Source organism: Meleagris gallopavo, chromosome 1 (assembly GCF_905368555.1).
Source record: "Meleagris gallopavo chromosome 1, MGAL_WU_HG_1.1, whole genome shotgun sequence".
Classification (NCBI taxonomy): Eukaryota; Metazoa; Chordata; class Aves; order Galliformes; family Phasianidae; genus Meleagris; species Meleagris gallopavo.
Window position 1 is genome coordinate 103,151,196 of NC_139404.1, and position 124,654 is coordinate 103,275,849.

The window sequence follows — 124,654 nt, forward strand, 5'->3', positions numbered from 1 at the left end:
CTGCTAAGAAATTCTTATCAGAGGAGAAAATTAAATGGAAAGCAGTTCTGAAATGTTAAAAGCGATGTGGCTCTACTGAGTGGGTTTATGTGATGTTGTACAGTAACATAATGTAATTTTGACAGTCTGGTGTATAAAAATAAGTCAAAATATATATTTCTGGTTTTTAATCCCTTGCTCCCTTGGTCATTCTAGTAACTGTGATGGAAATTTTGGGAAGAGTTTTCTCTGTTTACAAAAGATTTAAAAACAAATCTTCTGTCATCCTAGTATAAGAACTAGCTCTTGGGGCTTATGGGGGAAATGTATGTATGTAGCTTTTACACCCTCAGAAAGTAAAAACAAGGGGATCTTTCCTGATTTATGGCCCTAGCAGTTCTGTTCTAGCAGCAGACATAAAGCCTTGTACTATAAAATTACATAGGTTTGGTCTCCTGGGCGGCTTGGCCGAAGCTGGGGTTGGTAATCTAGAAGAAAACACTATTTTGTTTCTGTGCTCATTTTCAAGTTGATGACGCTACTCTGTTCCTCTTGCCACACAGGATGAAGCCATGGGAGGAAAAAAATCGCCTGGGCGGTGTCATGCTATTTAGCTCTGTAGAAATTAGGCTTATTTCTGTTGCAGTCCTGTAGCATAGTAAATACAGCATCTCCATTAGCAGACCACAGTCCCTGTATTCTCATGGCAATAAAAGGGCTAAGGGTTTGAGAAACATTTTTGGCGTTTGTCCAGCCTTGAGCTTATTTAGCTTGGTTGTAGCTGTAACAGCACATTGCCAGTGGTGTGTTGGCTGGAGTCTGATTTGTTTTAGCTACACTGACAAATCTGTCTAGTAAGCAGCCAATTAGTGTTTAATTGTTTTAACTTTGCATTCATTTTGCATAACTAGCTATTACACCAAAGCATTATACTACGTATGATCACTGATTTACTAGCTTGTTGCCATTATAATATTAAATTCACAGACCAGCCAGGAAGGTGTGCTAAAAACCAGCTGTTTGGAAGTGTGCAGGATTCAAGTTGTTCCAGGAAACTATGAATACATCAGCACACATCACCTGATGTAGAACCTAGCATTGGCAAATAGCTGCAACATCACAGCTGAGGAAGAATTGTCTGTGGACTGTGGGCACACAGGTGAACATCTCAGTGGAGAAGTTGGTGGAGTGAGATGAGAGTTAATGTCCTCAAGTTGGCCAGGAGAGGTTCAGGTTGGTTATTAGGAAGACTTCTCAGCAAGAGCAGTGATGCAGTGGCACAGGCTGCCCAGGGAGGTGGTGCAGTCACCGTCCCTGGAGGTGTTCAGGAGCCGTGTGGATGTGGCACTGAGGGACGCAGGCAGTGGGGTGTGGGGGTGGGCTGGTGGCTGGACTGGGTGATCTTAGGGGTTTTCCTATGTTCATGTTTCTATAACTCTATGATGAAGTCGTATGTAACAGTTTCAATTGTTTAATTATAGAAATATGCAATGATTGGTAAATTTTAACAGCTAGTGCTGACGTTATTGAAATCTGACTAGTGATAGTTGCTTGCCACTATTTGGAGTAGTTTGCTAAAGCATTAATTACAGTAACAATACATTCCGATTCATGGCTCCATGTAAAATCCACCAACTGTTCATTCTAAGTATCACGCCTAAGTATTCAGTCTGAGTGTCATTCTAAGCTCTTGTAGATCACATGGATATTGAGTAAAAATTTACCAGCACTTAGCTTATTCTGCTATTTTCTTTCTGAGAATTTTCACTGAGTAGTTCTCTGGGTTTCTCTTTGCAATCATGGATTATACTCTCTGCAATCCTTTCTTTCCCTGGAGGGTTCTCAAAGATCTGCCACCTTCTTTTTTTTGGTATAGAGAACTTGACATGTATCTACACTACAATGCTTGTTTTGTAAGAGTACAAGAATGCATTTTGTAAGAATAAAATTTATTTCATCCAGTAAACAATCCACTGTGGCACTTTAGTCTCTGGTAACTATATAAGTCAGTTTGCCGGTGTACACAGGACCTAAAGGAATCTGATGTTCAAATCTGAAATACAACTGATTCAGGTGCTTTGCTCCCTTTGGAATCCACACATTTATTTTCATCCTCCTCACTCCCACAATATCCAGCTTTCCTGTCAGGATATGATGTGGCAGTTCTCTCTTTACCTTCTGTTCCTCCTGATTTGTCATATTTTCTCCAGTTCAGGCTCTTTTTCTCTATCCTAAAAGTGGAAGAAGAAGAGTCATTAAATGGAAATGGCTTTCCAGCTAATAGCTTCTCAAAAACAAAGTGGGGATATAAGCTAGAGGGCATTAGGAGACATTAGGGAGCAAGAGGTTCCTGCCAAGTAGCTCACACATTCACCTCAGGTCTCTAAATGTAGATACCACCTTTAGTCAGGAAAGAAGCCATTTTCCCTGCTTGTGGAAAAGACATGGACCCTAACCCCTTGATCTAGAAACCTTAGTCAAGAGATTTCTCCTTCCTCATGAGCATCAGACTATGGCCATAGAAGTTCCTCCACTTTCATCTCAATTCCCCAGCCTGCAATCAGCCACACTAATTTTCCTCTCCCTAGCAAAATTTCTTTCAACCTTGAGTAACATTTCCTTTTTGCACTCACACTTCTCTTTCTATGTGTCTTCTCATTTATTTATTTTTCTCGTTCTCTTGCTCTTTTTTTTCCACAAAACTCAAGTCGTATCCATGAACCTTTAAGCTTAACAGCACCAATCACCATTTTCGGCCCACAGCTAGAAAACCTCTGGACATCTGCTCTACTGCATCGTGCCATATGGCATGTACCTAAGTGTTCCCTGCACTTTTCCCCAAACCCTGCTTAGAGAAGAAATCATGTTGAGAGAAGAACACTAATTTCTGCTCATTCATTTTCGTTACTGAAAGTTATTCAATTGCCAGAAGAATTCTGGGACCCTCACCTTTCAGACCTCTCCTAAAATCAAGAGCTACAATCACTGTAGGTCAGAAAAACTGGTGGATTTGTCTGCTTGTTTAAATGAGTTAAACATGTGTCAAGGTGAAAATCTCCTTACCTGTGCTATGTCTCAAACCATGGAAGTATTCAAAATGAAATTTAAATTATGGCACGTGAAAGTGATGGCAAACAACTGCATGCATTTTGACACATTGATTAAACACAGTCCTGTAAACAGGGAAAAGTATGCTTTCTGATAAAGAAATATGAAAAAAAATTTCTGAGATTTTATATATATATGTATTTTGTATAATTGCAACTCCATATCAGTTGTCCATATCATAAGTACATTACCTGCAGGTTTTCAAATGGACTGTATAGACTCACAATCAGACATTCAACTCAAAAATCTGATCACCTCTCTTTTCTAAAATTTTTGTAAGACTAAAGAAAAATATCCCTCACTTAACAACCGTGCCTTATTCATGTCATCACTTTTTTTTGGCCCATTTGTGAACAACTATTTTCAAGGGAAGAATAAAATTAGATCAAAAATCTCTGACAAAGACCTGGAGAACTCATTAAGAGTTGCAACCACTGCCATCAAACAGGACACTGATGCGTCATTTTCACAAAAACAAGGTCAAATATCCCACTAGTTTAATTGTTGGTTGTTCCCCCCCCCCCTTTTTTTCTCTGTTCTAATAAAATGGATGTATTTTTTAAAGAAGCTTTGTTATTTATTTCCATCAACTATACCATACGTTTTATATGCGTCCCAAGACAATTCCTTCTCCCTCAATATGATCCAGGCAAGCCAAAAGGCTGGACACCCATGGTTTCAGTTATTAAAGTGTTTCTGACTGTTTCTGACCTGCTCACTTTACTGGACAAACCTATTCCCTATGATATAGCTCAGCTTTCTGTTTCCTGTTCTTCCCTTCAAACACAGCTTATAGTAACTTCAGTCTCATCTAAGCTAATTCCTAGCTTTCATCTTTCTTAAACATACTAAGATCTTTTAACATATGTTACAGCTTTTGTGTGATACTTTTCTTCAATCAACAATTTCAAGAAGTACTTACTATTGCCCCACTCTCATCCCTTTCCTCCTAGTGAATTCCGTAAACACAAAGATTTACTTGTTACTCTTTTATATCCAAATTACAAAAGATGTCTCAAAGTTTGAATCAGGGGTATTAAAACCTCAGTTTTTAACCTCCAGAAGACATGCATTTTGTATTACTTTCCCTTACTTAAGAGCATATGGAGAGCTATGAAGTACTGCTGTACATGCACTAAATATTAACTGCATACAGGGTAAAAGTTATCACTAAACAAGGCAGTACATTCCCTCCCATTGCATAGTGTGCAAGGAGCCTGGGATAGGTAAATGTACTAAAGAGCATGCAGAACCCCCACAGTTAAACTACCCTGTATTCAAAGGTTGAAACTGAGCATAGAACTACCACCAGTAATGGAGACTGCTGATTAAGAGAGAAACAATACCTTTCACATATGACTGTATGCCTGTTTATCATGTCGGCACATTAGGACTTTATTACTAACTTCAGTTGCTTAGGGAACAACTACAGCTTTTATTAACATTTAAAACTATTCAAATGTTAATAGACAATAGACATTTCTATATTTAAACAAACAAGCAATCAATCTGTCTAATTATCTTCACCCAGTTAAGCACTCCAGATAACAACTCCCAATTGAACTCCACTGCAAAAATAAAGATTATTTCATATACACCCCCAAACACACACATTTCCCCACGCAGATGTACACAGCTCTTTGTATGAAACTTATTCCAAATTTAGCCTGCCCACTGCACACCTTAACAAAGTGGCAGCTTGCAACTCTTGAGAGCATAGAACTATTTTAAGTGTCTATGCGCTGAAGTGCTTGAGCTCCCACCTCCAGTATGCTGAAAGACACTAAATATACAGTGTAGCCAAAGGCAGATAGCTTAAAAAAGATGGAAAATTGTATCTCGTTTTAGTTTACTGTTATTTAACACATTTTAAAAATGTGTTACCTATGTTTCATGGCAGAAACTAATCTGGGCTATATGGTAACTTCTGCCTGCAATTTGAGGGACCCACTGGTGGCATTTTACTCTTCTGATTCCTCCAGCAGCAGGTGTTTTTTCTCTTAGTAGCTAAATAAGATGGATGGTTATGAAATGTATGTGCTTACCATAAGATAAGCAAGCATTAAAAAGAAGAGATGGTTGCTTACAGAGACACATTTTACTCCTGCTACACATAGTAGCTGTACAGAGTATTAGCACCTGTTCCCTAAAATCACTGAAGAAACCCAGGTTATATATTCCTTTAGGGAATAGCTCTGAACTACAATTAGCTGCTCTCAAATATTTAATGGAGGAACATGTCTACAGATGCTACTTGAGGCCAGTAAACTTGGCTCTCTGAATCTAGAGTAGAATTAAAATTGTTACATGTATGTTTAATTAATTAATTAATTAAACAATGTAATTAATGTAATTACATTAATGTTTACATTAAACAGTAATGTAATTAATTACATTAATTAATGTAATTAAGCACAAGGGCCTACTTGGAAACCATGTCAAGGTTGACAACCGTTAGGTTACTCAGTCAGTCACCCCCAACACACTTGTTATTCAGACAGAGTAAGTAGATAATACCTCAGCAGCCATGCATATAACATGTTTTAGTTGCTTGAACATGAAACACTACAAGACAACTACAAGAGGCCAAACTGCATGCTACTTTAAAACAAAATGGTAGATTAAAAAAAAAAAAAAAAAAAAAAAAAAAAAAGGAGAAGAGAGGGTGGGAAGGGTGCAGTGGAAAATAAGAAAGCTCCCAGGAGAAATGGTAGTTACCAGTAGGAAAAACAGTGGGAAAATTCATTTCAAGTTTCTGGAGACTGCTTAAAAATTAGTAGTAATACAATTAAATAGCATTGGATGTGGAATGGAATCTGCATTCCGTTGCCCAACAAAAAGATTTTTCCCTTACACAATTATCACTTGCTTTGATTTATTGGGAAAAAAACCCACAATGCTTGGAAAACAAATATATAGTAAACCCTAACAGAAAGATCTACATGTTATCAACAAAATATTGACAGAAGTTTCCTCAACAGCACAGAATTCTTATTCAAATATGCACCTAACTTTAATTAAAAGGTGTTCTGCTACTAGAACACTACTATTCTCCTCTTTGAGGCTCTCACACGCATGACTCTCAATATTGCACAGAAAGCCATTGTAGCTGATGCTTTTGAAGCCTTCTTTATAGTTGTTTCATTTTAGCCTTGAGCTTGAAAAAAAAAAAAAGTGATGTTTGTGTCCAAACAGCTCAAATAACAGCCATGGGGACAAGAAAGTGACATATTTTGCTCTCTCAACAGAAGTCATGGGGTGGGGTGTTGGTTGTTTTTGTTTTTGTCTTTTCCCCCTAATTGATTTAGGAAAGAGACACAAACTCAGTTCAGTAGATATTAAACCGCAGGACAACTTTGCTTTCCAAGGTAAAAAAAAAAAAATATTAAATATTTATATATAAACAAGAAATCTACAGAAACATTTTTTTTAGAAGTCTTTTTCTTCCCAGGCTATTCTTTTAAGACAAAAAGGGAACTCCTCATCTGTGTCAAAGACTCAGTAGCTGGCATTGTCCTACTGCAGCACAAGCCGCCCACATCTTTCAGATCTTCGTGCAACTTTTAAAATATTCTCACAGATTCCAGAGTTTCACATACATCAATCTCCAGCAGTTATTTTACACACAGAATTGTCTTTCAAGCATTACTGTGAAGAGAATCAATTCTTGATTCAACAGTAGCCAATCTTGCCTCCAGAGCATTTAGTATGGTGTTTGCCTGTGAAGTAAGTGGGGAAAGATACTTGGTTAGAAACAGATGTACAATATGAAGAACAGGTATAGATGTCATTGAAACATGCAAGATTAAGCATTACCCTTTTTAGTGCTTCTTCCAAGGCAGCTCGACTTTCAAGAGTTAAAGGTTCCTCATCAGTAACAGCATGCTTTTCTGAGGATCCTAGAATGTAACTGATATGCTACAGTTTAGATGATGTACTTTTCACTCTGAAGGCAAAAGAACACCTGTATGATTCATCCACCACTCTTGATAAGATTGCGATTAATGTGTATTAATTAGCACAGTCAAAGCACTATTTCAGCAACAACAACACAACCCTATCTTTAGTAATCTTGCAAATGAGCTGTATGGTAGAACTTAAACAGCTGTGAGCTCTAAACAACCAAGATGTCATGGCTTTATACAGCTGAAACTTCAAAAGTCAGTCATGTTCTGGTGCTACAGGATACAATGAAAATATATTCAGACATTGAGATTAGTGTAGCACTAGCTGGGAGAACTAGATATCATCACTACTTCAAGCCACTTTGCAGCCCTGTTATAGTCTTCCAGAAACTTTTACTAAAACAAAGTAATTAGCTATGTAAAGAGGAAAAAACTGTTCAGAGTAGGAAGGAAAACACCCATGTAAGTACAGCAGAACAAGCTAAAAACCGTTTGGATGTGGTGCTCAGGGACATGGTTTAGTGGAGGATTGTTAGGGTAGAATGGTTAGGTTGTGTTGGACTTGATAATCTTTAAGGTCTTTTCCAACATGAGCAATTCTATGATTCTATGATTCATAAAAAAGCAGAAACATTAAAACTAGCCCACATGGAAGTAACAGTAGCTAAGATCTCTAGTCTGGATACTTAAAATCTTCCACAGAACCTCTAAGATTGCTCTTAAGCAATCTTTTAAAATAAACTTTTTATATTTTAAATAAACTTTTGAAAGAACTCTGACATGGAGACTTAACAACATCCTGAAACAATGAAGAACAGTTTAAGACCAGTTTCAAGTGCAATAAACAATAAAACCAATATAAAGCAGGCCTTCATTTTCTAGAAAGCTATTCTCCATAAAACTGAATGTGTACTCTTACTTAACTGTTTTAAGATTTATTTTCACCTGCTTCATAAGGAAGAGGAATACCAGCCCATACAGACCTCTAAGTTCTATGCAAACTCCTGTGTTCTCTGCTTATTAAGTGCATTTCTACTAGACTGAAGCCAGATATGTCTGGTATTATCTATGACTGTAGACAGACAGTAGGCTGCAGGTACGACCCATCACTACAGGCTCATTTTCTGTTGTCTAAAGCAGAACAGGTGTATACTCTTCTGAGTAAATGAGAAAGAACACTTTTGTTGTTTCAGGTATGGGCCACAAAGATGATGAAGGGCCTGAAGCATCTCTCTTGTGAGGAAATGTGGAGAAACCTAGGACTATTCAGCCTGGAGAAGAGAACTCTGAGGGGATCCATCTTATCAAAGCTTATAAATATCTAATGAGTGGAGCCAAGCAGTTAGGCATCATTGAAAAGAGCCTGGCCCTATCAGGAGGGCAAGGGGCACAAACTGAAAAACAGGATGTTCCATATAAACATGAGAAAAAGTTTCTTACTGTGAGAGTGACAGACTATTAGAATGAACTGCCCAGAGGGGCTGTGGAGTCTCCTCCAGAGATACCCAAAAGCTACCTGTACAGGGAACTTGCTCAGACTGTTAGCAACAACATCCCTTGATACAGTGTCTGGAGGATGAGGTTAACCTGGCAGCAACACAGATTCTGTCTTTACCTTTCAATCGCACCAACGCTGAAACAAAACAAATCCCTCTTGTAGTCGAGATGTTTTGGGGTGCATCTGTAGATACTGCCAAGTGTCATTGAGCAGCCAGAGCAGAAAAACGTTTCAACCATGCTTTAGAAAACAAAACAAAACAAGAAAACAACAATACAAGGAACAAAGAGAGAAAATTCACTCCTCCCCACCCTTATTAAATATACGTATATACATATATTTTATCTACTGTGGTTTTAAGAGCGCTCACCATCCGCACTCTCCAGGCCTCTTGGACAGCTTCTGCTCCTTGTCCACCGAGACGTTGCTGGAGGCACCTGTGCAGAGGCAAAGTTAACCAAGGGCCCCCAGCAGCCGCCGTGCGGGACAGGCCATGGGAGCGGCACTCACTGCGGAGGAGAATGCACTCCGTCTCCTCGTCGTTGGCCACCCAGCTCAGCGTGTCACCCACGGGCCGCTTGCAACCGCCGCACAGAAAAACCATGGGCAGGTTCTCGTCGTTTTCCTCTTCCTCCTCCTTCCCGTTCGCCCGCGGCCGCTCCACCGGCAACGCATCTCGCGGGACGGTCGCCTCTAGCAACGACAAAGACGAATCCAGCCCGACCGCACCACCTGACAACGGATACAGCAAACCCGCCATCGCCTTCAAACTGCTCGCGGCGGAACCGGAAGCGCTTCGATACGTTACGTCCGTGGGTGGGGTTCCGCGCGTGGCCACGCCCCCAGCATAGTTACGCTCCTGGCGTAGCGGGGGGCAGGGTTCGGTTTGTGGCTGGGCACTCTGAGTAGTTACGCTCCTAGCGTAGACGTAGGCGGTGGCGGGTTTTGTTTCAGCGCAGGTTTGTCTCAATGCCCTGCCTCCGTAACGCCTACAGGAGCGCGTCAGGAGGGGTTTGAATTGCCGTAGCGCTTAGGAGGCAAAGAGGAAGTGGCGACGGATGGTTTCAAAGCTGTTTTTAACCAAACTGGTGCGTTTTGTGCTGTGCCCAAGCATCTTACTCGTGGTTGGAATGGTGCCTCGCTGAGCCCTGTCTTTGCGCTGTGAGCCATGCGGTGCAGCCCTGGCTTCCCCAGCCACCACGCACCCTGAAGGCTTTAGGGATGCAGCCAAAAGCCAGCTGAGGGTCTGCTGTCCTTGCTGCGAGAGCGGTTTCCATTCTTCTAGGCTCAGTTAAGCACGCACATAGGTATCCACTTGCTATGCTGCTAAGGCCCAACACCTCAGACCTTCATCTGGCTCTGCCTATATCATGGCTGGGATGCAGCTCTTCCATCCATTGCCTTTGGGGTGCAGGGAATGAGGAACAGCAAAGCAAAATGCAGACCATGAAATCATGAAGGCTGGAAAAGACCTCTAAGATCACCCAGTCCAACCATCAGCCCACCCCCACCATGCTCACTGCCCACGTCCCTCCGTGCCACATCCACACGGCTCTTGAACACCTCCAAGGATGGTGACTGCACCACTTTCCCAGGCAGCCTGCTCACCACTCTTTCACAGAAGAAATTCTTTCTAATACCCAACCTGAAATCTCCCATGGCACAATTTGAGGCCGTTTCCTCTCATCATTGTTACTTGGGAGAAGAGGCTGTCTCCCACCTCACCACAGCCTCTTTTCAGGTGGTTGTAGAGAGCAATGAGGTTTCCCCTGACCTTCTCCAGACTGAACAACCTCAGCTACCTCAGCCACTCCCCGTTATGATTTATTCTCCAGACTTCTCATCAGCTTTGTTGCATCCTCTGTCTATGATGCATTTTGTCAGGTACTTGCCCCCTTCTTTATGTCAGTAGAAAGAGATTTCCTTCAGCCTGGCTGTTTCCAGTAGCTCCAGAGAACACTTCATTGCAGCTGGTCTCTCAGAGAGAAGGGTTTGTGACACATCTGGCATCTGTCCATCCCTTTCTTAGCTTACTTGGCATCCATCTCAGCTCTGATATGCTGTGGAATAATGTAACTGCCCACCAGGAAGCAAGGGTTACATTTAAAGGCTGCTACTACTTATCTATCAGGCATTAATATTCATTTTTGCTCAACCCTCTTTAGTACCAAGGCAGTCCTTGAGCTACAGGACTCCAGAGTGATTTACATAGGCATCAGTTACACAGTCTCTTTCTGAGGGCGCTCAAGCACAATGAAAAAAAGTATTTGGTCGAAGCTGATTTAAAATGCACTACTGACATGGCCAACAGAACAAACTCATCTGAGTACTTCTGGTCTTATGAATATTACTGGGATTACATAGATCCAATTCCAGTAGATGGAAGGAAGTTGAAAGTTAATAAATGTAAGTATCGTAGTGTAGTACGTGTTTATCTAACACAGGAAAAATGAACGGGCAAAATGTTGCGTAGCTTGTCTTACTGACTTACCTTTCTTTGTGACTGAGACCATAATGAGGTAAGCGTGCAAGGTTTGTATGGATGGGTGTCTGTGTGCCAAACTGTCTTTCCTTGACTATGTTCTAATAGCAGTTATTGCTAATAATGAAACTCTTTGATTTATCTTACAATATTTGAAGCTGTAAGACTGCTGATATTAACTTTTATTTAGAAGGACAGACTTTTTACCATTGCTGAGTGTAAACCTGACATGTAGATCTGTAGGCTTGGGGTGTTAGCTACTTGCCTGCTACTCTCAGAAAAGTTGTGTGAATGAGCAAAATTCTGTTATAAGACTATCATGTTTTCAGCTTGGGACATATAGCTTATGTTACAACTGATAAATATTTAAATCCATGGTAAAGGAAGAGGTTTGATTCTGCTAGCCAAATACAGTAAGCTGAAAATACATTCTGTGATTTTTCCTCTTGTGGTTTACTGCTACTGAATTGTAAGATGAAGTAGGAATATACATTATCTGCACAATACCTTATTGCTATGGAAGCTGAGTCTGCTGAGTTTAGAAATTATTTGCAAAGTATATAATGTGAAACAGCATTCTCCAAATTCAGCCATGGGCAGATAATTCCCTTTCACACTTGGTTTTGCACAATGACACAGAGATGTATTTTTATGGTTACTTAAGTTGTTAAGACTGTTTTTTGTTTTTTGTTTTTCTTTAATGCAACTGCACTAGTTTGGCTTTCCTACAGTAAAATCACAGTTATGTTATGAGGGATTAACTTAACCTGATACAGCTGGAAGGGTGCATGAAGATCAAGGGAGAAGAGACAGGCATGTTTGAACTGCCTCAGCTATGGGCAGCCATAGTTTTATTAGTCTCTGGTTTACTGAAGACAACTGCAACTATGCAGGTATGGTTTCAGGAAGTAAAATAGCTTTCTCCAACATTATTACAGTGATCTGGTCTGTAGGAAAAATATGATACACTTTCAAAATATTTTCAAGACAGTGCCTTCCTAATACGTGAAGGCTGAATTGGAGAGTGTGCACAAGGAGCATTCAGACCACCCCCCTCAGGCACATACTTCAGGTAACCTTGCAAGGAGCTTCATGTTCTTGTGAGAGCAAGAATAAGACAAGAGAGCAGAGTTTTGTTCTGCACTGCCTCTAGAAGAGCTTTTCTGCCAACTCTAATGAGCCTAGGTTTACTACCTCCAACTTTGGGTAGCCAAGAACAACACACCTAAAAGAAGATGTAAATACCCACAGCCTTCCATATATAAATGCAGAGCAATATTTGGAGCTGCTGGGAACAGACAGGTTGTGAGCAGCTTTACACCACTTATTAAATCTCTTAATTTGAAAGTTAAAGCAAATAATCTCCAGCAAATTCTACTAGGGAACCCCATTACATGCTTCTGTGAGAAGATGTTTCCCCTCTGAAATTCACTGATAGTTTCATGGGGAGCATTGCCACATACTTGTTTGAGTGCTCATGAGTGATCTCAAGCCTTATTTCAATTTAAAACAAACAAAAAAACACACAGAGGAGTAAACCAATCTCTTAGTGATTTTTTTTCCCCCTATTTCTGCTCTTACCCTAAAGAAACAGAGAAGTCTAACACTTTTCAGGTCTCTTTATATTCTAAGGAGGTGACTTAAGTGATCATACTTTTTGTATATGCATCGGATCTTCTGTTTCTTTGGTAACTTCAACTCACTGATCAAATAATAAAGGAGTGGAGGCTTCAACGATATAAAGTACCCGCAAATTCCTGTAGCGGCTGGTGAAATAATGGAGGAATAATATTATGAGTGAAGAAATTTACTGACAAAAAAAAACTTTAGGAAGAGATCCTGTGCCCTGTTAAGCACCAAGAAAACCCCCTTTGGCCTCAGCTTTGGGAAACAAATCTGCAGGAAACCAGTCTTCTGTATGTCAGCTGCCCATCTTCCAGGCAAAGAGGAAGAAGAAAGATGCAAGAGTACGGTGTGAGATTTACTATTTTCCCCATCTGCAGGGCAATGTTAAGGCAGCGTGTGTTCCCTGGGGCAGCTGTTTATGTAACAGATCTCTAGGCAGTGTGCCAAAATGGGATTCTGCTCCATGATTTGTGTCTTTAAAAAGCCCGTATTGGCTGTATCAATTTCCAAATTACAAATGTTGGGTTTGGTTTCCTGATGGGCAGGAAAGTTAAATTGTCCAGTCATTGGGTGTTTTTTGGGTTTCCTATAAAAATAGATGTTTTTCCATGTCAGCAGCCTAGAAGGAATGGACGCTGCGTCATACTAGAACTTTTATTCTTCCTTCTCCAAATGCCAGTGGGAAAACAAGCTATAAAGAAAACAGCAAGGGAAATAATTCCACAGCTGCTTAGTTTTTTCCTTGCTTTGAATAAAAGGACTAGTAAGGCAACGAATATACTTTATAGGTTTTCCTGTCTTTACACAATATTTACATTCTTTTACCTTCAAAAGCAACTGCTGGGATTATTGTCTTCATGTGCTTGGAACTATGTAAACAAATCAGATTCAGCAAGTTCTTGCCCTTTGTGAAGAAGATGAAATGTGATAATTTCCCCTTAGATAGGGGCTTGTAGAGCTGTAAGTATTCCAAAACTGGCAAAATATATGATGTCTCTAGAATTAAAATAAGCACTATATTCAGAGCTTCCAGGGGACCTCTGCTGATTGACTGCAATGGGACTTGAGCATTTGTTCAGGTGCCTTGCTGAATCAGCCCTAATGAACTATATATTCGTCATAACCCCTGGGATGGGATTATAGCTCCCTAATTCATTCTTGCCTTATTTTTTTATTTAATGTAAAACAGACCTGAATCTCTGAACTTTCTCCTCTGTCATGTGGCCTGTTCCCGAAGCATGGTGAGAACTTGCTTGTCTCATAAAAATGGATCTAAATCCAGCTATAAAGTCATGTTCTTGCTTTCTATTGATAGCATCATGCACGTCTACCCATTTTGTATGAAAATAATACAGGGCTTAATTGGCCCACAAACAAACAGGCTGTTCAAAAACATATACACATGCATATAGAAGGTGACTATAAAAGTTAGCAATAAAAGAGATTTCTATAGGTTGTTAAAATATGTTGTCCCAGTTCAGGAAGAATCCTAATTGCAAGACTGTAAAAACAGTCAGGAAGTTTCTGTTTATCCCTCATGAGTTCCTGTGAGATCTGGAACAAATTTGATAAGCTTGAGTGAATTCCATGAATTGTATTAGTGGCTCTTAAAGATGAAACTAAAATAGCTTTGATATGGAATTTTATAAATCTGTGCTCTTCATTTCTCTCCACGTGGCTTTGAGCACTTAAACATCAAATTTTTCATCATATCTCCAGTTCTCCCCTGAGGAGTTGAGACTGGCAGTAGCACCCAGTCACTGTCTTGTATCATAACTTTTGTGAGGGTAGGCCAGAATACTGGCCCATCCATTTTCGTTTACCATCCCTTGAATTAAAGCTCAGTAAAAGGTGCTTTTTTTTTTTTTTTTTTTTTTACCAGAGGAAGAATAAAATAAACTGATGCCCCAGTAGTCGTTTTGTACATTCTCATTTCTCAGTAGCCCAGCCAAAACTCAGCTCTCTGGTAAGACTCCTGCTAGGTCAGCTCTAGCTGAAGGCATAAAGGACCTGGAGTAATTCCCCGTAATCTCTTTGTGGCTCTGATGACAACACGTTCTGAACTTTTTCACAAAGAAACACCTCATCAAATATATTGGGCCTGTTTCAAAGAACACGAATGTTTTTTGTCCTTTGAGATAGAAGATTTATTTTATCCTGGTCAATATTTGTCTCTGGAGTCAATGACCCTTCTTTTTCACCTTAGTCTAAGTGAGAAACCAGTGATGAGTTCAGAGCATTTCTCGACTTGTGCCCTGCCCAACACCCAACATTTTCGAGGCTTTAGCTGGGAAGTTCACTACTGCACTGATCCCAGGAAGGAACATTTATGACACAGTGACCAAATGTGCTGTTGGGGCAAAAGATTCATCCCATCTAACAGCAAGCTCATAAATGTGGCACTCATTTCAGCAGCAATGTAACTTTACATCGTAGAAGATGAGCTCCTTTTTCCTCCAAACAATTCCTGAGCTCTGTTTCCACTCCTGAAGCCCTGTGGTCACTCAGATCAGGAATGAGATTTTTTTTTTTTTCCCCCTTTTATTAATTAAGATTTTTAACAAATTTGCATGCAGATTCCCCTCTTTCAAGGGTTTAGTTAAATTCAATTAATTCAATGGCATACCTTTCTTACCAATCATAAACTGTGTTGTTGTTTTCTTTGTATTTGCCAGTGACAGAATTATTGTGTTGTGTTCACAGATTCTATTGTCATAGCCTTTTGGGTTGGACTTGCTGCCTTTGTGATGTTTCTTTTCCTTATTTTGCTCTACATGTCCCGCTCTGGCTCAAATCCAGTTAAGTAAGTACAATGAGAGGTAAAAGAGCTAAATGTGATAAAATAATCTGCACGAAACATTTATTCACTGCTTCAGAAGATCCAGAAGTTATATTCAGCATTTACAGCTGCACACTGAGATGATGCTGCTTACTTATTTGGTTTGAGTGTCCCTCAACCAACTGCTGCTCACTGTTTCTATTAATCACCTCGGCTAAAATCTGAATTAATAACTATTGTGGTTTGCAAATGCCAAAAACATTGGGGAATAATGAAGCACAAGGGTAGGCAGCACAGTCTGTTCTGCACATTGCGTTTGCAAAAAAACCCATATATTTTTCTTATGTCAGCTATCAAGGTTGTATCTTATTAAAGTAAGAGTGTCTGTACATGCAGAGTGGGGGAGTACCTCATGTAAGCCATAACTAAGGAGGAATCAGAAGTCACTGATGATTTATATAACTGCTTGAAGATCTGGGCTTATTTTCTATTCTTTTCTTGTTTGGCGAATCCTGGCAATAGTGCCTTTCTTCTCAAAGGTGGCCCATGTCTGAACTGCTGTCCTTTAGCATAATAAGCTCTTGTTAAAACTGTAATATGCTTAGTCAGAGGCAGGATTAATCAGTTGGAAGTGTAGTTGTAAAATCAAAGAATCGTTAAGGTTGATAAAGACCATTAAGATCATTTAGTCCAACCATCAACCCATGATCACCATGCCCACTAAGTGACTACAAACACCTGCCAACCATAACTCTGTAGCATTCAACACACCAGTCAGCTTAGGAGCGATACAACATGGTAAAACTGGGCCAGAGTCTCCTGGAATTAGCCTCATGTCATTCTCCTAGTAATTAATGCTTTCAGGTGTGATTCTGTTACTCATGTCTTTCTAAATATAAGCTTCAGTAGAAGTTCAGTAGAGAACTATTCGCCATTAGGAAGACAGTTGGGTCTCAGCTAGAGAGTAGGCCACTAAAGCATAACAGCATTTTCAGATTCAAAAAGGGTACAGTACATATAGCACTACAGAAAGACATCTAGATCTACAGAAAGAGATTCTGGATCAGCATGTTCATGTCATCCAGGTTGTTTTTACAGCTGGGCTTGACAAAACAGGACAGTATCTTTCAGTGGCAGACAGGTGGGTTAACTAATCTGCTTTAGAATATTTCTACCTGAAACCCCTGTGACTGAAAAGAGAGGCTGAATAAATACCCAATTGTAACAGATACATTTGCAGTCCTCTAAACAATTATTGACCTTCCCAGTGAAGAGCAGAGCAGGTGCTGTACAGGTCCCTGTAGTGGATATGCCTGAAGAAGATGCAGTGCCTGCTGATGTGCAGCACTCACATGTTGGTTGAATGGGAGCACAGTTCTAACACTACTTGTCATTTTGAACTTTGTCTAAGGACAGGTTTCTGTTTGCAGCTTTCTACACTTGGCTTACTTTGTTTGCTACTAGGTTTTTGTTGTTTTTTTTTTTTTTCCTGGCAAACATGTTTTATGTAAACAAGGATGCATTTGCCCACTGTTCCACCTAATCTGATCAGGACAGAGAAAATTCAGCTCAGCACATTAGGGAGAGGTTCAAGATTAGGTCACAAACAAGCAGAGGGAATATCGTGGCATAAAAAAGGAGCGCTAATAGCCTAATTTATTTGCACCCTGAGGCCCCTTGCATGCCCGCAGAAAGTAACAATGACAATAAAAAAGGCAACTTGCCCAAATAAACCACAAAGCAAGAGGCAAGCTAATAATACAAGAAATATATGGAAATGAACATAACATTATAGGGTAACATTAATTTACTCTTCTTGGAAAAAAACTGGCAGAAGTCTATATACATGAATAGCTCAGTGTATTTGGAAAATTAAAACAAGTGTTAGTTGTTTGTTTTTTAATCACTTTATATTATGTTATTTAATGAAACGCTTGCCTTAAAAATATCCGTATTCATCCTCAATATGTTCAATTTTGCTGTTAAAAGACCTGCTGTGAGCAAGGCAATCTGGCAGTGTTTTGTGGGAAACCCAAGAGTCGTTAATGGAAAGCAGTATTGGATGAGATGTTCTTAAGTTTTAAATCATCCTGTGTCTCATCATTTTTCTAGGCTTGAAATGTACTGGGAAAATATTTTTAGGACTGAACAGAGTAGTCAGCCCCCCAAAAAAACTTGCTCTTTTGGATTGAGTTCCACTTGTTTTCTAACTGCCTGCTCCAATTACACTTCTTCTAACTCCAGCAATAAAACACAGTGAATTGCTGTTATTAGCTTGCACCATCTTCTCCTTTCTTCTCCTTTTTATATAATCTCTCCATTTTCCTTTGCATGAAGATCAACTAATATCTATACTGAATTCTCCTTTCTCTTTTGCCATGATAATTGTGATGCATTCACCTAACAAATGTACATATGCGTCACTGGTCAAGGCTGGAGAACTTTTACCTTCACTGTTTCTGTGCTCATCTCTCTCTCTGTAAAACCCAGGGGCATATAGGACAGTATGTTCTGTTTCAGCTTGCTCAATTGCTTGGTGAAACACTGTGCTTTCAAGTCTGACTGTTCATAAGAGCATATCTTCTTGCTTTCACTCGTCTTCACCTGACTGTTAGGCATACCTCTGCTGCTGTAATTCAGCTGCCTTTATGGTCAGCTGGATCTCTGTGGGGTCCCTGGAGGTTACATTTTGGCCTTGTATAATACAGATAATATCTCTTGTATAACAGTAATTGCATCTATTTCACCACTGTGTACACTGATGTCTATTATGTTGGCAAGGCTATGACATCTGCCATGGTATAGTCTGCTGATTTTTAGCTGCATATCCATACAGAAGAGAAGTCAAAGTGTCTTCTGAAAGACACTTTCGAAGTAACTAGATTTACTTATTCCACAGCATAATCTTCAGATGCTCAGAGGCCCTGGACTCAAAGCCGTGGTCTAATTGCATCACACTCACTCTGCAATACAAAGTATTTGGTGCCAAATCAGATGAGAGAATTCAGGAGGGGGGGGGGGGGGGGCAGGTTAATGCATACAAGAGAGCTTCAGCAAAGAATCCATGTCCCAGTCTCTTTTGCAACCATTATGCTGTCCCTACAGAAGGAAAGAAAAAAGAGTTTGAGGCATGGCACCAATTATTTCAAACCCATTAGCATGCCAAGGCATTTACCACAGTGTTGTAATCAAGAGCCAGTATTAACATTTGCATCAACAATCTTTCTTACCATCCAAAATGATAGAGAAAACAAGGTTTGGTGACTGGAGACAGTTTCCATTGGAGACTGGCACTTCATGCAATGGGATGGAGGCAGGGGATCAGCCTTCCCAAGCTTCTCAGGGAGAGATCCCATTTTCCCATGCATTTCACTGGAGGTTGTGCATTCCTGACAGCTTGACAGGCTGCTGTGAACATCTAAAATCTTCAGACTTTGCCTATCTGACAGTATAATATGGGGAGGGGAGAAAAAAGGAAAGAAAAAAAAAGAAAAAGAAAGATCCGCACAGTCTCAAACAAGTAACTCTGGACTCCTTGGCAGCATGAGCCTTTTTGATGTCTGACATATTTTTTTGCAGTAAGAAACACTATTCAGTGTTCAGACATTTTTCCCAACTACACCCAACTTTTGCCCAATATTTCTGGGACACATGGTAACAAAGTTTCAGAATCCCTCTTGCCAGACAGCCATGTGTGACTTGGCTTTGAAACCCTTGTTCTGCAGCCAGCTTTCACCTTAGTTTGCAGGTGAGGGTTTCCTGCATGGACAGGCAGATAACTGCTGATTTGGTGGACAGTCTGTACAACGTCCATGTGCTCTTTCAGTTTTCTGCTCCATCCAGATAATTGCAACAGCTGCTTCATTCCTGGAACTTGGGAACTAATTTGGATATTTGACAAGTCCAGGATCGATAGCAATATCCTAGATCTCATATTAGAGATAGACAACTGAGGTCTTTTTTTAAAAAATCTTCAAGATTGTAATATTCATTAGTGAACAACAAATCAACCATATATATATCCTACAATAACAAAAAGCGCCTATTCCTGTACACAAAGGTAGCAGATTTGATAGTCTAAGCATTAGTTCATATTCTTCCTGATGACTGTAAGAAGTGTCGTAGCTCTACTTTGCCATGCCTTGTCTTTGGGAAGAGGAGCTTACTGCACTATACTACTTACTGTAGTAAGAAGATCATTGTGAGAGGTACTTTCCTCACTAAGCAGGCAATGCTTTCAGGTAGCTGATCCTGTTCCCTGTTTTTCTCAGGCCTCTCTCTGGTTTCAAGTCTTTCAGGCCTTCATCATTAAGAGAATCTTCTACATTGACAGAGCCTATGTTGGCAGCTCCTCATTGGCTGTTAAAATGGTTAGCTATAAACTGTCAGAACCTGTTACAAGTCTTCCGTCATCAGAGCTCAAATCACATGGTCTTCACATAAAGCTGTTCTCACTCCTATCATCTAAAGGTTGACAGTTGGGAACCTGCTCCATAGCCTTTGGCAGGCTTCATGTCATTGGAGTCCCATGACCGGGTTTGTGGTGACCACTTGGTACAGTGGTAATCAGAATGCTCAGAGAAAACTTATATCTGAGTGAAAACTAAGTCGGGGTTTTTTTGTTTAGCACCATCCACTCCCTGCATGCACATGTGACCGCACAGACAGGAAGAGAAATTGCCTACCGGTAATCAGTGCCCTTCCAGAAATCTCATGCACTGAAATACCGTTTGCTGAATGTGAGGTTAGAATGTGTCCCCCTCTAGTGGCTGCTGCTCAGACTTTCTTGGGTGGGCTGTGCAGTAGGGATGCACTTCTGAGTTGCTGGGAAGTAGGCTGCATTGGCATTAAGATGCTCACCAGTGCTTTCTGAAGGCCCTCCTAGTTCTTGCCCTTTCTCCTAGAAACTAAAATGATGGGGATTTTTATTTTCAAAATATGAAACCGTTTTTAATGACAAAAACTCTTCCTACCTGATTGGGCAGACACTTAAAAGTGTCAAGTCAGAAGAGTGAAATAACTCTTGACCAGTGCATTTGAGTAGTGTCCTAAAACCTACTGTATCATCCAAGCCCACACTGTCTCTTCCGAGAGTGCCAAGTGTCCAGTCCAGACCCTTGCTCCCAAGGGACATAAACCACAACTGATGGGTTGGAGGAGATCTGGGAGTGCTGCCTACTGAAAGCAGGGTGGCAGGCTCCTCTAAATTTTATTCTCCTGAGGAAATGAAATCAGATGTTTCACTGTTCCCATCTTTCTATAAAACCATACTGTCTGGAATTATTTTTTGTTGGTGTCCCTTGAAATACTTGTTCAGTTTTATCTTATCTTTGTTTTAATTCCATGACTTTGCCTGGGGCTGAGGTCAGTTACACCGGCTTCTAGTGACCTGGCTTGACCAGTTCACTCACTTGGAGTACTGGGACATTAGAACCTTTCCAGTCTCATCATATTTCCCCACTGTTCCAAGGATGGTTAAAGATTAACAAGAGCCATCCAGAGTTCTCCTCAGACAGACTGCAGGTCTCTGGGATGCAAGTTCTCCCGCTGGTGTAAAAATTTGGATAGCTAGCTGATGATACTTAGCTACTTAATGGACTGGAAAGGAAGCATCCTGTTTTGGTAAGAATATTTTTGTCTTGTTCCTGTCAAATGGAGAAGAAAGATTTCTTGAATATGCCTGCATAATAGCAAGGAAAACCCCAAGTCTTCTTGCCTCCATCCTGTGGTGGGCCTGTTGCTGAGACTTGGGGATTTTGTTTTATTTATTTTTCCATTATACATTAAGCAGAATCACTGCTGTGTTAGCTTCGTCAGGCACAGATGTTTTTCATTAATTAATTATAAATTTGATGTTAACAAATTGATATTTGCCTTCCTCCAAATTATTCCAAATAATTGTTTTCCTTTTCATCCCATTAATTTTATCTTGCATTTTAAGTTTTGTTATGTTCATCTGACTGCTGATACAAATGTGGCTTTTAGTCAAAGACTCCTCCCTTTTTTTGCCCGTGAATCTGTGGCACCAGTGCATTAATAAGACTTTTCAAAAAGTTTCCTTTTTCTTTCACACTTTTGGGGCGCATTTTTCTTGCCAATATAATTTTTCTTTCCCCCTTTAAAGCCCTAAGGATAGAGTGGTAGTTGGGACCATCATCTTGTGTTATGCCATACTCAGTGGAATTTGTTGCTTTTAGGCCTGGGCTTATCTGTCATTTCTTTTTTAAGGGTGAATTTTGGGAAGCTGCTGGGAGGAGGGAATGGGGAAGAAGAGGCAGGGTGAACTCAGCTGTTCTCCTGTCATTACCCCATCCACCTCTCAACTGTTTTTTTCCGGCAGAATCATAGGTCTTTGTTACATACACTGAACATTTCCTGCTGCCCTTGTCCAACATGCTCTTTCTTGCTCACATCCCCACCCTCTCCTCAGACTGTCATTCCCAATGCCAGTGCCAGGGGATATCTCCCAGATACCATGCATCCCTCTTGCTCTTGTCCCCAGCGTCAGTGACTCTCTCTCTTGTACACTTGCTCACATTCACACATCAGTCCTGTCCCGTTTTTTCCCAGGAGTGCTGATGGCAGATCCCTTTGCCCTTGCTGCAGAATGAGTCATAGCAGTGTTTCTAGTTTACTTTTAAAAAATGCAGGTGGGGAACGATGCCTTGGATTGGACTGAAGGACAACCATGATTGGGTTGGACAGAAGGTCTTACTATGAGCAAGAGTATTCACCAGGCGTGGCCCACAGCTCACTAATTTGCTGTTGGTCGTTACCGGCTAAGGACATAATTCTCACAGTGGATGAAGAAAACTGAAATCCAGAACCATCTCTCATGCTGGACTCAGTGTATTTGTGTTGGAAGAACCACCTTCTACATTTTTAAAAACTTTCTAAATGTGCTTGCTTATGCTGCTATCTGTCTTCCAAACAGTAGTCCCTGATGACAATACATTTTTCCTCTCCGCATGTTACAGACAGGTGGTCGTAAGGAACCGGGTAGAAGAAAGCAGTTCCAACAGCGAGCAGCCTCACTGTGACAATCTCAGCAGTCCATTCCCAGATTTGGTTGCTCCTGGAACACCCAGCTGCCTTCCAGATGACAGTAGCATTCATGGAAGTATGTCAGCCTGAGTTAAAACCAGTGAAACAGAATCAGCAGGACAGTTCACCTGGCTGTGGAAACAATTAGTACACTAGACTGCAGCTGAATTAGTTCAGGAAAAGAACAACGAAGACCAAACCTGACAAATTCTGGATGCCTAAAATGAAGAACCGTCTGCCATATTTGAGCAGCATTGCTGGAGTTGTCTGATTAGAAGGACATTTTAGATTGTGATGATGATGACTGCAAAATCTCTCTCTCAGTAAAGATTCAAACTCTTCTCTCAGTTATGTCATGTAAAATGTTTGCTGCCTGTTAATTCTCATTAACAGACACTTGGCTGAGAGCAGATCTACTCCTCCAGCAGAAAGAATATACCAGTTAATCTTTGTGTTCTCTGAAGCACACCGAGTCCTGTTATTCTCAGGGATATTTCTGCAGAAGCAGTTTTCCCTGAGTTTTCTTGCTGTGAAAGAAGGCAGCATCACATATATTGGGCAACATAAACAATATTGTTTAGACAGTATTATGAGAGCCTCAGTGACACATCTATTTCTAGCTTTGTCCTCAGATCACAATCTCATCAGCAGCATCTTAGTGACATCTCCATTTGGTCGTCCTCTCAAAAGCAAGCAAAAATGGCAATTATAACATCAGCAATAAAACTTTGCTTTTGGGAGGATTACAACTTGCTTCACTGATTTAAAGCTCAGCAATTCCCTCAGGGATAGAATTTTATTTTTTTGCAAAAGAAAAGTAAATATTTGGTTTACTTAAAAATCACTGCTTAGCTAGAACAGCCTTTAAAAAAGCTACTGGCAGCACTAAATATTTCAGGTGAGTGTGTCTTACTGAATAAACTCATTAGCCTTACCCACTGCCCAGAAATAGTTTTGCCACAAATAGTCAATCTCCTTTTGCTTTCATTTTGAAATGGTAAGTGGAAAAGAAACATGAAGACTGGACAGATTTGGAAAAGTATGTGTGAGTTACTCAGGCTTTAGGAGAAGCGTGTTTATCGTGTTTTATATCAAAGGAAAATGCTGGCAAAACCACAAAAGCAACAATTATTTCTGCAAAAATTGTTTGTTTTCAGCTGGGGCTGAAAAATATTCCAGCAAAATCTAGAGTCCTCTGTGAGAGCCACAGAAGCTTTTCCATGAGGTGGAGAGGACAAGTTTAGCTCTGCTTGAGCAGAGGACGAAAGGCCACTCACACTCCCAACCCTTCAGCGCTCTCCACCTTTCCTTGGCCCTAGCGTGCCACGAAAGCCAGGCAGAACGAGATAGAGGTCCAAGAGAGGGTGAAAAACCCTTAGAGCTACAGTAAATTGCGTGACCAGGATTGCAGTCAGGAAGGCAGTGGTAGTTGGAGTAGAAAAAGGACTGTGTAACTAATTGCTTGTCTGAGGACAACACAGAATTCATTCGAAACTTGAGGAAAAAAATAGCAGTTCCACCTCACCAAGCAGGCAACAGAGACTCCTACAGTGAACCAGTGGCAGAGCAGCTCTATGCTGCATACAAGGGATGTGGGTATGTTGGGTTGTGTTAACAAAGCCTTAAACCCAAGAGACAGACCAAACCACAAAGTACGTAGTTGTAGTTGTATTGTTTTTTAAAACTCCTTTTTCATAAATCTCTGAGATAAACTCTTCTGAAGTTTGCTTTTTGAACAAATTGATTACCGCTGGTATTGGGCTTGGAATCGTATGAAGCTTCAAGTCTGCTGAGTGATGGATACACAGAGAAAATGAGGAAACACTGCAGGAACCAAAGAAAGAACATGGACAGAGATGTATCAGAGAGCTGAAGTTTTCCTTCAGCCAACCCAGATGATTACAGCAGCCTTTCCCACCTCTCAGATAAATTTACCATTTGCTAGAGCTGAAGTAATTCCCTCAGAAGACATAAATGAACATTTGTGGCAAAGGCCAGACTGGTTTTCATTGACGACAAAGCTCCTGCTGCCTTAAAAGGGGTGAGAATTTCACCTGTGTGGCACCAGCTGTCCCACTGCAAATCGCGTCCACCCTCAGACTCCTGTGTAGCCTACAGCATCCATGCCCTGTTGAAACGTTGCATCCATCGGCCAACAAAGCACAACCCAAAGCAGCTCATGCAGTTGGTTCAAAGACATAATTGACTCCCATAAAAACATTATTCCTTAAACGTGACAACACTCCACCTCGCTCACATTGCTTGAAGTCCCTTCCTTCCAACACATCAGACGTGTTGTGTACCAGCAGCCCATCGTGGGGCTGAGATCCACTTCACAACTCAAGAAGCCCACACCTGCACTCAAACCTGCTGGTGCCTACCATACACCCTGTACTTCAGGAAGCAATATATTCTTTAGGGGCTGTTGACTTCACTGACTTCCTGTGCATTTTAGGAGAAAGACCCAAAAGACTGTTCTTGCAGTGAGGGCAGGCCGCTGGGCCTGCTGCAACACACCCTTAAGTTTCATGCACTCATGTGGTTCTCATCACAAGGACAATAGCAAAATAAATGATTCACGTTAAACTGTAGAAACTCCTTGTTTTAAAACATAGGCTCATCTAGGGGACAAGTTTTCCACTTCTGAATCTTTTCCATAATTTATTGCATTCAAGCTTAACTTCTGAAGATAATGACTCACCGTCTAATTTATTGACGTTCATTCTGAATACGTTGGCAGCAATTCACACACACAAATCACTCAACTGCTAGCCAACTGTGTTGGGCTTTTTTTTAAAGATATTTGACCATTATTTCCAGAAAAACTTTATAATAATCTCTTAATTGCTCCATTATTAGACTATATTGAAGCTCACAGAAGCAGTGAGAGACAGAGCCATTTTTAGAAATTCCCACATGCAGAGCTGCATCTCTTTACTGAGAATCACAGAATGGTGGGGGTTGGAAGGGGCCTCTGGAGACCATCGAGCCCAACCCCTGCTAAAGCAGATTCCCTACAGTAGAATGCACAGGAAAGTGTCCTGGCAGATCTTGAATATCCCCAGAGAAGGCATGACCTCTCTATTTTTTACATGACAGGCCAGTAGCTTTAACTTGTTAGGTCATTTGCATTAGTTTTGTATCCAAAACAACCATTTATAAATGAAAACGTGTATGAGCAATCCTCTCCTCCAACCCTGAATATTTTGGTATTAACAATATTGGAGAAAACAACAAAACAATAAAACCAGGAAGACGTTAATCACAACTGAGCCATTCTAAATGCTTAAGGCCATCAGAAAACCATTACTTCAGGATGCACCCTTAGTGGGGATTCACATGCAGGCAGTTAGCCTGCATTACACGTGTTACTGCAAAGAAAGTGTACCAGCATATTTGCAGCTGCAGTCTCCTCGTGTTACTTTCCACTTCTGTAGTACCTTGCAGCTCATCAGCTAAAGCCAGTTATAACCACGACAGTCATTTTTCTTATTTTAGCAGTGACAAAACTGCATAGAGAAATCACTACTTCCATTCACAGAGGGAAATATCCAGGTGTGCCCATAACTGTTTAAGCAAAAATAATTGAGCACACCTGCTTGGATCTGATGCACTTACTTCCAGAAACAGGTCTTAATTCATCAATTACTCATTCCACGTAGATGAGCTTCAACAAATGAATTCTCCTCCTGCAAGTATCACAATTGCACCATCCTCTTAAGCAAACACAGCATGTAAGATATTAGGGAGTGCTGAAGCACACACCCAAAAACTTGTTGGGAGACAGCAAAACAAAGGGATTGTGACATTTAGGCTTTGGGTTTTGTTCCCTTACAAAGTGCTTGGAAGGGTCTACGGTACACCACTGCTGTCCTGCAGTATGTCAGCTATTGCAGTGGGTTGACCTTAGGCTACAGGCAACTGCCCACCCAGCTGCTTTCTTGCTGCCCCACGGGTCAAAATTAAGACAGGGAGATTGCTTAGCAGTTACCATCTGGGCAAAACAGACTCAGCTTAGGGAAAATTAAGTTACTGCCAATTAAGGTAGATGTGGGTAGTGGTTGAATTTCTCTAGTTCCATGAGAAAAACATATTTTTGCATTACGGCCTTTTACAGTTTGAATGGTTTTATCTCATTTCTTCAATTCTCTCAAACAAATCATATTATAAACCACTGCTTGATGTGATCAGTTCCTCAAGACAGCTAAAAAACTATGTACCACAAGTATCTTCTTTCCCAGTCAGACAAGATGGCTTCTTTCCATCTCCAACCCTCATTTTCAGATCCTGCCTCGTGTACTACCTCCTCTGGTTTCATTTTGTCTGTTTTATGTTTCTAAATTAAGTGAAATACTTTTTTTTTTTTTTTTTTGCAAAGAACATTTCTTTATGTTGCACGCCAGTGATTCTATATTAATATCATGCCACGCTTCAGCCTCTATTGGGCTTGTACAGCTTTTTCAAGATAATATTTTTTATTTTTAAACCAGGTCTTGATAGAGATAGGACAGCTTCTTTAGGACAAGAAGCAATTCTCATTTGCATCTCATTCTTTTATTCTTAAAAAAGGCACATTATATAAAGATCACAAGGAGTGTGGACTTTGAATTTTTCCCCAGTACAGACCGTGTATGGAGTACCTGGGCACAGTACATATTCATGAGTGAATTTAACAAATCCTGTTTTACATTTCAAAGGTTCAAGTTCAGGCTCTGCCTGTTTGCATGTCTGGAATGATATGTTAAACTGCCCTCGGGGCCATGCTTGAGAAACATTTATCACACTTCACAGAGAATTTCCAATAAAACACATGTTTTATCAATCACCAGAAGGTCATTTGGGTCTTAGCTCTCTCTCATCTTCTCAGAATGGAGAGTCTTTGCTGAATGTTTTCCAGCAGTGGTGATGGGCAGTGCATTTTTTAATTAAAAAATTATTAAAAAAACCAGAACAACCATAAAACACCGTCAGAAAAGAATAAAACCAGAGCACCTCCAATAGAAATGCTTTCAAAAGCAATCTAAAAATGAGAAGAATCCTAGACCGTTATGATCCCAGGGGCTCAGTACCATCTGTTTTAGTATCAAGTATCCTGAAAGAAATGGTTTTTCAAGAAATAGTAAACCACTGTGGCTAAAGCTCTGAGCACTTGTTCTTTGCACTTACACCAAACTGTGGTGAAGTACTGCAGTCATTTTTCAACATCCTACATCGGAGAGAGGATGGGTTTTAATTGCACGGGGACTGAAATACAGACCAGAGATGATGGACTAATCAGTTTTCTTTGGTTCTTCATAACATTAAAAATGCTTGTAATAAAAGATGATATAAATAGTGTTGTGTCCCGTAACTGCAGAAGGGAAAAAAATATGGCAGTGATGAATCTCTCCTCCAATTCTCACAAAGTAAGAAAATATTGATCCTTATGACAAAAGTTAATTTCATATGGAGAACAGTTCAGGAGGGTTTCATGGCTAACAGCAAAAATGGCAGAGCACATAACATTAAAGATGTAAGTGTCAGTTCGCTGAATCAGTGTCCCAGAGCAGCTGAGAAAAGGGTTCTGCAAAGAGGCACAACAGTTTCTTCTCCTTGTTTATCAGTTTCCATGTCATCTTCATTTAATTTAGAATCTGTACTACTGCAGATCAATTTGATATGGGTTCTTAACATATCTGGCTCTTGTGCTCCAAGCCATATGTCCCCGATGTAAACAGAAGTCAGGAATACTGAAACAGCTATGGAAGAATAAACAGAAAACAATCAGAACATATGTTTTTAGTTCCACATAGCAGTAACAAAATAACCCACTTTATCTAGACAACTGTATTTTAAAAGCTTCCTAACTGTTTTCTAGGTGGAATACGTGCGAGTTACTCACTCATACAATGCCAACTACCTTCCCCATAGTAAGGAAAGATCACAGTTTCCTGTTAGCACACCCTGCCAACATCTTTAAATAAAAACGTCTGGAATCTGACCTGTGCCTTTTGCAATCCAATGGGAACAATGAACAGTATTTGGATCAGAACCCATATGGATTTATTTGTTGCAGACTATTTTTCCCCTTGGAGTCACATTTTATGTACCTCACTCAACTCCATTAAAATCCCAGAAGGGAAAGTTTCTTTCAGGGAGTATGACTGTTGTAGGTGTTTCTGACACAGCCATATTCTGTTCTGCCAACCCAAATGCCCATACCACCTGAGACACAGCTCTCACATTGTTCAAGTGGTAAGCACCAACAGACACAGAACTCCAGTTATGAGGAATAAAAATACCCATGGAACAACCTATTGTCTATCACAACTCTGCCTTGTAACGTGATTAAGAATCAAGTTACCCTTCTTGTTCACATCCTCTTCTGTCATTGCTGACTGGCACAACGTTTTTATAAGTTCATGACAGCTGTTGTTAGTCAGGCCCTGAGCATCCATCAGGTGAAGCATGATTGAACTGAACAAACAGAGCTCTTTTAAGTGTCCCACTGCCCCACTGCTGGCCTCACAGATCCGACTGTAAAACTTGAAGATGTTGTTCCTCAGGGTCTCATCCCTGAGCACCTCCTGCACTGCCACTGGGTGCGGCAAGATGCAATTCTGCAACCACTGCAGAGTTAATGAAACATTCTGCATATTGAGGCTGTGCTCAACCATGGACTTCACCAGCCATTTCGTTACTATGCATGCGGATGCACAGGTCAGACTGACTGTTTCATCTGCAAGGTCAGCAGATTTGAGGAGTTCCTCTGGATGTTTGATAGGCAGCGCTGGGAAAACGGGCTCCCAGTGGACAAATATGGCACTCAGATCCTCTCTGCATTTCTCCAGCTCGGAGACATTCAGATCTGCAGCCATGCAGTCTTCTTCTGTCTTTCTCCTTTTCTGAGTGCGATGACGAGATGAGGCTTGGGATTTGCTCTTTTCTTTAATATTTTCTGTAAGAAGAAAAACAACATCACAGCACCAGGTCCTCCAAAGGACTTCTTTGTACCAAATTATTCAGGAAAGACTGGATCAGACTTTCAGTTGCTAAAAGGGTAAGCAGTAGCCTCATTTAACAGCCTACACAACAACTCAGAGCAAATAGGCTACAGTGACTCCCATACTGAAACACCCTTCTGAATTGGATCACCTAACTTTGAGGTGAACAATAAGGCCAGTGAGGCCCTGGCTCAAAGCTCTGTGAAATCATGGCAGCATTTCAGAGATCTACAAGATGCAGTTTTGCCAGTAAGGTTACATTATCTGCCCAGGGAATCTGTGGTGCCCCATCCCTGGAGGCACTCAAGGCCAGGTTGGATGGGGCCCTGGGCAGCCTGAGCTGGTGGGAGGCAGCCCTGCCCACAGCAGGGGTTGGGGTAGGTGGGCTTTAAGCTCCTAGCCCAAACCATTCTGTGATTTTATGACTATTTACACCAGATCATGAGAAATTCACACACCACAACTCTTTGGGCTAGTGGAGTCACAGCACGCCAGCTCAAGGAAGGAGACATCAGCATAGGTAAACTTTTTAACAATGCAAGCTAAAAGAGCAAAGCATACCCTGCTCCAACATAGCTGCATCCTGACTGAGTGTGGCTGATAAGCGTAGGATGTGAATTTTTCACATACCAAGTGCACGAAATCTCCAACTAAGTTTTATTTTAAAGCTCTTTCACTTTTTGAGAATTGACTGCTCTAAAGCTTCCAGAATAGTGTTAAAATTAGGAATCACTACAATAAAGATCTGAAAATGGGCTTCCCATTTCCATTCCTCCTCCTCCAAGCCACATCTGATTGACTATAGTTATTAATACTTCTTTCTAGGAAGCTTGCCTAACTTGCATGGTTAGCATACAGCAATTCTAGCAATATCTCTTTAAACGTTAGTACTTACTAAGCAGTTCTTTGATCTGGTATTTCTGAGCAAGATTCTGCACATCCTCTTGGAGCTGCAGGTCTTTTTCAATGACGCTCCACTTATGCAACAACAGCAGGATGTCTTTGTTTGAGAGAACACTGTCATTCACAGTGAATCGACTCATTTCTTTAAAGGCCTCCCCAACAAGAGCACGATACCCCAGCACAGAACTGAATGTAGCAAAAAACTGTGCCAGCTTGGCTTGATCTAAATTAGTCCTATAAAAACAGAAACAGAAGCGCCATGTATTTTTCTAGATGCTAATGAGTAAAATGCAATAATAAACACAGGTTTTCCTCCTAGTCTCCTCTTACAATTCTCCACTTCCATTTCTCAAGGTACCAATATTAACTTCATTCCCACTTCATGCTACTGGGGTCTGGCATACAGCTCATGGAACACAGCCTTTGCCTTCCCAGCTGTAACAGCCAAAGACATACGGCACACAAGGAAGAGGCCAGAGGTCTGGCACTTCATCTACACTTTATTTTGCACGTATCATCAGAATTTTGAGAAAATAAGTAGAGCTTCTCGAGGTTGTGGCAATACTTCTCTGCACGAAGAGCCGTGGGTGCTATTAGGAATTCAAACAGAACTGTTTATCTACCTGTTTGCTTACTGCTATCCCTGCTGCAGCTGCTGCACGTAGGCTCATTGAGTGTGCTGGGTCTGCAGAGAAGGGACTGACACCTAATTAATATTGCTGTGTAGAACCTTGCATGACTTTGTATAATTTGCAGGCGTGGTTCAAACACAAAGAGAGCCCAACGCATTGGAGAGCGTGAAAGATCCCTGCAACAAACAGCACCACTAACTGCAGATGCTAATCCAGAAGTAAAAAACAGCTTAAAACACAGCAGCTTAAAAATAGCTAATTACTATGTAGATGTAGAACTTGATGGTAACCATGCAACAGTTGTCATTTTGTTCCCAGTACATTACAGCAGCTATGTCTTCCTGAAAACCTCACTGAGGTTCATGAGCTAACATTCAGACTGAAGGAGAGAAGAGCATTACACTCAGACATTCTCTCAGCCTTCATAAATTTCAAACTAGACAGAGCACAGTATGCAAACTTCTTTAAAAAGAAAAACAACAACAACAACAAAAAAAACTTACCGAATGAGTTTAACTAAAGTGATCAAAACATACAGAAATTCGTTTACAAGCTGAATAGGAAGAAGCTTCCTGTTCTCCTGGGGCTTTTTCTTGCTTTCTCTCTTGCTTCCTATATTTGTCAGCCACAGAGTATGGACTAAGGAAATGATTCTGTTTAGCAGCTTGCTTTCCAAAAACCTGAAAAACCAACAAACAAAGGAATAAATACACATAGGGAAGATAGACTTTAACCAGAAACCAGCTTGTCTTCCAGAGAGGACTACATTCTAGTGCACAGTGGGAGCAACTACTTCACAGCCAAGACCTGTCAGGGCTCAAGGCCCATGAAGCCCCAGCAGTGGAGACCTAGGCTGCTGCCTGCCCTCAGACAGTGGAAAACCCAGCACCTCCTTCTGCCACACTGCAGTTGTAATACACTGCAGTGTGTTACAGCCCTTGTACAAGGCTAGTGATTGCTGACTTGCACCTTTCATTACAAAGCTTTGTCAGGCAATCCATTCAGTTGCAGCCACTGCCACCATTTCCTTAAAGCAATTGCTGTTCAAGACATCTTGGGTCCTTACATTCCTAAGGCTTTAAGCAACAACAGCAATGCTTACAGCACAGTATCAGCCACATTTATTAAGGAGGTAAAAAAAAAAAAAGAAAGAAAAAAGCAATCACATTTTTGCACAGAGGATTCAAGAATACTCATCAAAAGGACAACCACCAAGTAACCACTGGGTGCCAGAAGCCAAATCCACAGTCTTCCAAATATACCAAATGATATCAAAGAGAGGTGTTTGTCCCTAGTACCAGCTCCTGAGAACTGTATGCACTCTGCTGTTACCATCGTGGGGTATTCAGTGGGACCTGTTCAGGCTGATCATAGCACAGATGATCCTGACAACTGGCTTGAATCTGCCATGAGAATCTATGCAAGAGAGACTGTGCACATACACATGCACGCGTGCACACATGTCTTGGAGAAGCAACTGGAGTGTTACAGTGAGCTCAAAATCAATGTCATACAAGTACTCTGTCAGAGGTCCTACAACAGAGTGGGAGGTGTGGGTATTAGAGAGATTCAGGTACACAAAAATAACTTATTTTCTTTCTAAGGTTTTCAAAAACATGAGACTCTTCTCCTACTGGAATTTGGAAGTCCCCTGATTTTGTTTTTAGATACACAAGGAAACACTTCAGAGTTCAGCAAGTTCTGCCAGTACAGCCTTAGGTGCCAAATATCAAAGCCACTAACAGAGTCATTTCTGTATCTGTCACCCTTTGTTTTCATATTCAGTTGCATAATTATTTCCTGCATGTGGGACAGTAGAATTGTTCTCATTTCACCAGTATTTCCCTAGTTACCTTTTCTCCAAGATGTGCAGTATCCAGGTTAGGAGGCTGTGGTCTTGTATCAGCTCATAAGCAGCTCTGGTAACACGGGCAGCATTCTGTAGCACCTCTAGAATGTGATTCTGAAACAGAACATATAATTTGTTCTTTACAAAATTAGAATATAGTCAACATCTAGTTACTACTCATCTTTCGGAAGGATGTAATTAGCAATCTGACTACTATCCGGAATCTAATCAACTTAAAATATATTCCCAAACACCATGTGTTCAGGGAACAAAAGACGTTCTCCTTCCAATGTTTCATACACACAGACACCCATCTTCAAGGAAGCCCTTAGGAAGCAAGACAGCTTTCTCTCTGTCCAAGATGTTCATAGTTAAGTGAGATACTTTAAACAGAGTGAATTTCTCGAGGTGGACAGTTATAATCTTAAGAGCTGATGGCCTCTGAACTTTCTTCTTCTTAATGCACTGCACAGATAACATGCTAGTTAGAGTATCAACAAAACTGAAGTCTCCAATGTTTTCCACAAAGCAGAAGAAATAAGACTGTGCAGCCAGACCATCAGCTGATGAAAGCTAGAGAAGGGCCCCATCCAACCTGGCCTTGAATACCTGCAGGGATGGGCACTCCCAGCTTCCCTGAGCAGCCTGTGCCACTTGGGCAGGGTCCTCTTCTAATTTCAGGGCCCATATATGTGACTGGTTTATACATAAGAATTTCCCTCTTCAACACATACAAAATCAACAATGAAAAAATTTTCAAGAGGGAAAGGGAAGAATCAACTGATCCATTCTGCTTCATATTTAAGATATTCAAAACATACTTTATTTATTTATCTTTAAATTCTTACCTGAGAGCCTTCATCACACAAAGGACTGTTGAAAAAGGAAAGAATGACATGGAAAATCTTCTGGTAGTCGTAGAGCTGGTAGCAGTGTTTATCACGCAGCCCTTCCCCAAGAAGTCTGAGAACCCAGTCACGTTCTATTTTGTGCTACAGGTCATAAAAAACAGTACCATCAGACATTTCAGAACGATAGCTGCTCAGTAAGCACAACAAACCAGTAGCCTGGGAATGCCAGCACAGATCTCAGCAGCTTCTTCTGAACTTTTCCACTTTTATCCCCATTTAATCAATAACATCCATCAAGAACAGTTACTCGACAGTCCAAATATGCACTGACAATGGGACTTGTAAAGTTGCTATTTCTAAAACATCTCAATCAAACTCCAGTGTAATTATTAAACTCAAATGTGAATTGAATTAGCTGGGGCAGAACATTCTGCTTGTTGTGCTATACAGTACACAGCACAACTCATGATTTCATTATCTGCTCTTATTAAAAAAGGAAAAAAAAAGAAAGCCAGAAATAATACTTCCTGTTCAAATATAACACAGAGCAATGATCTCTCTAATTAATTATCTCTGAAAGAATAAAATGTGATTGCACTTTTGTGTCCTTTTTGTATTCTTTCTGGAAGAATAAGTGGATATCTATGAAGGGGTTCTTATGTTACCTCAAAGTCAAAACTGTAGAAAAACTGGAAAAACCCTGGTACTTTCCTCAGGTCCAAATACTGGTGTGACAGAAGGAACCTGTTGATCTTAGTATACATGTGCTCCTCTGTGAAGAGAAATAATGGCTGGTTATTGAGGAGGAGGACAATGTACCCAATATACAACCACACAGAAAAATAAATGGAACCAATATTTTCCAGTTTTTCAGCTAGCTGTCAAAACAGTGTGTTAGCTACAGCAAAGAGAGCTTGTGCTCTAAGGCTGACTATATTGTTTGAGCTGGACCAGACTACTTAGAGGGGAAATTCAAACTCAACTATTTTTTCCAGGGATGCTGAAGTTTGGTCAGGCATCATCCCATAGGGCAAACCAGGTATCCCAATAGAGACAGCCTTCCAGACATGTTCAGTATAGTCCTATGCACATTCATAGTCACCTCACAACTCTGTGGCATCAGCGTGCTTGTGAAACATGGAAATAATGTAAGAAAAATGCTACTGAGCAAATTAAAAGTAGAAGCATGTGTCACATCAACGTTTCATAGACAAATGGTATTTGAAGGCCTCAATTTCAGGAGTAGTTACATACAAGCTCTCTTGGAGATTTGCATGGGTGGCATATCAAACAAGGTGAGAGGACAAGAAACAACGGACGTAAGTTAAAACATGACATTTTCAGACTAAACGTTAGGAACAACGTTTTCCCATTTGAGAGCAGCAAGACAGTTGTGCAGCCTCCCATCCTTGGAGGCAGTCTATGATTCAGACTAGAAGACTGGATGTTTCCTAAGGTAAAGCCCTGAGCAAAATTATCTGCCTTCAAGGTTGGCCCTGCCCTGGATAGAGCATCTAGCTAAAGATTTTGTGAGGTCCCCTGTAAGCCTGATGCTGTTTCTCCTTTGCAAAGGTAACTTAATTGATTCACTGTCTAAGGACAAAGGGTTACTCAGGCCAACTGACTCTGATCTGCTGAACAGGACACACAGACTTTCACTCGTATAGTCCTGTAATGATCCCCACCCCAAAATTCCAAGGAGGTGGAGTTGTCATCTTCAGTGGACACAGGAAAAAGTCACTTCCCAGTCTTCCAGCAATATGGCAGTCCAGGCAAACACTGAAAGCTTTTCTCAGAAATACAGGAAAGTGTACGTCATGACTGCTGCCACTCTCACAGTAACTCAGCCTCCAATGTCAACCAAGGACATTACTCCATGCACACCCACTCTCCTCTTTAACATGCCAGAAATTCAACATTCTATGTGCAATAGATTACAGTACCTGGCTTCAGCATCTGCTGTGCCACACGGGCAATGTAGAGGGTTAGGGAGAAGGTAAATCTGAGGTTTTGCTGCCTGATTCCATTTTGCACAGCATCCATGAGATACAGCAACTGCAGCAGAAGAACCCAGGGAAAATAAAGCTTGAACTACCACCCAAACAAATACAACAGCAGAGTATACATACAGAAGTTAAGGTTTTACGATATTACGAAGGCCATAATCAAATACCAACCCCACTGGGATTTCTGTTCCTACAAATAAAAATGTTATGGATTTCTCAACGTGTTTTCCCCTCTTTTTCTTCCCAATGCATATAGAATCACAAACACAAAAGTGATAGAGGACAAGCAATGGGACAGGGGATAAAAAGCTGCTTTGGGCACTTACCACGTGCAAGCAGGCAGGTGAGTAAGGCAGCAACTCTCCCTTAAGTGTCTATGACCTAAGATGTCTAACCTGGCAAACTCTCAATGGAGCTCAGCCTTACCTGTTTCTGCTCTCGAAAGCGAGCTCCTTCCAGATGAGAACGAAAAGAAGCCAGGACAAAATATGCCGCTGCTCTCATGTTGGAATCATAGCTGCTAAGGGCAGCCACCGTTAGGCCCAAGGCATTGACTTCAACAAACTTCTGACAGGCCACTAAACATTCTGTGTGAGCAGCGGAAAAAAAGAAAGAAAAACATCCAGTGCATCATACTCACATGTTGTAAAGTATATAACAGCACTACAATCTTTACTAGAACTTCCACTCAAAAACACCAATTACTAGATCTACTTCCACGAGCTCTTGTTTCATCACAGAGCCATACGCTTCTTCAGCTAACAAAAGCATCCTGCAAATCACTCAGCAAGAATTCTTTAATAGCACTGAAGTTAAGGTGGTTTCTCATTTCTTTGAGACAGACATGAGTCTATCTGGCAGACCACACAAAGTTAGCAGTAAATTCTCTTAAGATATCTCATATCGCACTGTTTCAGGAAAGCTAAGTGCAAGAAAGGAGGGAAAATTATCTTCCTCAGTATTGTCTGGGTGCTTGTTAAGTCCATCATGAAAGCAAGATCAGCAAAGACAACAGAAAACCTACCTGTAACTAAAGTGTTTTCAGTATACAAGGAATAAGAGAATAATATCTAAATAAGTCATTAGCCACTCCAGAAAAAGTACTGTGATCATGCAAGCATGGGTGATTCTGCTGGTAAGGCATGTTCCTACTGAAGTGCCAGGCTGTAACCCAGCAATGATCAGTAACCAGCCAAATAGAAAACACCCTTGAGCCTATTATTTATCTTCCATAGCATTTTGTCACCAAGATACTGAGTTTCTTTTTTAGGGGCTTGTATGTTCTTGGGTTGTGCCATTTCTACTCATTGGTGGCTGGCAATGACTTGATGTAAAACTTCCAAACTACCTCCCGTGTTATCTGTATTTAACAGTGACAAAGAGATTGATTAGGAAAACCATCCCTCACTGAAAACATGCAATAATAATATTTTCTATCCAGCTGACCTTGGAGAGCGCACTGAACAACTAACATCAAATAACAAGCTATTATTAAAAGAAAAAAAAGAAAGTTCTGTCTCTGACATACAGTTTGTTTAAAGTACCTTGAGAATCATGATGGAGGAGCTTTCCGCAAGATGGTTATCAGAGCTAAACTTAGATAGAACTTGCTATCTGCCCAACTCCAGACTCACTTTTTACCCAGTTCGCATGAAACACCATGCAGTAAGCCTGCGTTTATAAATCCAGCAGTTATACAACAGCTGTGCACAGGGCACTGTGCAGCCAGTACAAAGAGCAAATAAATAAAGAATGAGGAATTCCAAAAGCAGCTGACACGGTTTAGGAGCACCATGGGACTCAAACACACAAATCACTTGTACCTTTTAAAATGCTTCTTTGGGAACACACAAAATTACACAGAGCAGTTTGCAACTATCCCTAAATACAGGATGAGGACATACAAAACAGAAACTTGTTCACTTAAAATGTAGGAGTTTAAGTGAACAAAAGACCAAGTGTGATTTCAATGATAGACAGTTACCAACCCGCTAATTGCTTGTGATGTTGTTGTTGTGGAAAACAAAACCCATTAGCTACACAGTGGTTAACCACAATCAGCATCAGGAGGGAGCTGGTTGGGAAATTCCTTATGATCTATTTCCCACTTTGATTTTTAACAGCCCTTGAAATAGGCAGTGTGCAGGTGAGTAACAGCAGGGATGTGCATACACAAAGCAGTCACAAAAAAAAAATCTAAGTGAGGCTAAGCAAGTAGTTTTCAAGCACCATGTAGACCTCACTAAACTTTCCAAAGATACTGAACACAGGCATAGTCACATCCATGATGGCCCCACACATCTGTGTGATGGACTGCAGCTGGGGCACTGTCCTGCCTGCTCTGCAGGATACAGCTCTCCATATTCACCAGAAAATACACAACCTTCCAGTTGGGAATATTCTCTACTGATCTCTTTTATGCTTGTTTTATAACTGCACTGCCCTGTTTTCTGTACTATACGGAATAAAGTTCAAAAGGTAAGATAATATAAATCTGTACCTAGTTTTTAACTCTCCTAAGCTGTTTTTAGTTCCAGTTTAAAAACCTCTCATCATTTTAAGCAGATCAGCCCTTCTACACAGGGTTAAACAGCTACATTTGAAAACATTATGAGGAAATACTTAGTGTTCTGGAAAATAACAGCTTGGTGCCTATGCTGCTACATAGTTATAAGTACCTAAATCCCACTAGAAATACTGCACTATTTGGAAAAGTACTTTAAAAGGACTTCAAGAGCAATTATGCCTGGCTACCTTTTAAGCCACTCTGAAATTACTCTGCAGTTCAGTAGGTGGTTAAACCATGTATATATTTCTCCTTTCCAAAGCAAGCCATGTGATTTCTTTGAAGTATTAACCCTCAGACTTCAAATAACAGCACTACAGATGGATCCATGCAGCTCCCACAGCAGAATAAAATGAGACAAAAATGTCAAAGAGGGAACATTCCATTTACCTGGTCTGGTCAATTCACTGAAGAGCTGAAGCAGAAAACATGGATCATAGAAATCATCAAGATCCTTGACACTTTCATCTCTATACAGTGACTCTTGCACCTCCTGAAACCAAATCCAAAACAAGATGATGTAAGGAACAACACTGATTTCCAGCTTGATTTCAAACCATCCCAATCATCTCATTCCACTAGACAGCAGCAATTCTAAATCTTGCCAAATCTAACACAACTTGGGCCAAGGCAGGCTTCAGTTTATACTTAGCTTTCACTAACATGGTTTCAAAATTATCAGAAAAAGATAAAGAAGCATGTTAGCAAACTATCAAAGACAAAAAAAGCCCACCATCAGTGGATACTTGGACAGCCAAATTTAACAATTTTAAAAGTCAAATTCTGATGACAGTTACACACGGCAATATATAATCACGCCTACAGACAAGATGTGGTCTTAATGCAAATCATTTGAAAAATAATTCTTTCATTTCAAGCAAAATAAAATAAAATAAAAACGCATTCAGCAAAGTGCTCCTAGCTAATTAATTCCCCTTTATGAATGTAAATGTCTATCCTGATGTAAACAAATTGCAATATATTACATGAATGCAAAAAAAAAAAAAAAAAAAAAAAGGACTGAAGTGAAAGGCTTTTTATGCATCACAAGAAGGATAATTCAGCAGCCTAAGTCACAGCACCTCTGATGGCAAAAGACGGCGATGCTGAGGGAAAGACAGAACTGTCTTCATCATCTTATCTCGATCGAGCAGACACAGAATCTCCTCCATGCTTGGCTGCTGCCATAGCGACTTCCCTAGACTCTTGCAAGTCTTGTGATGTTCCACAGCAGCTGGACCCCACAGCAAGATTCTTAAACATTGTTAAAAGTAAAGGCATTAGTCAACAGGCTGATAGCACCAAGCAAAAAGTAATTACAGAGGCTATAAATTAGTATTTAAATTTTCCCTTCACTTCTTCTCATTATTCTGTAGGAACTTGAAATTAGAACTCGTTTCCCTGGCAACACCTTTTTCATCCAAAAGCTTCTCAAATGCAGTCTGAGGGTGTCTCATTAACTATTTCCTAACCTGGTAATTCAAGTCAGAGCTTACGTTCTCACAAAAGAGGCTTCTTCTTATAAGCTGTAAATACAGGTAAGAATGATAGCAATTGCATGAAGAGAGTGATCAACATCTAGTCAGTGAAGGTTGTCTCAGCTGCAGTGATATTTCAAACCAGCATCACAGTGCTTCAGTGACACAACATTCTTACACTCCTCTCCTGAGTTCCTCAAACCCCACTTACTGTACTGACACTGATACTGTCATTTACTATGTGGGTACTGCCACCAACATGCCCCTCTGTCAGTGAAGCAAGTGGTGGGATGGCGTTGGGCTCCTTATCAACCCTGTAACACAAGCTGGGATCCTGCTGGGTATTTACTTTTCCTGAATGTGCTCTATATTCACTCAAACTCTTCAGTGCTGAGTAGCCAGTGTCTGGTCGCCAATTCACTTCAGGGTACAGTATGAAATTGTTTCTCCTTTAAAAAGATTATAAATGTTTGGGGTCCTAATTGCCTCCGAGAACAGTCTCTTCCACTTAACATCCTTCCACTGGCAAACACTTTTGGTACAGGCTTATGCAGCATGCAGCTACTGCCAGAGCCCTTGCTTCTGGAAGCCATTTCAATTGCCTTCTAACAAGAACTTTCATTTACTGTCCCACATGAGATAATCTTCACAGACTATGTAGTCTCAGGCAAAGCTCAGGAAGGAAATCAGGCTTCTAATTAAGAGTCCAGTCCCTCTTCAACTGCCTGAGCTGGTACTCTAAGTATCATTTGAGTTGGAAGAGACTTTTAAAGGCCATCTGGTTCAACCCCCCCCTGCCATGAACAAGGACACCCACAGCTCAGAGACCTGTCCAATCTGACCTCTAGCTATATGCACCTTAATACAAGAGGTTACACATCACTTCTTCACTGGCATCTTCCTCCCCTCTACAGCAAATGGCTCTAACAGAACGTCATGCACACAGGGGCAAGAGTACTGAAAAGGGCAAGGGTTATGCTGAGTAGCAAATGATGTATACCAAGAGAACAGGAAGAAATCCTACACTAGAAACTAGCATATTGGCCTTCTAGTGACTGGGGCACTCATTAAACACTGATGCTGCAGATACCCATATACGATCTCTTTGTCCAAAGCCTGGGCAATACGAATTTTACCTTTTATCCATTTTTCCATTTTCATATGAAGAATGTTTTGAAAAAAATCAACATTCACCTCCAAGTTTGACCTTGCTCACTTATTTTTAACTGAGAGAATAAGACCCTGGAAATAGTATAATAGGTCAAATAAAGGAAGGAGGTCAACTTACCTGGAATTTATAAGACTCTGATCATTCTTCTCATATAACTGAAGCAGCAGCAGTATCTTCTGATCTAAAAAAAAAAAAAAAAAAAAAAAAAAGCTGAAGTCAGTCATCTATGAAGATGAGGAACAGATCTAGTAGAAGCTACCCTTCCCAAGCTAACATACCTACAGCACTCAGCGTAGCCCCATAGGCTCCCAGCAGCACAGCAAGGTGACTGCTCTCACATACCGAAGGGTCAAGTTTCACAATTGTCAGCAGGATATCCACCAATGCCTCTGAAATAAATGCATGCAAGTTTAAATAGTTTCACGACTACATCAAAGGACGATTACGAGACAATTCAAGGCAAAAAAGGAACACGTTTTGAAGAAGTTTAAAAAGCATTTCCAAGGTGAACAAGCAGATGTTATTGTGAAGCAAGCTTCACAATGTGGCATACCTCCCTGCTGAACTTTTCTATGGACATACATTTGTTACCTTGGAAGAAAAAAAAATGAAGTTCCACACTCTACCCTGCCCTGCCATACTTCCATCCTCTCTCGGGAAAGATTAAGGTAACAGGAGTTGCAAGGAGTAAAGACATCTCAACAACCTTCCCAACAACCTTACTAACAACCTTCCCAAGGCACTCCAGAACATGGAAGCTCACGCTCTAGCTGCAGTAACTTATCAAAATGTTTCTATAGCATACACTTAAAGAGCTGTCTTCACTGCAGAGTCATTTAGCAAGCTACAATAACTCTCTGTCCTGATGTACAAAAGTTATTCACCTTTGTTTCCTGACTAGCTGAGAAACAGATGAGTAAGTGATTAGGTCACTCAAAGTCAAATAGGTTATCTGTAGCAGATTCAAAATCTGAATCCAGATCTCTCTGCTCCCAGTACCTGAAAACACACAGGCTATTTCCCCCAGTATCTACAGGAACGTACCAAAACAATACAGATCATAAAGACATGGGTCTAAATGAATGCACTTAAAACACCATACTTCTTAATTACTAAAGTTAGCTCCAAACAATCCATCCTGCTGCTTTGCAGAAATACATTCAGATAGCAACATACATACAAAATCTATTACTTGTTAGGACCCAATCTGTATTATTCATGGAAGGACAGTGCAAACTTTCATGAGGACTATCAAATATGCATGGAGTAAACTAGCATTCGAGGAAGAGTTTGCAAACAACTTAAGATCTTTTGTACTAACCAGTTCTAAAATGACAGCTTCTGTCACGTATCTCTAAAAGAGCCTGCGTGCACTTCCATGATCTTACTAACAACTTCACAGAAACCAAAAGGATCAATTCAAGACTTCAACAAGATTTAAAAAGGAAAAAAAAAACAACAAAACACACGCACAAATCTGCCTTAACAGAGTTTCAGAAAATGTGAGTGTTTAAAACTGGCAACCACAAAATGAATGTGAACACCTGAATCCAATTAGAGGTCGAATTTAAAACTTAATTCTAACATTCTGGAATTGTTTAATAGCTTTGCAAGTATATGTGGGTGGATCGGTTCATGGATGGATAGAATAGAATGGAAGAAAGACAAAATTACTAAATATAGTTAAAGGGAAGGAAGGAGGAGAAAATATACCTCTTGTCTGGATGTTCGTGCCATCTTCTTCTCTTGACCTCAGCATGGCTGACAAAAATAGAGAGTGGTGCGTGACCATCATGTGAAGTTTGGGGAGCTTGACTAATCTCTGACTAAGTGAGGATTCTTCCTTGTATAATAACTGAATAGCAGTGTTCAGGACCTTCAGAAATGCTTCATCTCTGTAGCGATACCTTTGGAAATAAAGATCACAAAACAGTCACGGAATGTCTCTCCCTCAGCCATTCTGCTTTAATTGCTTTTATGCAATAAATATAACTTAATTATCAAAAGGAAAGAGGATTGGACACAGTCACACTTGTAGCTGCAATGAACTTGACAAAGGATGAGAATTTCTCCTACTAACCCATCAGACAGCAGCCCTTCATATTAATGCTTTTACCTCCACAGAAACTATGATTATCCTGAACTACCGACTTCCTTTGATTTCTTTTCTGTAAGTGATTCACATTAACAGTGAAAGATTTATTTTCATACTAATAGTATGTAAGAAATGCCTTAAATGAAAAGGAGCATAAAGAAGCATGAGGCTTTTTTATGGCAGTCAAGAAGCAGGTGGTCCAACTATCCAGTTAGCTGTGCTATTCAGTCTAGCACAAAATCCCAGTGTTCAGACTTCAATGAAAACAGCTCATCCTGAGAAGCAAAGAACACCATCAAATTTAAGTGAGTTGAAGGGAGACAGAATATAACCAGGGTGCAGGACAAGGCCATGTGAACTGAACAGCATCTCTGGTGCATCTCAGAGTTACTTACTTTAGCCCCGTCTTCACAAGGCTGTACCAGTCATCTGGGTCCACTTCTTCAACTAAGCTCTGTGCATGTAGTAAGCAGAAAGAGATGTTTGTTTAGTATATAACATTTCTACAGATCACGACCAGCAATTTCTGTTCCATAGACCCATTAAAAACACACAAGCCAAGCACATGAGACAATTAAAGGACAACAGGAAAGAAAACTCTTAAGACACAATAATCCTACCTCCTGATTCAAATGAAACTGCAAGTATTGTTTTGTGGGTCTGGGAATTGAGGAAGCACATGGGCTGTATGCAATTAAAAAGCCAGCTGGTCACTAAGCATCCAAAAAAACAACCAGAAGCAAAACAAGCAACAACTATCAAAGATAACTCATGAGGCTCCCAGAGTTTGAAAGGATTACAGTGCTGGCAAGTCAAAGTAAGAGGCTGTTACTCAGGTACTAGAAGATCTTCATGTACTTACAGAGTGCTTAACTGCATGTGACAAACGGGTATTACAGCTGGATGAGCTGGCTGTACAGTACTGTTCTTTAATAAAATTTACCTTTCCTATAGTACTATAGACCACAACATAAACAATCAGTTTTCAGAAGGCTCAGAACTGCATATGCCAGCAGTCCTAGCAATGCTAAGTGTTAACCTCATCAGGTCTGTACAATCAAGATTAATGTTATGAGATGGTCTCTCAGTCCTGCAAGACTCCAGTCTGCACAATCAGGTCCTAAGAGAGAACCTCACAAAAAGCCAGCAAGAGATCAAATGCAACCACTGCTTGAAGAGAACTCCAATTTTTTTGTATCCTTTATGGATTTGCTTATCCTACACAAGTAAAAAAAAAAAAAAAGCAAAACAGAGAGGGAATGATCCAGCAGGTGTATTTTGTGACCAAATTCAACTGGATTTCTGCCACCTTCTTCTGAGGATGCGGCAGGTGGGTCTTGCCAGAAGCATCTCTATGTTGTCACTTTTGTTTTTGAAGTAATAACATCCATCAGCAAAAACATCCAAACTTTTGATTTTTAAATCTTAAACACCTTGAACACTGGTTTTCAAAAAGCACTGTTGGTAGAAAGCTATCAACAACAACTCAAAACTGTTTTTTATCAAGGAGTGGAAATACAAAATTAACTTTGTAAAAAGCTGTTAAGAGCCCTCAGAAGCCTTAAGTTAATTTTTTTGTTTTATAAGTCCAACTTGCATTTACCCAAGACACAAATACAAAAGCACAATCACACATATCCATACAGTCACAATCTTGGATGCTAGCAACGGACATTAAAAAGAAGTCTCACCAGTAATTCTTCTAGCCTCAGTAGCAGTGGCCTCTCCACATCTTGCTTGCTTTCATCTTTACTGCTGCTGTACATGACAACTAATCCTTTCATGCAGGCTGATAACAGGCTTCTCCTCCAGGAATGCAGCTCTTCGGAGTTTTCAAGCACTCTAGAGATGGCATCTGCTACTGTCCAACTGCAGAAATATGTATTAAAAATGTGACATCAAGTTTTGTGTGTAGCCTAAAGCTGCGCAGCTGCCAAGCTTAAAGCAACAGATTCTCTGAAGATGGCATTACTGCTCATAATATTTCCATTCATGTGTATCTATCACAATGCTTTATGAATCAAACTTTGCCATAGAACAGGGAAACAGAACTGCCTACCTCTCATTATTTCCTGCTTTCTCAAGAGCAGCAGGGAGCTGGTCCATAAGCTTTCGCAGCCCTTTGCTTTGTGAAGATGGCAATAGCTTTGAAAGAACTTGCAACTTCACAGTGACCTCACGCGATGCTTCTGAGTCTTGAAGTACACCAGAGATCTCTTTCCACAGAGCCTTTCTCAGGACAGGTAGAACAGCTGAGACAACTGGAGGGAGAAAGCAGAGGGCATCAGTTTCACCAAAAGTGTTAAGCAACGACTGATGTAATTAGAAAAATTCCAAACCACTTCTCTAATTAAGCCCCAGCTTACTTAGTTTCTAACCATTATGCTACAGTTGCTGCTAAACTGCTACAGAGGAGTGCACTCTGCTCCTTTAACATCATTAGCAAGTATTTAGCAAATGTACCAGAAAACCATTTGCTACGCAAATAATCAGACGTGGAAAAATAATGCAGACATTCAAAAGAGGGACAACTACGTGATAAAAAAAACCTTGTCCTTGATTATGAGGAACAAGGAAATCCTTACCAGTTCTCTGACCATGGACTCAAGGGAATTGCACTCTCACATCAGCAGATAGCTAGCATGTACCTTATAAACCAAGTCAGCTTGCCAGCAGTTTCCTCTTCTAGCGTTCAAGCACAATATCATCAGTTGAATGAGGTGCCAGAAGGAGGCTTAGTTCTTATCCTCTACTGATGAGGTCTTTTCACTATTTGAACTTCCCCTATGCAGAACTAGTTTTCCTCACCAACAGCTACAGTCAGCCAGATTCTGTTGTTATTCACATTTCTATACAATAAGAGAAATTAATCTAATACGATCCTACCAATCTGAATCCTAAGTCAGTTATGTTGGTTGAAAAAATTTTGCCAATTTAATACTGCTGTTGGTTTGGAAAGTTTTGGATTGTATGCCAGTTTAGGAAGGCAGCAAATCAGAGATTTATTTTAGCACAACATTTTCAATTCTTACATCTGTCAAAGCAGATGATTAGATTCCAGAAAACCATATGGCAATGTTGTTCCATTCAGTGTTCTATAGACATCCAAGAAACATTAAGCTAACTAGATAAGCATGAGCATAGATTTTCAAGTATGCTAAGTAGCAAGGGTTTCAGAAGAGAAAAATCAGGCATCAGCCACCACAGAAGTACTTCATAAAGGCTTCAGTCTAACATCCAAGTTTCACCTTTTCTATTGCAAAGATACTTTAAAAAAAGACTCATTAGAAGTTAATAAGAGAACTTTTATGAGCTCTACTTATTGAGCAGAGGATCCAAGATTTTTAGACCAGAGAATTTGGCCTTCTGAATCAAAACAGGGATCAGCTGTGGCTCTACCTGTGGAAGGTCGGGTGAAATCATACTGGTCTCTGCACTGCAAATACACGTTAATGAGCGGAAGAAATCTCTCCATGTTTTTTCTGAGGCATTTCTCAATGGAACAGCTTAGACACCACAGCTCGAACTGCAGCAGGTGAGTCCTACAGTGCTTTATCAGCATGCTTACAATGGCAAGGGAAGTTTCTGACCCCTGGTTAAGGCAGTAAACTTGCACCTCCACACTGACCGCGTGTGCAAATACTGGCTCACTTTGGAGAGCCTGAAGGAAAACTTTTTCCAAATCTTCACTGGCTGATGCTGACATCAATATCCCCAAAGCTTTAATGTGCTCTGTGGACAGCAGTTCTCCTTGTTGGGGCTGTCTTTGGTAGCTGTCTTTGAGGAGCTGCACCAAAATCTGTCCATACAAGCTCAACCGTTTTCCTTTTTTAGGGGATTTTTCAGATTTTTGAGTAGTCAAGCTCATCTCAGGAAGTCGCAGCATGGTTAAAGTGATCTCTTTCAACTGAGCTGCAGACATGTATGCATGCAGTTCTTGAAGAGCCTCTAGCTGGTGAGACCTCTTAGGAGAGACCTGGCTTCCTCCTTTTCCAACAGCCCGTAGCTCTTTCAAGACACTTTTTATGATAGCTTCAAAATACTTCAATAACACATGTATATGATTCATGCTCTGCAACATAGGGGCACTTGTTTTCAGCAGCTGGAGCACACCAGAATTGACATGAGCTGACAGAAGCTTCACAGTGACAGGATTTAAACTGTGCTGGGGAAGAGAACGTTGTTCTAAAGCCAGGAACCAACTCTCCAGCGTCGGATGTTTGAAAATCAGCATAAACATATCTTCTAGGGTCTGTAATAAATAGTTGTAACAATATCACTGAATGGATAATTATAGATTGGAAAAAAATTATTTATCTATCTTCTGGAGCATGTTTATTATAATTAGTGAACATGAAATTGGCTATTAACCCATCAGAGGATAAAAAAAATTAACAGGGTACAAACATAGATGTTGACAGAATACTAATAATATGATGTGGAAGACACCAAGCATTTTCCACAACAAAGCACATTTTCAAGGGGAAACTGTATATTCTTGGATTCTTCAATGTAACTCGATTCTAATCCCTAATAATCCACACAACAAATCAAAGGAGGGAAAAAATTCACTCCACTGACTATCTAATGTTGATAACTAGCCTTAACACATGGCTTTGGAAAATAGCCTCTTCAAAGCTGTGTGGTCCTTGTCATGACCTCTCCTCACTATATTCCAACTCAGGGGTGAGACTGTGGATGCTGCAGCTTGTTTGCATCTCCAGCCAGCAGTTTCAAAATTACTGAACTGCATACTCAAAGTGCCTTCTCCCAGCTGCAAACAGCATCTTTCTGCATCAACCTGCTGCCATGTAGCACACTTTAATCCTAAGTGCAATTCCAGAAATCCTCACGACTTCCAAAATAACAGTGCTCACAAAGCCTGATGCTGGCTATTTTCTTTATGCTCTGTCATAATTAACCAATTCCATGCTTTGGTGAATTGCTGATAACATGTCAACAAAATCTGTGCTCAACAATCATTCACTTCTCAGACAAATTCCTTTACTAAGGGCTTCAACAAAAAAAAAAAAACCTTACAGATATTTCCCTGTTCTTTACAATAACTCAGAACAAAGTTCATTACCAGGTAAACTTCTAGCTGGTGTTTCAGGGGATTCTGTACCTTGTCGTTTAAAGACTCCTCTGTAATCAGAGACTCTTCATCCATAAAGAGATCCGATTCAGTCTGATGCTTTTCTTGTTTCTGTCGATTATCCAACTCTATCTGATTTCCCCGGCACAACAAGCTGTTCAGCAGGTCCACAAAGAGGTCAACAAGGTGAGGACCTGCAGTTTTACTAAGCTGTGAAAACACAGACACTTTGAAAATTGAGAAAAGAGGAGGATGGGGACAGAAAGATAATTATCCAACAGTAGCAGAGTAAGTTAGGAACTTCCTGGATTACAACCTTCCTAGGGGAAGGAATTACTCCTCACTGTAGAAATCTGGTTCAAAGAAAAGTCTCAGGGTGCCAAACAAATATTTTTAGATTTTCATCTATGGTGTGACTTTCAATATAACATGTGCCAATGACTTTCACTCTCCAGAAAGGCTTCTTACAGAAACCCATGAGCCAGCTTAAAATCTGGAGTTTATTTGCTCTGCACACAGATCAGTAAGGCAATCCATGCAAAAAAAATGAAAGCCTCCTCAACAATTAGAAGGTTAGGATTTGTTTACAGATTATCTGCAAGTTTGTCTGGCCTCTCAGCCTCAGTGAGAGCTGAAAAAGGTGCAGAACTGGATCCTAAAGGTTTAACAGCCAAGTCTATTGTATTTGTAGCATGAAAATGAAACAAAGCCACAATGTCAACACAACATTGCTCTTACACTGCCAAAGTTCTCCACTGTGGATTTCAGGTACAGCAATACATGCTTCACCCCTAACAAAAGTTGTTCAGATGGGAGCTGGCAAGCCAGGTCTCTCAGTTTTGTCTGGATATCATCTTCCAGTAAGGTACTGCTTCCTCTTGCATAGGCATTCTTTAGCAAAGTTGTAAACACAGTATCCAGGGCCACAGCAGTTTCTTTGCATTTCTCTTTGCGTTTTTTGAACTGTTTAAAAAACAAAAAACACAACAACCATATAAGAGAAAATTAAAGATTAGTATCACCTAAAGTTTCTTTAGCTACCTATACGTGGTATCGTGGACTGACATTCCAGGGACACGCCTCTGCAGGCCTGCTGTCAACACCTTGTTAAAGGCTTTTCCATGGGGTACCTGCACATGGTCACTGTTGGATAACAAAAACACAGCATCCCCCAAGCATGGCTGGTCCATGCATTCCAAACCCACACCTGGGTGAATTCCAGACACTGTTATAATGGCTTCTCTGGCCTGCATCACTAACATAGTGCTACACTGTGCCTGGTGAGGAAATTGTAATCTTTGGTGACTGGGTAGGACTCCTGCTCTGACTTCAGCCACAGCAGAAACCTCTCTTATTTTTAGAGAAATGCCCTTAGAAACATTTGTGTCCCTTGATGAGATCAAGGAAGACATAAGCTGAACGTAAATCTACTTTCCGAAGGAAACCTAGCTTTCATACACTGTCAGCTTTTTAGCAACAATGATTCAAGCATTCAAGTGAATTCAGGTATAGCATACCACAGGTTCCTGAGCTTGCTGAGGTATCCAGAGATTATAATACTGGTTAAATTGGTAGAGCTGAGGATACTTAGAAACCTTCAGTGACTGCAGATCTTTATCATAGAGCTGGAACATCAAGCAGAGGGCAAGGGCATCTCTCTGAGAGTGTAGAAGATCAGTGAAAACACCAACGAGATACTCTATGATGTGTGCTCCTAGAAAACCAGAATAAAAAAAAAAAAAAAAAAAGACACTGCTGTTGATAAAATTTGTGTAAGCACACACACTGAGGCAACCTCTCCAGGGTTAGGAGAGAAGGACAGAAGTATCTCACATAAGCTTTAATCCCTCTCTTGAGTGAGGAACACCATGGATGTACCTCCTCCTGCTTGTAATAGTAATAATAAAATGCCCTGTGGAGTTCACTAAGTAAGACTTCCATTCTCCATATAAAAACAAACAAACAAATTTTGTACCTGTTTCATTTTCAGTCTGAAGCAGCAGTTTATTCCTGGCTTCTAATGCAGCAGGGACAACAGCACTGAATGGAAATGTTTGAATAACAGTGTCTTCATTTAAAGTGAACCCAATTTCTTCATCTAAGCCATCACTGCCCTCAACTAGGACATCTACCATATCAAGGACATCTGTTGAGAGCAGAAAAAGTATAAATAAGATTCAGACTAACTAGAAACCAAAGGAGGTAGAATTCAACACTCCAAGAATGAGGCAGTTTCTGAATTCCCAAAGCAGAAAAAGGGATGAAAACACATTTGTCCAGCAAAATAAATAAATAAATAAATAAATAAATAAATAAATAAATAGAAATCACTCATAGTGTATTCAGTTTCAGTTTGTCTTTCAACACAGCTAATAGAAGTAAGGAAAAAGGAGAGAAGAGATCATCACCTGTTGCTACCATGATGGCATGACGATCACAGTGACAGGAAACACAAAAGCAGAAAGGAAGCAGCTACTGACTCATCAGAAGAACAGCATGGGTAGCCCTTGAAGAGCTTCTCAGTTTTGTATAGATACAGTACCTTGGTCAAGAAAAGCTCAAAAGACAGCTTTAAAATTTGAAGAATAGTATTACAGTGCACTCTGAGACTGATATTAAGTCTCTGTAATGCAGCCAACTCAAGGCATCATATCAACCTAGTGCTGATGGCTGAATGACCTCAATTATCTTATATTTATGTACTGCAAATTCCTACATATAGACTGTTACAGCAGAATAGCTAGCACATGACAAGTCTTCTAGTGTCCATCTGTGGAATTTTCACTGTGCCAGCAATAGGACTGTGACTGGTCCCAGAAAGCAGGAGCAGCAAAATTCCAGCTGTGAGCTTGTTAGTAAGGTTCCCTGCACAGCGCAAGCCCTTAACTCATGGATGAACGGAGACGAGCAGCCCCATGGGAAGAGATATTAATACACTCAGAAAATGCTGGTGCAAGATCCTGATGCGAGACCTTAAATACTGCTGAAACAGCTTAACTGCATCAGAAATTATTTCTTTGGGCAAAGAGGTAACTTTGTAATTCAAAGTTCTGCTTTTGATACTAGCCACACCTGGAAGGCTGAATCCCGAAGATTATTACTTATGCAGGACTTCTACAGTTATCAGTCTTTAGTTAGCCTGATTAAGGCTAGAAGATCTAGACCAACGTCTTGGAGTACGCTGTAATTGAAAGAGTTACCACATACCATCAATGTGAGAGATGGGGATGCTGACATTATCGGAGTCCTGTTTAAACATGTTAACTTGGAGCATACTCGCCTCCTGAACAAGGTCTGCTGCTTTATCTGTATATGGATAGGGATTTGTCACCAGTTTCAACAGGATCTGTTAATAAAGAGAGAGAAACATAAGCACACAGGCTTAGTCCACAAAAATGAAGTCTTGTTAAGAAAAACTATGGGTTAAAAGTGCTTGAAAGGTCAACTGCCATGTGCTTCTGCAGGCATCTGCCTGTGATTATCACTGTACGTGGGACACTGTGCCTGATGGAAAAAGAAATACCCGTTTCAATTTTGCAATTGAAGTACCACAGTCTGAGTCCCTGGGGAAATTGTAATGAAAAGGAAGCTCTGGGCATTTAACATCCTGAAAAGTAAACAGGAAACATCAACTTTTGTTTTTGTAAAATTGTAAAAGATTACAATTTACTTAGGTCTGATAATTTTGACAGATAGCATTTACACAGAAAAGAACAGATAAGAGTTATTCCCCCCCAATCATTGTTGATACTCTCCTATCAGCAATGCTGTAATAACAACTTATTTTTCTCAGTTTAACTTTCCTCCAAACCTTTTCAGTCTCCTCCCACCTAAAACAACAAATATGCCAGCTCTGTATAAGGAATCAAAACCACTGCCTTTCTCAGAATCCATACACCAGTCTCTGAGAGATTTCTCAGCAACAGCAAGAGAATAATTAGTTTCCATTAATGCTATTCTCAGCATTGTTTATCCAGCTAATTTGAACAGTTGTTACCCTTTCCAAAAATTGAATCACTGCTTCCTTTTTGTCTTCTTTTGTATTATCTAAGTGTTCCAGCCAAATTGAAAGTTCCTTCCATGTGTACTCAAACACTCCGCTGTCATGTAAAACCTGTCCAGAAAAACAGAGGGGAGTGAAAAAAAAATAAACGAATAAGTACAGATCCTTTTGTATAGCAACTTCATGTTTTCTTCACACACAAAACCAACTAAGGTCAAGGTTTTCTGGACACAGAGCATTCGTTGCCTCCACCTTAGTAAATCTTGTTCTTGCTATTTCAGGAGAGTCAGCTAAGGGGGTTGTACTTCCCCAAGGCCACGCAGTGGCATTACAGCAAGTTAAAAATAAAAATTAAAAAAAAAAAAAAAAAAAAAAAAAAAAAAAAAAAAAAAGGACTGACTCATAAAAACAGCCTGTTGAGAATGGCTTGAAAACTACTGATGTAATTAAATGAAAAATCACTGTTAAATTAAACCAAAATCAGCCTACATATGCTTCAAAGAGTTGCACAGATACAAAAATAGAAGGAAAATGAACTGCAGGCCAGGCCCACTTTTACACATAAGAATAAACATAGTCATAGGTGGGATGGATGGGGAAGTAAACAATTTTCCACAACATCAACAGTTAGAAAATTTTTGCTCACTTTTATCGTATCTAATTGAGGCCCTTACCTGAGACACTTAAATTAGAAACTCAGTGACCCTACATTTCCTCTGAGAGAAAGGAAAGAGGAGGAATGGATGTCCAAAGAACAACCCAGATGGCAGACCATTTGAACGGTGCAATGGTGACACTGCCTGTCCCCCAACCTCAGCAACAGATGAAACCTTGGCCACTTTCCTAACCCCAGCACCTACACTTGAATGCCTCAACTTATGTGGGATGAATTCATGCCTTTGTTCCTCTCCTTACTCAAAACACAAAGAAAGCTATCAGAGCTCATTTGCTCAATATTTACTCTGTGTATGATAACACTACTGCTTACTTGAAACTGTCAGGATAATTCATTTAATGAAGAAAAAAAGGTCCATCTTTAAATAATTCACTATTTTTGGCAGTGTCTCAAAATAGAAATACACTTGCAGCTTTCATGGAAACAGGCAGGAACAGAACGTGAAATCCAAAAATATGCCTTCTGATTGTAGGGCACAGTGTTGAAAAATAAGCAAAACACACTCATTAGCATCTATTTTTAGCAGTCTTTCTGCTGATATAACTGCCCTAACTTCACTGCTTCTGTCTTCTCTTCAGAGAAAATGAAATGGACTGAAAATAAAAGAGGAAAAAAGAATGAGTCAGGCAACCCACGTCTCCACTTGGCAGAAGAACCCAAATACACTAGAAAAACTGCACTGGGTAGATTTTGATTGAGATATTCATTACTGTGAGACAAAGTTAACCTGCCTTTAATCTCATGCAGCATTCAAGGACAACTATAAACCTAATTCAACCAGCGTAACTTTAGGTTAGCGGACTGGACATAACATTTGCACCTTCAGATTGAAGTTAGATGCCAAATTTAAATGCCAAAGTTGTCTACACAAACTTGTATGCCGCTAGAGCTATGGGATACTGCACAAGGAGCCCTAGTCAGAGCCTAGAACACTTCTATGTCTGTCCTTGGAGGTAAAGGAGGGTGTCATGTTAGATTTATTTTTAACGTAGGTTTGTCTCTATTTAGATAACTAAAAGATGTTCAGTTTAAAAAATATGCTGAAAACAGCTCCTGCTGCCTTGTTGAGATTTGTAGTTGAGGAGCATTTCTGAGAAGTCAGATCCTTCTTAAATGCACCAAAGTAGATTTTAATTCAAATTAAGACAAAAGCATTCCTTGTATCAGAGCTTCTGCCTAAATGCAACACAGGTGATTTTCCAAGGACAGGGTGAACTAGCTATGTATAAGGATTTAGGAAGAAGGACAAAGTATAGATTAAATAAAATCAGGATAAAAAGAACAAAACTGCTCTTTGTTTGATCAAGTGACCATTGCAGATACAAACTATATCATTTCATCAAAGCAGAACATTTAATAGAGCCTAGGTGGTGAGGAAACATTGAAGACATTTTTCCTACTATTTTATCAATTGTTGTGAATTCAGTTGATAGCATTTATTCCCACCAAGTATTTAGCTAACAGGTAGTAAGCTTACGGCAATTTCCAAGAACAGTCACAGAAAGCAGAAAGAAGTCTCTATTAGCCAGAGAAGTATAATGAAGGTTTAAGAAAGGGTTTTTGGAATCCTGAAATTTCAGACCAATGGAATACAGTAAACATCTTGATATTTCAGATCAAACACTTACCTTGATGATCAGTTTTTTCGTTGAAATTTTCAGATAAGAATGGTTACTTGTAACAAACATTTTCATCAGTAAATAAAATACTGATTTTTCACTAGCTATCTTCTCTGTGTCAGAGACATCCTAAAAGAGAAAAAATTAAAACTCCTCAGCAACGCTGTACCAAATTACATTGCACTGAAGCATACATGTAGAAAAAGTATATCATTTTACAGACATACCCAAAAATACCAAGGCCAAAAATTAATGGGATGACTGCATTCAATGAACAAAAAAGATAGCTATGATGGGTTTTTCTGGTAAACCAAAATACTAGAATGCCAAAGCCAGAAGAAAATACTTCAGCTTTTTGACTGTTTCTAGAATTTTTCACTGCTTGTTCTTCACTCTCCTTGCTTCTCCTTTATGACCAATTAGATAAGGACAGAAAATCTCTAACAAGGCAGGATTGCAGTCACAATATTCAACGGTTCCTCTGCTTCCTCTCAAAGCTAGGCTCTTTCCTTTCTCCAGACATCTAAAGCAGGCTCTCCCAAGCTCTTCAATTTTACAGGTCTACAGTAAAGAACAGGGCCCTGAAATTTCTATTAATTACAGAGAAAGGGGACAGCTTTATTCAATGTCAGAATCATCACTGGGAATAAGAGGAATGTCTCCCCACATCGGTTCATTTCCTTGATCTGAATTCTCAGGCTTTCTTAACAAGTAGAAACAAGAAAATTCTCTCTCTTGCTTTCAACAAGAGCTGAAGAAACCCTGTTCAGTCCTCCTTATGAAGACAAGTTACTGTAATTGCATAAAAATGTTTCAGCTCAGAAAAAAATCTTTAGTAACGCTCATACTAATTGTAATCGCTACCTGTTTAAAAGCATCACCATCTAAGAACTGGACTGGGACTGATTTAAAAGCAAGCAGTGATAGAATTGATGACAATGGGCTAACAAGTGCATAAAACCCTTTAAAGTTTCTTACCTGTACTCTGAACCAGGCAAATTTATTTGCAGGAAGCTCCAAAGCTACTTTCAGTACATGATACTGCAGAACATGGGGGACCTCCTCTCGGAAGCCCTGCTCGGTGACAATACCTGAGGTTTGAAGGCAACATAATTAACTTTACTTCTGAGTATCTTACCGAGATCATCAGGAACAGTCATCATCTAGGGCTTCAAAAACATCACTGCAATAAGCAAGCAATTTAAAAATTTCCAGATGATGAGACCTACGCACACACGCAAACACAAAATGTCCGGCCTATCTAAAGCTGAAACCCAGCAGGGATTGCCTGCCTCCTTCTATCTCCAGCACAATCTATTGCTGTTGCATGGAAACACATAATCTCTTCTACCAGTCTCAGCTGCTCTAAAAAGTCTGTGACCTATAGGACATCAAGACAACGGATGAATTAGAGATCAAAATACAGCATTTAATTAAGATTTGTTATTGACTTATGTTGTTTATTACAGGTCACAGAACCCTACATTCATGTCTCTTCCTACGCTTCTTTAGTCACTGCTCACAAAGACCACAACAGCATAGCCTCAGAACTATTCACCTTAAAGGTCAGAAAGTCATGCAGAGACCCCTGCAGCATGCTCCAAAAGCTGACCTGCCCGCACTTAAACTGCACTCTGAGATCAGCTGTACAAAGCTTTGGTGTCAGTGTGCTTTTCATCATCTGTATTGCATCTTCGTGGTCCACATTAGAAAGAGACAATCGATTTTAAAAGCCAGCACCACAGAGTCTAACCAACAGCAAGACAAATAGAATGGTATGAGCTCTTTAAATCACATACTACAAAGTAGAAAACCATGCTGCCTCTGGAATGTATGTTTCAACCAGGGTGAGGGGAAGAAACAATAGAACTCTTAGGCTGGAACCCAAGGGAGGAAAGTTTCAAGGGAGGGAAGTTTAATGATTAATTTACACCACTGACTACTTTATCCTCTTTCATCAAAATGAATATCCAAGCTCCCTTCTGAGAATGATGGCTTATTTTACAGGTTTATTATTTTATTATGTAACAAAACATACCATCAAAGAAATATCTGCCTCATAAAAATATGTTCTGCATTTTGCCCACTTCAAAAAAAATAAATAAATAAAAATAAAAATCAGACCAGATCAAGAAATAATGGAACAAAAAGAATACGTGATGTGGTATGACAGTTCATTTGAGGGGATGTTGTTTTGTTGTTTACTTAAATTCTTTTTCTTCTAACAGACTTTAATTATAGCTTTTAGGTAACTCCCATTCTTATACATTCCAGAACTTGAACAATTGTTTTAGCTTGGTGGCCTATTAGCTTTGCTGGCCCACAGACAGCAACAATGCCCAAACAACAATTTGCTCTTTTCTCCAGTCTCAGTTTTAAATGGCTACATTTATTGTACCATAAAGCAGGACTCGAAGATTTTGCACACAGCCCTTGTGCAAATCCCTTAAATACACAAACACACACAAAGAACACTGTAGTGCAATCTACTACTAAAAACAACTGAAAGTAGCAGAAACAATGAGTGTCAATGCAATGAAGAAATTGAAATGAGTTTCTCACGAAAAACTTTCTCCTTCTGCCCACAAAGTAAATATTCCCTTCTGCTGTAGACTTTACAAGTAGCCAGAGAAAGCAACAAAGTAAAAGAAATACACACCACCTACCTTTCAGCAGCTTGCTAAAATCAAAGTTGCTCCGTGCTACCAAGTGGGGCACAACCTTCTGATAAAGACAGATGACCTGAAGCAATGCAGCTTTCAGAAACAGCGTCTCAGCATCATCTGAACCTAAACCAAGTGTTGTGACAATAATTAGTTTCTCCTTCCTTCACATCAAGAAAGCACAGCGTAGCACCTACATTATCCACTATGGCAATTAGTAATTGTTTACTAATTGTAAATATCATTACTGATTATGCTAATTACTATTTCCAATAGATGTGCCTACAAACTGATCAGTTACCTTCTTACTAACAAGAAACAAAAAAAGTCCAAAACTCTACTCATTATGGAATCCTATTTCTTTTCCCAGTATTCCTGTTTGAATGTCTTTTAAATTAAATCTGCTTATTCAGTGCTCATTTTTAAGTAGATTCTGAAATGCTTACACATTTGACAGCCTCACCATTTTAATTATGTCTACAAGAACCCAGTCAGTGCCACTACTGATCATTTGAAAGTGAAAAACAGGAAGAAAAAAAGCGAGGGGAGGGATGGTCCAGCTGCTGTTTTGGGGGACACTATTTTTACATAATGTCAAGGTTTAAGTGAGGTAGGGTACAAGCCATACACTAATTTATTAGTTCAATTAGAGGTTTCTTCCTCTTCTTTCCCTCTTTCAAAATAATGCTTTCTCAAAGTGTCCTCTCAACAAAAGGACGACAGCAAATACTTTTATGAAAGAAAGACCAAACCCTACTAAGGCAGCCATTTACATCTTGAGAGAAGTTATTTCAGTAGTTAAGTATTCTTTTAGTTCATAATGCAAGGATGCATAAAAGCTATTTGCTATCCAGTCACTAATGAAAGGAAGCAAAATAAATGAAGGGTAGCCACATTTCTTAAAACAATTATTTTTCCTGCTAACTGGCTCTCCCTCAGGGAGTCACGAAGAACTGGACGGATGCCATGCCTAAATGTTGTCACTGTTTGCCCAAGTCTCAACATTCAGAAAAAGTTGCCATAGTGCAAATAAAGCTGCAAATGGTAAGCTGAGGATATTATCATTCTAGCAGGAAGAGAAACTAAAGCTACATTTCTTTAAAAAATGGTTGCTCCACAGTTTTAGCAGGCACTCTACCAGTAAGTAGACTTCCAGTGTCAGCACTGAGGAATAATTTACTGCCAAAATCACAGACAGAAGGACAGACTCTGAAGAATTCTCCGCTACAGAAAGTCTCAGTGTGGAATATGCCCTGTCAAGAGCACAAAGCTGTCTGTAGATTTATTTTCAGTCTTAGTAAACCACTGTAGGCTGCTAGCCAAGCTACAGAAGATGAAAAAAAATTCAGTTTCCTGGAATGGGATTATGAAGTCCTTTAGTAAGTCCTTTAGTCAGGACAATGTTTTGTGAGAATAAAACTGAAGCCTCCAACTCCAGCACTCTGTCCCTCTTCTGGCACTTAGTATTTCCACTCCTCTGCTACACCAACGCAAGCACTTGTACAGCCACAGTAACCAACTGCTCCACAAAGACATTCTCATGGCTAGATAACGTGGCTAAACTGAAATCACTCAAAGTTATTTTTCCAAGCAGAACAGTTTCCCTGCCTGTTTTACTGTGTCACAGCAAAGCACAGGAGGTTTAAGAAAAGGAAGATTCTGTTCAATATGGCAAGTTACGAAGTCCTGCATCTGGAGAAGAACAACCCCAAGTCCCAGGATGATACTGATAGCCACCCAGCTGGAAAGAAGCTTTCCAGAAAAGGACCTGTGGGTACTGCTGGTAGGCACTGGCTCAAAATGGGTCAGTACTATGTCTTTGCCACAAAGAAGGCATACGTTAGGCAAAGTGTTGCCAGCAGGTTGAGGAACTCCTTGTCTGTTCAGAACTGGTGAGGCTACACCTGGAGTGCTTTGGCTACTTCTGAGCTCCCCAAGGCAAAACAGATATGGAGCTACTCAAAACAGGCCAAGAAAGAGCCACAAAATGAACACCTCTCTCATAAAGAAAGGCTGACGGAGCTAGGTCTGTTTTGGCTAGTGAAGAGAAGTATTGTCTCAGGGTACTCTCATCAATGTATATAAATACCTGAAGAGAGGATGCAAAAACAGATGAAGCCAGGCTCTTTTCAGTGGTGCTAAGTGGCAGGGCAAGACACAAAGGATGCAAACTGAAACAGAGCAGGCTATCTGAACCTCAGGAAACAATCTTTCCATGAGGGTGACAGAGCACCAGCAAGGGATGCCCAGTGGTTGTCGAGTCTCCTCCTTGCAGATCTTTAAAAGCTGCCTGCACGTGGGCCTGGGCACCCTGCTCTGGGTGCTCCTGCTCGAGCAGGGGGGTTAGACCAGATAACCTCCAGAGGTCTCCCTAAATCTCAGCCTTTCTGTGATGCTGCAGCAGCAGGGAGACATACTGCTTAGCTTCTTAATAACAATGCCAGCCTTAACATCAGACTGTGTTCTGGGCAACTCTAACAACAGTCAGAATTAAACTGCCTGAAGAACCAGCCAAAGTAAAGCTGAGTAGTAAATGCACAGGACTTTGATGAAGTTGACCATCTTAAATTAGAGGAGGATTTCACAATAACCACGCACGTGTAAGATGTGATGACTTCACCTGTTTTGCCTACCATGTTGTTCAGCAACTTCTGCCGTCTCAGTCATTTCCTCTACAGCGGACACAGCAGTTTCATTCTTTTCCTCTTGTCCATCTTGGTTTTCCTTCCCTTGCTTCAGAAGAGACTGCCAAACAGCTACTATGTTGTTCATGTCTGGTAAAAGCTAGAAGCAAAAGGAGTAAATTGCATTAGCTCGCCTGTATGAGTCAAAGCCACTCCAATGCAAACACTCAAAACCAATCAACGTGACAATTCGCCGCTCTTCGTAAGTCGCAAACTGGCTGATCAACTATGCAATCCAAAAAAAAGATCTGAAACCAAGTAGTCCACTTTCAAATCTACAGAACCTAAGTATATGAGAGAACGTTTTATTGAAAAAGGTTCCTGTAAAAAATTTAGGTTTGTTCTTTCTACCTGATAGTCTATTATCAACCCAAATGCTACCTTGTCTAGTAACTTCTAATTCTGAATGAGCAGCACTGGTTTCAGTTTACTCAAACCAGGGGAATTTGATTCCTGAGTCCAATTGCTCTTGGAACATGTTTGCTGCACAATAACTGCCAATGTTGCATATGTTTGACAATAAAAGGTTATTCATATTTCCATCAGCCAGCTTTGTTAGAAAATGTAGTCCACTATGGCATCAGTTATTAAGACCTTTCAAAGCACAGCTTCCTCCCCTGCTGAAAGATACTATCTCCTCATTCCCAAGCCATAACCACTTAGGGAGAAAGTGCACAGGAGTAGTTACTTGCCACACAATGACTCATATTAGACTTCAATCGTCTTTCCACTTTGTACCTTGCTGATGGCTTCTCTGTACAGCTGTACAAATTCCTGCATCACTGAGAGTGAGTAGATTTCTGACTTTTGCCAAGTCTCTTCATTTAAGCAGTATTCAATATTCTTCAAGGCTCTTTTCAGGACACTTGACACGAGTGATAGTATGCTGTGCTTCACTGCTTTGCTGGGTAACTGAAAGTGCAAAATTGCTTTAATGACTGCATTAATGACACTTCAGTACTTTCTCTTATTGCTTTGAATATGCTCTGTACTCTGAATATATGTAAACAGTTGCTAACAAATGAATTACTTTTTAAATTTCACATTGCAGAAGAGAACCACAGGTTTTCAGATTCCCAGCCCAAACTGTTAATAAGCATTGGAAAAACTGGTGCTTGCAAATATCTACTGGAAATACCTACTGGATACCTACTACCAACAGGTTTTAACCAATGTTCTCATGCTTCCCCACACCAGCTTTATGCTGGAATGGACAATATAAAACACATAACCAACTTAAGAAACTTCTTGGGTGATCACAAACTTTAACAAAATAGCATTAACTAGGACAGAAAAAACACACTAAAAATAAACTGCTCTTACATTTAGCCCTTGGGTGAACATCGTTTTATTGCACACTGCAGGGACTGTTGTTACCATCACCATAGAAAGCAACCTTGGAAGAGGAATAAACTCTGAAGTCTTAAAAGAATTGGAAATCTCTGGCTGAGCCTCATAGATCTGAAATAAAAATGACAATTTAATCAAAATTGACAGTCAGGGAGTTAACAGCTTCTTCTGAGGAACAATTTACAAAAGAGTTTTAACTTTTCAAAAGCAATGACAGCACTAAATGTCAAATTTTACACAAGAACACTAAGGAGCATCCCCCAGACTCCTATTCAACTAAATGAAACATCTGTATATAACTTGCCACCCTACTAAAAGCCACTGCTTTTGCTGATTCTAAGCTAAAGCACAGAGACCAAGGAAGACTTACAACGACAAAAGGTTTTTCTAGTTGAGCTTCTGAAATGCCATATCTTAAAAACTGTATCATCAACATAATGTTTCCTACAGCATCTTACACCAATTCCTTCTTTCCTGGTTTAGCTAAATGTTTATACAGCTTCCTTCTCTGAGAATGGCTTTTTAGCAAGTGACCTTCCAACTCTGTCTACACTCGTTAAAACAACTGAGGCTCTCAATCATTTCATTTTCCTCAGCACCCATAGAAAATAGAATGCATTTCCCCTTCTCTGTTTACTAACTTCAAAATTTAACAGCACCCTGTTGCTTCTTCCCTAACATACCCACAGTAATTGATGGTGTTATTTCAGAGCAATTAAGTCCTTTCTGCTTAAGTCACTTAAAACTTCTTCACTGCTGTTTTAAAACCATTATTTATGAAATTCTGTGTCTGTCTGCCTTTTTAGTGATTTTAATAAACCCTCTTAAAATGCTGTCATTTATAGCTGTGAACATAATTCATCTTCAGATATGTGAGTTCCTTCCAATACAGAACATCCGCCTGTATAACAAAGAACTCCACTCCCTCATCTCCAATTTATTTCCCCACTCATTTCAATGAAATCTTATTACTCCTCACTAAGAAGATTTTTTTCTAAGTTCAAAAATTAAGTTTGCATCTAACATGACTACACACAAGCTGATTGGATCCTGTACTGCAGCAGCACCCAAACTGTAAATAAAGTTTACACAACAGTGGCAGAACATGTAAGGCATTATAATCTCCTTCTGTAACAGCAACAAAGGCAAGTTTCCCAATCAAAGATCCTTTGCTTTTCTCTAGTTTAGGAATATACCAGAACTATTTCAATTTTTGGAGATGGAAAAAAAGAAAAAAAAAAAGAATATTGGAATTGCATTTCTGTGTAGAAACAGTGTGCATGATTCATACTTCTACCTTTTTGAGTAACTTCATATTGTCCGTCCAAGTTGACTTCACTCTAGGAACAAAGGAATACTGGGTCTCCTTGAAGTATCTATTCAATAGATCTGGACATACTTTAAGAATATTCACCACGAGATCAGCAACCATTTCATCCTCTGTTGCAGTTTTTAAACCAAGCAGAAAGCGCAGAAGCACTATATTTCCTCCCCTATTGAAGAAAAAAAAAAAAAAAGCTTTAAGGAAAAGAAATCCCTACTTGAATACCTCACATGTGATTCTAACTTTGCAGCTCCTCATTAATACTGCAATGCAAAAAGTTACACTTCTTCTGCCACTGGGGAAAATCCAAGGCAAGACACCTGAAACTGTTAACATAATTTCTGAGTTTATACTGAGAAAATTAAGAACTGAATTTAGCTCCAATTTACTTTTTTGCCTCATCAACAGTTACTACTTCTAATTAAAATCACAATGTTTCAGGATACTCTAATCAAACTTCACAAAGCTGAGGATACAGAATTACAGTTTAATATTAAATCTGAAGCATTACACAGTCTTTCAGTCCTACCTGCCCACACCCCAGCAACCCCTCTTTTTTTTCCTTCTTTAAGGTAAAGAAATGTTTCCAGATGTGTTGGTGTTGCAGACCAAATTCTGGCATCACTGAAATCAAGAGTGACATTTTGCCAAAATTTGAGATAAACAACATCCCATTCTACCAGGATTAAATTTTTTTTTTTTTTTTACCATCATCTGGTATACACCACAGCTCTGGTATTTTTATTCTCACATCCAAAATCACATCTTACAGTAACAGACTAGGTATGTAGTTATTTATGGAAATGGCTCAGAGTAACAGCAGCACTACCTCCAAGTCCCTATGAATACAGCAGAGCACTCTCTAGTAGGTAGAGGTATAAGGGAATCCAACAGTTTGATTTTGGGAAGTTAAAAACAAAACAAACAAAGCAGCAATGACTTTCTCTCTTCTGCCATAAGTTACTGAGACAGAAGCAGAGTTCAGCAATGCTAACTTGCAAAGGCCTGGAAAGGCAGACAAGATAACTAGTGAGACCTGTCTTGCTGTAGCACGAAGTACACACAGGGTTTTCAACTCACTGGTGACCTACCTGCCAGAAGTTCCAAGACTTGGATCATAGAAAGTAATGCCATGTTTTAGAGAGCAGCAGAGGTCCATTAAGAAATTATGAACGAGTTCTCGCACCATCGCCTTTCCTACCTCTTCAGAACCTTGAGTTACCTGTAAGAATCAAAAGGGAGTTAAAAATGACATGATTTTTAGTAAAGAAGAAAATTTTACAGCAATTTCTCTCTTTCCTAAGTTTTACGGAGCTCCTTTCATATAGAAATACCAAAAGAAAGTTTGGTTTGGATTCACATTAAGAAGTTTCAGTTTCTGTATTAAACATGTTAAATATTAAGCTATTTTATTTTCAAGGAAAGAGAACACCCTAAACTTATATGTATATGTGCTATGTGCAGGGCATTGCTGACCTACGACTTTCTGTTCAGAAGCCAGACAAAATAGACAGAAAAGTGAAGCTAAAGAAAAGTAGCAATACATGATTTATGTAAACTGGGGTGAGGCTATCCTGGGATTCTGGAGAAACTAAAATTTAATCTGAAAGAACAAACTTTCAGGCTGATGGTGCAGCTTCTGTCTGAAGAAGTTCCAAAAGGCTAAAACAAAAGACACCTTGGCCTTCAGCATAAAGCGTGTGAAAAAAGCAAGCATGTGTTCTTTGGGCAAATTTGGCAGAAGATGGAACAGTTCTAATATAGGACAAGAAAGACCGGTAACTAACACTACACTGAACTTGTCAATATTACAGGGAAAAGAGGTGGGGTATGAATGTACAATCATCATACAAAAATGGAAGAATTTATCAATATCCATATCACAAAGAGATGGGGAAAAAAAAAAAAAAAAAGGGTGAATCCCTATTCCATTAATCTTTTACATTCAAGACAATGCAATATTCCCATAAATGAACCTTTGACAATTGCAGTTGGGAATTTGCATAATCAATAAATTTATAGATGTTATAATTATGAAATAAACAAGAAAGTTTGGTTAAGCAGGTTATTATATCAAAAAGAGAATAAATAAGAGTGCTTACTCTTGCCTTGGGCTTACTGTAAAACTCCAGAGGAGGGATCTCCAGAAGAGATCCTTTCCCACTGGTAGTCAGCTCTTAAATAGGTCTAGGAGAGGTGCAGCCAGGCTCCACCCCTTCTGGCAGCACAGGTGATTTGCCACAGAATTGTTGTTGATAATTGTAACTGATAATTATAATTACTCCAAAATATTGTAATTATTCCAAAAAGTTGTTAACAACATATCAATATTGGAATGGCATAAGTATAAAAATCCAGTAGAGAATGTATAAGAAAGTAGTTGTTCAGTGTTGTAAGATTTGATGAAGAAAGGTTTCTTAAGATCAAGTGATAATGAAGACACAGATGAAAAGACTGCAACCAAACTCAGTAGAAACATAGAAAGTCTTCCTAGTGCTCTCCATCAGGCTGCTAGCTATGCCTTAGACAGTCCCACAACAAAAAAGGTAAGAAAAAAAAACCCAAAATTACAACATTAAGAAAAATAAAAAGGTAATCCATTCAAGTTACCAGACCTTGAAATCCTTAGAGCTGACATCAGTAATGCCATTCCACCGGTAAAGTGAAGCCACATGATTCAACACCTCTGCAGTGAAAAAGCGCACTTTCTGGGTTTTGGTAATATTTTTATTTTGAACCACCTGAAAACAGTGAGGGAAAAAAAATGAAAAAACAAAATAACATCTATTTATTTTAACAAAAATAATGGGAACTTAGCAACACACTTCACAAAAGCCTTTCTCTCCTGCAAATAAGATTGTACGTATGTTGTAACCTAGCTCATAGTCAACAAATCTAGCACTTCCTCGCTTCAGCACGAGATGCACCCATTGAAAGACCAATCCCATTGTCACTGGAACATTAAGACTACAAGATTTTCAACCTTCAGGCTTGGCATTGCTGCAATTGCAACCCAAAACAGGAGGAATCTGGTGGATACCACGCACTACAGATGAGCTGAAATTAGCATTTAGGTAGTAGTAACGCAAAAAGACAAAAAACGAGACAAAACAGTTTCAAGGGTACACCATACCTTAGTTTTCAATGTGGAGAGAAGAAGATTGACAGTAGAAACTTTGTCTTCCTTTATTCCAGAACGAAAAATATCTAGGATGAAATCTAAGAAGACATTTCAAACATTTAGTGAAGATGTGAAAGCTATTTCTATACTAAAACGCTTCAGGGAATTCATATCCACTTCTCTTCCATGTCATACTATTGACTTTTCTGTTATGTTAAGAATGACCCAAAAAACTGCAATAAGAGTTCAAAAGGATGATATGTCTGTAACCAGTGATAAGCAAGTAATGCTGCCAAACCCATCTCAGCATAGCTAGCTAAACTGCCAACTCAGTTATTAACAATTCCTGCAACAGCATCTGTCAACTTCAAGTATATTTCAGATCCCGATGTGATATGCAGTGTTTAAATTTGAGTGAAAAATTGGGCACACAAGGTAGTGTAAACAATAGAAGTCAATAATTGTGGCCTAGTTTCATGCCCTCACTGTGGAAACTGCTGCCAACTAATGAATATTTCTCGATCCTTTCTGAATTCTTTCATAATTGCACCAAAGGTCCTAACTGTGGAATATTACAAGCCACTGAAGTCAACAGAAGTTTTACGTTCAACTTCAGCATATAAGGGACCAAGTCTTCATTAAGGGCCAATATGACTTGCCTTTTAGGATCCTACTTTTTGTCAGGTGAGCTTGACCCTCTTCCCTGAGAGACATGGCTGAACTCCCACATAATGCCTTCATAAAGGACGCAAAGGGATTACACTGCTCTCCTGAATCACTGACAAAAAGCAGTCTAAGGGAGCACAAACGAGTTGTCCTGCACAACAACAGAAAGAAACTTGAAGTACATGCAGTCCTTACCATTAATGCTTTTCAAAAAACCTATTACTGTGTTAGGAGCAAGCCCAGAGGACACATAGCTTTTTTCTGCTTACCAATTCTATGGAATTCGTACTACATTTCTCTTTTTTATATCTGTTCCATGAAATACTTTCTATTTTTCTAAAGCTTTCGCAGATAGAAAACACTACTCTCAATTAGAAGAGGCATTCTCTAAAACACTGAAGAAGTTCAGTTTTTCAGGGAAAAAAATATTTAAAATATGTTTTGTACCTTAATAGTGTTTATCTTGTTCATACTTTGAATTAGCTCTTACTTATTACCATCTTTGAAAGACTCTGTCTTAAAAAATATTCACAAGGGTGGATAGTGATAGGGCAAGAGGGGAACGGTTTTAAACTAAGACAGGAGAAGTTTAGATATTAGGAGGAAGTTTTTCACACAGAGGGTGGTGATGCAGTGGAACAGGTTGCCCAAGGAGGCTGTGGATGCCCCATCCCTGGAGGCATTCAAGGCCAGGCTGGATGTGGCTCTGGGCAGCCTGGTCTGCTGGTTGGTGACCCTGCACACAGCAGGGGAGTTGAAACTGGATGATCATTGTGGTCCTTTTCAACCCAGGCCATTCTGTGATATATACATACACAAGCAATTATGAAGTACCTTTTAATTCCAGCACTTGTATCAAAACTGCAGTGTCACCAGCTATTAAAAAGGAGAGAGCAAACTGAATATAGGCCATACGGACATCAGGTCTCCCCTGTAAGAAAGATAAAATGCAGCACTGACAAAGATTGTACACAGCTGCAACAATTGATCATCACTGTAAGTACTATAAACAGATAAATTAAGCAGCTTTCACAGGCAGATTACATTCAGCCACACACATGCGTTTATATGCAATACATCCACAGTACATGTAAATTTTAAAAACTTCTTGCATTAAACAGATCACAGTTCATTCAAGTTCAAATCAAATATGAAACCATCTGTTTCACTTCTCAATAGATGAGACAGGCTATAAATTAAAAAGAAGTATTTTCAAGCCAAACCCTTGTATTCACATCACTGAACATCCACTTCTGCACTGCTTGGTACACAGGCAAATAGTCATGAACACCAATGACAGCAGTGGTGCTGCTTCCAGAGCTGTGCCCATCTTGGGGGCTTCTGCCACTCACTGACACCTCTGGGTGCATTATACACACTCCTCAGCTATAACAGCTGCTAGCCAGGTCACACAGCTGAGGCAGGCATTTCAGTTTAAGGGGTGATGGCACACTCAAAGGCAACTTCTACAGTGAGGTCAAAAACCATGAAATCTGTCATTCTCAAATATTCTTATATAGAAAGAAATCAAATAATAGACAATCAACCAAATCCTAAAAGAAATTTTAAAAAAACAAAAACAACACACTTTTCTCCCACAAACCACCTTCTGCAGATTCATTTATCACCAAATTACAAAAACTCAACAAAAATGTATACGTTTATTCTGCACTGGTGTTGAAAATGATACTCATATAGACTTATGTTAAGAATGAAATATAAGTATTCTTGTTCTAAAACACTGGTTCAGGTCAATCTTGACTATTTTTAGCAAACAGAAGAAATAAGAGTTCTTTTTGGAAAAGAGGACTGATTACTACTTATTCACAAGTCCTCCACTGGCATTTGCAAGAGACTGTCCTAAATTCCTGGCTGTATTTCAAACTTTATTACTCTGATTACTGGGCAAAATCCCCTCTCCATTAGAACAACCACAAAACCTCCATTTATTCCACTGGGATCAAACAGCAATCCACACACACTGAAAAAATGCTCTTCACCTAAACTTGTCATAGAATACTTCAGGGTGCAAGCCATTGCCCCCTCAATTGCAGACACTCAACACATGCCCTGGGGGTTTCCCACCTAAGTAGATTGGAAACTCATGCCCTATGGATCAGCTCTGCTGCAAATTGAAACAACCAAGAAGCACTTCATCCTGATGCAGAACAAGAAGGAAGGGGTAAGTTTTTGCAGATGAAAATATGGCAAAAAGAGACTTTGTTCAAATACTTGGCAGAAGAAAACTGATACAAAGCCAATGTATAGCATTTCATGGTGCACACATAGACAGCTGTTCATTTTACCTTCTTGTCTCTTTTTTTCACTAATCCAGGCAGAAATTTATTATTGAAATCAAAATGGCTAAACACATCTCTTGCAGTATCTGGCCCCTGAGCCACCATTGCTGACAATAGGGTAAGGCACACTCGGCTCATCCTAAAAGGAAAGAGGAAAACATGCAGGTTATTTCCAGGATGACAAATGAAGAGATTAAATGTAAAGAAAGATGATTTATAAATAAAATAAATTATCCCATTCCACCTCCAACAACCATCAAAGCCTTCAGAATTTTCAGGCATGAAGTAGTCATCAGAGTAAGCCTCAACATGAGCAATCAAGATAGCCATGAGTAAAGTATTCCCACTCATGCAAAGCTCTTGCAGCAGTCAACTAAAGCTTTAACTGAATAAGTAACTTATTACACATATGACCATCACAATACATATTTAGGCAAAACACGCATTATTACACTATCTACAAAGAATTTTGTTGCTTTTTTTTTTTTATAAACAGCTAATTTTTCCAAGCATATTTTCTGGGCAGAGGGCTGAGTCCTGCAAATGCTTAATCGCTTTTCTGCCACAAGCAGATCCACAGAAATTACGCCTGATAATAAGCTGAAGGACCTACATTGCAGAGGCCAAATACATTTTTTTTTTTTTAATTTCACTGGAATGACAGCAGTTTTCTTGTATTTAAATTTGCAGCACAAAAACCATGTTCTTGCCCTTAAACTAAATTTCCAGATTTACACTTGGTTGTGATTCTTGCTTACTGAGCAGTGGGAAAAATTGCTTAGAAAACTAGAAGAGAATTAAAAAACAACCAAAAGCATTGCTCGAGCAGTGATAATAGCAACTGGGTAGATGAGATGACGAAAGAAGGGAAAAGGGAATGTCTATTTATATCCTCAAATAAACTTTTCAGCATGGGCAGTTTCGTTACTGAATAAAATATCACCATAAATCTGCAATCTGCCTTGTGCAGGTTCTAGAAGGATTTCTCCAAAAGCTGTAGTCTTTAAGTTATTAAGAAGAAATACAGATCCTGCACAGTTTCAAAAATTATTTTACTATATATATATACCCTCAAATATTTGGGATTTTATGTACAGTTAAAATGCTTGTTGCAGCAAGATCATCTTAGTGGTCTAAGAACTGTGGTCATGACCATGAACTAGAAGGCAGAAAACACTTTTCTAATGCTGGCCTGTACAAAAACCAAAAGGGTGGCCTTGGAAAAGGCAGCCTCTCGCTGCCTACTGTTCAGGGGTACAGAGCAAAATCTTACTACTTACATCCCATCTGCCCCACATGCAAAGAACACATGGAATGGTTGTTTAGATCGGACCAGATAACGAGAGCACTCAAATCAGCCTTAGATTTAAAGGACAAAAAAGATTACAGAGGAAAAACCAGTGTAAAAGGACAAGAGTACATCTGTTATAAAGATTCACAAACCAGGCAGCATTAAAATGATAAGACTGAAGATATCATCCATCTAACATCTCATCAAGACAGGAACAAACAAAGAAAACCACAGCTTCATACAAGCACCATACGACACTGTGTATCATACTGAAGCTTCCACATGCAAGTGTTTTACAAACTGTGGAACAGTATCACTCAAGAAAGGTAGATTGTTAGCGATAAGTTCAGTTGAATTTTGGACAGCCCCTTGGGATCAATTCAGAGCAATTGACAGAGATTCTCTGCAACAGAATAGAGAAAACTTACCTGTGATTTTCAGAATACAGTGCAGCATAGACCAATCTCATGTAGCTGTGAATCAACCTTTTGACTATGTTCGTTCCCACAACAGAAAAATGGGAGAGGTCACTGGCTGTCCTCAGTAAAATAGCTTCCAGGGCTTGAAAGATTAATATCATCTGTAAAAATGAAAAATGTGTTAGTATTTAATTTAACTGAACATAACTGCCATGACAGAGGTTGTCTTTGCAGAAAATGACAGAAACGACAACCTAATGCAAAGGCAGGTGCATGACTATTAAAACAAACACTATCAGATTTTATGTTGAGAGCAGACATAAGTCAATAATGCTGCACACAGCACTTGCTGTGAACTTTCCAATTTTTTAGTTTCTTCAACATATTTTGTGGAAGAAAAATTGTTTCAGATAAGAAAAATGATATCAACTTTAGCAGCAGCTTCTTGTAAATATTCATGTATCAGGGAGATGTCTGGTTATATAAAGACAACTATTTCCATCAGATGACTTTTTTGTTTGTGTAATTGCCGTTGGTCCCCTAATTTCACAAATGGTCTCTTGGTAACATTTAAAGAGCTGTAACAGCCTGATTGTGGCTGTTACATATGTTGTGCATATTACCACTTCAAAGGGCAGTGAGGCGCTGGCACAGCTGCCCAGAGAAGCTGTGGTGCCCCATCCCTGAAGGCATTCAAGGCTAGGCTGGATGGGGCCTTGGGCAGCCTGAGCTGGTGGAGGGCAGCCCTGCCCATGGCAGGTGTTGGGGTGGGTGAGCTCTGAGCTTCCTTTCAACCCAAACCATTCTGTGATTCATTCTATGATTCTATTATCATTAAATACAGGAACATCTTTGCACTGGAAAGGGCTTCTCTTATTCGATGAATGCTTCTGCCACTTTACTTTCCAATAATGTAGTTATTATCAGTTATTTATGCTGCCAAGCATTCCTTTGACAGTTCTGCTCCCAGCCAGCTCAGACTGTACCACACAAACATATAAAACCCACAGAAGACTTACTTCACTTTCAGGCTTCTTCTCTCCATCTAGCAGCTTGAAAATTTCTGCACACTCCACCGAAATCTTTATGTATCCCTCCACGACATCATATATTTCGGCGGACGGCAGCACTTTCGCCGTGGAGATGAAGGTCTCCAGACCTGCAAGAAGAGGGTTCCACCTGGATGGAGCTACGCGGGGCGGGAGAAGCGCGGTCCAAAGCGTGGGCAGCAACACGTGCCCCGAGCGGCGATTACCCTCAGCCCCTTCGCACAGCAGCCGGGCCAGTAGCGCATGCCTTTACCCCACGGAGCCCACCGCCCGGCCCCTCCTCACCCTTCCCGGCAGTGGCAGGATCCCGCAGCAGCGCCTTGAAGCGGGCGCCGTTGAACTCCTCCTCCTCCTTGCCGCGGGCTCGCTTGGCTGCCGGCGGGCCGGTCGCGGGCACACCGCGCCGCTTGGCCGCCATGCTGCTGTCACCGCCCCGGAAGCCGCGATGGCGGCCGCGTAGCGCCGCGTCCCGGCAGGAAGCGGCGAGTTCCTCCGCTGCTCTGAGGAGAGCAGGGTGAGTGTGTCAATGCGTGGTAGGTACGGCGGTACTGAGGGGTAGTGGAGATAAATAACTGAGAGAAGGTGGAGTTAGAAGGCAAGCCTGATTATTATAATAATACCATATTTCTAGGAACATCCAGTAAAGAAATACTACCGCAAAATACATGCAAAAAATATTCTCAATTTTCATAGAATCACAGAATGGCCTGGGTTGAAAAGGACCACAATAATCATCTAGGTTCAACCCCCCTGCTATATACAGAGTCACCAACCACCAGACCAGGCTGCCCAGAGCCACAGGCCTTGAGTGCCTCCAGGGATGGGGCATCCACAGCCTCCTTGGGCAACCTGTTCCAGTGTGTCACCACCCTCTGCATGAAAAACTTCCTCCTAATATGAAGCCTAAACCTCCCCGTCTCAGTTTAAAACCATTCCCCCTTGCCCTATCACTATCCACCCTTGTAAACAGCCGTTCCCCCTCCTGTTTATAGGCTCCCTTCAAGTACTGGAAGGCCACAATGTAAATTACATCATTCTCTCCCCTTACAGCCTGAGTAGCTGTTGCAGGATTTAATGAAGATGATAAGGAAGACTGTTAATTTCACTTCAAACCAGACTACTTCCAAGATGCTGCCCTACTGTACTTTGATCCCTTACTCCTTCCGTTCTCTGCCACAATTATTATAATTTTCTACCCCAGAGCCTGCTTTTTGGCAAGCATCAATTGTGGAGGCCTGATCAGTGAATGAGACATCAGGCTCAGACAACGTTCATCTGCCCTGTTATGACTGCATTTTTAGAAGATGGAAGCAGCAAATGACTCAAGTATTAATTTCTGAGCTGCTCAGTTTTCAGTAAATTGAAATATATTCCTTTGATTCCTGCCAAGTGAACATATAATCATATCCAAGATACACATTGCCCCTTTGGTATTTGCTATTCTGAAAAATAATTCCCACTCCCTCATGAGAACCTTAGCTCTTGCTCAAGATCAATGAACTCCAGATACAGAATTAATCGAGCCAAGTGACCCTCTCTTGCCTCAGCCATAATTCAACTTAAGAAGCGTTTGCTGGCTTGAACATTGCCTTTTGTAACAAGCACTTGCTCTACAGTCCTGCTCAGTCCTTGCCTCTTCTTCTCAAATTTGAGCATTATTCCTAGCTTAGGATCCTTTTTCATCCAATCTTGAAGAGAAAATTTATTTTGTTAGATTCTCACTACTAGCTTCGTGCAGGTCTGTCTTCAGGTTTCAGCCACAAACTCTCCTGCCCTGCTCAACCACCCACCCCCTCCAGCCTTTAGCCATAGCCCAGGAATATGTACTATGCCAGACCTCAAGGTTAAGTTTGCTATTTTTAACATATTTCTTAACCATGTCCTGGTGAACCTTTGCTAAGGTTATCCTGATCTCCTGGCCTGTAACTGTACACTGCAAATGAGTGACTGTCTTATGGATAGAGCAGGACTGCTGATAGACCCATGTCTAAACAGAGCTGTATTTACAAACTTTACCTTTAAGAACACCAGTGTTTGGTTTGGCAGAGCCAAGAACAGCCCCTGCCAGGTACAGTACCTCTACAGTGCTACTGCTCTCAGTGGAGGACTTAACGACCATACACAAGCTGTCTCGCCCTACTTCACACTAACACTGGCCTAGAGCATGCAGGAAATGCAGTAGTTTCTTATTAAAAATAATAATAATAATAAAATAAATGGGGTTCATTTGATGCATAAATTAATTTCAGAAACCATTCCGAGGAACTGAGTTTCAGCAGATATTATGTATATAAAATTGCTGCTCTGCATGCTCTGTCATGATTTAGAGAACTATTTCATTAAAAATAGTCTTCTTTTTTTCCTCTAAAATTTCAAGTTCTTGCAAACTGTTTAACTGTTTAACAGATCTTTCTGCTTTCCAGCCTGTTAAATCTGTGGCTTAAGATCACAGAGGGAGAGACAATGAATGCTGCTAAGAGGTTGGTTAAGCATCATGCCCCCTTCTTCAACAGTTCTGCATGAAGGGAATATTCCCAGCACAGCCCAATGCCACCACTTCTTCTCTACCACTCTTCCACTGATCAGCTCAGGACCAACTCACATATATGGAGACAGAGAGATTCCAGAGCTTGAATTACAGAAGTTTAGAAACAAGTGTTCTGGATGGCTCACCAGAATCAGGTTTGGATTCTGGAGCTGCATGGATAGACTGATCTGAGTCTGCCTCACAGGGCCAATGCCTCTCTGGCATAAGCAGTTACAACAATTTAGTAAAACATCTTTTGATCTTGAAGTTGAAAAACAAAATGTTCTCTCCTCCTCCAGTCTCTTAGTTATTTCAACCACAACAGCACTTTTCTGAATAGTTAAATAAGTGCTTTTTAAAACCTGACTAATGACAGCTTATCTTCCCTACCATTACACTGGAGCCCTATCGATATCAAAGGACCCAACTTGCCTGCAGCGTCAGCAGCATGAACATGCATTAGCACCAGGCTTTTGAGCCAGGGCACAGGATGAGTCAGGAATCAAGCTGTTTTCCCAGATGCTGAAGATGGATGGAAAGATTGAACAAGAAAGGAGGAGGATAGAAGAGGGGGAAGGACTGTCAGCAGGCTGATGTGAGCTACCATAGCTGAAAGCAGCTATGGGTATCTACTCATACATACTGAAGAAATCCTTTATTTGGTTCAAGATATAGAATGGGACCTTTGGCACTGCAGGCTAGCTACAACCAGAGGCACAAAATGGATAGCTTCCATCAATACTGACATCTTTACCACCTTCCACTCATGGAACAACATTCAGCTATCATTACCCTGAGTTACTGTAACGATAAGCATGGAGAATCTCTTCAGAATTTACCATTGGACCCTGATAATACTGAGAGGAAAAGCAAACAATTCTGAACTCTGCAATGTTATTTTCAAATTTTTGTATTTGTTTCTAATTTTGGGGCGCTCAAGTTGTGCTCAAGTTGAATTACTGCGAGGTCTTGATCTCAAAACTGTTAATTCTCAGTGATTAGATACTGATAAAGACTCATATTTTCTGAGATGTTCCCAGTTTAGCATGCCTTTGCATTCCTAACTTGAGTGACCTTGAGGACAGATTTTCAAAAGCTTTTGGAAAAGCCACCAATTTTTCATTGCTTTGACATTGATTCTGTGGCTGTAAAAAGCCGCTGTCTTGAATTTCAAGGACACAAAATCATTAGTCATTTTGGAAAATCTTAGCCTAAGTATGTATTAAAGGAGAAACAGTGACAACACCAGCCAAAAGGCAGTCTCATAAACCCACAGTAAGTCATTTTCACAAGTAAACAGGATGTTTTCCAAGAATGGGGTCCACCCAGCTACTCTGTCCTGATGTCCTTCCCAAACTGAGAGGGAAGGCATATGGCATCCTTTAGTCCACCCTTCAAGATCATTTTTGGAAACCTACCAAGAATGACTTTTATGCTTTAGGGGGCGTGATCAACAGAGCCCAGACCTTTTCCTTGGTGCATATATTCCTCCTCTTGCTTAGATCTTTTTTTGTTGTTTTCAGCAGCAAACTCAGTGGAAAGGGGCATGCCTCTTAATTCATGTCTGTACAAGTACACTGGGTGAACTGCTAGAAAAATTAATTGGTGTACAGGAGAGATGCCAGTAAGACTGGCAGCATGGAGGAGGATGAGGGGATGAGGGGCCGTGATCTTTCTGCTGCATGTGGTGAGAAGGTTGAGGTGGATTTCAGATGAAACGAGACACAGGTTTATTGGTTTTATAAACTTCATACGTTTCATCTTATTGCTTTTTTTGTGAAGTGGTCAGGATCTCTATGATGCTGTGACTAGTTAGGTCAAGTGCTGACTTTGCAGGAAGTCTTCTGACCACAAAACTTATAACTTGTTATCTCTATCTGAGATAACTCAAAAAAAAGACAAAACATATCAAATAATTCCTCCACTTGTAAGCCTGCTGTGTGAACTACTGTACTCTGTGTTCCTTCAAATTTCTACTGATATCCGTGGGAATGTTTCCTAACCTCCTAACCTCACACAGAATCGATCCTCTCAAGATCAAATCGCTGCACACTTGAACTTAAAAACTGTGGCACCCTTTGAGAACTCGCAACATCCAAAACACACTTGCAGTTGAACTATGCAAGAGAAACTTCCCTATCACTATTTTCATTCCTGTATCCATAGAAATAGAGGTTGAATAAGGAAAAATGTGCTATGTTATTCTAAATAATCATCATATAGTGATTACTGTAAAGCATGTGCTTTGTTTTAACTGGTTGGACGTTCATTTCCATAGAAACAGAGGCAGAGTAACAGCCCACTTGTTTGAACTGTCTTGTAGGTTTCATCTGTGTCAGAATGCAAGCATAAAAGCATTTTAAAATGCGGGAAAATCCTGGGGTTTTGTTCTTAGCTTTTTTCTTTTTTTATCTTTTCCCCAAAAATGCTGAAGAGACCATTAGTGGATTTCTTGGACACTTTATTCTGGGAGAAGAGAATCAAAATGAAATATTTTAGTTCCTAAATTGACTGGAGAGTGAAGAGGAGGAAAAAGAGGTAAGGAGTTATGGTAGGAAAATAGTTATATATATGAAAAAGTGTTTCATAGAAGTTGAAGGTAGTTCCAATCCAGCAAGAGCTATAGTTTTGCTACTGTGCTGCATATTTAGTTGTGATATCTTTTTTCCTGATGGGAAATTTTAGGTCATCTAACTCAGCTTTATTCTATGATTCCACATTGCAAGTTTATTTCTTGACAGCATGACTGTGATTTGAACTTCCGTACACTAGGCCATAACATGATTTTCAAATTGGCAGTTTGGCTGAAGTTCAGACAAAAATGATTAATATATAGAAAAAAAGAACTCAAATTTTTGCTTTGCCCATGCAAAACTTCAATGCAACAACACAGCTCCTGCATTTTTGACACTATGAAATTATTTCTTTCCTCCCTGAGTTCAAAAGAGAGAAACTTTTTGAAAAAGGCATGCTGGCTGGTCTAGATTCTCACTTACAAGCTTTCATTTTGTCTTTGGTGAAAAACGGATCTCACTCCAGTTGCTCATAAGGAAAGGCCAAGGCTGACAAACTCTAATTCTGCGTGCTGAACATGTCTGGATTAGTTATATTGTCTTCTGACTGCCGAGCTTTGCCAGCTTGTAGAAACTGTTTTAATGGCTATGGCATAGAAACACATTCTGCGCATCAAGATAAATAATAATTTCTGCCTCTGTATCTCGGTGTTTTTCGGTGTTGTCTCTAACTTTACTATGTAAGCCTTACCCACAGAAAGGAATGGCAGGGATTCCAACAACAACAAAAATAAAAATTAAAGATTAGAGGTGACCATTGAATAACAAAGTATTCCCAGAGGGAGAGAGAGAGAGAGAGAGAGAAGAAAAGAATTGCCAATGCCATTTTACTTAAGGTACATCTTCGATTCCTGTTGGCTGCAATATCCATCAGACACTCTCCTCCATAAGAAGACTTCCCCAAATGGGAGGCAACTACATACAGGAGCACCTGACTGCCTCTTTTGTTGTTGTTCAGCCCTCACTGCCTCACCTCCCGGGAGGTTACCTACAACGTTTTGAACCTCTCCAGTTCAGACATTCCACTTAAAAACTGACTTTGCCTTTGGGTCATATCTGAACAGTGCCAAAAACATACCAGGCTCATTCCTGCACTATGGATGATCTCTTCCTTACAGCACTACAGGGCTAGAAAAGGCAGTGTTGTCTCATTAGGAGGAGAAAGTCTATAGTTCTCATTAAACAAACAATCCCACAGGATCTTCTGACTCAAAGCCTTTCAAGTACAGGATGGTATTTCTCAATGATTTTTGATGTTTTATATATTCTTGTGCACTGGTTCTGCTTGTCAGAAACCCTCTCCAACTCATACCCAGCAAAGTGAGTTACTGTCACGGACAGTTATGTCTCACGGATTAGTGAGCAGTTCAGAGAGAAGGAGGTACAATACTTTTGTTAGAGCTATAGCAGGTGGCCAGAATATGAGGTATCTGTACTTCTCTATTGACTGTGAGGGTCTAAAGCCAAAGGTCATCTGACTTCACACACTTGAAGATACAGTAGGTATGTTGTTACGGTTGATGTGGCAGCCAAAGTTAGGGTAGACCAGTCCACCTCAGTCACCTAGACATTTTTGTAGAAAATCTGAGCACGGTTCCCAAGTATTTCCTCTTACTAAGGGATATAAATACACACAAGTTTTAACATTTTCTTGGCATTCATTTCTGCCTCCAATGGAACTGAATTCTGACAGCAGGTGCATGAAGTATCTGATTAAATGACTTGGCGTAACAAGATCAAGGGGGAAAAAAAAGAGGGAAGTGTACAGGAGAGTTCCATAGTTTTGTACCTAATATAATGGTTACAAGACATGGGGAAGGTGTTTCAGCTCAGAGGGAAATACAGTCCTCACCTGAAGCAGCTGAAAGGAAGAACTTCATACTTCCATAGAGCTAGTCCTGTCTTCCCATCTGTTTGCAGTTGCAGCTTCTCTAAAATTATTCCATTTTCTCCTGTTTTTCAGCATCTTTTGTCCCATTTTTTTCTGAGTTTAGTAAAACTTGATGGGATGTTCCTGACCTCAGCCAGATTTATCTGAAACCTGATTTGCTATTATCTGACCATCCAAAGGAAGAATGAGCATACTACTCAAGTTATCCAGTTGTTATTCTGTGTGTGAAGAGGGAAAGGCTGAGGAAAGAAAGTGAATTCAGATGTAAACATGGTCAAAGTTCAGCATGACTTCCAGAAAGAGATGCCAAAGTTAGGAAATTGAAATCTGGATGTGACTCAGCTTCAGTTGGACCAGGAGGAGAGGAATGGTTTTAACAGAATCTGTTTGGTGTAATCATTTCTTACTTACTCACTTGTGTCAATTCTGGAGGAAGCAGATAAGTAAACAGGTTGCCCAGAGAGGTGGTGGATGCTCTGCCCCTGGAGATAATCAAGGTCAGTCTAGACAGTGCTCTGAGCAGCTTGATCTAGCTGTAGGTGTCCCTGATCATTGCGGGGGAGTTGGACTAGATGGCTATTAAAGATCCTTTCTAACTCAAAAGATGTCATGATGATTCTATGAAGAGCATAAACACACGTACCTAACATAACATAGGCTGTCAGCATGGAGATATCCTTGCCTACCCACTTTACACCCAAGCACAGCCCCGGGGTAGGGGATGCTTCCACGCTCATTTCCAGTGCTGCCTCTAGGTTCTCTTGCCCCTTTTGCCCCTCATCTGTTAAAAGGAGCTGCAAATCACATCCGAAGGTGGCTTAGCAGGTAGTTTGTAAAAGGAATTTGTTTTAACTTCCCACTGGTTTACTTTCCAGTCTTACAAAACAGATCTCAGGGAACAACCTGAACCCTCTCAAAACAACTTCAGAAAGTTTTCTCACTTTGCAGTGAAAGCCTTAAGCAATGCTATGCACTTCAAACTCAGCTGTGCTGGACTACATGGCTCTTTAAGCTAAGGGCTGGGGAAAGGGACTGTCAAACAGCAACACGGGGAAGAAATGGAGAAAGGGATGTGGTGCTCAGAGATACGAGTTAGAGTTAGGGTAGTATGGTTAGGTTGTGGTTAGACTTAATGATCTTCAAGGTCTTAAGATCTTTTCCAACCTGAGCAATTCTATGATTCTATGATTCTTTTGCTTCTTAACGCAGCCCTTTGCTCACTGAAATCCCTCATCCTGGGAGCTTTGTCCTGCTAACTGGGTTTCCCCCACACCTGCCAGCAGCCCTGGGGGGCTGAAGCTGGTCTGGCATGCAGGCCAAGGCAGTGTGAGGAAGGGAATGTAGGAAGGTTGTGCCGTGCGGAGAGGGAGCGATGGGGAGCACCTGTCTTGTGGGGAAAAGTAAAGGGGTGGGAGGAGAAGTATAGGGAACATAGAGAACACAGCGGGGTAATGCTGTCACATGAGCCAGGATGTGTGCGCAAGCCTGAGACGGCCCTCCGACCACTGCCAAGCAGAAATGACGGGAGGAAAATAAGTTGAAAGCAAAGCGGTAAGCGCGGGGTGCGAAGGCGGAACGCTGCCATTTAGCCAAGAGGGAGGCGCCGGGCCCAAGAACTGCCCGGAGAGGGGTGGAGAGAGCCGGGGGAGGGCGGGCGAGGTGCACCGGGACTGAGTCAGCCCGGCCCGCACGATGCGCGCCGAGGGCAGTGCCAGGCGCGGCGCCGCCGAGGAGCCTCATCCCTCCCCCGCGGCGGCGACCCGCGGCCGGGACCCCCTCTCGCGGCGGGGGGGCGGCCGCGCGGCGGCCTCGGCACCGGGCAGGGCTGCTCCGCCCCCCCGCTGCCCTCTCCCGCACCATGAGGGGAGGGGACGCGGGGCAGCACCCACGCCGGCGGCAGGTAGAGCGCGGGCGGCTGCTGCCTCTCCTCTCCTGCGCCATCCTCGCGTGTTGCGCCGAAGTGGCGGCGCTTCGGGACTTCTCAGGTACGGGGCGGAACGAAGCGTGTGGAGGGAGGGAAGTGCGCCCAGAGCGCGATTCAGATGTGCCGCGGAGGAGGAGATGAAGGACGAGAGGGTTAAGAGAAGTCCGAAGGGTCGGGCGGGAGGGCTTCGCCTGTTGGCCGCCGTCGGTTTCCAGCATCGCGCTCTGGGAAAGCCGCGTGCGGATCGTCCGGGACCCGATTCCGAGTGCGTAGAAGTCCCTGGAAAGGTTCCCACTTTCTCCCGTAGGCTTGGAGTCGCGCCCTGAGGGCACAGCAGCTCCCTTTGGGAGAGAGCCCTTGGGGGTGCCGGCTGGAGTGGCCCTGAAGGGAGTAGGGTCCTCGATCGCCGTGTCAAATGAGGTGCCAGTGCCAACTGGGAGGGTGTCCTCGGTCCAGCAGAGAGAGAAAACAATCTCTATTCTGTCTGGGACTGCAGCACCCCTGTGCTCTCCTTGTATTCCAGGACATCTCACTGCTGTTGTGAAGTTATTTTTACAGGAACAGTCCCTTTCCTCTCTGTGTTTCGCAGTAAGGACAGCCTATTCCTGGCAGCTGCGAGCTTAAGGAACTGCCCCTAAGGCAAAAGGCAAAGCTTACCCTTAATAAACGAAGCAGGACTTCCCAAAGCCAGTCAACTGCACTGGAACTAAGTTAGTATATGATTAATAACACAAATGTGGCCATTACACAGATTAATATAGCTCATATTAATGCGGTTCAAAAAGCCAGTGATGGTTCTGCAGAAACCAGGTGCATTCTCTCAGCAGCAGGAACAGTGATTTTGTTGTTGTGTCAAAGTCCTTAAATCCGAACGTTTCTAAGGAAGCAACCACCAAATGTTTAAAAAAAAAAAAAGAAGAGAAACAAAACAGAACTCTATGCAGGATTGACTACATTTCTCCTATTAGATTCCTTCATAAATAAAAGGCTTTTCCATATTGTAGGTGCTCGCTGCTTTGTTTGGTTTGCTTGCTTGGCTGCTGGGTTTTAGGTGTTAGCTTTGGAGTTGCATGTAGTTCTTCACAAGGGAACAGAAGTTCAGATTTTCCCTTCCAAATAGCCACTGAGTTATAAAATATCCCTCAAGTTTATCTAGGAAAGTTTCCCTTACAAAAGTCCATTCACATTTAAAATGAAGTTATTCAGATAAGGTTATCCAAGATCCATTTCAGAAGTACAGCTGTATTCAGTATTTCATTGTGCACTTTCTAAATAAGTAGAAAGACCAAAGATAATTCTCCAACTCGACCCAGAAATCAGCATTAAAAATGTCATGTGGACAATTCAGTAAATAAATAAAATGTAGAAAAGATTAGATTCTAAAGTTCTTGCCAATCCAGACTGGGGGCGTTTCCAGGCCTGAAAAAATTCCAGACACGTTTTCTTTTTACTTTTAATAAAGATACAATACAGAAAATACAGAAATGTTACTGGATCCCTTTAAAATAAGGGCATCCAGAACACACCGGGAAGTTTTTAGCTACTTCAAAGGTAGGGAAGTGCATGACAGGTGCTGCAGGCCAGGAGCTGTCAGATGTAAGACAACACCCTGTAATGCCATCCTGAGCCTGCTTCATACCTGTTACACGGTTAGAAGAAGCTCTGTAACACCAGCTTTAAACTGAGCTTCCAGAACTGCTAGATTTCCTTATTTGCTCTTTCCCTCAGTAGGATCAGCAACTTGATTTTCACAAGCTCTGCTAGATGCGCGTGGAAACAAATCTGCTCTGCTTAAAGGGCCAGCGCCCTGCAGCTGCCAAGATGCTGGCTGCTCCTTGCAGATTATCTTGGAGGTGATAGGAGAGAAGCTGGGTATCCTTGCTTTGCAGGCATCCTGCACTTTCACCAATCTGGAAGCCCAGCTCTCTTTTTTACCCCTTCTGAGGGTAAAGCTTCCAGGTGGCAGGTTGCATGCTTCCACATGAAGATCATGTTATAGCAGAAGGAACTGAGTTCAGGACCGTGAATGCATTCTGCACATTTTGATCTCAAATTGGAAATTTAGGAGTGCACTGAGAATGGGAGGGAAAGTTGCTTAAACTTTTCTTCACAGATTTCAGGCTTTTCTACTCAGATCATCAGGTGCATACTTTCTTGGGTCATTGCCTTTTTCCGCTCTGTGTGTTTCCAGCATCAGATCTCTACCTCAGCAGCCCAAACTCTTGTTTCTTTCTTCTTTTTCTCTTTCCCTCTCTCTTTCTCTTCATTCTCTCCCTCTGACAGCTTTCTCTAATCCCCAGCCTGCTGTCAGATTGCACCAACTTTACATGTAACCTTTTTTGCTCTCCTTCTGTATGCATTACTTTGTGCTAGCAATTCTAACTTGCCCCAATCCAGTTGTTAATCACAAGACCTACCTGCTGCTTGTAACAATCCAAAGATGACCGCTCTTTGGATTTGTCTGATGGTTTGGAAAGCAGGAGGGTAAGAGCAGACAGGAATATATGTGGATAGTGAAAATTTGTGGTTTTGTTTTGTTTTTTAATGTTTGACTTGTATTTATTTCCCCATTTAGTAAACTATGGCCATTTTTTATGGATCACTTCACAGAACAGAAGCAGTGAAACTTTCACAGTATTTGTCCCTCCCTTTTCATAAGACACAGGGTTGCAGTGCTGGCTGTGAGTAGCATCCGTTCATTTGGCTATTGCAAGTCGGTTGTCATCGTGATCTTGTTATTGCACTTGCTCTCCTAGCATACATAGCTGCAGATTCTTGTTCTTGTGTTCCTTAGTCTAGCTTTTAACTATGGAAGTGTTTTGTTTTGTTTGCTCGGAGACATTTTTTCACTGTGCACTAATGGTTTATGAATCGGTATGTGAATTGGTATTTTCTGGGCAGAAGAAGATTCTGAAACAAGAATCTGGCAGCAGAGTTTTAAATCAACTGTGTATGAAGGACTCAGTAAGCAAAATTAGCTGCTCCTTAGTAACAGGAGATATCTGAGGTAAAGTCATGTTGATAAGCAAGATACTTAAAGATCTATGTAGTCTATTCTTCTCTAGCAGTTTGGCAGCAACAAAGAACGTATTTATTGGTTGTATTGGTTATTGAAATTAGAGGTTTGTCCTCAAGTCTGCAGTCTTCTGGAATGAGTCCTTTCTTAAAGTGAAATCCAAACATGTATGCCAGAGTTTGAATATGAAAGCTGGAGGTTAGGGGAGGGAGAGGGAGGGGAAAGAGAGAGTTTTTTTCCTTAGATCTTTGTGCGTATTGGTTTGAGGTAGAGAATTTTCTTCCTATTATGTCCGCTTTTCAAAAGACATCCAAAATCTTTTTTCACCAAAATTTTTAATCACGTCCACAGTTTCATTCCTACTTGGCAAAGCTCTGTCCTGATGTTGTTTTTCTCAGTGCCCACTTGCAACTTTCACATTTCAGGCTGGACTTCAGTCCAGGAGACTGAAAACTGCTGTGAATTTTGCTAGTTCTTCCATCTCAGGAAGCCAAAAGCCCAAGTGGTCTTGGCTCCCAGGAGACTGTCAGCAGTGAAAACGGACATCTTTTCAACAGATTATAGCTGCATGGCAGCTATTTCCTCACCACTCCTCTGTTCTGGACTGGTTCTCAAAGCACACTAAATAAAGAGCTCACAAGACCAGCAAGCTTGCATACTGCATTTAATATACATCTCATCCTGGTTATATAGAAAGCCCAACTGCCTGCTATCAGTGATATTGTGGTGGTGGACATCCCTAGGCTGGTGTAGTGGGGATGGTGGCAGTTGTTGAGAAGAACATACGTTCTGAACAGCAGGAGTCACTGCTTCCTTGTCTCAACCCCCTGCCCTCTCGGTTAGCTATGGAAAAAGCACTGGGCTCTTCCCTTGGCTCTCTGCCCTAGCTCTGATTCTTCTCCCACCTTTTCCTGCTCTGTGGCAAAAATGAACTCTTTAAAGAACAAACTCCTCACCAGCAGCACTTAGGAAAGCCTACAAGAAAATATGAAAAATCAGTATGAGTATTTTACTTCCTTTTTTTCTCCTCTTCCTCCTCTACAAGCTACATTGAGCTTAGGCCTTCTGCTTGAACTGGCTTCTGTTGCTCAATTCATCACTCAATTGTCCTTTCTTTACCTTACTCCCAGCCAGGTTTTCTGGGCAGCTTTCAAGAAATGTGTCTGTAACCGAAGATCAGAAATGAAGTAACTGTGTGATTGCATAACTGGGCTGAAGAAAGACTTTGTGGATGTGAACAGAGAAAGTGGCCTGCTTTGTAGGTAGAATCTTTTAACCTTTGTGCACTGGTGTCAACTTTTCTTTTGTCTTCTAGAAAGTTCAGACAGAACTAGGCATTACTTTAACTCCATAGACTCGATCTTCTGGCCTAATAATAGAGAACAAATGGATCTAATGAAAAAGCAAATCAGTTCACCCAAGAAATATAATCTCATCTTGTGGCTTGTCTGCATTAAAAGTTTCCATTAAGTTCTGTGGCATTTACTGATTCCCAGATTCCCCCAGGCAAAAGGAAAGCAAACAAATACTTTGAGCAAATGCTTTGTTTGTAATAATGTGGCAGGATCAATCAAGACCAACCACAATGATGCAGAAAGGGTTTTTTTCTTGGCTTTGCATTCGTCAGATAAAATCCTGTATAAATTTTCTGGAGTCAGTTCTGTTGATTCACTGTGGCAAGTGGAGCTTGTCCTTCCATCAACATACATAATGAAGTGCTAAAAGGAGTGATGTCAGTGATGCATCTTCTTGATACTGGCTTGTAAATGTCAAATGCAAGTTTTGGTTGCTTTGTTTAAAGAGGAACATTTCATTTTAGAAAAATGTTTCATTTCAGTAATATGGGAGTTAAACCTCAAAGTCTGGTTTAAAGTTTCTTAAAGTAGAGTGGGTTTGGATTTGGAAATTATTCTGTGAAACAGAGGTGTGTGTTAGAAGTGAGAACCAAGATTTTGCTTCAGGCTGATCTCTGCAGTTCTAGTTACTTTCCTGAGGGAATGTAACTTAAGAAATCCAATTTTATACGTGGATTTTGCCTAGTACTTTTTTGTTGTTAAATTCACTGATTTTAATAAACCTTGTTAAGGCTTTGGCCCTATTAAATTCTTACTTATTTTGGTAGCTTAAGCAGCCAGGCTCTACTAGCTTCCCTGAGGAGGATGTTGCTCCAGCAGTTCTCTGTGAGTAAGTTAAAGCTTAGTTTGTTGGTCTCCACATCCCCACCATCACTCCCAACAGACACTGGGAAATTCAGATATGAGATACAAACCTATAAGAAACCTGACTTCCTAAGCCTCTGTGTGGAGATCGATGTCTTTGAGTCTGTCTTTCAGATTACACAGCTTTGGGGCCGGAACATTCTTCATTCATCACTATGCAGTTAGGTTGGTGCCTAACACATCATATTATTTTTATTTAAAATAAATAGCAGGAGTTAGCTCCTCCTGTCTTCCCATTCTGTGTAATACGGATATCCTTTTCAATTAGACAGAACTTCCAGACAGTCTCAGCTTTATTAGGGAAAATGATTACAAACCTATTCCAAATAAATACTCTTATTCTGATGGAAGTGTCTCCAGACAGAAAAGGCACTGTCTGACCAGTCACCAGTTATCAGAAGTCTGTCAACTTCCAACTGTAATCTACAATTAAAATTAAAATATTTTGGTATGTAACCAAACACAGAGAAAATATTGTCCTAAAGAGAGCTGAAGAGCACAAGAAGGTGTGGTTGTGCCCTATTTGTTCAGCATTGGTGAGTCATTTCATCTGAATTTCTATGCATTTTAAGAGTTTGTTTCAAAGGTCTATTGTGTGGTTGCTGGCAACAAATTAAATATCAGCACTGTTTGGGTCTTAATTTAGAATTAATTTAAAAATATCACTCATAATGTAAGACTTGACTGAATCTGTGGTGGTCACTGGAAGAATTGCCAACAATTTCACTAGGCTTTGGGGTCTCAACCCTCAAATATCTGTTTATTTTTTCCTCACTGTGTTTATTCTTGAATGGGAAGACAAGCATTCATTATTTCAGAGTCATTTTACAGTTTTGGACTTTTCATTTCTTCAGGATAAAACTGAGCTGGGGAAGAAGAAATGTAAAGAAAGTCATCGATCTATGAGAATAGAGGGTTGTGGGGTTTTGCTTTTCTGGTTTGAACTGCTCAACAATAAGTTTTCCTAACACTGCAGATAAGAGCTGTCAGAGGATGGATTCAATAAGGAAATTCCCTTATCTTTAATTTATCTTATTCCTTGTGATCTGATTTTTTGAGTGTCAAAAATAAATGAGTGTACATTAAATTCAATGTTTGACTCAAGGTTCTCTTTGCAAAATGAAACCTGTATTTTGCTTTCTGAGGGGTTGGTAACAAATAGAGTTCCCACCCACTCACCCCTTCTCAAGATTACACGGAAATTTAAGCTCATAAATCCAAGTTTTCAAGTAAATATTTCCTCTAGACTTTGAGGTCCTCCTACTTGCGTTCTTTGGGATGATCGTACCTTTGCTGTCTCTGGGGCATAGTGATTCATTCATTCTGTCTCCAAGATGAAATTGCCACCTGCTGAGCCTTTCTCTTGTTATTTCTTGTTAATAGCACTAGAGGAAGCTACTCTGTCTCCTGTCAGAAGAAGTTTGTTTTGGTAAGGCCAGAAAGGAACTTTGCAGCCTCTCTTACAAATATTTTATCTCCTGTCAGCATCGTAAGTCACAGGACAAATATTTGTCTCTTTGGCTTCATGGAATAGCTGAGAGAGGTATAACTGAATATAGAACAGAGTTTAACAGCCCCAAATCGTCAGGCTTTTGTAGCACGTACGCTGCTTACTAAGGAACTGCTGGACACTTTTACCCAAGTCTACCAAGTGTTGTATGCTACTCTTCCTAACGATTTGCAGTAGAGCCATTGGGGTATGTATGTACACTGGGAGAGAGAGAGGGAAGGAGAGAAATAAGGAAAGAAAAAGAGAAAATGTGAGAAAAGAAGTGTGTAGAGATTTCTAGTTTCCTTAGAGAGCCATTGGTGTAGAATGAAAATAAGCATCACTCCAAGATGACAATGCAAGGGAACATGAAACCATCTGTCTGAATGAAACAGAATAGCTGTGGGAGGGCATGACAGAGAGAGTAGTCTTCTGGCCTGTTAGTGCAAGATTCATGAGTTTCCCTATTCTGCAAACATTTCTTACGCACAGCTGCAAGCCTGTGTTGGGTGGCCTGGGTACAGTGAGTTTATGTATGTGCTACCTGTAGAAACAAGCACATTTGGCATAACCAAAAAATTACAGGTGGTCGATTCTTCCTTTGTGATACTTTGTTGTTGTTTGTTTGTTTGTTTTCTAAAAAAAAAAGCTCATGGTTTGATTTGTGTGTGTGTGCTTTTACTCACTGAACAAACCTTGCTCACATATTTGGGTTTGAATGAGTTCTTAGGATGAATTATCTTCTTATTACCTGAGTCCCTTCTCTAGCTCAAGTGGAATTAAGCCATTGCTTAATTTGATCCTCAGATTTAGCAGACAGGAGGGAGTTATGATCAATAAGATGATTATGTCCATAGGTTCTGATAATGAGGGAAAAATCACACAAAACAATTTCCTTCAAAAAGTATACGAGTTGCTAAAGCAGTTCACAGAAAACCTGAATTCTTAATCACTAATGCCTGCTTTGATTGCCATACTTTCCCCAAAGCATTCTCATTTTTAACTGAAGTATTTTCTTACTGAAGGCTTAATCCTCCATCTGTCATGAAGTCCAATGAAAACAGGTTGCCCCATTAGTTGCAGGCTGATTAGCTCTCCAGTATGTGTGTGCTATGTCTTCAGCAGCCAGTTTACTTTTAGCATGAGTAAGGGATTGAATTGAAAGCGAGAGCTCTTACTTTGCTCTGTCAACTCGGGGCAATTTCAGTTTTCATGAAACTTGTAACAGCTTTATTTCTTTGATCCCTCTATCCCATCCCATGTTTGAAACTGGCCACTGAGCTCAGCAAGTGCTGAGGAAGGGAATGGTAGAGGGACAGAGCACAATCGCATACATTTTATCTCTTTTGACGGTGGTTAAACTAAAAACTCTCAGGATCTGATTCTAAGAAATGTAACAACTTTGAAATCTTTGAAAACAGACTTGGCATTTTGAAATGGGATTTTTTTTTTTTTAATCGTTACCAGCTCATCACAGGCATGGGATTTAACCCCAGTTTTTCTAAGTGAGCATCTACCCCTCCATCAAAAATGTTTCAATAAGATCAAATATAAAATTATGGGTAAAATGTTTTCCTAGTGTTGCAAACCAACTCTTCGTGCCATCACCCTCAGTGCAAGCAAAAGGATGAAGTTGTTAGGACAGTAGTCCCTGGCAGGGTGTATGGATGTTGAGAGGAACAGTGAAAAAATCTTCGCTGAAAGAATGAGCAAGTGAGGGAAATTGAGTCAAATTAGTGACTATACAAGGGACATTAGTCAAATATGGATTTTTATGCGTGAATTTTTTTATGTGTGAATTAAGCTGTTATGCTCATTTTGGAATGGTAAGTAGAATGATCAGTGCTTCTACTCATGGATATTTCTTACTGATGAAAGCTCGTAAGACCACATCTTTCTAGAAAGACAGGCAGTATGCTTACAAGGCATTTGGTGGATGAAAAAGAGTACAGTGGTAGGGCAAGTAGTTCTGAGCAGCATTGACTCCGAAGATCAACAGATAATGTGGCAGAGGGGAGGGAGAGGAAACTTGGGGGTTTGTTTTTCTTCAATACTTTCACAACTGATGGAGAAAATAGTGCTGGACAAGTACTGCAGCCAGTTCATAAATACTAATGAATGTCAGATTGATGCCTCTGATGGTGTTTGTAGTAGAGTTTATCAATGATTCTGTTATCACTGAATGAAATCTCTTCCTTGAAACTCGTCAGTCTTGCTTGTGTATTTTTAATACCTGTTGGCATAATTCTTCAGAAAGCTGCAGGAGACTATTTAGATGTACTGAAATGATTAGCCTTCCGGGACTCCAACAACGACGTGAGTGCTATTTTGGTCTATTTTGATCTAAAATGGATTTGTGTATCTTTACAACATGCTAGCCAAATTGCTGTGCTAATTAAGCTAGATAAGACTATGCACAGTAACCAATATTCCTTAATCTGTATATTCTAACTCTGACAATTCTTGTAGGCTGTGTACTACTCAGTTTCAGGATGTAAAAATATTACAGAGCTGCTGTCTTGCCAAAAAGACGTTGCATCAGTCAACGCTGAGATTGCATTTAATATGTGCTAGGCAGTAGACTCGCAGCTCAGATTGCTGTTCTCCTTGATGTTTCATGTGGTGAGATGCACGCCAGGCAGAATATACACATTTCTATAGCCTAATGCTGACAGCTGAAAAAGGGCCTTAAGGCATTGTGCCAGTGACCCCCACCATGAGGAATGAATGCAGTGTATCTCTGTATTCTGCATTGTCTTTTGCCACACACTGGAGGTGGAAAACCTTTCCCAGCTGCCCACTTCCAGGCTTTTTCATAGTTCTTTTTTTTTTTTTTTTTTAATGAGACATAAATTTCCAATTTTTCAATTGCCTGAAGTGCAGGGAAAAAAAAAAAAAAGTTTCTTTGTAGATTTTCTTACTTTCATGTTCATTATTATTGTTATCCAAAGCAGTAGTACCAGGAGCAAGCATTGAGTATAAAACTACAATACTGTAAGAGGTGTTTTACACAAAGAGGTGTCTATTTACAATGTTAACTCTCTCAAGCCAGTTATTTTAGTCTGCCATTGTCATTACTGTCCTCCTTTGCAATAAGAAATGATCCATAAGGCTTAAATGTTTTTTTAGCTGCTTGGTCTCAGTGTTTTGTGCGTTTTTCTGGTGCTACATTTTTTTAGTTGGAGTTCTTTGTCAACACAGTTGATGCTGTGACTAATTTGGCTAATTCTGGAAGAAAGGCTTAGGCTTGGATTTTGCATTGGTATTTTGTAAGAAGTTACAATGAATGAGCAGTCTGGGTTATGCAGACAGTTGAGTGGGATGGTACCTTCTGGCCTTCAAATCAATGGGATGTATGATTCAGGCCTAACTCCTGAGCCAGTCTGTAATGTCTTTGAGATGATTTTGCATGCAGAGCACTCCATACAATGCTCATGAATGTGCCTTGGATAAATGGGAAAGTGACTAGTGGGGCTTTCACACAGGGGCATACAGATGCTATTAGGACACTGTAGTATTGCCAAGTTTCTCTGATTTAGCCAGACCTCACTACAATTGACGTTTTCTCGGAAGTATCATATTGTTTTAAAGAAGTCATGTTTATTATTTTGGGGGAAAAAAAATAATGAAATGAGAACAAAACCAACCAACCAACCAACCAACCAAAAAGGTTTTCTCAGAATCTACAAATAATAGACTTGGATTAATTAAACACAAAATGGGGGATTTTGAGTAACAAATTGTGCCCCCAAGTGTCTGCAGCCCAGACAATGTGCTGGGCCAGTGCCTGAAAGTGACACAGTCTTGCAGTCTAGTTTGTATGGTGACACAACCCTGCTGCCTATTTTGGATGACCTGATTTAATTGCGCCAGCAGAGAGAAATGCAGAAAAGGAAGCATGCTTCAGAAAGAGTGACAGACCCATTCAACTGTTACAATGCCCTCTCCTGATAATCAGAGCTGCTATTAATTGTAGAGATAAGGACATTTTTTTTGCCTAACCTTACATTGTCATTCAGCTAAATGTGTTGCCTTGAGGGCAGTGCATTTCTGTCCAATTTCTGGTAAATGATATAGGGATACTCATGGTCTGGAGAAGATGAGTCACAGAATCATTAAGGTTGGAAAAGACCTCTAAAATCACAGTCCAGCAATCAGCCCACATACCCACTGCTCATGTCCCTCAGCGCCACATCCACACGGCTCTCGAACGCCTTCGGGGATGGTGACTCCATCACCTCCCTGGGTAGCCTGTGCCACTGCCCCACTGCTCTTGCTGAAAAGAATTTTTTTCTAATATACAGCCTGAAGTTGTGCACCAGGGTGGCTTTGAGGCCACACTGCCCAGAGACTGGAAACTGCTGCCTTCTGTGTAGGCCTCCAAGAGAGCACTGTGCCTTGTCCAGTTCAGTCTTCCAGGTGGGCACAGGATAGGCAGAGTCCTGGGACAGGGGAGAGTGCCAACATCAGGAGTGGAAAGAAGCTTGAGACTTGCAGGTAAGAAGCAGGAGGAAATTGTGACTGGATTCAAAGCCCTGCCCAGTGTGGGCTGCCCAGTCTACACCACTCTTGAAAAAGGGCTAACCTCTTGACCTTTGCCTACGTAGTTTGTGTATATAGTAATTAAAAAAAAAAGAGATTTACATGGTCAGCCATGTGAGACAAGTGGTTCGGATAGTACTACGTCACCACTTCTCTTATCAGAGGTTAGCAGCCAATTTCCATTGCTATATTTATCCTTTATTGTGTGCAAATAGTATCCTTCATTGTGTGAGTGTCACTTTAAATGCCACTTGGAAGGCTAGAGAGCATGATGTCTTATTTTCACCAGTCCAACTAACACTAATTTTACAAGCGAGCCATGTTGCTTATTCAGAACAAGAGCACGTTTTTTAAAAAGACATTTTTTTAAAGAATTGAATAGTTGCAGTTGTTGGATAAAGGTGCTTAGATACTGGATTAGGAATTTGCAAGATCAAAGTAGCAGTTAAGATGCCAGGGAACTCATCCAAATCACAACATAGCTGATATTCTTTAGGGAATACTGGGCTGTTTTGTATACGGTATTCTTGGTTCCCCGTAACTTAAAACCTGAAGAATCGAAATGATTACAAATATCAGGCGAAATCTTTCAAGGTGTTGAGTGCCCACTACTCACATTGGGCTGAATACTCTTTTACACTGTGGCCCTTTATGCTACAAAGGCAATGCGAAAGGCCCTTGGCGGCAGCAAATGCCACAGGAGGCCCCTTCGCGGTATCAGACCGTAGCGAAGTAGGTTGGGTGCAGCCGGGCATTGGGCCCATTTTCTTGGCGGTACTCAGCACCTCTCAGGAGCAGGCTGACACAGGAGTGGTTCTGGCAGGAAAGCTCAACTATTTGTGATCTCAATTACACTGGAAAATGTAGGGGATGGGTTCTGCTTTCTTTTTTTCTTTTTTCTTTTTTTTTTTTTTAACCTGTGTGAAGCCACAGGGCTGGTCTCCTTGAGATCTGGACTGCAAATACAGGTCATGAAATGTTTTCCATCCTGATGGCAATGCCAGCATTCTGAGGCCAGTGAGGTGCAGATCTCACCTACGTCTCTGCTGCAGTGGCAGATGCATCCAGTAACTCCTATCCTCTCTAGAGCTACAGAGGGGGCATGGCAAAGGCAGTAGTGGAGCAGGCTTCATTCTTTAAACTTAACAACTGATAGGAGAGCTGAAATTTCACCCAGGTTCAGCAGGTGGTAAAAACTCCAGAGAAATGGAATATCTTTTTCTCATCATTTTGTCATTTACTTGGAATACTTGGATTTCTGTTTCAAAGCATCTTTCTTTCCTTCTCTCTTTCTCTGTTTCTTTTTTTCTTTCTTTTTTTCTTTCTCTTTCTTTCTTTCTTTCTTCTTTCTTTCTTTCTTTCTTCTTTCTTTCTTTCTTTCTTTTTCTCTCTCTTTCTCTTCTTTCTTTCTTCTTTCTCTCTCTTTCTCTCTTTCGAGGGTTAAAAAGGCAGCAAATATGAAAATTAAATAGCATGAACAACTCTTATTTCTTTTCTTCCAGGAAACTGATTTTATTAGCATTCAAAATGATTGTGGTTCTCTTTCTGATTCAGCCACAAAAAAAAAAAAAAAAGAAAATATACACAGTTTTTCTCCATTGTAGTTAATAGTAATAATATTGTTATCATCACAGTGGGATAAGCAGGATTTCTGAGAAGATAATACTTGTTTTGCCTTTAATTAGACCAACTGCATATTTGGAAAAGAGACAAGGATGGGAAAAATACAATTTTGAAAATTAAAAAGATGTTTATGTAATCATGGTCACAGTATTAAAATTCCCCCAAACCCTTTTCATAACAAATAAACGAGAAGCTCTTAGTACTTTCTCATTACTTAATAGATTGGGTTTGGGAATTTTGTTTGTTGTTTTGTTTTATTGGGTTGTTGTTGTTGTTTTGCTCTAAATGTGGAATGAACTTGGTGTTATGTGTTCCATATATTGAGAAGTTGGGTATTGGGTCTAATTTCCATGTGTTTATTGATGAGAAATGGGAAAGATAATGCTTCACATAGAGTCTGATGTTTTGTGTCCTTTTTCTCTCTTGTCCCTCACCTCTTCCTTCCTTTCACCCACAAATATTCTGCATAGACAGACTTCAGTCGAGTGCAGCAGTTCATTATGTATATTTGTATGTACATGCTTATCAAAACTTCGTAAGTGTAGGTGAGGAAATTCTCTGAATTGAGTAACCCCAGTAGTTTCACATCACAATGGCTGATTTGTAATGGTCAAAGGTAGCAGCCTGCATGTTTCCATGGAGGTTTTCTGCCCGAGAACAGAGAAGGGCTCCAGGACGTGAATTTTATAAATACTTGTGGTGATAAGAGAAATCTTGGCTTACAATGCCCACTCGATGAAATACAAATCAGAAGAACAGCTTTCATTAGCTGTTTCATTAGTTGCTCATGGGTTTACTTATTAGAAGATGCAAACAGATGGTACAGCTGCATGCAGACCCTACCTCTCCCTCTCCTGGTAAATACAAAATTCTGCGTATAGTGCTTTTGAGTTTCTGTCCAGCAGCTTCCATGTCCAGCACTTATAAACAACCTTTCCTCTCAGTTGTCCTAGCACCTGGCTTGGTGGCCCACAGGGTCACCTTCCTTGTCATTTGTGCATAACACAATTGCTAGGAAGCCTCAAAGTGCAGAGTGCTGGCTTAAGCCAAGATATAATAGACATGAGGAAGGAGGGCCTGAGCCCTCCTTGTTGTCTGTGAAATGGCATCTCCAGTTGCTGTGCCACTGCTGGGGAACTGATACAGCCCTGAGACAGTGCCACAGCAACCTGCTGTTCTCCAGATCTGGGTGTTACTGGCATGTAAAGGCTGACCCAAGCAGGGTTTTGTGGCAGCGGGCCATATGTTTAACCTTGACTACAGTGCCCTTTTCCAGAGACTGATTGTGGTTTTCATATTATCTAACAAGCTTGTCATTTCCTGTACTAGTTGTAACACAGCTGAATATTTTCTAGGTTACCTAACCAAACTTCTTCAAAATCATACTGCTTATGCCTGCGATGGGGAACGTTTGAGTCTGCACTGTCCTCGGCATTCAACAATAAGTATTCAGTCAGCACTTTACGGGCAAGACTACCAAATGTGTGGCACACAACAGCCTGAAGCCAGAATGACAGAACCCACAAACTGTGTGGCACCCACCTCCTTGCAGGTATCATGTCTTGTAAAGGTTCATCATGCACAGCATGCCTGTAGACTTCCATGCAGTGAGCTGTGCTGTAGGAAAACTGCAAGTGTTCACCACGTTGAATGAAATGTCACAGTATTTTTGTCAGTTTGTCACAAAAAGTATTGCACCTGAAAGGATTCATCTGGCCAGCAAGGTATTACTTGACAGTAGGACTGTGAAAGCTGTGTAGATTTCCTTCCGTTTTGATAAGCCTTACTTTTAAAACCACATTCTCAATGTTCCCTAAAGTAATCAGTTCCCTTCTAATCAAGTATCTGTGATGGCTCAGTAGACCAGCCGTTATCTATCACATGGACTTTCCTTATCCCCAGCAGAGGACGCAAATTTTTCCTTATCCCCAGCAGAGGCCACAAATTTTTAACACAGTTGGGTTATTGAGTTAGCTGAGATCTTGGTAGGAGTTTGGCTTCGTCCATGCTGTCGTCACTGAAAGGGCCTGTGGCAGCTAAACAGCAGATTCTAAGCATTCTATGGCTACCTACATTTCAAAAAATACATGGTTTGTATCAAGAATATCCTATATTTTGTTTCCCAAGCCCACTTAAATATAATTTAAAATGACTTACATTTCATACATTATTGCTTTCTGCCATGGAGACTTCTAACAGGTCTTAGAAGGCCTGGCTTACACTGCTGTTAAAGTCTTGTTCCATCATAGTGGAAATAGCAGTGTTAAACCTAATTCAGTAAATCATTGGAAAAATGTGTAGTCAGTGGAATCTAAACATGTTCTGTCAGTAAAGCTGTTGTAAGTGCTTTACAGAAGCTTTGATGAAGCTTGCAGTGTTTGTGCTTATAGCTGACACGTCACTCTTTGACAACAGGGAACATCTGTTTCTACCACTAGTGAGCTGAAGAGTTTTACGGAGTTGTTTGGCAGTAACATCTTCTCTCCAGAAACATTATTAGGCCCATAGTTTATATGTGTGGCTTGCCCATGCTGTACTGCAACTGCTAAAGACATTCCAGCCTTGACCTGTGGGCCATGTGAAAGTACAGCTCTCCACTAAAAACAGTAAGCCAGATGCATCCTTGATGTCATTTTACTGATTACTGTGAGGCAACACCAATGATTATTTTGAGTTTGTGATGTTGAGCATCTTTGTGAGGTCTCCTTTTGCAGGTTGTTTTTTTTTTTTCCCCTGCATATAATAAACACAGCGTGGGACAACTGTTGTATAAACTGTCATCATTGTTTGGGCACTGTCACTGATCAAAGACATGAAATCACTCTGACAGGGCCACAAATGTGAGACATACAAATGCTCTGCATCTTAGGGAGTTATGGTTCTGTCAAGGAGAAGAGCAATATCCTGTAAACTGATTTCTTAGAGAAAAAGCACCGGTGATCTCATCCCTCCTCCCCTTCCCTTTGGAATTACATCTGCAGTCTGCATAAATAAGCGTGATGCTACCCTGCAGCCCTGAGGATGTGTAACAGGCATTTTATATGGAGACCTCCTATTAAAAGGATTACTGCAAAATTTGATCTGTCCTGAGATGTTAATAACCCTAGGCTGTCTTGTTATGATTATTGCTTTCATAGTTGCATGTTTTTGTGCAACAGCTTGATAGAAAATGTGACTACTCTTTGCCGTAAGCAAGAAAAAATACAAACAGATGCACAGGAGATGATTCAGCTCGGGTGCAAGAAGATGACTCAGTAGGGGAGAGCCATCTTCATTTACTGAAGTCGTAACTCTATTTCACTGTCCTGCTCCAGAACAATCCTAATTAAGGAGGAGCTGTTTGTGTAACTTGCAACTCTTTAAAAGAATAGTTGAGTGATAAAATTAAATCTGCTGGGCTTTTCCTTCCCTTTTAAAATCTACAGTGTGCACTTAATGCTGGAAAAGTATTGGATGCACATTGTCTTCTTCTGCGCAGGAAAACAAAAAGACAAGAATGTTACAGGATCACTGCAATATGCTGCCAATGTGTATCATTTCTGTTTGGGAAGGATGGCTTCCAGGGATGGCAGGAGAGGCTCAGCCACTGCCAATTCTCTGAGCATGGAAACAAGAGTGCAGTTTGTGCTAATCTCAGTGGTGAAATTGTGATTTGGCATCTTGATGTGACTCAGAGCCCTTTTAATGAGAAACAGGACCAAAAAAATCCTATAGATTTTATGAAAGTACCTAAAACTATCTGAGAATTATATATTACAGTTACTCCTATTTAGAGCTAAGTGACATAAAGATAATGCCCTCCTTAGTGCGTTGTGCTTTTATATGTCAAGAATCAGGGGCACAGCAATCAGAGGATCATAGCATGGCTTGAGTTGGAAGGAACCTTAAATATTATCTAGTCCCAACCCCCTTACTATGGGAAATAGTATGTAGAAAACCTCTGATCTGGGCTCTGGAGGTGAATAGGAATTTCTTAAGTACACTGCTGCATTTTAACTATTTTTTTAGATGCTTTGGGGTGTGACTTGGTTATGGCTGGTCTCAGAGTCATCTTCTACAGCATCTTCATGTTTTCTTTCACCATCACTGCTACAGGTCTGAAAGCACTGATAAGTGAGAATATTACTGAAAGTATTAGGAATGCATGATCCTTTAACTAGCCTAGAGGAGGTCCATGAGACTCTCTGTGTGTAACAGCGGTGACCTTCCTGTTGTCCTCTTTCAGTTGCCACTCAATGAAACAGCACAGTAAGGACCATGGTTTATTGCTATGCCAAAAGATCTAACGTAGATTTGACCTTAAAATGACATTAAAAAAAAAAAGAGGAAAAAAAAAGAGAAGAAAAAAACAAGTTAAGGGTAGACTTACTCACATGTGTTCTTGGCTCTGTGCATAGTCCCAAGTATCAGTAGGCTGTGGTGGCGTGCAGCAGGGTCTTGCTGACAGTCTGAGGTCAGAGAGAAGAGTAACTAGCAACAGTGAATTGATAGCATCCTCAACTGCCACTGATATTGCAGTTATGAATGTGTTACCATAAACTTGGCTGTGGCTCAGAGGCCATAGGAGATGTGGCCTAAATCCAGGGATACAAATGTATTACATGTTTATGGCCAGAAAGCTGTGAAGGAAGTTTATCTCTTGTATAGAACAAAGTACAACTAAATGTTGTAATTGCTGTATAGCTTCATACCTTGTTTTCAAGACTATCCCTTTTGCCTGTTGTTCTAGAAAGTACTGGATGAATGCCAAAACCTGAGATCCTGCCAACTTCTTGTCAATAGTCGGGTTTTTGGACCTGATCTATGTCCAGGGACCACTAAATTCCTCCTTGTCTCCTTTAAATGCAAACCTAGTAAGTAATCCACAAGAGAAAAATGTGCTTTTGTCTGTTTTATTTTTTTGTTTTGGTTAGAATGCCACTGCACAAAGCTTTACATAAATCCATGTTGAGTTTTGAGACTCTTAGATTAGTAACAAGTTGCTTTTTTTCTACCCTGCCTTGGCTCTCTGCTGTGCTTACAACTTCACTGTGCTTGCTGCCAATTTAGTGACCAGTGTAGTTTGTCAGAACCAGATGTCAGACGTCAGACTCTAAAGGAAAAATATTTTGGAAATTATTTTTAAAGCGATGACAATGATAATGTCTTATTAGAAATACAGAGCTGAACAGCAAAAGCAGATGTCTGGATCCAAATGATGAAGAAGATATCGTAAGAAGAAGTATGCAAAAATGCTTAAGAAGTAGGACTAAAGTTCTAAAAGAACTTTGATTATAGAATTATCTGTATCCTAAACAGGTAATTGACATTGGCATGGAAAAGGAGCAAATCCTGCCCCAAAGAGAACCATCTTTGCAAACATGAGAAAAGTGTCAAAAAAATTAATCATGATGAGTTTTAATTTATTGTTTTGTTTTCTTTCAATTGTTTTTCTTGTTGCTATTATGTATGAGAACAAGCCCTGGTTGCCCAGGGGCTCAGCTGTTTCTGTCAGCTAATTTCCAGTGTGGCTGAAATGGATCCCAAAGAAAATACTCAAGGAATTATTTATGGGTAGGTTCATTAGCTGACACAGGATACCATCCCACAGCTGAAGGAGAAAACATGAAAGAGATTTTCTTTAATCACAGCATCAGCATAGGCTTCATTGGTGGAATAGGAATAAATGTGGCACAGCAAGCTGTGTACAGAGTATGCAGCAGAGAACTGAAGAGCAGAGATGGAAAGGAATAGATAATTCTCACCTTTGGCAAAGCACTGACAAAAGAACTGCCAGAGAGATTTACTGGGCCAATTATCTAAGACTGTCTAGAATTTATCATTTTTGTGATCTGTTACTAATATTTCTATTTTTTTCATATACTACGATTACTACATTACTAATAAATACAATAAGTAAAATTGAATATAGCAATTGTGACTGTTTTCATTAGAAATCTCCTTCTACTAATGAAAAGTGGATCCTCTTTTTAATTTTTAATTATTATTTTAATATTTTAGATATTTTTCCCAGTGAAAATAAGTTACTTTGAGCACATAATACTGATTGTCTGTGGTACAAATATTACAAAAGCTGATCAAAAGTGTATTTAGCTTTCAGAATAGAAGAGAGTCCAGTTCCAATGCAAACTACATTATTTCATTCAGCAGGAAATTTATATTTGTAGACGAGATACCAATATTGTTAGACTTGGCTGGAAAAGCATTCCTATTCAGGAAATCGCTCGGGTATAATTTTAAGCATATGTTGCAAACTCCTTGCCTTCAAGTGAGCGCTGAAGTGATTACCCAAATTCCTTAGTTTTTCATCTCGTCGGAAATGTTGCCCTCCCCTCTGAATCTCTGCAGAGATGTCTGTTGTATGCCAACCCTTGCTGTGTCTCATGATGCCTGTGGGTCTGTCCCGCATCCCCCTCCAGCACAGCCCAACTTCAGGCTGCCAGCCCTGGGATCAGAGCCGCCATTTTGTGGGTACGACCCCCATGGCAGTACAGTATGACATCTGGGAGGAACTTTAAAGAGCAGCAAGCAAGAAAATTAACCCTTTAAGAAAAATAATAATCTATTCTAAATGGAACAGTGTTTCCTTTATTGAATAGATAGGAATTTTTCTCTCTGGATCCCCTAGCACTTACACCCACACTCTGCTCCCTCAGTAACAATAAGATTTCCCTTTGCTCCTGCTTGGCTCAGGAACCTCCTTTCCTGTTTTCACGTGATTGAAAGACAAAAAAATGGAGCAGAACGAACTCTTCTCCCTGGCCTCAACTGCACGAAGGGAAGGTTTAGCACTGTAGCCAGGCCAGGGAGGCCTGAGCAGCGGTAGGCCACAAGCAGATAACTGCTTAGGCTGCATCTGATCAGATGGCAGAACCCAGCCTAGGTTTGTGCCTGGGTGGGATCGGCCACACTGTCCCAGAGATCATCCCTCTCAGTGTGGGGAGCTCTGCCAGCCTGCCCATGCCCCCTGAGAGAGAGAGTGCACTGTTTTTCTCAGGCTCCTGATCCACACTGCTTTGTCAGCAAAACTTTCAAAGGAGTCTTGCCGGGTGGTCACACCCAGGGAGTCCCACTGACTGGTGGAGCGATGCAAATAGAGCTGAGAGCACTGCCTGGCTCAGGGCTCACAGCTCGTCCTCCATTCTTCGGCACTCGCTCGGTGCCGCGTGCTGTGCCGCTGGCGATGCCAGCCGCCTCCATGATTGATGAGGCCGCAGCATTTTGGAATGGGCACAGAATGCGACATTGTCCTGGGGAGGTACAAAAGGAAAGGATAAGTTTGTCCTCCCGAACAGTAGTGGAAAGCAGGCCAGAAAAGCAGGCAGGAATGGGGGCGGAGGTTCCAGTGGGAGAGGAGATTGGCAAAAGTTAGTATTTCAATTCATTTTTAAAAAGAGCTAGAGGCTTCAGACAGTCATAAGGGAACAATTTAGTTGGAGGAAATGCTCCACTTTGCTATTGGCTTTGTCTGTGGTTGTAATTGTTCCACATATCACTCAAAAAACAACTTGCAGAAAAGCTGTTTTCTGTCATGCTGCTATTTGCTATTAACAGTCTAGCTGAGAAACTTGCCTCATGCTACTGTATTGTTTTTTGCTTCTATTTCAGCTGAATACAAAACCAAATCAGCCTGTGAAAACCAGGAACTGAAACTCCACTGTCAAGAGTCCAAGTTCCTTATTATCTATTCTGCCACCTACGGCAGTTGGGCACATGAAGACAACATCTGCTCAGCCAAGGCAGAACAAGTCCCTCAGTTTGGTAAGTTAGTATGCTCTCAATAGACCTTCTCCATGTGGGTGCACAGGAGAGGGGGGCACGGGTGGGGAGAAAGGGTCAGGCATGAGAGCAGTGGCATTTGGAAGTAGTTGGTGGTTGAAGCATGAGAGATTATTTCTGAAACTCAAACAAACTACACAAGGGAGAAATGAGTAAGAAATGTAAGCAAAGTAATAGCCCTTGATGTAGTTAATAATTTTTACTATGATTACCGTCAAATGCTCTTTCTATTGGCTCTCGAACTTGTGACTGTATTCAGTATCAGCTGCTGGCTCTCTTTCTTCCTCCAATGTCTGACAAAGACCAGGCAACATGAGTGTCATGCCACCTTGTCTTTCTGATGCCTTTCACACTGATCTCTCCTTGCCTTAAGTGCAGACGGTCAGGATGAGGTCCACAGGTCAGGACGAACTGCTTTGGATGCAGTTTTATGACCCAACTCCGAGACTGTGATAGTGTGCGAGTGTGTTAGTAAATCAGATCCACCTGGGGCTTCTTTCTGGCAGGAGCCCAGAAAACAGGAAATGATGTGTGTGTGTAGCACCTAGCCATCACCCATAGCAGGATGGCTGCATGCAGTCTTGACTTCTGGGACTGCTCACCAACCTTAATTGTGATGGGAGCTGTTGATACTGGCCAGAATAGTGCAGGGACCGCAGATATCATCAGATACACAGAGAACTGTGTTAGTGTTAGAAATGTTTCCCTGTCACTGCTGATTTACTACAGGTGCATTTCAAGGGATGTGAATATTAATGTTGCTATATTAATATATCTAGCCAGTATAGTAATGTTGCTATAGTATTAGCACCTTGGTGACAGACTATGAGCATTAGCAAACTCACACTGTTCCCCTTTGAACAGGTAGAAGAACCCAAAACATCATCAGTAGTTTACGGTCAGCATCAATTACCAATCACTGACTTCAAAGTCTCAACTGGTGCAAGACTGATAGTTCAGTTTTTATCATTAGGTACCTAATTATATATTTTATGTGTTTGTGAGGATGCTTGTATGAATAATGCATTCAGTGCCAGACACCAAAAGCATGGATGTATGTTTTCATGCTGTGGAGAAGACCAGTGCAGGATCTGTGTGCTGCTTACCTCCCTTCACACCGCACAGGGAAGGACTTAGATGGCTGACACCAGTTCTGTGCAAAGCCTGAACTTTATTCACTTCTGAGAAACTGCTACAAGTGAAATCTATAATCTGAATTGCATCTCTGAACAAGAGAGATCAATAACTAGTCTTAAAAGCAATTTGTCTGCAAGCCAGTATTTCTATTTAGTTTTATAAGTATTAAAAATGTATTGGCTGAAAAATGTATTCTGTTCTGTTGCAAGAATCTACTTAAAATTGCCAGGTCCATATTTCACACTGGCTATTCTAACACAAACTTTAGCTATGTGTATTTGTTCTACAAAGGAAATATCTTAGCAGGTTTCTGAAGGACCCGTATATTCTCTGTGATGATAGCCTTAGTGTATGACTCCAAGCAGAGCAGAAAGAGCTCATTTGATAGAGAAGGATCATCATACTTGCTTACTTCTTGTATTTCTTTTACCTCTGAAAATTGCTTACTTTCCGATAGTGTCCTATAGTACTTATATTCCATAGATCATAATACTACAAAGTCTTCTTTCTGGATAAAGTCTCCCAGTGTAAACAGACTAGGAACTTGCAAGAAAGCAAAATCTGTGCTGTGTCTGCCTGCATAAAAGCAGTTTTTAGCTGTTGCTCTTTTTGTGTTCTGCAAAGCAACCTAAAACTGGCAATAGGAGAGAACATAAAACTTGAGACAATCACAAGGTAGAGCTGCAGAAGGTAGACCCTGATACAAGTTTCCTATTATGTAATGAAGTAGTTGGCCTCTTCCTGCACAGTGCCAGTAACACCCTACAGTGAGTATGGTTTTCCAGAGCACTTATGTGCTTATGAGTATACATTCAGTTATCCCAAGGGACTTAGCACTTAGGAACAAAATCCAATTGACTCCAGTTCTATCCATCTGGAGCTTAAATCTTACTTATGTGGTTATTCAAGCACATACAGATGTCAGTGCATGCATAATTAGACTATTTAAGTGCCAGTATGCTTCTTTTCTGAGAAGGCAGTGGTAGTTTGAATGTCAACATCATTTCAACAGTTTGAGGCAATTTAGAAAGTGTAGTGCAGCTGTTCTTTATTCCAGAATCAGAGCCCCTGTTTGTTTGCACCAAAAGCTAAATCTGCTCCAGCTCAAACTCATGTTTGTGCGTCTTGGCCTAAAGACAGTGGTCAAGCCCTACCATTTCTTTCACTGCATCACAGGAAAGCTTTGTGGCATTTTTTTTAGTACTATGCAAATAAGAAGTTGTCTGTAGTTTCTGATGACATGTATAGGAAGTCTATGCTGAGCTCAGAGTTTTGCTTTTATTCATACTGGGTTTGATCCTACTAGAAGTACTGGATGTTGAATTAATTAGATACTTCTCTAGGTTTTGGCACCTCACGTTATGTGCATTGTGGCTGATAACTGTACATTGTGGCTGCATTACTGGCATGCAGCAGCACTGAGCTGAGACAGATGTATTTTGAATTATCAGTTTACTTTTCTGTGAGCAGTGTATCAAGTCAGCTGTCAGACTTACACAGCTGTGCTTGAAACACAGAAAAACGTAAAATTTCTTTAGCGTCAGGATTCTCCTCCATATGTAAACAGCATATAAATCTGTCTCTTTATCTGCAACATCTGCATGGCATCAGAGCATTTGTGGGACCCTGAGCCCCAAGTCAGTATCCGGCATGGCTGCCACGATCAAAAACTTTACAAGAAAGCTGAGATTTGTTTGGATGCAGTTCTGCTTAACAGAATCTGTTGTGCTCAACAGATTTCCAGCAAATAGGAGCCTGTAGCATTTGTTTCCTCTGTCGTTTTTTTCTGACATACTCTGTCTTTCACATTTGTACAAACATGTGCATGAAGAAAGACAAAATTTATTGGCCAAATGAAATGAGAGTTGTGCCAAAACAGGTTACAATAGAGAGTATGAGGAAGGTTCAGATCAACAAACACCTCTCAAATCATAAGTTAGTCTTGTTAATACTTGAAAGAAGGCTTGGTAGAAGGTAGCCTCTTGCCGCAGCTTGCAAGCCAGAACAGTAAAATGTGCTTACCAGAAATGTTACCTAGATGTGCACTGACTGGTCAGAAGTGTGCTTCCTCAAGCACTAATGGCAAGCAGAACTCAGAACTGCCTATCTGTATTAACGAAAGGTAGGGTCCTTCCCAGCACAGCCTTCATTTTAACCTCTTCCCATTTTGTGGAGCTTAAAGGAGTGCATTGTGTGACAAACTCAGGCACTCACATGCCATAGCTTACACCATGGCATAACGTACCCTGGGGCTAGATTTTGTCTAATCCCCTCTTCCCATTGAAATAATATTCAGGCAAGAAAAGGGGGTATTAACAGGAAACAGAGTCTTCCAGAATCCTGTAGATGCCTTCTAGCTAGCAAGGTATTAAGTTATATAAGGGTATTTTATGATGTCATGATTCCTTTTATTTGTTTTATATTTATTTATTTATATTGTGGACAATTTATCTCTTATTCAGCAACAGTGACTGAAAAGCTTTTGGCTCCTTCTCATATCAGGAGATGTACGCTTTTCCTGCTATGAGCCAGTTCCTTGTGTAAGTCTCTGCAGAGCAGCTGTAAATGAAGTAAAAGTACAAATAGATGCAGGCAGATCTGGAAATACTTACACACCAAAGTAACTAGGTTCATGCTAGCTATATATTTCTAGGTGCCGTAAATCACAAACCATGTAAATTGGCCGGAATTTGGGAAACATGGGCCACTGAAATACTGACACTTGAAGGAGCACTTAATAGATCAGCAGGAACTCTGAGTCCAGTGCTTTGCTGGAGGAAGGAGTGAGGACTTCTAGCTGAAAGCTGCTGAAAACAACATGAACTGAGTCCTTTCTAGGCTGCAAGTACCATCAGCTGTAGGCCTGGGTATACTCTACTATTCCTATGCCTCACCTGCATAGCTTATATTACTAGCTAATTAGAAGCTGATTTCTGACACAAACCCTGTGGACATTCAAGTCATTCAAGTGGCAGGCTCCAGAGTAGAAGAAATACGAGACTGCAGAACAGTTATTTTGGTAACACAGCATAGGATCTCTTATAGAGGCTCATGGTGAAGGAGCAAATATATCCCAGCTGTGCTCCAGGGGACAAGGCAGCAGGATGCTGTGAGCAGAATAGATGCAGAGGCATGGTTCTGTAGCAGTGCCACGGCTCAGGGACATGAGGAGGGTTAACATCTCCCTCTGCAGCTTCTGCTACTGCTGTCTTGTCATGTGTGGGAGAGAGCACTTCATCCATTACTGTTTTCTTCACTGGCAGTTACAGGGTTTCCTTGTACCTAGATTCTTCTAGCTTAGATTTTTGAACAGTTGGAAAAGTATACTTGACGCTCAAGTTTAAAATAAGGTAATAAAGCAAATCGTGCAAAACAAAGCTGTAGGCTTTTGAGCAGAAGGAGCTCAGTTCCTGCTTCCATCCAAGTAGTATAGACCTCCACTTGTATCCTCTACTTGGCGTCTGTGCTGGCCCTCGCTCCATGCCTGTGTGTGTGCAAGGAGAGGAAAACTGCACCAAGTGCTTAGAGGCTGAATTCTGAACTCCAAGCCACTTGTAAATAACACCAAATAATGGGCTAATCTCCTGTAGGCTAAAGGAGCCTCCAACAGGCACATGAGCTGCTGAGATGCTGCTATGTGGCATGGGAGAGAGATGGTGCAGCTTTGCAGAATGCCATGGTATAGTATTCACTCGTAAGGAATGGCCTGTTCTGACAATAAGTATTTTTAGCATAGCACACTGGCAGAACTTGGACCTGGAATATAAAGATACCAGCACCATTTCTCATAAATGTTTTTGCTAGAATCAGCAGCACAAATGGCCCTTTTCTGATGCACAGGCAGGACCCTGTGTGCCATGCTTTTGCATAAATTACCATATTATTATGGAAACTTTCATTAGGAGTATGCAGCCCTAGCTTGGTCCGGAACTCCACAGTTTCCCCTTGTCACTTCTTGTTCTCAGAGCTGATATCTGGGCTCTACAAAGCACAAGCCACGCTGATTTGATAGTGTGAAATCTTTGCTTTCAATTGATTTTAAAAGCATGCTCCTTATTCTTTTGTGGGTAGACACGGCCCAGAAAACATAAAGCACTGTAAGCCAGCCAGCAGTTTGGGATGAAAGCAGTGAGCAGCTGGACTGCAGCACCAAAGTGAAAAATTGAGAGAAGGGGTTCCTCTTATGGGAGCCCTGGTCCTTCATCAGCATTTTACTTTTGATGTAATATGGATCTGCGTTTGAGACACATTTTCTCACTCACAACATCTTGTGTCCTGTGCATAGCAATGTGAGAGGAAACAGCAGCCAGTCAGAAAACAGCAGAGGGTGTGAGCAGAGGCTGTTGGCAGTGCTTGGCACAAAACTCTCTGGCCAGCTCCGGCTCTTCCATCACCTGCAGCTCTTATGTGGCAAGAGGCAAAGAAAGGAAGGGAAAGCTCCTACGGTCTGAATTGAGAGAAGCTTTGAAGAATCGGAAAACAAATTGCTACTCATTAAAGCCTGCGTGATTTATGGCATGTCATTTGCATGCCAAAACTTTCCTAAACAAAGCTAATTAAGGAGCTGAAAGAGCCTTGCCTCCAGAAACAAGGCTTTCTGCTCTAACTGTTGAATAGCTGCAGTCAGGTTTGATAGTTTACCACTGTGTTAAGAGCCTCTGCTTCATGCCCGTATTTCCATGCCACCCATAGAAGCGTGCGCTTCAAGGGACTCACCAGCACACACCATGTGTAACAGGCAGAAAGACAGTGACAGAAACTGTAACTGACAGAAAGGAATGAAAAATGAGTGTTTTCCCAGCCATCCAGAGCTACCCTTTCTGCCACTGCTGGGGTGTCACCAACCTTCTGGCGTTCTGAGAAAGTGCTTTTCAAGAGGCAGTTTATTTTAAACATCTGGTACCAATTTAGCAAACCCCATAAAATGTAAGCTTAGTTCAAACAGTACTTAGATGTTCAGGAAGAAGACACAAGAAATGTTTATATTCTCCTAATTTGTGATTTCTTTGGGACTGCTGAGTGGGACTACTCACTCATTTACTCAAATTTAAGCATGGACTGAACCTTGTCCTCTTTCAGATGCTTCAGTGAGATGTATGACCTGAAGGAACAGGTTGCCCAAGGAGGCTGTGGATGCCCAATCCCTGGAAGCATTCTAGGCCAGGCTGGATGTGGCTCTGGGCAGCCTGGTCTGCTGGTTGGTGACCCTGCACATAGCAGGGGGGTTGAAACTGGATGATCATTGTGGTCCTTTTCAACCCAGGCCATTCTATGATTCTATGATTCTATGAAGGAGAAGTTATCCCCAGCATCAGCTCTGTGTTGCTGCAGCTGGTTTGTTATTAGACCCCCAAGCAAGTTTCGTTGAAAATAGCTTGGGCGTCTCTTCAGCACACACTGACTCCTCTGACTTCACTGCAGATACACTTCTGTAATGTCTGTTTGTAGGAGATAGTGCAGATGAAGCTGCAGCTGATGAAAAAGTGGCCTTTGGTACTGAGTACACAGAATTCCTCTGAGCTGAACTCATGGTTCAGCCTTTTACTGGAGCTGCCAGGACAGCTTGGGGAGGTAGCAAGGACACATACAGAACTGAGAGAAGGAAACTGAACAGTTTTTGACTGTACTAAGTGCCAAAACCTTCCTATACCACAGAGAGCTGTTAAGTAGTGCTTGGTTTGTTTTGTTTTGTTTCGTTTTTGTTATGGGTCTCTTCTGTTAACGTTTGTGCTGTCCTGCAGAAGCAAGCCAGCCTTAGTTTGTTCACACACCTGTGACACCAGCCAAGCCTTGCAGAGCTCTCCAAAAGCAGGCCTGCCAGGAGCTTACAGGCACATGACGGTAGAGGAGCCAAAGCCAACATGGATGTAGGTGATAAGGAGTTATTAACTCTCAGAGAACAAGAGCAAACATCTACCAGAGGCAAAATGAAACATGCACTCACTGTATCACTGAATTTGTAGAAAACCATCAGCGCAACAGCTGGCTCTACCTTAAGACACTGCATGCACCACAAAGGGCAGGAGAGTTTGTAGAACATATAATTAATTTCGCCAGATTGCTGTTATTTTCCCAATCTATTCATCAGTTGGATGTGATGATCCTGAAGCTCACTTCCAACCTAGATGATTCTATGATTTATGAATCATCTGATAGTTCCTCCTGATATTCTCCAGTTGTTTTCATGCTTGCCAAAAGATGCTGCTTAGCTGCCTAAAATGTCCACCTGAACACATTCTTAGCTGATGGCCAGAAAGACTAAAATAACTGAGTTATTTAAGCAGAGCTATTCAGTATCTCAAGACAGATTTCCTTGCCTGCTGAACAGCCTTCCAAGTATTAGGTTGTTAGGTCCCGAGAAACAGAAAGTTGCTCTCCCCTAAAATCTATCTTCAGCGCTGATCCCTGGGCCTTTTGCCAGACAGATCAGCCCAGTATCTCCTGATGTTCTTTTTACATACATGGCAGTGCTGGTATCAAGGGATTCACTGTAAATCACAGATCTACCCCAAGTACATATGTTGGAGGTCAATCTTCTTTGCCGAGAACCTCAGTCTCAGCTCTCTTCATTCTTTTCAAATAAAACTCATTTGAGAAAGCGATGGAGTGTCTTTGTGAACGTGATTTCTCCTTTCTCTGTAGAGGCACAAATGAGCTTAAGCAGCTGGAAGGTGAAGATGCCATGTTTGTCTCAAGGTTTTTACAGAAGGAAAGATAGTTCTAATGAACAGAGAATATGTTGTCAAATCTATAGAATGTTGCTGCCCAGGGAGAACTAGAATGAGAAATATTTGTCATCCAGAGAAATGTACCAAAAGTGTGAGGAAACACTGACTAGAAGCAGACATCTTGTGAGCAAAATGTTCCTTACTCTAGACTTTCAAGTTCTGCATACTTTCTGCTTCAAAACTAGAACCAGAAGGTATTTTTGCTCTTTAAATTGGGGTTTAGCTGATGTGGATACTGAGAATTCAATCACATTTAGAGATGTTCTTTTTTTAAAGCAGAATTTTAGAAGTTTATCTGATACACAAACTTTCCCATTCAAATTCAGCTTTGGTGTAAAATCTGCTGACTGTGTCTCATTCATTTATAAATCGTGGTGGAAGGTAGAAGACTTGAGTGAAAAAATCCCCGTCCCAGCAAATGCAGGCAGGTGCAGCTGTGAGCATTAGTACAGTGCACTGTAGGTGCCTTTGACATTGCCTTAGGCATTCAAATTTGGCAGCCTGTTGGGAGCAGTGCAGCATTTTGTATGGCAGAGAGAAGTCAAACGATTTTCTGGTTAAACATTGAGCCTATTTTGACCTCTTGGCCATAGCAGAATGGATCCTAGCAGTACCAAGCAGAGTAAATCATAAGCTACTCTTGATTTCACCATAGACCTAGCTGTTGCGGTGGACAGAAATTGATCTCACTAACTTGAACTGAAACTGGGTATCCAGTCAAACCATGATGATAATCCTGGGAGAGGAGAGGGAGACCTGCAAACAGCACTGCATCGCCCTTCATTGGCACACTTAAGGTGGAGCAGGTGAAGCAGGTGGTGAGCTGTGTGAAGATGCTTAGTTCTTCCAGGTTATCCTGAAAAGAATAGAGAGGATGTTTGCAAGGCTCCTCATTTGAAGTTTGATTGAATCTTACTGCAACCTTAGTATACGACTGGAAGTCATCATGAGGGAGCCAATTTGCTGCAAATCCTCAATTTCATAGAATTAGCAAGGTTGGAAAAGATCTCCAAGATCAACCAGTCCAACCGTCCACCTACCACCAATATTTCTCACTAAGCCACGGCCCTCAATACCACATCTAATGTTTCTTGAACACCTGCAGGGACAGTAACTCTATCACCTCCCTGGGCACTCCTGTGGAGTGTCTCTTAGCATCCAACCTGAATCTCCCCTCGTGCAACTTGAGGCCTTCCCCCCAAGGGAAGTCCTCAAGTCCTATCACTACTTACATGGGAGAAGAGGATGACCCCCACCTCGACGTAACCTCTCTTCAGCTAATTGTAGAGGGATAAGGTCTTCCCTGAGCTTCCTCTTCTCCAGACTAAACAATCCCAGTTCCCTCAGCCGCTCCCCATAAGACTGGTGCTCTAGACCTCTCACACAGAAGAGTTTCACTGCTTTTCTCTGGAAACATTTCAGGGTATCAGTGTCCTTCTTGTAGTGAGGGACCCAGAACTGAACACAGTACGCAAGGTAAGGACTCACTCATCACGTGCTGACTTCCTTGCATTCACAAATGTTAATACCTAATTCTGACATCCCGCTTAGGCAAGCACAGGTGTGTGAAGTTGATAGTAGATTAGTATCTTTAGCTGTGCATGTAGCAGTTATTATGCCTGATAACAGCAGAGTTGTATATTTATTGGATGTGTTTTCCTTTCAGACTGCTTGTCTCACACAGCACTAGAAGTTTTATCAAAGAGGTGTTATGGGAAGCAGCGATGCAAAATTATTGTCAGTAGCCAAGATTTTGGAAGTCCGTGCCTACCTGGAGTGGCAAAACACCTGAATGTCAGCTATGCATGTGGTAAGAGCAAATGCATGGTATTTTTAAAGCCCTCATTCCCTGTAAAAATGTCTTACTGAAATAAGGGCTTGAGGTTATGCATCACTCACAGAACTGAGGCAACACAAACAAGGAGGAAGAGTTTCTCATTTTCTTTACCATGATTAATATATTTGCATCGTGGGAAGGCAGAGTTCCCTGCAGTTCTTTTTCTCAAAAGCCAGAGCCACGAGACAGCAAAGTATAGTACAAATACAGATGAGAGAAAAATGATTGCGGGACTTCAGCGCAATGCCTTATATAGGTGTTGAATCCTCTTAGGAATGTCTTTCTCTGGCTGAGGACTGGAACAGATTTCCTCAGCCTCTGCTTTTGGGGATGAACTGTGACCCTCAGAGGTGGCTGTCTGACATGCCGGTGGATGCATCCAATCAGTTTTACCAAGTTACTGCTCTGCTTGCTGTGCGTAGCCTGGGAAGCTGTTGGCTTCAAGGAGCACTGGCTATCTGACTGCTTTTGGGAACAGCCATGCAGGACTGACTGCCAGATCATTGCCCACCTGAGGATCAGAGGAAAGGGAGCCCCAGCTGTTCCCTTGCTGGCATGAGAGAATTTCTCTTCCAGTCTTGCCATGTGTACGTTGTCAAGCAAGAGGCACTGCAGCAACTCTCCTCTTCACATTGTTGAAGAGAGCTGGAGCCTGTCTTTGCACTAACAAACACACAACATTATTGTGTGTTTGCCTTCATGCTGTAGTAACTTTATGAATGTGTTAATGGAATTCTCTTTAATTAGAGTAAGGATAATTACAACAGATTGTTCTTTCTTACACATCCGTATACTGGAAAACAAGCGTATGTTTGTTTGCCGTGAGGTTCTGCATTCTGATTTGTGGTGAATTGTTTTTGCACTAACGCATGGATAATAAATAGTGCCTGTGTGCTTTGCTGGCACACGTCGAAGACTTTTTCTTCTGCCAGATCCTACTGAGCTGTGCGGTCTGAAACATTAGCCAATGGTTTGCAGGTCTAATTATTTTCAGATCATCTAGGGAACATGGGAAGAGGCTGGGCGTGGTCCAGAATGGCATTTTACATTCTTTTCCCTCACTAGAAGATCCCTGCTAGCCTGACGCTTCCCAAGCTGAGGTAAATGGGCATTTTTCTGAAGTGACAGGGACAAAGCTGAGCAGACCCTATTTTCTTGGGGCTGTGACACACCTGAAAGCATGATCAGGAATGTGAAAAATCATACTCCCTACTTCAGAGGTCAGCAGCTAGTTAGTGTCTGCGTGCATTTGTATTTTGTGGTTAACAACTTAGCGGGAGCCAGGAGATGCTGTTTTTTCACAGTCCCAGTCCCACAACCTCCTCAGCATCACCTGAAGTCTGCAGAGACTATAATCTACCAGCTCCTGCTGAGGCAAGGAGCAAGCCCCAAGAAACACAGCTTCTGCCTGCATGTCCTGGATGTCTCTGGCAGTTTACAGTTGCTTGCTGGCTCCTGCTCTGCCTGGCAAAGCAGAGCTGCACAGGACCTAATGTAGATTAAAAAATCCTTCTGCTGGTATCAGCTAGTTTGTCCAGTGACCTGGGCACACCTTATCTTGGTTAAAGTCCTTATGAATATAGTGTGTCTGAAAAGAAGCCCCAACAAAAATTAATAATGCAAGCAGCCAAGAACAGTACAAGCAGCTGAGAGCTTTTGTTGCCTGTGACATTCTAAATCAAGCATCCCCCTGCAATAGATATTTGCATGAGCAAAGGATGCTGACTTGACAGGAGGTGGGACAATGGGACAAGACAAGGCCACACAGTCTGACAAAGCTGGTCCAGGTGTGTGTCCAGCATCAGGACTTTCCTGCCCATCAGAATGTGGCACTCCCAAAGCAGCACTGCAGATCCCTTGTGTACTGCCTTCCTGCTACTTCCGTAGCACACTCTCCCACCTCTCAAGCACACTGCTCCTAACAGCCAGGTCTGTGAATTCAGCACGTGGTCTGAAAGGAAATCAGCCTTGTCCATCAACAAAAATATTCTGTCTCTGCAGAACAGTTAAGAATTACAGTGGCATACAAGCCAAAATAGAAATTAGTTCATTTGTCCCTATCTCTGTTGGCTTTCTACTGCAAACAGGAGCAAAGAATTCTAAAAAAATCCTTCGTCTGGAGAGGCAACTGTTATAACTTTAAGCCCACACATACAGAAGAGTTCTGCTCAGAAGAGCTATTTTTAGTTGTTTTGAATGTAAAAACTATGCTAAGCCCCAAACTTCTGTCTCCTCTGTTCCATTTGACTTTCTTTAACACTTCCTATTGGCAAATGTTTGTGTATAGGATATAGGTGGGCTTCATACTTGGAATTTCTGCCTTTTTTTCCCTTTCACATCAGTCTGAAAATCAGTCAATCTGCCTTCATACAATACAGAGAACAAGTGCCAAGATCTGAATCCATGAAGGGCCCATTCATCTTGTGCACAATCTGAGAGCTCTCCATATCTACACGATGTGCTTTCTTTTAGCTCTTTTATTTGTTTTAACAAGAGTGGGAAAACATCCCAAGAGAAAAAAAATAAGTGAGAAGTACCCAGCAGCACCCTGCTACCTCATCCTGAGCACCTTCCCTCTCTGGGACCGCTCACTTCAGGGGCTCTGCAGAGAATGTCAGACAAATCTTCAAATGTTCTTGGGCCATTCTGACAGTGAGTTGAATCTGAGTCAGCAATGTGCCAGGGCAGCCGAAAGGGCCAACCATACCCAGAGGTGCACCAGGCCCAGCACTGCCAACAGGTGAGAGAGTGGGAACAGGCTGCCCAGGGCAGTGGGCACGGCCCCAAGTGCTGGAGTTCAAGGAGCATTTGGACCACTTTTTTAGACATAGGGTTTGGACTTTGGGTGGTGCTGTGTGGAGCCTGGATTGGACTCAGTGTTCCTACTTGGTTCCTCCTGCTCAGGATGTTCTGTGATTCTGGCTTTTCCCTCTTTTCTCTTTTTCCTCTACAGCCCTTCTTTAGTAGAAGGGCTGCTCCACTCCTGTAGGTGTGTGGGGAGATCAATCCCCACCTGGGGCTGCCTCCCCCCGCAAACCCTGAGGAGCCAAGCTGTGCTCAACTCTTGGCAGGTGAGTGACCCCAGAAATCCAAGTTTCAGGGTGTTCACCTGCCATGAGGTTAAAATGCAACCATGTGAATGTCAGCCAGTAGCTGATGGCATGGCACATAAGAAACACAGCTGTGGCCAGGGATTCCAGCAGGCACCATTTCTCCAACTGCTGCCATCCTTACAGGGCATAGCTTGAGGTACCACCATCAGAAACCCCATACTCCATTCATTTAGAACGCAAACACTCCTTGGCTATGAGGGTACTGGAGCACTGGCACAGGCTGCCCACAGGCTGGGGAGTCTCCTTCTTGGAGATGTCCAAAAGCCACCTGGACGTGGCCCTGGGTGTCCCTGCTGGAACAGAGGTTGGGCCAGGTGGACCCAGGGGCCCCGGCAGCCTCAGCCACTCTGTGATCCTGTAATGGGGAATGGTAATTAACAGGGGATCTGGTTTGCAAAACTGACGTGCATCATTTGCCTTTCTTCTTTCCAGTTCCAAAATTCATCCTCACAGCTGTCAACCACCTGGTAACTCACAACAATTCTTCCGTGAAGCAGAATGATGGTGAACATGGTAATTAAAAAAATAATAATAATAAAAGGTTTACCTTTGATTGCAGTAGGACACTGTAGTACAGCAGTGGTGGATGTAAGGGAGGGGGCAGTGGGAGTGCTTCTGGGACAGCTTCTCTCTGCCTTGCAGACACAGCTGTCACAGCAATCAGGAGGGAAGAGCTCATAGGAGGCCCCACAGTTAGCTGTATGTGCCTTATGCTGCTTCTGAGGAGCTTGCTCCTCCTAAATGCAAATAAAATGAATGATGTGGCCAGTGCATATTTGCTGTCATGACTGATGAGAGCACTGCAGTGATTGGACTGGGAAGTCCGTTCGGCAGCTGTGAAGTTAATGAAGTAAATTATTTCTGAAAGCTTAATGGGAGGAGACAAGGTGGTTCGCGTGGTAATAATTTATTTTTTAAAATAAGATTGCTGTTTTACATGTATTTGATATTTTCAATATCTTATTAATTATATTTTACTTCAAGATTTATTTTAATATTTGTTGTATTTACCAACCATTATTTGGTTTAACAATCTGCAAGGTTCCTATAGCACAGTGCTGGTCTGCCTGTGTTTTGGACAGACTTGTTAGTTCAAAAGGGATAAGGGGAATATTGATGTGATGGTTTTATCATCTACAATGTGACTGAATTTGTTCTACCTCCTCTCACTGCAGGTATCGATATCAATCCAAAGGAATCGAGATCTCCAAAGAAAGATGGCACCATTGTTAGCAACTCCTTGGCTACATTTGCATACATTAGAGGTAGGAAAATGAGGCAGCTTGGTTCATTAGGTGGTGGCATTTTGGAAGGAAGGGGAAAAGGGAAGATGACTTCAGAAGCTCACAGCTGGTAATCCCACATTTATAGTAATAGTATTATTACAATATAATTACAGTCCTGTGGATGGGACTATCACAGTGTAACTGACATTTATAGAATATTTTCCATCCTGAAGGATCCAAACTCTTTTAGGGACTGCAGCCAAGATTTTTTTCAATTAATATTTTCAATGGGGGCTGTTGGTTGTTTGGTATTTTTAAAAATCTGGTTCTGATCTGGGAGCAGTGTTGGAGACATCCATTTTTGGAAATGTTGGTTTACATAAGTATAAGGATCACTGAAAAGCACTAAAGAACCAACCAAACAAAGAAAGCAGCCATTTCCAGTATGGGCCATGACAGGTCTTGTGACTTAGCAACGCTAAGGCAGATTTCATTGAGGCCAATAAATTCACGGTCACGAGATCTCTGACACCATGGGAGAAGTCTAATGGATTTCAGAAGTAAGCATTAAAAAGCAACTCCAAAATTAAGATTTCTACTCCTCTAGAAAATGGCAGAACCATGCAGCTGTGGAGTCCCTGCCTCTTTTGTTGCTGTGCTGAGATGCTATCTCAGAACATGTTGGAAACCAAAATGTTCCCTACCTAGCCTGGGCTGGAAATGCTACCATAGCTCCTCAGAGCATGGAGCTGCTCATCCCATAGAATCAAAGAATCATTAAGATTGGAAAAGATCTCTAAGATCACCTAGTCCAACCCATCCCCCACGCCCACTGCCCGCATCGCTCAGTGCCACATCCACACAGTTCTTGAACACCTCCAGGGACAGTGACCCCACCACCTCCCTGTGCAGCCTGTTCACCACTCTTTCTGAGAAGAATATCCAACTTGAACTTCTTCTGGCACAATTTAAGGCCATTCCCTCTCATCCTATCGCTGTTACCTGGGAGAAGAGGCCAACCCCCACCTCGTTGCAACCTCCTCTCAGGTGGTTGTAGAGACTGATGACATCTCCCCTGTGCCTCCTCTTCTCCAGACTGAACAACCCTCATGTCCCCTCTTTGCGAAGGTAAGACCTGTTTAGGCAGGATGGCTGGAAAAAAAGTGGTGTATTTCTGGTAGGTGATTAAGAATGCTAACAGAATGGTGAGATAATGTTATTTGAGTATCCTTTTAAGAGATTGTGGGTTTTGCACAGCAAGCTGAAGAAGCAGAGATGGTAGAGGGATCAATTTCCCAGTGCGGGATGTTTCTGGGGCAGGATGCAGCAAGTCTCCCCCAACCCCACTGCCACTATGGCCGTAGAGTGCAGAGCACTGGAAATGGCAGCTGGCTGCTCTGTAGCTAGACTTTGGCAGAGCTGGAGAAAAGTTTATGCATTGGATTTCTAATTTCAGATCACCCGGAAAGAGCTGCTCTGCTGTTTGTGTCCAGTGTTTGTGTGGGATTAATCCTCACACTGTGTGCTTTGGTGATCCGCGTGTCCTGCTTTAAAGACTTCCAGAAACTGCAGGGAAAGAAGGAGCACTTGGTGCCAGAAAGTGATGGAGTGGATGAGAGCAGTGAGAGCGAGGAGGAGGAAGATGAAGACTCCTCTGGGTCAGAGCTGCCGGACGAGCTGGCAGAACTTTATAGACCTTCTTACTCAGGTTATAACTCAGCGGAAGCAGCGGACCTGGCTGAGCGGATAGAGCGGAGGGAGCAGATCATGCAAGAAATTTGGATGAACAGTGGTTTGGATATGACACCGCCCAGAAATATGAACACATTTTATATCAATGAGGAATAGTGGCTTATTTCGGATGATGCTCTTGCCTTTTTTTTTTTTTTTTTTTTTTTAAAAAAAAGAAGAAATGTACCTTCTGTGAAGGAACATTTGTAACAGTACAGATAATTATTTGTAAAGTAAGAAGAAATACATACAATAAAAAGAGAGTTTCAAGCCCTTCACTGTCCATAAATCATTCTGTGGAAAAACACATGCATAAGCTTTCATAGCTTGCTTTTCAGTGTCATTTGGGATCAATTGCCATATGCGGTTTATGAAATATTAGGAAAAGGAGGAAAATAGCTGAGAAGTGCATTGTAGAGAACAGCCTTCTGCATTAGGGCATGGCACTTGTAACCAGTTGGTGTGTTGCAGCTCATAAATCACATAAGTATGTGCTGTTGATGAGAAATGTGTTATTAACAGAAAGAGCAGAACAGAATTAAATACAGGTGCTTGAAACTGAAGTCTCATTAGAACATACAGGGAGTGTGGAAAAATAGCGTCTCCTCAATATCTGTTTGGCTGCCCTGGCATCCCAACATCCTTTGAGGGAAATGTTTGATCATAGAATCATAGAATGGCCTGGGTTGAAAAGGACCACAATGATCATCCAGTTTCAACCCCCTGCTGTGTGCAGGGTCACCAACCAGCAGACCAGGCTGCCCAGAGCCACATCCAGCCTGGCCTTGAATGCCTCCAGGGATGGGGCATCCACAGCCTCCTTGGGCAACCTGTTCCAGTGCGTCACCAACTCCTTAGTGAAAAACTTCCTCCTAATATCTAACTTAAACCTCCCCTGTCTCAGTTTAAAACCATCCCCCTTTGTCCTATCACTATCCACCCTCGTAAACAGCCATTCTCTCTCCTGTTTATACGCTCCCTTCAAGTATTGGAAGGTCACAGTCAGATTTCCCCGGAGCTTTCTCTTCTCCAAGCTAAACAAGCACAGTGACTTCAACTGATACTTTGATGAACTCAAATTTGTATCAGCATATTAAGGACATTCCTTCTTAAGGGAAATTCTGTGTTAATTTTTGGTGATTTTAAAGTATATTTTAGGGCCAACATTTGACTTAAAGTTATATTCTGAGGACTTCTTTGAAAGTTCACTTGTTCAGACCAGTTGGGTTTGGTGTGGTGCTGTCAGACAGAAAATGAAATCAGAAATGTATCTGAGCTGAAAATGCAACCTTTCTGTCTTTAAATAAAATGTCTCCAATATTTTAGCTGCAGCCCACTGGGAATTCAGCAAACAAAAGGAGGAAAAATGTCACTTCCTATTGGTAAGAATTCATGAGCTCATTGTGCTTTCCCACTTTGACACTGTGCTTTAGGGCAGCATATCGTATGAAACGCACGGAAAGAAAAAAGTGACACAGCTCGTCATTTCCTGCCTATGCTCAGACAAACCTAAGCATGGGAAAGCTTCATCAAAAGGAAGGGACCCACTCCGTGACTAAGGTGCAATCGTGTGCTCAACTGGAAAAATCTCCGTGCCGATTGGCGGAAGGAAGAGGGGACTGAGCGGAAGGAAGAGGGACTGAGGAGCATTGTGAACACTGAGCATGGGCTGCTATTTCATTCTGTCTGTGAACTTTCTAAGTTGAAGTGGGGAGGAGAACTTTCCAGGTCAAACTGGGGAAAGCTATCAATCAGTGCTTCGTCTTGTGCCCAAACGTTCACTGCTCCCAGTGGTGTGGAAGTCAGAGTGAAAGCGAGCAAGAAAACTCAGAAACAGACTAAATTATTTTGGTCTCTCTGAAATAACAGCTTCTGCAGAAAAAGCATCCAGCGTGGAGAACAAAAAATAACGGGCAACATCTCTGGCCACCCAACTTGACCGTACGTTTTATTTCATGGACAAGTACATACAGTGTATGCCCATTAAAGGCAAGCAGTGATGCAGTGACCCACACTGGTTTCAGTGTCAGGTAAGAAGCAGTGGGGTTTTGCTAGCTATTAGTGGAGTGTATAACCTGAGAAAAACAAGCAGCAGAAATACCACAGCCAGTATCTGCCTTCCTTCCAGGCTGAGGGCAAGAATACAATTTAAGAGGGTTCTGCAAGTCAGCAGCAACACGGTGAGGAGGGCATTTCAGAGCATCAAAAGGTAATGTTCCAGCAGTAAAATTCTTGCAGTGCCCAGAAAAGCAGCCCAGGACTACTACAAGGGAGACTTTGCAGGCCGTGTGGCTGGCTCTGCATGAAAGCAGCTATTAGGCTCAGGCTACTCACATGGCTGTGGGAATGACGTGCATCTGAAAGCAATACGAGCCAGCATCAGCCCTGAGACTGCAAGAGCAGTGAGGTTGTTTTAGTTCTCCACTACTGTTTTCAAAACAACCCAGAACTTACCAGCAGCAACCCCTGCACTGGGGCAAGTGATAAACCAATCCTCCTGAAACTCGCTCTTCCCGAAACTCTCCCTTTCTCTCCATAGTCACCACGGGCCACATATACAACACTTACAAGGCTGCAGCCCAAGCTCCCCAGCTGGGCCCTGGCAGTGCAGCAGCAGTGCCTGTGATCAGCAGAGCCCAGCGGTGTCCGGGGTGCGGCCAGGCCGAGGGCAGCAGAGGTGGTGTGGGCAGGGCTTGGCGGGAGGGAGAGCATGAAGGGCCTGGGAAAGCAAAGCCCTGCGTGGGCGAGCAGGGAGTAAAGGACCAAAACAGGCATGGAAACCTTTGCATTGGCACTGCCCGCATGTGGAGAAGCCTAAGGAATACCTACCTAACTGCAAGCGTCCTGTTACGTGCAAGGTGTGCAGTCATACAGAAAAGTCAAACACAAACCAAGGCAGAGAATTTTGTATCAGTTGTGAAGTCATCTGTGGTGTGTTTCCTTGAGTTCACAAAGGAAAGCTGACCTTCAGCCCTTGCTAAAGTAAGCAGAAGTCCAGCCAGAGAGATTTGGAGCCGTGCAAATCACTACCAGGGTTTTCCTCAGAAAGCCAAATGCCAGCCTGGGAGCAGAAACGTAACACACAGACTTTGTCGAAGTGCGGTCCTGATGTACTGCCCAAGTCAGTACCTGTGATGTCCCATCCAACTGGTGCTCATCACGCTGTGGTTTTGCAGTACTGAGGCACTACCTGCTCTGCTTCCAAGGGCAGCTTTCCAGCATCATGGAAAGCTGCAGAAGTTGTGGCTTCTCATGGAGAGAGAGCAAAATCCCAGCTGGAAAGCTTCAGTCAGAGCTTGCACCTTTGTTAGACAGCCAAGTCAATCAACCTGAGAAGCTTGGTTATGTTCAGACAACAGAGCTGCCTCTTCTGGTTTTCTTTTTTAACATCCGAGTGCTCTGGACACAGCAATGTGTGGTGGCTTTGGAGCTGGATCGTGTTTGAAGGGGGGCTCTGCTCAGTATGCGGTAGGACCAGCAGACCTTCAGGGGTCCTCCCAACCTCAGCAATTTTGTGAGCCTCCCAGCAGCTCTGACCACGGCTCTGATCACAGCACGTGGAGTTGCAATGACTGCAGGTTCGGGCCTTGTGATGCTGTGCGTGTCCCTGCCGCTCTGATCTACCCTAAGCAAAAATTCAAGATGGAATTGCTAAGAATATCCCTTTGGTGAAATGTCCATTTCTGAAGGAGGGAAAGGCAGGAAGAAGCAGAGCTCCAAAATGGTGACTGGTCAAGGCACTGTGGAAAATTCTGGGCTAGATCTTAAACTACACAAACTGTTGCTATAATAAGAAGCAGAGGTGATATGGAACAGCATAGCTGTGCCCACAGCTCCCGCATGGGGATGGTACAGCTGTATGCTGATTACTGGGGAAAAAAATCCTTCACAACTGGGTTTGACTTCACTGTTATAGATATTTAATCATAGTTGGCTGGATTATTCTGCCTTTATTGAGAGCTGCTCTCACAGAACTACTCCTTGAAATACAACAATAATTGGCTTTTTTTCTTTTTCCTTAAGGAAGTGCCAAATTTCCTATTTTTGCTATAAACTTCCTCAGTTTGAAGGCAATCCCACCATGGCTACTGCACAAGACATACTAACACAATGCGAAGACAAGCACTGTCCTTGACACAGCAGGCAGGTGGCTTTTGGGTAAGGTGCTGCTGTGGCCAGTGCAGAGCAGATGAGACCAGGCTGTTCCCATCACCTGCTGTACCCTGGATTGGGTGGAGGGCAGCTCAGAGCTCCTGCTCTTGATGGTTCCTAATCACAGCCAGTCCTTGTGCCATTCCCAATTGCAGTCAGGCAATTCAATTCATTATGGAATCATTGGGGTTATAGATTGGTTGAGGTTAGCAGGAACCTCTGGATCCATCTGGCCCAACCCCAGCTCCAGTAGGGACACCTCAAGGAGGGTGCCCAGGGCCACGTTCAATTGGGGTTTTGAAGATCTCCAAAGGAGGAGACTCCACAGCCTCTGGGCAACCTTTGCCAGTGCTCTGTCTGCTGCACAGCACAGAAGTGCTGCCTGGTGACCTGACAGCATAATGGGCCTCCTCTGGCCCCATCGGGTCAGACCTTTGCCAGTTCCCAGCTGTCAAGGTTGTACAGAGCAGGAACACAGGCTACACAAGAGCACAACATCAGCACTGCTAAAAGCATCAGCTCCAGCTCCCTATATCCCCTGGGCCTCTACATCCAGCAGGGGATCGATGTCTATGATGTTCCCTCTGCAGCCTCTCCCACCACCACACATCCTGTCATCTCTTCTACTGCTTGGACAGCCCACAGCAGTGCAGGATGTAGGCTGCAAGGAGGAGAAAACAGAGTGGGAAAACAATCAGAAAATCAATTTTAAAATTCACTGGCTGTGTTAGGTTCAGGCCACTCCATGACTTTGCAGTACAACAGCCAATCCACAACTCCCTGGTGGCTTTTGTCCATGGCTCTCGTGCAGTAGAACGAAGCACAAGATCACACTTGCAGAAGTCACAGCAATTCAGTGCAGGAGCAAGAGGTGCCCATGAGGACCTGCTTCATCTTTCAAGGCAGAGCAGGCCTTGCTCTGTCTCACTCCAAAATGCTCCTTCAAAGGAACCCTCAGTCTGTGCCGAGGACTACAGTTACATTACCAACTCCCACGATACGCTATATAAATTTCCACTAATCAGAATGGCGATATGGCCACAAAACAAACATTTTAGCCAAGCTGCACTGTATGTGGCCTTTGACAGATAACTGCTTTTCCCTTTAGAAGGGCACGTCTGCTATCAAGCTCCTAGAAATTAGCAGTTTAAAAGGAAGATAAAATGCTTTCACAAACCTAAGAGCAGTGTTCATATCACATAATTCTGATTCTTTGGAGCAGATCTTTAAATGCCTGTAGTCCTGTGCTTTGTTCTAATGCTCTTTCATCTTTTTCCAGTAAGTTCATTCAATTTCAGTTGTAACAAACGAGTGTAGCGGCTCTATGGATGCTATTGTGAGTACTACGAGAGCATTGTGTGAGAATTAAGAAGGAAGAACAACAATCAAAGGTATTTGAAACACAATGCAGTTTCTTCTGTGTTAATTATTTCCTATGCCAGCTTTTCCTCACATTAAGAAAGGAAATGACAACACTACAACATAATCAAAGCCCCCCTCAGAGATCAGAGCCCTCCATCTAATAAAGTTGAAAAGGATCTTTTTCACTGAAACAATAACTCTCAACGAGTCTTGGAAATGTAACAAAAGTCCTTAGGTTCCTTTGGTACACATGCCAGAGAGCTCTGCTGGGAGGACACTACCAACACTGTAGTTTTGTCACAGAAAACCACCTGCTTACAGTTGTGGATGTGCTGTTTAATGAGGGCAATCAGGGAAATACAGATACTGAGCTGTATGTTTCTTCATGTTGTCACCACTATTGAATACTTCTGGTATCAAGGATGTTAAATGAAATGGCCACAAGCCAACAGTGACTTCAGCTATTTAGAGAGTGGGAGTGTACCGAACAAACTTCTCGGAATAACACTGATCTGAGATGAAAGCTCTGCTTGCAAGAGGGATTCAGGTGGGTATTTCCGAGCATTCATTCCAATGGATCCAGAACATCTGGGAAGCTTCCTGCCAAGGACACTAACCTCAGAGCAGTTATGACAAAGTAACTGTAAAAAGTTGTTTTCAACGAAGAGGAGCAGGTAAGTGCCTCCCCTAAGAGTTCTAGGGTGCATCAATAAATTATTACCATTGGGTTCAGTCATGTCACAAGCGTGATCCCTACGTTATCATAGAATCACAGAATGGCCTGGATTGAAAAGGATCACAATGATCATCCAGTTTCAACCCTGCTGTGTGCAGGGTCACCAACCAGCAGACCAGGCTGCCCAGAGCCACATCCAGCCTGGCCTTGAATGCCTCCAGGGATGGGGCATCCACAGCCTCCTTGGGCAACCTGTTCCAGTGCGTCACCACCCTCTGTGTGAAAAACTTCCTCCTAATATCAGCCTACCAGAAAGAAACAAATTCTCTAGACCATTGCTGGAAAAGAAGGAAGCAGCTTTGCAACAACTCTGAACTGCTAACCTAAAATACAGTCATTGATAACTTTTTAAAACATATATATTAATATATAGCTGCCCAAACAAACTTTCAGGGCAAAATCTGCTTTTAAGTTTATGTCTTCAAGCACTCATCAACATCCACATGAAACTCACTAAAGGAGAGCATTGTGAGAGATGGGAGATGAGAGAGAGGGTTTGTGTCTGTAAGGAGCACTTACAACAAGCAGGAGCTGGCCTAGTATATTTTATAAGAAATCATTTTTATGATTTTACACCAATTTCAATGAGTGTTACCAATTTTAGTCATGGACTGAGAGCACGCATCGTAGCGATGCCAATGATATTAAAAAATGAAGTGTTTTCAGATTTTCTTCTCTCCACGCTTTGATGACAGCAAAGACACGTGTTAAGAAAAAAAGCCATAAGCTGTGGGAATGATTAAAACCTCTGCAGAATTGTACAGGACTCTTATTTTCATCTGAACAAGCAGCATAAACAGGGGTTCTTTTAAAACCTGCTCTAGTTTCTTGCCACATAGAAATAATTCTAAGTGGTTTAAAATATGAGGATAAAATATTGACATACTGATTCTTTTCTTGAAAACGTACTATAAAGTTGATGCTTGGAAAAAACTACCGAACAACTTCAATCACTGTAGCAAAACCACCATTAATACCGTACTGAATTACATTATTTCTGTTTTTTATATTGTTCTCAGCTACAAGTTGAAGAAAACATTGAAGTTGAACTTGATCAATGTCTCTTCAACCATACAAATACATAAAGAAAACCACGATTGCTTTGTAGTAATGGAGAAACATTTAGCAAAGCACTCTGTTATTCTACAGTGACTCAAACAAGCAGGGAGATTGAAGCCAGTGGTACTGAGAATTGCAAATCTAGAAAGGAACAAGCAGGTGTTTTTAGTGGACAGTCAATGACCACAGAATTTACTCCCCCCTTGTTGCACTGGCAGGTTTGGCATTGTAGGAAACTTCCAGTTGATAATGTGTCAGACATTTGTCTCTGCAACTAAGCCCTTGTGACAAGAGGATTAGGGTGTGAATAAGACCAAAAAAACTAGCAATGGAAAATATCAAATGTGGGTGCAAGTTTAGACAGCAAACACAAGCAATCTATTAGAACTGGGCAGCCTTAGCACCACAGTGCCAAGATGTGGCACCTGCAAAAGAATATTTCAGTTTAAAACCTGACATAAACTATGTGCTATGAGCAATCACCTGTTATTAAGATTGAGGTCACTTGTGAACATAATCTAGCCTGCTCAAGCAGAAGGCAAATATACATATGTAGGAGCAACGTGGCACATGAAGTATGGCAAAAAACTACAATACCAAACCAGCTGCCTTAGCTGGCTTGCCTTTCTTCGCTGCAGAATTGAAAATGATGACTGCTCTGGGGCGTGAATGAAGATACCACTGTTGGCTGTGAGTGTCCACAGCCAGGTATGGCTCACCTCCCTTTAAAACACCCAGCTGATCCTCATGTAAGATTTTCAGGGCAGTCGGGCTT

General features: G+C 41.2%; 4 protein-coding genes across 12 annotated transcripts; 2 read left to right on the top strand and 2 right to left on the bottom strand.

The window, feature by feature from the left end:
- Nucleotides 1-1,911: 1,911 nt before the first annotated feature.
- MIS18A (MIS18 kinetochore protein A) lies at nucleotides 1,912-9,311 on the bottom strand. Of its 3 annotated transcripts, XM_085241980.1 has the most exons (6): nucleotides 9,001-9,310; nucleotides 8,861-8,927; nucleotides 8,608-8,730; nucleotides 6,904-6,997; nucleotides 6,687-6,806; nucleotides 2,065-2,210 (listed from the first exon to the last, which is right to left on the bottom strand). In XM_085241980.1, exons 1-5 carry the CDS (start codon nucleotides 9,248-9,250, stop codon nucleotides 6,726-6,728), a joined length of 615 nt encoding a protein of 204 aa, XP_085098106.1. In that variant the 5' UTR covers nucleotides 9,251-9,310; the 3' UTR covers nucleotides 2,065-2,210; nucleotides 6,687-6,725. The 3 variants fall into 3 exon arrangements, with proteins under 3 accessions (XP_085098087.1, XP_085098106.1, XP_010721189.1); XM_010722887.4 differs by lacking the exon at nucleotides 2,065-2,210 and having other exon boundaries at nucleotides 4,458-6,806; XM_085241961.1 differs by lacking the exons at nucleotides 6,687-6,806; nucleotides 6,904-6,997 and having other exon boundaries at nucleotides 1,912-2,210; nucleotides 9,001-9,311.
- A 372-nt stretch (nucleotides 9,312-9,683) lies between these two features.
- MRAP (melanocortin 2 receptor accessory protein) lies at nucleotides 9,684-22,168 on the top strand. The gene is given in 3 exon segments (XM_085222397.1): nucleotides 9,684-10,896; nucleotides 15,302-15,401; nucleotides 22,075-22,168. Coding segments are annotated over 3 exon segments (300 nt in total). The 5' UTR covers nucleotides 9,684-10,790.
- A 4,785-nt stretch (nucleotides 22,169-26,953) lies between these two features.
- On the bottom strand, nucleotides 26,954-71,955 carry URB1 (URB1 ribosome biogenesis factor). Of its 2 annotated transcripts, XM_085241900.1 has the most exons (39): nucleotides 71,501-71,955; nucleotides 71,186-71,325; nucleotides 70,176-70,327; nucleotides 68,463-68,595; nucleotides 66,991-67,087; nucleotides 65,503-65,588; nucleotides 64,985-65,110; nucleotides 63,461-63,591; nucleotides 62,343-62,538; nucleotides 61,019-61,156; nucleotides 60,434-60,607; nucleotides 59,645-59,795; nucleotides 57,015-57,137; nucleotides 55,327-55,439; nucleotides 54,358-54,477; nucleotides 52,048-52,164; nucleotides 51,258-51,396; nucleotides 50,026-50,196; nucleotides 49,568-49,764; nucleotides 48,789-49,013; nucleotides 48,081-48,260; nucleotides 46,355-47,207; nucleotides 45,015-45,216; nucleotides 44,647-44,824; nucleotides 43,351-43,409; nucleotides 42,574-42,767; nucleotides 41,139-41,249; nucleotides 40,978-41,041; nucleotides 39,294-39,465; nucleotides 38,602-38,704; nucleotides 36,072-36,232; nucleotides 35,583-35,694; nucleotides 34,305-34,411; nucleotides 33,637-33,780; nucleotides 32,793-32,902; nucleotides 31,443-31,619; nucleotides 30,300-30,541; nucleotides 28,765-29,358; nucleotides 26,954-28,159 (listed from the first exon to the last, which is right to left on the bottom strand). In XM_085241900.1, exons 1-39 carry the CDS (start codon nucleotides 71,631-71,633, stop codon nucleotides 27,954-27,956), a joined length of 6,831 nt encoding a protein of 2,276 aa, XP_085098026.1. In that variant the 5' UTR covers nucleotides 71,634-71,955; the 3' UTR covers nucleotides 26,954-27,953. The 2 variants fall into 2 exon arrangements, with proteins under 2 accessions (XP_085098026.1, XP_085098033.1); XM_085241907.1 differs by lacking the exon at nucleotides 52,048-52,164.
- Nucleotides 71,956-79,835: 7,880 nt separating this feature from the next.
- On the top strand, nucleotides 79,836-116,848 carry EVA1C (eva-1 homolog C). 6 transcript variants are annotated; one of them, XM_085241933.1, is made up of 9 exons: nucleotides 80,056-80,191; nucleotides 84,277-84,408; nucleotides 94,375-94,571; nucleotides 97,749-97,872; nucleotides 100,628-100,780; nucleotides 110,330-110,473; nucleotides 114,046-114,126; nucleotides 114,789-114,878; nucleotides 116,296-116,848. In XM_085241933.1, exons 3-9 carry the CDS (start codon nucleotides 94,500-94,502, stop codon nucleotides 116,685-116,687), a joined length of 1,056 nt encoding a protein of 351 aa, XP_085098059.1. In that variant the 5' UTR covers nucleotides 80,056-80,191; nucleotides 84,277-84,408; nucleotides 94,375-94,499; the 3' UTR covers nucleotides 116,688-116,848. The 6 variants fall into 6 exon arrangements, with proteins under 6 accessions (XP_085098047.1, XP_085098074.1, XP_085098041.1 ...); XM_085241925.1 differs by having other exon boundaries at nucleotides 84,277-84,404; XM_085241939.1 differs by having other exon boundaries at nucleotides 80,074-80,191; nucleotides 84,281-84,404.
- Nucleotides 116,849-124,654: the final 7,806 nt, after the last annotated feature.

Bases quoted from the DNA above. Each gene is read 5' to 3' on its own strand.
- URB1 (XM_085241900.1), bottom strand. From the start codon at position 71,633: ATGGCGGCCAAGCGGCGCGGTGTGCCCGCGACCGGCCCGCCGGCAGCC. The intron at 62,539-63,460 runs GTAGGTCACCAG...TTTCTTCAATAG, and splicing joins AGTCTTGGAACTTCTGGCAG to GGGAGGAAATATAGTGCTTC. The intron at 29,359-30,299 runs GTAAGTACTAAC...TTCTTCTTACAG, and splicing joins CCAGATCAAAGAACTGCTTA to AAAATATTAAAGAAAAGAGC.
- EVA1C (XM_085241915.1), top strand. From the start codon at position 80,065: ATGAGGGGAGGGGACGCGGGGCAGCACCCACGCCGGCGGCAGGTAGAG. The intron at 80,192-94,374 runs GTACGGGGCGGA...AATATTTTCTAG, and splicing joins GGCGCTTCGGGACTTCTCAG to GTTACCTAACCAAACTTCTT. The intron at 110,474-114,045 runs GTAAGAGCAAAT...TCTTCTTTCCAG, and splicing joins GAATGTCAGCTATGCATGTG to TTCCAAAATTCATCCTCACA.
- MIS18A (XM_085241961.1), bottom strand. From the start codon at position 9,250: ATGGCGGGTTTGCTGTATCCGTTGTCAGGTGGTGCGGTCGGGCTGGAT. The intron at 8,928-9,000 runs GTGAGTGCCGCT...GCCTCTGCACAG, and splicing joins GGAGTGCATTCTCCTCCGCA to GTGCCTCCAGCAACGTCTCG. The intron at 2,211-8,607 runs GTAAAGACAGAA...TTCCACTTTTAG, and splicing joins AGCGTTGGTGCGATTGAAAG to GATAGAGAAAAAGAGCCTGA.